This window comes from Macaca fascicularis, chromosome 19 (assembly GCF_037993035.2).
Source record: "Macaca fascicularis isolate 582-1 chromosome 19, T2T-MFA8v1.1".
NCBI classification, from domain to species: domain Eukaryota; kingdom Metazoa; phylum Chordata; class Mammalia; order Primates; family Cercopithecidae; genus Macaca; species Macaca fascicularis.
Window position 1 is genome coordinate 44,771,453 of NC_088393.1, and position 144,179 is coordinate 44,915,631.

The window sequence follows — 144,179 nt, forward strand, 5'->3', positions numbered from 1 at the left end:
GATTACAAGCATGAGCCGCTGCGCTGGGCCTTCATTGGCTATTTCATGCTGAGATATCCATTTCTTCTCCACATCAGAAGCCTCCTCGCTGAGGAGGGAACTTTATGACTAATGTTTCAAGGATGTGTTTACCAAATGAGATGACCACTTCCACGAGGGCTATTTACATACAAAAATGGCTGCCCCTGCCTGACTTGCTCTTACCTGTACATTCTCCTCTTGTTTCTTCCCCCACAATCATCCATGGCTCTTTTCCTTGCTCCAATAAGGTGATTAAATCTGGCTTAGATATGGAATGTCCTGCTTACAAAGAAAAGAAGTGCCACAAAATACAGAAATCAAATTTGAAGGTCAAATTTAAAATTACAATTGCAATAAATGAAAGGTCAAAGTGATACAGAATAAGATTTTAGAGAAGAGTGAGAGAAATAAGAAAAAGATCACCCAGGGAGAGTCAATCTTTTTGTTTGCTGGTTTTCAAAAAATCTCGCTCTGTCACCCAGGCTGGAGTGCAATGGTGCGATCTTGGCACACTGCAACCTCCGCCTCCCAGGTTAAAGTGATTCTCCTGCCTCAGTCTCCTGAGCAGCTGGGACTACAGGCATGCGCCACCACGCCTGGCTAATTTTTGTATTTTTAGTAGAAATGGGGTTTCACCATGTTGGCCAGGCTGGTCTCGAACTCCTGACCTCGTGATCTGCCCATCTCGGACTCCCAAAGCGCTGGGATTATAGACATGAGCCACCATGACTGGCCTCAAAAGAAATTTAAACTTATATGTCCTCTAACTGCAGTAAGCAAGCATAAAGTGGTTGAAAACACACACTCTAAAGCCTGGGATTGGCTGGGTGCGGTGGCTCACGCCTATAACTCCAGCACTCTGGAAGGCTGATGTGGATGGATCACGTGAGGTCAGGAGTTGGAGACCAGCCTGGCCAATATGGCAAAACCGTCTCTACTAAAAATACAAAAATTAGCTGTGGGTGTGGTGGTAGTGCCTGTAATCCCAGCTACTAGGGAGGGTGAGGCAGGAGAATCACTTTAACCCAGGAGGTGGAGGTTGCAGTGAGCTAAGATCGCCCCACTGCACTCCAGCCTGGGTGACAGAAGACTCCATCTCAAAAAAAGAAAAAAAAAGAAAGAAAGAAAAAAAAAAACAGCCTGGGATCAATTCCTGACTCTGTCACTTTCCAGCTGTGTGTGACCTTGGGCAAGTTACTTACACTGCTGTGCTCAGTATTCTCACTTATAAAATTGGGAAAATAGTAAGGCTGTTGGGAGTATTAAATTACTTGATATATGAGTAAAGTACTTAGAAAAATGTCTGTGTGGAAATCACAATGCTAGCTGTTCACATTATGCTACTGCAGTTATTTTACTAAGAGTATACAAGAAGAGATATCTATAGCATATTCATCCCATTTTACACGTAATTTTCATGGATTGTAAGTTTCAACTATAAATCAAATAAATTCTGTCTCAGGAAATGGACTGTTTTCTCCTCAGTCTTAAGTAAGTTTAATTTATCCAATCCACCACTCTATGACTATATGAACAGGCTATCTCTTTTGATAATAATAGCAATTCAGCACCTTCTGTCAAATTAATATCGCTGCAAATGGATCAGATAATAAAATGGAGCACTAAAGCAATTCTGTGCACAAAATAAATAAGAAACCTGAACGCCCTGACAATGGTTCTACAATGAACATCAGAAAATTCTAAGCTAAACCACTGGTTCAACCCACTTTCTGGGTTAAAGAGACAAATAAAAGAAGTATCAGAGGGAGGTGTGAATGTCACCGAAAGATAGAGAAGATGAAAGTGTTGAAAGGAGCTGCCATTGCTGACTCAAAGCTGAAACCACCTCAATAGAAACAGAGAAAACAAATTTAGTTTCTTAAAAGGCAGCCCTGAAAATCACAACAGAAAAAGAATATATTCTACAGAACAGATGATTCTAAATTATTCTAAATCATTCCAGGTTGATAAACATACCCAGTGAGACTAAGTTATCGTAATTCTCCATCATCACCTCCTGGTACAAGGTCTTCTGAACCAGGTTGAGATATTCCCACTCCTGATGAGAGAAGTCTATGGCCACATCCCCAAATGTTATCGATTCCTGAAACAGCAAATCGAAACAGCAAACCCACATATTACTGGGGAAATTAAAGAAAAGACTTAAAAAATGGAATAGAGGGGCCGGGCGCGGTGGTTCACGCCTGTAATCCCAGCACTCTGGGAGGCCGAGGCGGGCGGATCATGAGGTCAAGAGATTGAGACCATCATGGCCAACATGGTGAAACCCCGTCTCTACTAAAATACAAAAAATTAGCCAGGCATTGTGGTGCATGCCTGCAGTCCCAACTACTCGGGAGGCTGAGATAGGGGAATCACTTAAACCTGCGAGGTGGAGGTTGCAGTGAGCCGAGATCAGGCCACTGTACTCCAGCCTGGGCAACAGAGCGAGACTCCGTCTCAAAAAAATTAAAAGAAAATGGAGTGCATGGCCAGGCGTGGTGGCTCACGCCTGTAATTCCAGAATTTTGGGAGGCTGAGGTGGGTGGATCACCTGAGGTTGGGAGTTCAAGACCAGACTGACCAAGACGGAGAAATCCTGTCTCTACTAAAAAAAACACAAAATTAGCCAGCATGGTGGAACATGCCTGTAATCCCAGCTACTCAGGAGGCTGAGGCAGGAGAATCGCTTGAACCTGGGAGGCGGAGGTTGCGGTGAGCTGAGAATGTGCCATTGCACTCCAGCCTGGGCAACAAGAGTGAAACTCCGTCTCAAAAAAAAAAAAGAAAAGAAAAGAAAAACGAAAATGGAGTGGAGGAGATGAAGGACTGCATTGCAGCAGAAGAGCAAGATAACCAGCACACAGACCAGAAATATATGCTATCAGGGAAGGGAATGAAGTAGAATTTATGCATATTTTTGAAGAAGCTTGAAACACAGACAAAACTTTCTGCCTGTTCTGGGACACTTCTTAGGTATCTGACCCTTTTGAAAATGACAAAATAATAATGTTTTTCTATTAAACTAAATCATTATTATGCACATAACGCCCTGGTGGTATCTGCCTCATAAATTCTCAATCAGTGTATGTTAACTGAGGAATATTTTGACTTGGAAGAGAACTTAAATTTTTAATTAAGAGATGTTTTATGCAAAATATGGTACAGATTCTCAATTTTAGAAAACTAGGTTTCCTGTGACCTCGTGGTGCAACAGTAGTGCATCTGACTCGTGCGTCTGACTCCAGAAAACTAGGTTTCCTTAAAATTAATAATCTCTTCAAGCATCAAGTACTTCATTACGTCAAATCTTACCATGAGCATTTTTGTTTGTTTTGACAAAGGATTTTATCATGACATCATTATGTTATGGTATTTGTTTTTCAGGACTTTTTATCCAGATCCACAACTTCTGTGTTTACGAGTTCCAATCCAATAGACTAATTCACAAGAAGCATGATATTTTATCCTACCTGAAGATTTAGATCCTTCAGTGCCAATTTCCACCTTATCTAGCTGAAAAACTCAAATGTCTGGAAAATTTAAAAGATTTCCCATGGATGGTCAAATGGAACTGTTGTCTCAATCGCAACAAATGACAAAACCGACCTGAAATGCGTATATCTGTACTCAAAGAACTTGACTCCTTTCCTCTGTATCACTGCCCAAAATAGAAGAATGGGCACCTAGAGGACATTGAGTAATTTGGTCAATAACAACACGAACGCTAGTGAATTTGCAGTAGCCCACCTAGCAAGGATGCTGGGTGACGTGGTACATATTTTACAGGAAGAATGAGAACTGGGGATTAGGTTAACTGAGCACCCTCTCACGAAGGTAACTTCAGGAAACATGATGAAAAGACGTATATGACCTAAAAAATCACACACACATCAACATGGCGAGAAATATCAACTTACACAGGCCATGGTTTGAGACTGGCAAGAGTTGATCAGTCCTCAGGGTTTCTCTACCAGAAGAGCAAAGTCAAAAAACCAAGACCTGAAAGAAGAGAAGACCTTGAGACCAGTTGTGCTTCAGTGTTCCCCACAGGACTCAAGGTAATAGTGCTGTTTTCCTCTTCCATTCCAAGTTCCAAACTACCTCCTCTTACATACAATTTGGGAAGATTAAGATTCTGGATAAACCCATTTCCTCCCCGACTACCCAAGGGTCTCACCTACACAGAGTCATACATCAGAAACATACTGTCATGGAAACCAGACCCAGATAATTCAGTGGGAAATTTTCTGGCCAATGTATGATGTTGGTGAGGCAGATGTGGACCTCAGATTAGGCAGCTCTGTCCTGCTTTGAGCAGACCTACCTCTTTCCATTCCCTCCTTTAAGGGTAAAAACAGGGCACATCATCCATATCAGAACCTCTTTTTAGTCTTGAAATTGGGTGAAATTGGTCAAGATATTGGAGACAGATAGTGACTGTTCAGCATTCTGAGCCTAGCAAAGCTTCCTAGTTAAATATATAACAGACTATCACTGTCCTAGAATACAAAGTAGTCATTAAATGTGAAATTGAGAAAAATTCAAGGACATGAAAAATATCAGAAACAATGTCAACAGAAAGATCACACTGACCAATACATTTATTTTTGTAAAATATATAAATACATATCCATCAATACAGAGAGAAAGGCTGACAGACAGATAATCATAAAATAGGCAAAGTGGCATGCACCTGTAGTCCCAGCTACCCGGGAGGCTGAGGCGAGAGGATCACTTGAGCCCAGGAGTTCAAGGTTGCAGTGAACCATGATTGTGCTACTGAACTCCAGCCCGGGTGACAGAGCGAGACTCTGTCTCCAAGAAACAAAAAAGTGCTTATAGTTATAGTGCTTATATCTCACTTTGTATTCCATTTTGGCTCAATACATGAAACAACTAAATAAAGCTAAAGGAAAAGTAAATAAACCTTTGCTTAGCAACTTCCCAAAATCAGAGTTTGATAAACAGCATTCCTTATACTTTTGTGTGGCTCTTGATTTTTTCATTATTAATGTTTCCTTCGTAATTATTGTAAGCACGGACATATTAACTTGAAACGTGTATGTGTTTCCAATTTGTTAAGGTGGGAATTTCAACAAAATTATGTTTTCTCTAAATTTAAAATCATTTTACTGAATGGCTTATCTTCTGTGGGTTCTTTTGGGTCACCAAACCTAAACTCACTTCATCACTGGTTCTTAGATATGTTCGAATTGTGTCTCCAACAGCATGGGGAACTGTCCCTGAGTAATCTTCTCTGTGAATGGATGATGGCCTCAATATAGATTTACTTCAGGTCTTCTTAACAGAAGGGTTTATTTTTTTCCTAAATCTGGCAGGTAGGTCAGGATATCTTCCAGATAGCTGCTGAATTTCCTCATGCAATTAATTTTGCTTTCCATCTAATATCAATACAGTGAAAACTACAAGGTTTAAAAGATATAGCAGAAACCTGTTTATCACCATACACAGCCCATAGACTCAGTATAATTTGTTCATAGCCTGACTGTTGCTATAGTCAGACGGATGTCTCTGTTACGTGACATCACCACGTAGGTCACCTAAATCTCTCCAAATGGACTCTATCACATACTGCCTTAAACTTCCTCCTATTCAGATTTGATTTGCCTTCATAGATTATATTTCAAAGGAAGCAACTCTATCTTTTCAGTGATTGTCCCATTTCAAATACTACAATTTTCAAGTGTGGCACACTAGAAGCACTTAATAAAAGTCTGATTTTTTTTTTTTTGAGACAAAGTTTTGCTCTTTTGCCCAGGCTGGAGTGTAGTAGCGTGATCTCGACTCACTGCAACCTCTGCCTTCCAGTTTCAAGTGGTTCTCCTGCCTCAGCCTACAGAGTAGCTAGCTGGGATTACAGGCGCCCACCACCACGTCCAACTAATTTTTGTATTTTTAGTAGAAACGGGGTTATCACCATGTTGGCCAGGCTTGTCTTGAACTCCTGACCTCATAATCTGCCCGCCTCAGCCTCCCAAAGTGCTAGGATTACAGGCGTCAGCCACTGTGCCCGGCCCAAAAGTAAGATTTTTTTTTACCACAAAATTCATTCGTAGGAATTTCTAAAAGGAAATAACTATAGAAGTATATAACCAATATGTACAATACATTCATCAAAGATAATTTTTGACTATCGAAATTAAAAATACAAACATTAAAACACAGTAGGGAGTAGTTTAAACATATTATTCTCCCGACTATGGTAACAACCTATGCCATTATTAGTAAGATTGATTTTAAATCATATAATCAAAGGAAAATAGTACCAAGGATGAGTTACTAAATAAGACAGGTTTAAAAACGTATGCACCCTGTCTCTACTAAAAATTAAAAAAAAAAAAAAATAGCCCGGCATGGTGGCGGGCGCCTGTAATCCCAGCTACTTGGGAGGCTAAGGCATGACAATCACTTGAACCAGGAGACACAGGTTGCAGTGAGCCGAGATGATGCTACTGCACTCCAGCCTGGGTGACAGAGTGAGACCCTGTCTCAAAAACAAACAAACAAAAAGCAAACAACAACAAAAAGTATACACAAATTAGTTACCTGGTATCCTGGTAAAATTAGGAAGACAGGCTGTCTTCTCACTCTCAAAAGTGATACCGAGTTGTGCCCTATGAGAGATGCTAACATCTCAGTGCCTGTTTCCCCATCAGCAAATAAGGGATAGGGTGGCCGGGCGCGGTGGCTCACGCCTATAATCCCATCACTTTGGGAGGCCGAGGTGGGCAGATCACGAGGTCAGGAGACCGAGACCATCGTGGCTAACATGGTGAAACCCCATCTCTACTAAAAATACAAAAAAATAGGCGGGCGTGGTGGCGGGCACCTATAGTCCCAGCTACTTGGGAGGCTGAGGCAGGAGAATTGCGGAACCCGGGAGGCGGAGGTTGCTGTGAGCTGAGATCGTGCCATTGCACTCCAGCCTGGGCCACAGACTGAAACTCCAACTGAAAAAAATTTTTTTTAAAAAGATGATCAGGTAAGTAAGGAGAAAATGCCCCTTTCCTTACTCCACAGCAGGTACAGAAAACAAGATACCACTCAGCCTCACATAAATTCAAAGAACTGGATCTAATAAAGTACTAGGTCAAGAATATTAAGGAGAGTGAATCTTATTTTCCTGCCAAATACAAACATTTATGTAAGTATTTGTAAATATTACAATACCTATTTATTATTATTACTGAACTATCTTTGGAAATATTACCATACTTGCAAGACATCTGGAAATCATAGATTACCATGCTTTTTTCTGCAGTAACTTTGCATTTCTAAATTACTAATTCTGAGAGGATGTCTTACTTCATAATTTGTGCCCTGTTAAGTTTTAAATCGCATTTTTAATACCTAAAAGGTATAAAAACTTGGATTGTTTTTCATCTCTGAAGGAGGTCCCTAGTAGCTAGCTCTCCTCTTAATATGCAGGGATATATGAAATCCCATGTCAAAAGACTCAGTTACAACACACTGACTTACAGATCTAATGGGCTTTATTTGTGATTCATGAAAGGGGTAGCCTCCATTGTACAAAACAGCATAAGAGCTCCTACTGAGCAATGGAGAAACAGTGGATTTTGTAAGGTGGGAACAAATAAGAGAACTATAGAAAAAAAAATTGGTGACCATCAGGCTACTTCAGTTTACTTTTTTCTGCAAGGGTTAAAGCGGAGGTCATTTCCTTATTATGCTGACTCAGGTAGGCTGGAATCTCCTGTTTTCAGGAAAAACTGATCTGTTTGGCACTCTACCCACTCCCTTAAAGTTTCAGTTTTGTAATGTGGCTTTTAGTATGAGTAACTTCATTTTGGTTTAGTCTGGTCTGTTGGAGCCTAGTGCAGGAGCTCAGTCCAAAGTAATGGTGTCTCATCATACTGGTTTTATATCCACGGTTGGGTTAGATTCCTTTTTCTAACTAAAATTGGAGTCTTTGTCTATTTCATTAATTCTCTTCTGTAAAGACAAAACCACACACAAGTGCTCACGCATGAAAACTGAAAACATATACACCCACATTTTTAAAGTGATTATCTCTGGGCAGGGAGGTTTGGGTTATTCTAACTTTCTTCTTCGAAACTATCTTAGGGAATGAAATTTTTGTGATGAACCTGCCTTAATTCCATCATCATAAATATAACTTCAAGATATTTCAAAGTAGTAAACTATTCCTAGAAGTATCATTACGGGGAGAGGGTACATGTGTCATCAAAGAAATCTAAATATTAGGCCCAGAATGAAAAATCAGTGCGCCTAAAATATGTAACACTTTGTCTTCTTGAACAGCCTTTAGCTGTGTTTCTTCTACATAACTAGAAACAATTCACTATAAAGATTCTTTCCTAAATGGACAGGGAATGTCTTCTGAACATTTAATGGGAACAGGTACACAGAATAGGTCAAGTAATTTGGGGCACACATTATATGCTCAATAAATGTGGCCACAACCCTTCCATTCTTCTCTGAAAAACCAATTAAATAATCATTTTGGATACAATCCTTGCAAAAATTTTGCAAAATTCCATTTTTAAAAAATGAGCTGCATGTATAGTTTAACATTTTGAGAACTGTGATCCATCACTGTAAGTCTAAACAGTCTTAAACATTAGATCACAGCTATTTTTCCTGTGACAGATTCTTTACAAACATAAATCTTATTATCTGTATAATATCCAATCCCATGGATGTTGTATAATTTTCTTAACCATTCCTATAATCTTGATCAATAGTTTTCTGCAAAACCATTCAAAGGTATAAAACTCCTTGATTCCAGATCTAAAACTTAAGTCTAAATAATCTGGATTATGGACATCCTCGAAAAATGCATATTAACAAACATGTGCAGCAATTCTTTATAGAATTTCAGGGGGTTTGTGATGTCCCTTATGCCCACAAGGGCACTGGTCTACAGACAGTACACCAATAACTGAGAATTCCTGTTTTGGAAAACTTAAATTCTGGCTCACTTCCTTCACAACACGGTTAAGTTCATATTCTTGTTGCTTTTGATCTACAGAAATCCAAAATAGAATATCCAAAATTGCCTCATAATACTTAGCGCTTACGTTTCCCCCCTCCAAGACTACAGGCGCATAATTTCATACACATAACCAGAAGGAAGTATGTTGGATGGAATCTGCAATCATCCTTCACTGCAGGTTCTTAGGGTCAGAATTCAAGAAGGCGGTGTCTGTTAAACATGTAAATGAAACTCCAAGAACCGGGAGATGGGGGCGGAGTAACAACCCTTTTCAGGAGGGAATCCTACACTCGAAACTGACAAACTCTGCCAAACTTTAGTCAGGCTATTACATCTTCAGCTAGGTCCATCTGTACACTTCACTGTAAAATCTGGCTATAGCAAAGAACTATTCTAAGTCAGTTTAGCAAGACCCCTTCGCCTCTGTATCTTCATCCTCCACCGTCCCCCAGGTGATAAAGTCTTATCACCCAGGTCTCTCTCTCTCCAGAAATAATCCTTTTAGCTGCGTTTAGTCAGAATCTTCCTTAACCCAGACATTTCCTCTTAGTAATTTCTCATCCAGTGATCCCTAACCTTCTTGGCTATAAATTCCCACTTGTTCATGCTGAATTCGGAGTTGAGCCCAATGTTTCTTACCCACTGCAAAATCCCACAGCCGGGATCCCAATACCTACCACGATGGTCCTGAATAAAGGCTTCTTTGCATGCTTTAACGAGTGTCACCGAATAATTTTTTATTTAACAGAATCTATCATACCTGTCTTAAGGGCAATTACTCCTCTAAGCTTCCCATCCTATCTGCTTCTTCTCACTGGAAATCTTCATCTAAGACTCAGTATCTGATTTCCCACTGGGACCATTTCTCTGTTGTAGTCGTACTAGGCTGAGAAGAAGGCAGAGGAAGCAGGAGGGAACCTGGAGCCAAGAGTCAGTAGACCCCACAGAACCCTGCGAAGCACGCTTTGCAAAGGACACGCACGGCATGTCCAGGTAACACAAGGTCGACCACGCACCCCTCACAGTCCCACAACTGCACCCGCGTCACACAGGCACGCCGGTCCTGTCGCCGCTGCGCCGTCTCTCACGCTCCCCGCCTGTCTCCTAGAGACGGGCCCCTCCTCCGCATCTCCAGCACCCTAGGGCCTGAGGAGGCGGGAGACTCGCCCGGCCCGCGCCTGGGGCCTCCGTGCTCTGAGCGCCTCCTGCAGCCCTACTCTCACCGCCACGCAGGGTCCCACGCGGGCGGCGGGCTGGGGCTGCAGAGGCTCCCGCAGTGACCTGTGCCGCCTTCTTCAGGTGAAACAGAGTCTCGCGCAGCGCAGAGCCAGAGGTCCCGGAACCGGAGCCAAGGGTCGGAGTTTTCTCCGTTGCCTGTGGAATATGTAGTCCAGGCCAGAACTGTCAGGACTGCAGGCACGGGTGAGAAGTGGGGTCCAGAGTCCTAAAAACCTACGAGAAATACGGCGGTGACCACTGGGATGGCGCGCCCCTCCCAACACCCGAGCCCCGGAGACTTCTGGGAGTGGCCGCCTTGCCTAGGAGTGCGCATGCGCAGATCGGCCGCTACTGGGGCCCCTGACATGAGGCTTAGGGTGGAGTTAGTGCGTTCTCAGGGCCAGAAGGCGGCGAGTCTGAGTGGAAAGCGATCCAGGTAGCCTCGGAAGGGATCACCTGCTGGATGGGTGTGAGCTCCTCAGGGTGGGGCGCCGAAACCGTCATGGCCCCTGAGATGGCGCCGGCCTCCTTGGTAACACTTGGGACCGGGACTTTTAATACCACTCGACAGGCCCAGCTTGTCTCATCAAGTGCTAGGTAAATGGACTCACGTCCTATACGAAGGTTTGAAGTTCCATTACATTTTTCAATACATGACATTATTATGTTCTTCATCTTTGGACACGAATACATTTGACTAAAAACTTGACTAAAAAATCATCTGAAGAAATAACTGCTAAATAGTTTTATTATTTTTGTTCTGGGATAGGCTTCTTAAACGTAAAATAAGAAATTAAAAAAATTTTTTTGAATCTTCATGTAATACTTTGTAAATCTTGATAGTTACTTTTAAGCATCCAAAATTTCCAAATGGTAAAAAATGAATATAAGAAAAAATTTTAGGTAAGTAAATTTTGGGGAAATATTTATAACAGCTAAAACAGACAAATAGATAATAGTCCGGATTTCCTGTTTCTTTGGCTTAATAAAATATTGATGAATACAGGCCGGGCACGGTGGCTCACGCATTTAATCCCAGCATTTTCGGAGGCCAAGGCAGGAGGATCAGTTGAGGCCAGAAGTTCAAGACCAGCCTAAGAAACATAGTGAGACACCCCTCTTCTCCTCCCAAACTCTACCAAAAACAAACGTTAGCCTGGTGTGGTGGCATACGCCTGTGGTCCCAGCTACTCCAAAGGCAAAGGTAGGAGGATCAGTTGAGCCTGGGAGTTCAGGCTTCAGTGAGGTATGATAGTGCCGCCGCACTCTAGCCTGAGCAACAGAGCAAGACCTTGTCTCAAAAAAATGAATAAATAAAATTAATTTAAAAATAAAAAATATTCGTCTGTACTCTAAGAGGAAAAGGAACAAAAACTAAAAATTCACCATTCAAAAATACAAATAGTCAAGGAAAAAAAACTATTAAAGTTACAGTCTAAGAACTTATTGATCACTTATTTCTTCTCTTAATTAGTTCTTGGATTTGTTGCTCCTGAATCTCCTGAGTAATCCCTCAGAAATACCACACATAGATCAATGGATTAAATTGATTCCACATATTATTTTCTTTTTCTTTTTTTTTCTTTTTTTTTTTGAGATGGAGTTTTGCTCTGGCGCGATCTTGGCTCACCGCAACCTCCACCTCCCAGGTTCAAGTGATTCTTCTGCCTCAGCCTCCTGAGTAGCTGGAATTACAGGCATGTGCCATCACGCCCGGCTAATTTTGTATTTTTAGTAGAGATGGGGTTTTACCATGTTGGTCAGGCTGGTCTTGAACTCCCGACATCAGGTGATCCTCCCACCTCGGCCTCCCAAAGTGCTGGGATTGTAGGCGCGAGCCACCGTGTCCGGCTCCACATGTTATTTTTAACAAGGATACCAAGGCAATTTAAGGAAGGGAAGAGTAGTCTTTTCAACAAAGACTGGAACTAGAGATGCACACAGAAAATAATGAATTGAGTTCCCTGCCTCTCACCATATACAAAATCAACTCAAAATGGATCAAACACCTAAGTGTAAGCGTAAGACTTAAAACAGTAGAACGTTTAGAAGGAAATGTAGGCATAGATCTTCTGGACTCTATAGTCAGCAATTGTTTCTTAACTGTGACATCAGAATCACAAGCAACAACATCAAAAAAGGAAATTGAACATAAATTGTAAAACATTGTGCTTCAAAATCCACCAAGAATGTGAGAAGCTACCCAAAGAATGAGAAAAATTGTTTGTAAACTATGTATTCAATAAGGAATTTGTATCTAGAATATACAAAGAAGTCTTGCAACTCAATAATAAAAAGCCCAACAAAAATGGGCAAAGTAACTGAATAAGTATTTCTCAAAAAAAAAAAGTATACACACGGCTACTAAATACTTGAAAACATGTTCTATATTAATCATCAAGAATATGCAAATCAGTCAGGAGCAGTGGCTCATGCCTGTAATCTCAGCACTTTGGGAGGTCGAGGCAGGAGGATTGCTTGAGCCTAGGAGTTTGAAACCAGCCTGGGAAACAAAGAAAAAAGACTATGTAAATCAAAACCCCCAAAACACCAATGAAATATCAACTCATACTACTTAGGATGACTAAAATCAAATAAATACACAATAACAAATTTTGGATAGGATTTGGAGAAATAGAACCCTACATATATTGATGGTGGCACTGGAAAATGGTAGAGCTATTGTATAAACAGTCTGCCAGTTCCTCAGAAGAATACAGAGTTACCATACAACATAGCAGTTTTAGTCCTAGGTATATTCTCATGATAAATTAAAACCATATGTTCTCACAAAGCTAATATGCAAATATTTACAGCAGCATGATTCATGATAGCCAAAAACTGGAAAAGAAAAACCCCAATTGTTCTTCATTTCATAAGTAGATAAGTAAAATGTGGCATATCTACACAGTGGACTATTATAAGGAAATGAAGATCTGATACAAGCTACAACATAGATCAACCTTGAACACTATTCCAAGTGAATGAAGCTGGTACAAAAGACCACGTATTTATGATTCCTACTATGTGACATTTCTTCTCATATAAAATTTCCAATGTGGGCTAATTTATAGAGACTGAAAGTAAATTGTTTCCTAAATTGAAGGGTGGCAGGAGGTGGCCAAAGGCTGTAGGCTTTCATGCTGGCGTGATGAAAATGTTCTAAAATTGACTGTGCTGAAGGTTTCATAACATTGTGACTACATTAAAAACCACTGAATTTTACACTTTAAATGAGTGAATTGGACGGAATGTGAATTATATACAAAGTTGTTACCAAAAGAAATAAAAAAGAAATACAGACTTTTCAACAGGTAAAAACTGAGAGCATTTGTTGCTAGCAGATCTTCTTTATAAGAAATGTTAAAGAAAATTCTTGAGAGAGAAACAATAGGACAGAATCAGAAATTTGTATCTAAACAAGAAATGAAGAGTCAGAATTAAAGTTAATGGAAGCAAAACCATTTTTTTCTCATAGTTTTTCTGAAAGATAGTAATAATGTTATTATTTTTTTTTTTAATTTTTTGAGATAGAGTCTCGCTCTGTTGCCCAGGGTGGAGTGCAGTGGCATGATCTCAGTTCACTGCAACCTTTGCCTCCCGGATTCAAGCAATTCTCCTGCCTCAGTCTCCTAAGTAGCTGGGATTACAGGCACGCATCACCAGGCCCGGCGAATTTTGTATTTTTAGTAGAGACGGGGTTTTACCATGTTGATCAGGCTGGTCTTGAACTCCTGACTTCAAGTGATCCACCCACCTTGGCCTCCCAAAGTGTTGGGATTACAGGCATGAGCTACTGAGCCCAGGCTATCTTATTGTTTTTAAAAGACAGGGTCTTGCTCCGTTGCCCAGGCAGGAGTGCAGTGGTGCAATCACAGCTCACAGCAGCCTCGACCTCCCAGGCTCAAGAGATCCTCCTACCTCAGCCTCCTGAGTAGCTAGGATTATAGGTGTGCATCACTACATCTGGCTAATTTTTAAATTTTTTTTGCAGAGACAGGGCCTCACTGTATTGTCCAGGTTGATCTCAAACTCCGGGGCTCAAGCGATCCTCCCATCTCAGCCTCTCAAAGTGTTGAGATTACAGGTGTGAGCCACTACGCCCAGCTCAATCATGTTTTAAGCAATTTAAATAATAAGATATATTTACCCACATATTAGCCATGTCCTATGTAGGTCCAAATTTCCATCTGATATCACTTTCCATTTGTCTGAAGAACCTTAACATTTCTTAAAAGCATTATTCTCTCATCTTTTAGATGCCTAAAAAATCGGACATCCACAAATTTTCACCTTCGTACAAAAGTATTTTCACATTATACAGAATTCAAGGTAATATTTTTCATTTCTGCACTATATAAGAATTTTGAGGCCAGGCGCCATGGCTCACGCCTGTAATCCAAGCACTTTGGGAGGCTGAGGCAGGCGGACCATGAGGTCAGGAGATCAAGACCATCCTGGCTAACATGGTGAAACCCTGTCTCTACCAGAAACATAAAAAATCACCTGGGCGTGTTGGCAGGCGCCTGTAGTCCCAGCTACTCGGGAGGCTGAGGCAGGAGAATGGTGTGAACCCGGGAGGTGGAGCTTGCAGTGAGCCGAGATGGCGCTACTGCACACTCCAGCCTGGGGGACAGAGCGAGATTCCATCTCAAAAAAAAGAAAAAGAATTTTGCTTAACTGTCTTCTAGGTTATGTTGGTTTCAACATGAAATACTTTTATTCTTGCATTTGTTCCTCTCTATATAGTCTCCTTTCTCTGCTGACTTATTCTTTATCACTATTTTAAAGCAATTAGATTATGATCAGTCTTTGTTTAGATTTCTACATTTCTTGTGATTAGAATTCATTGAGTTGCTTCAATTTGTAAGTCTACAGTTTTCACCAACTGGGAAAATTTTTAAGCCTACTAATCCTTTTCCTGCAATGTCTAATCATTTCTCCAGAGTATTTTACATATCAGACATTGTAGTTTTCATTTGTAGATGTTTAATGTGGTTTAAAAAAAATCTCCCATGATTCTCCTAAAAGTGCTTATATTTTGGCCAGTGGCTTACACATATAATCCCAGCAGTGTGAGAGGCTAAGGCAAGACCCTGTCTCTACTAGAAAATACAAAAAATTAGCCGAGCATGGTGGTGCATGCCTGCAGTCCCAGCTACTAGGGAGGCTGAGGTGGGAAGATCAACTGAGCTCAAGAGGTCAAGGCTGCAGTGAGCCATGATTGGGCCACTGCACTCCAGTCTGGGCCAAAGAGTGATACTCTGTCTTAAAAAAAAAAAAAAGTGCTTACATTTTGGTCTACTTTTGTCAACATATGAAATATCATTATAACTGTTCTGATAACCTATCAATTCTAGTATGTGAGACAATTTTGATTAATCAATTTTGCTTCTCCTTCTCTATCATGTTTTCCTGGTCCTTTGCATGTCTTGTAACTTTTTTTTTTTTTTGAGATGGAGTCTCGATCTTGTTGCCCAGGCTGGATTGCAATAGTGTGATCTCTGGTCACTGCAACCTCCACCTCCCAGGTTTAAGCGATTCTCCTGCCTCAGCCTCCCGAGTAGCTGGGATTACAGGCATGCACCACCGCACCTGGCTAATTTTTTGTATTTTCAGTAGAAACGGGGTTTTTCCATGTTGGTCAGGCTGATCTGGAACTCCCGACCTCAGGTGATCCACCCACCTCGGCCTCCCAAAGTGTTGGGATTACAGGCATGAGCCACTGCACCCACCTGTCTTGTAACTTTTGATTGGATGCTAAACATTGAAATGTTACCTTGCCAGGTATTCTGGTATATTTTTAAAGTATTTTTGAGCTTTGTTTTGAAATATAGTTCACGTACTTGAAAACAGTTTGATCTTTTTCATCGGTTCTTTTTCAGCTTTGATAAGGCAGGACCAGAGCAAGACTAATTAGTCCAAAGCTAATTTTTCCTCTCTGTTAAGACAGTACCCGTCTGAGTACCCAAGGTCTTGTGAATTATGAGGGTTTTTCCACTTTGGTTATTGGTAACACCTGCTATTCCTGGACTTGTTTGAGCTATGAGGATTATTCCCTCTATTCATTTCAAGTGGGTTTTCCCACAGCTTCAGGTGTTTTCACATATGAGCTAACTGGTCAGTACTTTCAGCTGAAGATTCAAGGGAACTCCCTGGCAGCTCTCCAGAGATCTCTTCGTGGAGGTTGTTCCTGTCTAGTACTTTGTTCCACATATCCTGGCTTCCACAGACTCCCAAGTTTGTGTCTCAATTCAGGAAGAACAACGGGCTCTGCTTCTGGTAACTCTCCCTGAGCAATGGACTGAAAATACTCCAGATGTTAAGTTGGGAGAAATAATAGAGTTCACCTTGGTGGTTTCTGCAATTGGGGATCATGGTCTGCTTGTTGTTCAGTGTCTGAAAATTATCATTCTATATTATTTTTTAAAATTATTGAGATGGGAGGGTACATCCTACCCGTTATTATGTCTTAAAAGTAAACAAAACTTTAATTTTTTTTTTTTGAGATAGGGTCTTGCTTTGTAGTCCAGGCTAACATGCAGCAGTGCCCTCACTGCAGCCTCCAACTCCTGGCTCAAGCGATCCTCTTGCCTCAGCCTCCCGAGTAACTGGGACTACAGGTGCATGCCACCATACCTAGTGAATTTTTTTTTACTTTTTGTAGAGATGAGTCTTGCTTTGTTGCCCAGGCTGCTCTCAAACTCCTGGGCTCAAAGAATCCTCCCACCTTGGCTTCCCAAAATGTGGGGATTATAGGAGTGAGCCACTGTGTTCAGCCTAAAATTATATCTTGCTTTATCTCAATAATGCTTATTTAAGAAGAAAAAGCTAAAAGAAAAACACTTAATGACCTCTTCCATAAGCTCACCAAGACCAAGGCCCTGATCAAGAAATATGTGATTGATAATCCACATGGTAAAGCTTTCACTTTTTGTGATTATATCTTTACATGCATGTGTCTCATTGAAGACCATGGAAACTAGAGGAGTATCTAAAAATTGCTCAATTACAATTAACTGTAGAGAGAAAAATGGGAAGGACTAAGAACACAAGTGCAAAAAAATAGTAAGAACAGCCGGGCGCAGTGGCTCACGCCTGTAACCCCAACACTTTGGGAGGCTGAGGCAGGTGGATCACAAGGTCAGGAGTTCAAGACCAGCCTGGCCAAGATGGTGAAACCCTGTCTCTACTAAAAATACAAAAAATTAGCCAGGTGTGGTGGTGGGCACCTGTAATCCCAACTACTCGGGAGGCTGAGGCAGAGAAATGCTTGAACCCAGGAGGTAGAGGTTGCAGTGAGCCAAGATCGTGCCACTGCACTCCAGCCTGGGCGACAGAGTGAGACTCCATCTCAAAAAAAAAAAAAAAAAAATAGTAAGAATAAAATATAAATGAATATTACAACTTTTTTGCATATTGTTTCCACTTTAAAATATTCAAGATGCTTTCAAGTATCTGATAAAAATTAATGACTTTTCTTTTTTAGAGACAGGGCCTCACTGTATTGCCCAAGATGGAGCGCAGTGGTGCCATCATAGCTCACTGCAACCTCAAACTCCTAGGATCAAGCAATCCCCCTGCCTCGACCTCCAGAGTAGCTGGGACTACAGGCATGCACCAGCACGCCTGACTAATTAAAAAAAAATTTTTTTTTGTAGACACAGGGTCTCACTATGTTGCCAGGGCTGTTCTTGAACTCCTGACTCCCTCTTCAGCCTCCCAAAGTGCTGGAATTAAAGGCGTGAGCCACCACACCCAGCCTACATTTTTTAATATATACCTAAAATTGCTCAATTAATTTTGCAAATGATAATTAAGTGCTTGGCAACATTTAATTTGTTAAATCCATGATTATTTTGTATGTGAATAGAATGTAAGTATTCAGAATATTCCTATCCAACAGAAAGTTTTCCAATAATGAAAACATTGTATATAGTAGTCTCCCTCTTATTTGCAGGGGTTATGTTCCAAGACCCCCAGGGGAAGCCTGAAACCAAGGATGGCACCAAACCATCCTATTTTTTTACTATACATATGTACTTATGATAAAGTTTAATTTATAAATTAGGCACAGCAAGAGATTAACAATAAGGAAACATGAGATAAAGGGGGGACTACTGTATCTGTAAAGTCCAATACACAAGGCTATTGAACACTTAATTGTGACTAGTCCTACTGGTGTGAACTCAATTTTATGTCTTATTAAATTTAAATTAATTTAAAATGGCCACATGTAGCTGGTGGCTAGTGTATCTATCTGACAGTGCAGATCTAGAGGAATGTCAACTGCTTAATATTTAATGCAATCAATGCTAATTATGTGACAAATTATAACTTTAACATGAGGCAATAAAATAAAACTATTAATGGATATTTACTCACCTTGCATTACAACTTTTCACACATTAAAGAATCTATCATTCTCATGACGGCTGCTGGTAAGTATCCAAACATGTCTAAGCAGCAATGCATTTTATATTCTTTTTTTTTTTTGAGATGAAGTTTTGTTCTTGTTGCCCAGGCTGGAGTGCAATGGCCTGATCTTGGCTCACCACAACTGCAGCCTCAAGAGATTCTCCTGCCTCAGCCTCCCGAGTAGCTGGGATTACAGGCATGCACCACCACGCCCCACTAATTTTGTATTTTTTTTTATTAGTAGAGATGGGGTTTCTCCATGTTGGCCAGGCTGCTCTCAAACTCCTGACCTTAGGTGATCCGCCTGCCTTGGCCTCTCAAAGTGCTGGGATTACAGGCGTGAGCCACCGTGCCTGGTCCACATCTTACATTCTTGGTAAAGAGTTCTGGCCGGGCGCGGTGGCTCAAGCCTGTAATCCCAGCACTTTGGGAGGCCGAGACGGGCGGATCACGAGGTCAGGAGATCGAGACCATCCTGGCTAACACGGTGAAACCCCGTCTCTACTAAAAAATACAAAAAACTAGCCGGGCGAGGCGGCGGGCGCCTGTAGTCCCAGCTACTCGGGAGGCTGAGGCAGGAGAATGGCGTAAACCCGGGGGGCGGAGCTTGCAGTGAGCTGAGATCCGGCTACTGCACTCCAGCCCGGGCGACAGAGCCAGACTCCGTCTCAAAAAAAAAAAAAAAAAAAAAAAAAAAAAAAAGAGTTCTGAGCTCCCAGCATCGTATTGCCAAGAACACATAATGCTTGATTTTCATTGAGGGGTTCATGTGGGGATGCTTCTTTTATGTGGAACCCAGTGGTAATACCATGATGTGCAGTGCTCAGAGGCACTGTGGCTGGGGCAGGTACTCAGCTCGGTTAATCTGTAGCTTTCATATAAAGCAAAATTCAAATAGAGTATCAGGTGATTTTGGAAAAGTGTTTAACAATCCAATATTAAAACTGTAAGAAGGAAAACAAAATAAAGAAAAACAGGACCATATGGGGTTTAAAGCCAAATTTTATCTAACCTTTAATAAACAAATAATGGCAATAACAAAAGTTTAAAAATATTCTTAATTTTGAATATTAATATATGAATGCTAATAATACCAATTTTGAATATTTGTACAAAAATCCCGAACAAAATATTCATAAGATAAGCAGCTTATCAAAATAATAATATACCACAGCTAAGCATATTATATTTCAGAAATGGTTTAAAACAAGAAATCAGTATGAATTATAACATTAAAATAGCAGAGGAGAATGATATATGAACAAAGCAAAAGAAGTGATGGGATTTGAAAAAAAATAAGAAGTTAGCCCTAATTATAAAGCATACTTGCATACAACAAAGTAAATATTAGTTGAATGGTAAAACATTGTACTGATTTCCATTAAACTGGCTAAACAACTAAGACACTGGCTATTACCCCAATACTTGGCATAATCATATTTATTTTAATAAAAGTAAAGAAATAATAATGATTTTAAAAGAAAATTAATTTCCATTCATAGATAATCTGACTGAACACATAGAAATCTCACATACTATTAAAAATATAAATAGATTACCAGTTTATGGTTAGACTGATAATGGTAATGTCCAAATATAATATGATAGTATGCGGGAAAACTATCAGTATCAGAAAAATCATGAATGCATTTTAAAAAGTTACTGTCCAGGAAAAGGATATTATATATAAAGTAATGAAAGAATCAAGATCTAGAGTATGTGTGTGTATTCATAAATCAGCAGGTTGAGAAAATGAGCAAAAGAAACAAACAGGAAAGTCACAGTAAATAACATGATTGGCCAATAAATACATATAAAAAATACTTAATGGGTTAGTTAAAAAAATAAATATATTTTTAGGTGGACAAGTGGAGTTACTGGATACTTTTACTTCCAGCTGACCAGACTAGAAATTACAAGAGTAGAAGAGCATTTGGAAAAGATCCAAGAATATACATCAGCTATGACTGCAATTATAGAGTTTTGTTATTTACAGACTCCTCTGAAACAATATTCTAAGTAGAGTTTTAAAAACTTATCTATAACCTAAATACTGATCAGGATGAGAGTTTAAAAACACTTAGGCCAGGCATGGTGGCTCACACCTGTAATTCCAACACTTTGGGAGGCCGAGGCAGGCGGATCACCTGAGGTCGGGAGTTCGAGACCAGCCTGACCAACATGGAGAAACCCCGTCTCTACTAAAAATACAAAAAACAATTGGCCAGGCATGGTGATGCATGCCTGTAATCCCAGCTACTCAGGAGGCTGAGGCAGGAGAATTGCTTGAACCTGGGAGGCAGAGGTTGCGATGAGTCAAGATCGGACCATTGCACTCCAGCCTGGGCAACAAGAGCGAAACTCCGTCTCAAAAAAAAAAAAAAAAAAAAAAAAAAAAAAAAAAAAAAAAAAATCCAAAAAACAAAACAAAACAAAAACCACATTTAGGTTTTTCATTTTGTAGAAAAGTAACAGTAGTATGAGTACAGAAAAAGGTGGTTACTTGCCTATAATCATGTGAGCTGACTACATTCTCCCAGGATTAATCACCTGACAGAATGCTGAAATTCCAGTTTGAGGGTCATTCAGCTTTTGGTTGGCAGCATTTCAGCTTACGGTTTCATGTTCCAGTTTTTGTTTTGTTTTTTGTTTTTTTTGAAACAGTCTCACTCTGTCACCCAGGCTGGAATGCAGTGGCACAATCTTGGCTCACTGCAGCCTACACCTCCAGGTTCAAGTGATTCTCCTGCCTCGGGCTCCAGAGCAGCTGGGATTACAGGCATGCGCCACCACACCTGGCTAATTTTTGTATTTTTAGTAGAGATGGGGTTTCACCATGTTGGCCAGGCTGGTCTTGAACTCCTGACCTCAAGTGATCCAACCACCTCGGCCTCCTGAAGTGCTGGGATTACAGGCATGAGCCACCACACTCAGACTTAAGTGTTAGTAGGTAATATTAATAGAAATGGAAGTTCTGAGGTAATTCTTGGATACACTGGGTTATGGAAAGGCAAACAAACTTTCTACACCACAGCGCACGCCAGTCTTGTGAGAGGCTAATCATGTGGCTTTTGTTTGTTCCAGGAGCAGGAGAGTGCTTCACTGGCTTGTCTAAGAACACAAACCATTTTTCAATTATCAAGTACAGTGGTCATCTAACCTATAGCAAAATCATTCTGCATTGTGTTTTATTTCATTATCAAAACTTAAAATAGATTAGGGCAAATGATGTTAGTATTTAATAGTGAATTATTCCCTTTGTGGACAAAAGGGATATCAGTATGCAGATCACAGCGAATGATCATGCTGACGCGAATGATCATGCTGACACTACAGACACAACGCATGATCACGCTGACACTACAGACGCAACGCGTGATCACGCTGACACTACAGACGCAACGCGTGATCACGCTGACACTACAGATGCAACGCGTGATCACGCTGACACTACAGACGCAACGCGTGATCACGCTGACACTACAGACTGTTGGCTGACAATGCATAATGTGTGATGCTCCTTAGTTTGGAAAAGTAATTTTTATAGGGCTGGAAGTGAGTTTAGGTAGTTATCAACTGCAATCCTGATTTCCAAAAGGTTTTTAAAAAGGTAGTTTTTAGAATTGATGGTATCATGTGCACATAATTCATCCCATTTACAAAACTGTATATAAAGCTTAGAAAATTACAAGGATAAACATAGATCAACATTCCTTTTCTTTCATTTGTCTAGAATATATTGAACCAGAAGAATGAATTGACTCTGCCAGAAAAATGACTATTGCACAATTATTTTAAAAGAATGTTAGAGTTTGCTGATATCATACTCGGAAATTTACCCTAATGAGTGAAACTCATCTTGTTTTCAGTCATCTTTTAAAAATTCTGATTTCCTACAATATCTATGTCATGTTTGAAAAACTATATTCTTTTTTTTTAATGAAAAACTATAGTCTTTTACAAATATAATTCCTTCTCAAAATACATTAGAGATTGCTAAGTATTTTGGTATAAACACCAAAAATTAACTTTTTCTTTTGAGACTGGGTCTTGCTCTATTGCCCAGCCTAGAGTGCAGTGGCATGATCTCGGCTCACTGCAATCTCTGCCTCCCGGGTTCATGTGATTCTCCCATCTCAGCCTCCCAAGTAGCTAGGATTACAGGCGCATGCCGCCATGCCCAGCTAATTTTTGTATTTTTAGTAGAGATGAGGTTTCACCATGTTGGCCAGGCTGGTCTTGAACTCCTGACCTCAAATGATCCATCTCCCAAAGCGCTGGGAATATAGGCGTGAGCCACTGTGCCTGGCAAAAATTAACTTTTAATTTAAAACATTTTCTTTATATCTTTTAAAATTTTTCTTGATTATATCTAGAGATTTAGCTCATGTTCCACAAAATGGGATGGGGTAGGATTTGAATAAAAACTAGTTGTATTTCCTAATCATCAATCTCTTTATCTAGTTTTATTAATTTTTTCTTAATATTGGTATATTTGTTTTCCTTTCTTCTGGCCTCATATATTAACAGTTTTTATCCACAGATTTATAGTCTAGCCTTTAACAGGCAGTTCATATGTACTATACAGAGAGATGAATACAAAAACATCTTTTTGTTTCAATCTTTGTTTCCTGAATTAAAGGTATTATATTTTCAAATTAATGGATCAATGTAGCACCCATCAAATTACTAATGCAAAATGGAGTTTTTCAATGGAGAGCTGACAGGTGCCTCTTTAAGCAGCTTTACAATGTAGCATAAATAATCATGTAAAAAACTGATATGCTTTCACAAGTCTGCAGCATCATTCATGAGATGTTCTTGACAAAAATCTCAACCTAATCTCAACCTAATGAATTTTCTAGACATAACTTCCAATTTATAGGAAACACGAGGGACAGAGCAACAAGTTAAATCATACTGTGAAGCAAAAATCAAGAATGTGGGACATTCTCCGGGTACTTAAAAAAGAAAAATTCAGGCTGGGCGCAGTGGCTCACGCCTGTAATCCCAGCACTTTGGGAGGCCAAGGTGGGCGGATCACAAGGTCAAGAGATGGAGACCATCCCGGCCAACATGGTGAAACCCCGTCTCTGCTAAAAATACAAAAATTAACTGGGTGTGGTGGCACGCGCCTGTAGTCCCAGCTACTTGGGAGGCTGAGGCAGAATTGCTTGAACCTGGGAGGCAGAGGTTGTAGTAAGCCGAGATCGCACCGCTGCACTCCAGCCTAGTGACAGAGTGAAACTCTGTCTCAAAAAAAAAGAAAAAAAAATTCAAAAGCATGAAAAAGTGGAGATATTATCCTAGAGAAAAAGAATAAATTTTAAAAATCCCAAATGCAATGAATTAACCAAGAGTGGATACTGATCAGAAAATAAGTAGTTATAAAAAATCTTTGGGCACATATTTGAAGACACTATAGAAATTATTAAGTTTTTCCAGTATGATTATAGTATCACAGTTATCCAGGAAATTTGCAAATATTTAAAGGCAAAGTGCCATGATATCTACAACTTACTCTCAAATGATACAGAAATAACCCATACATAAGCAGATAAAAAGAGCTGAAATAAGATAAAGCAAGTAACATGAATGTAAACATATATGGTGGGTTACTAAACAATTATTTCAATTTTTCTGTATGTTAAATTAAAATGTACATTTCGAATTTAGGGAAAACCTCAAAGAGAACAATTTACTTCTTGATAGTCCATTATTAATTCCTACTTTATCTTAAATTGTGAACAGAGAATATGAATTGTTGGCTATTATCAAAATCTTGGCCAGGCACAGTGGCTCATGCCTATAATCTCAGTAATTTGGGAAGCCAAGGCAGGAGGACTGCTTGAGGCCAGAGGTTTGAGACCAGCCTAGGCAACATAGTTAGACCCCATTTCCACAAAAAATGAAAAAAGCAAAAGCAAAACAAAACAAGATATGCAAAGTCTCTCTTTTTTTTTTTGAGACGGAGTCTTGCTCTGTCACTGAAGCTGGAGTGTAGTGGTGTGATCTCGGCTCACTGCAACCTCCGCCTCCCGGGTTCAAGTGATTCTCGTGTCTCAGCCCTCCGAGTAGCTGGGATTACAGGTGTGTGCCATTACGCCCAGCTAATTTTTGTATTTTTAGGAGAGATGGGGTTTTGCCATGTTGCCCAGGTTGGTCTTGAACTCCTGACCTCAGGTGATCTGCCAGCTTTGGCCTCCTAAAGTGCTGGGATTAGAGGTGTGAGCCACTGCACCTGGCCAAAATCTTCAGACACACAAAAATCGTATTTTTAATTTCCAAAATTATATAAAATTTAATAGATGAGTGGCTTTAAGCTGTTCTAAATAAATTAATTATGCTATTAGAATCTTTCATAAAAATTAATTATCAGCAACACAAATAATGACGATATCCATAATAGCTCATATTTATTTATTTATTTATTTTGAGATGGAGTCTCGCTCTGTCTCCCAGGCTGGAGTGCAGTGGCACAATCTCGGCTCACTGCAACCTCCGCCTCCCAGGTTCAAGTGATTCTCCCGCCTCAGCCTTTCAGAGTAGCTGGGACTACAGGTGGTGTCACCACACCCAGCTAATTTTTTGTATTTTTTGTAGAGATGGGGTTTTACCATGTTAGCCAGGATGGTCTCAATCTCCTGACATGTGATCCACCCACCTCGGCCTCCCAAAGTGCTGAGATTACAGGCGTAAGCCACTGTACCCGGCCAATAGCTCATATTTATTGAGCATGAGGCTATATGCCAAACAGTCTTCCCAGATTTTGACAAGTATAATTTGGGCCACATCTGCATAATAGGACTCTTATGTACCTTTTTTCTTTTTAGACGGGGCCTAAAAAAGCCAGGCTGGTGTGCAGTGGCTATTCACAGGCACCATCATACAGCACTGTAGCCTCACACTCTTGCCTCAAGTGATCCTCCCGCCTCAGTCTCCCGAGTAGCTGAGAGTACATGTGTGCACCGCCATGCCTGGGTTTCATGTAGGCTCTTGATTATACTTTGCAAATAATTCCCATAGATGATAAATATCTTGGCTAATGACACACAGGGAGTTATGTGGCAGTGATGACAGGTAAGGCATGAGCTGTGGCTAAAAGCACTACTGCATACATGACATTAACAAGTTAGTTTATTAGTACTAATTTTCAAGACCTCAACAATGATTGAGTGGTGTCAGGTGTGGTGATTTTAAAATAAAAATATGTCTGCAAATGTTTTGACATTTCTCTCTTTAAAAGGTGAAAGTGGGCTAGGCATGGTGGTTCACGCCTATAATTTCAGCACTTTGGGAACACTGTGGGAGGACTGCTTGAGCCCAAGAGTTTGAGACGAGCCTGGGCAAGTTGGTGAGACCCCCATCTCTACAAAAAATTTAAAAATTAGCTGGGCATGGTGATGCATACCTGGCGCACACCTGGTGCACAGCTACTCGGAAAGCTGAAGCAGGAGGATCACTGAAGCCCAGGAGGTTGAGGCTGAAGTGAGCCATATGCACTCCACTGGGCGACAGTGAAAGATCCTGCCTCCAAGAAAAAAAAAAAAAAGGTGAAACTTAATTCCACTCTTATTGAATGTAGGCCAGACTTAATGACTTGTTGGTAACAAATAGAATGTGGTAGAACTAACTTCCAAAGGGAGATTATAAAAAGGATCACATCTGAGAAAAGCCAATTGTCACGTCACAAGCACACTCAAGCAGCTTATGGACAAGGCCCCATGGGAGAAGAAACCACTTTCCAGTATAAACTTAGCCACAGAACCAAGCCTTTGAAAGCATATCTTCTAGCTATAGTCAAGCCTTTAGATAAGCACAACCTCTTGAGACACTTGGAGTAAGAACTGCCCAGCTTAGTCGCTCCCAAATTTCTGAGTCACAAAAACTGTGAGAAAAATACATATTTATTGGCATTTTAAGCCAGTAATTCTTCGGGTTCTCTGAAATGTGGCATGAGATAACAGATTCTGGTACCTAGACAAGGGATGCTATTGAAACAAAAAGCTATAAATGTCAGAGGGGCATTGGGACCACAAACTGTGTGGAAATTGGAAGGGCCTAGAAAATATTATTAGCAGAAACCTGGATATTTTTGAAGAGGCTCCTAGTGAGGTTTTAAAGAAAACTGAAAAATGTTACTGGAGACTATGGGGAAGGGATTCTCGTTATGTAACAGCAGAAAGCAACATTGCTGCATGTGGTAACTGTGAAAAGTATAAAATAATACATACAGAACTGTGTAACTGGGCCAGGCTCGCGCTATAATCCCAGCACTTTGGGAGGTCAAGGTAGGAGGAGGGTCAAGAGTTTGAGACCAGCTCAGGCAACATAGAGAGACCTCATCTCTACCAAAAAAAAAAAAAAAAAAAAACCACAAAGAATTAACTAGGTGTAGTTGTGCATACACCTGTAGTCCTAGCTACTCATAAGGCTGAGACGGGCGGATCACTCGAGCCCAGGAGTTCAAGGTTGTAGTGAGCTATGATCATACCACTGCACTCCAACTTGGGTGACAAAGCAAGATTGTGTCTTTAAGAAACAAAAACAAACAAACAACAGCAACAAAAAAAAGTGGGTAATTTAGCTTAGGAGACTTCCAAGCAGAGTGTTGACGGTGTCTTCTGGCTCTTGTTGCTTAAGTGCTAGAAGTGAGATAAGCTAGAAAAAGATTGTTAAACAGAAGTGAACCAGGACTTGCTTTTGGAAACTCCCAACCTCTCCAGAAAGCAAATGATGCTAAACTTCAGAAATGGTCTCTGGACAAAGACAAAATCCAGAGCACTGTTAGGGAAACATAGTATATAGGTAACCTTAGGGTATGTGTTCATACTGATCCTCTGAAAAGCAAAAAACAAGGTCAGATCAGAAGGAAGGAAGGGGCTATGAATGAAAAAGAGGTCCAGGAAAGGCAGTGAAAGCCTTCAGGTCACGGTTCAAGACGGATGGCTCTGAAGGAGAGGAATGAAGCAAGATTGGTAGAAAAACTATGAAAACGCAGGGCTATGAAGACAGTTTAAGCCTGGCTGATGGGAAGCTGATTCACAGTTCCCCAGCTGAAGGGTCTGGGTTTCATAAGAATTGACTAGTATGAATACTTCTGTTACAGAAAAGGGGCTGGGGGCAGCCCATGGGAAGCATGGCCTCAACATTAACACAGTGATTATTTCAGAGAGGGAGCAGAAGGGGCACTTCACAGCAGGTTATCTGTTCTCCAAAGAATAGAGTATGACTATTAAAAACCCTTGGTTAAGACCCCAGAAATATCTAATGTGATAATTATGAGAATCATCACTCAATGAAATTTCTATAAAAGGTTCTGTCAGCAGCCTCTGCAGAAGCCCAACGTAGAGGAGGCCGGATCTGCATGAGAGTGAATGAACAAGTGAGCATGAGCACTAGGGAAAGGCGATCCTGAAGATTCTGTTCATTAGAAGCAAGTGACTAGGTTCACCTCACATGCAAAGGGAGGCAAACTGGACTTCTGTTTTTTTTGTTTTTTGTTTTTGTTTTTGAGATGGAGTCTCACTCTTTTGCCCAGGCTGGAGTGCAGTGGCACAATCTCAGCTCACCACTGCAGCCTCTGCCTCCCAAGTTCAAGCGATTCTCCTGCCTCAGTCTACCTAGTGGCTGGGACTACAGGCATGTACCATCACGCCTGGCTAGTTTTTTAGTTTTTTATTTTTAGTAGAGATGGGGTTTCACTATGTTAGCCAGGCTTGTCTCAAACTCCTGACCTCAAGTGATTCGCCTGCCTCGGTCTCCCAGAGTGCTGGAATTACAGGCATGAGTCACCATGGCCGGCCAGACTTCAAGTTTGAAGGGTAGAGTTTCAAATAATTTGAGGGCATATTTTTAAAACACCATGACTGGCACTCTGAATACAAATTGCTTATATTTCTACGTCATGCAAAATATCCTCAAGAAGCCACCCAAATTGCTTGAGCCCAGAAGTTGAAAGGTGCAGTGAGCTATGATCATGCCTCTGCACTCCAGCCTGGGTGACACGGCAAGACCCTGTTTCAAAAAAAAGAAAAAAACTCCAAAGTCTCATTCATTTGTAGTATCAACTACGCTCAGGCTGGGATTTCCTCTTGTAAATTGAACCCACCGTGGATGAGGACAGCTTTCTCCTGGCACTCTCACTCTCTAAGCCAGCCCACCAGTGCGAGCGAGTCACCTGGAAAACAGACCCTTCAGCCCCAACAAGTCCTCAGAAGACCACAAGCTCAAGGAAAAACCAATCCAAAAGCACTCAGTTAAGTCTCTTCCCGAATTTCTGACCCTCAGAACCTATGAGTGATGTTTACTGTTGTGGTAAGACATTAAGGCTTGGAGTAATTTGTAATACAGCCATTGAAATCTAGTATGAAAGGCTTTTGGTCATCCTTTTAATTAATAAGTTTATATAAAAAAATCCATGCCATGGATGTTGTAGGCATGAAGAAACTGGGATTCCTTTTTTGTTTTTGTTTTTGTTTTTGTTTTTTTCTTAATTTACCATTGAACAGTCAGATGTTCCATTAAAATATCAACATCGAATGCTTTCTAATGTGGCAAGAACTGCATTTTGAACTCTCTCAATTGCTAAAGCCATACCTGTAAGACTAACATTCCATCATTTCTCACCAGTGTGGACTGTCTGATGATGAATGGCGAGCTCGTACTCTTTATGGTCTTAGACTTTTGTGCTCCTATGAATTCCCTGATGGGCTTTAAGGGCTGAACCATATCTGAAGGTTTTCCCACACTGCTTACACACATAGGGTTTCTCACCAGTATGAATTCTCTCATGTTGAACAAGGTTTGAAGCACGACTGAAGGCCTTCCCACATTCTTTACATTCATAAGGTTTTCCACCAGTATGAATTTTCTGATGTTGTGTAAGGTAGCCATACATTTTAAAGGCCTTTCCACATTCTTTACATTCATAGGGTTTTTTATCAGCATGAATGCTCTGATGTGCAGTAAGGTGTGAAGTACGTCTAAAGGTCTTCCCACATTCCTTACATTCAAAAGGTTTCTCATCAGTATGAATACTTTGATGTAGAGTAAGATTTCTATAGAAAGTAAAGGTTTTTCTACATACCTTACATTCATAGGGTTTCACACCAGTATGAATTTTCTGATGTTGATTAAGATATCCATGCAAGCTAAAGGTCTTTCCACATTCCTTACATTCATAGGGTTTCTCACCAGTATGAATTTTCTGATGTTGAATAAGGTTTGAGCCAGTACTATAGGCCTTCCCACATTCCTGACATCCAAAAAGTTTCTTACCAGTGTGAATATTCTGATGTCGAGTCAGATTTCTATACAAAGTAAAGGTTTTCTTACACTCCTTACATTCAAAGTGTTTCATGCCAGTATGAATTTTCTGATGTTGTTTAAGGTAGCCATACAAGGTAAAGGCCTTTCCACATTCCTTGCATTCATAGGGTTTCTCGCCAGTATGAGTTTTCTGATGTTGAAAGAGTTTTGAACCAGTAGTATAGGTCTTCCCACATTGCTTGCATTCAAAAAGTTTCTCACCAGTATGAATATTCTGATGCCGAGTAAGATTTCTATACAAAGTAAAGGTTTTCTTACACTCCTTACATTCATAGGGTTTTCCACCTTTATGAATTCTCTGATGTAGAAGAAAGTATGAGGCAGTCGTATAGCCCTTCCCACATTCTTTACACTCATATGGCTTTTTACCAGTGTGAACACTCTGATGTACAGTAAGTTGGTGACATCTTCTAAAGGCTTTTCCACATTTCTCACATACGTATGGCTTCTCATCAGTATGAATCTGCCCATGTTCAACAAGATTTGAGCGCCTACTAAAAGTCTTCCCACATTCCTTACATTTATATGGTTTTTCGCCAGTATGAACTCTCTGATGAATTCTAAGGTGTCCACCTTGACTAAAGGCCTTCCCACACTCCTGACATTCATAAGGCTTCCCACCAGTGTGAATTCTCTCATGTTGAGCAATGTGTGAGGCATATATAAAGGCCTTCCCACATTGCCTACATTCATAGGTCTTCTCACCAGTATGAAATCTCTGATGCACAGTCAGCTGATAACCACTTTTAAAGTCCTTCCCACATTCTGTACATTCATAGGGTTTCTCACCAGTATGAAATCTTTGATGGAGAGTAAGTTGATAACCACTACGAAAGTTCTCCCCACACTCTTTGCATTCATAGGGTCTCTCAATAATATGAAACTTGTGATGTAGAATAAGTTGATAACCACTACTGAATTTCTTCTGACACTTCTTACATTCATAGAGTTTCTCTCTCTTATATATGCTCTGAAGTTGTACAGAGGATATACCTGTTTCATAAGTGGGTACTTCTATGTAGCTGATTATCTCACACTGTAAATCCAAATCTGAAACAAAAAAGGACAACAAAAAAAATTTGTTTCTATACCAGAGAACAAGAAACTTTATGAAACAAAGAAAAACCAACCCTCACAATAAGTGAATGGCATACAGAATTCAAAAATATGGTTATGAAATTTGAAAAAGGCCAAGAAGAGTTCAGAGATGTATACGAGTTTAAGTAAGATAGTGAAATTACTTATTGAGGACATATGTAACATTTAGGTGGGGCTAGAATTTTTGACAAGCTTGTTCCAAATCTGCCATCTTGGCACTGTCAAAGACCAAGTGAATTAAAACTGAGAGGAGAAAAACCTTGACATCTTTATTTTGAACCTATCACTGATTTAGATGCAGGTCAGTGTTTAAGAATACATCCTTTAAGTTCCTCAAGTGATTTTTCATTGTTCTTAGAATAAAATACAAATCCCTTTCCAAGGACTGCTGCTTACCTAGGAGGTCTCATGTCAAAACAACTAACTCTTTGCTTCCTATTCTCTATCATAGTTCCTCTTTGCAACACCAAGAATATAGTACAATTGCCCCTTCGTATCTGTGGAGGATCAGTTCCAGGACCTCCTGCAGATACCAAAACCCAATCCAGCTACAGATGCCCAAGTCCCTGATATAAAATGGCATAGTATTTGCACATAACCTATACGCATCTTCCTGTATACTTTCAATCATCTCTGGATTACTTACAATACCTAATACAATGTAAATGCTATGTGAATAGCTGTCCTACTGTATTACTGAGAAAATAATGACAAGAAAAAAGTCTGTATGTGGTCAGTACTCTCACAATTTAAAAATATATGTTTGATCTGAAGATGGTTGAATCCATGAGTGCAGAAGTCATGGATACAAAGGGCCAACTATACAACTTGCCACAACACTTAATGCTGTCCACAGACTGTTTAACTGCTCAAGAGTCCTTGGACTTAGACATTTCACAGGCTGAATCCTTCTCATCCTTTATGTTTCAGGGTAAATGTTCTTTCTTTAGAAAGGCAGTACCTGCTAACTCTGTCTGTCTCTCTATCTTTATCTATCTACCTATCTATCTATCTATCTATCTATCCATCCATCTAGCTATCAATCAATCAATCATCAAGACAGGGTCTTGCTCTGTCACTCAGGCAGAAGTACAGTAGCCCAATCATAATTCACTGCAGCCTTGTACTCTTCCAGCTCAAGCGATCTTCCCACCTCAGCCTCTCAAGTAATTAGGACTACAGATGCACAACACTACGCCTGGCTCATTTTAAAATTATGTGTAGAGACAGGGTCTCACTATATTGCTTATCCACCATGATCAAGTCAGCTTCATCCCTGGGATGCGAGGCTGGTTCAACATACACAAATCAATAAACGTAATCCATCACATAAACCGAACCAAAGACAAAAAAACCACATGATTATCTCAATAGATACAGAAAAGGCCTTTGATAAAATTTAACTTCCCTTCATGTTAAAACTTAAAACTGGCAATAAACTAGGTATTGATGGAACATATCTCTACAGAAAAGGCCTTTGATAAAATTCAACATCCCTTCATGTTAAAATTTAAAACTGGCAATAAACTAGGTATTGAAGGAACACATCTCAAAACAATAAGAGCTAATAAGAGCTATTTATGACAAACCCACAGCCGATATCATATTGAATGGGTGAAAGCTGGAAGCATTCCCTTTGAAAATCAGTACAAGACAAGGATGCCCTCTCTCACCACTCCTATTCAACATAGTACTGGAAGTTCTGGCCAGGGCAATCAGGCAAGAGAAATAAATAAAGGTATACAAATAGGAAGAGAGGAAGTCAAGTTGTCTCTGTTTGCAGATAACATGATTTTATATTTGGAAATCCCCATCATCTCAGGCCAAAAACTCCTTAAACTGATAAGCAACTTCAGCAAAGTCTCAGGGTACAAAATCAACGTGAAAAAATCACAAGCATTCCTTTACACCAACAATAGACAAGCAGAGAGCAAAATCATGAATGAACTCCCATTCACAATCGCTACGAAGAGAATAAAATACCTAGGAACACAATTAACAAGGAATGTGAAGGACTTCTTCAAGGAGAACTATAAACCACTGCTCAAGGAAATAAGAGAGGACACAAACAAATGGAAAAACATTCCATCCTCATAGATAGGAAGAATCAATATCGTGAAAATGGCCATACTACCCAAAGTAAATTATAGATTCAATGCTATTCCCATCAAATTACCATTAACATTCTGCACAGAATTAGAAAAAAACTATTTTAAATTTTATATGGAATCAAAGAAGACACCGTACAACCAAGACAATCCTAAGCAAAAAGAATAAAGCTGCAGACATCATGCTACCTGACTTCAAACTACACTACAAGGCTACAGTAACCAAAACAGCATGGTACTGGTACCAAAACAGACATATAGACCAATGGAGCAGAAAAGAGACCTTAGAAATAACACCATGCATCTACAACCATCTGATCTTCGACAAACCTGCCACAAACAAGCAATGGAGAAAGGATATCCTATTCAGTAAATGGTGCTGGGAAAACTGGGTAGCCGTATGCAGAAAACTAAAACTAGACCCCTTCCTTACACCTTATACAACAATCAACTCAAGATGGATTAAAGACTTAACTGTAAAACCCAAAACCATAAAAACCCTATAAGAAAACCTAGGCAATACCATTCAGTACATAGGCATGGGCAAAGACTTGATGACAAAAATGACAAAAGCCATTGCAACAAAAGCCAAAATTGACAAATGGGATCTAATTAAACTAAAGAGCTTCTGCACAGGAAAAGAAACTATCATCAGAGTGAACAGACAACCTACAGAATGGGAGAAACCTACTCATCTGACAAAGGTCTAATATCCATAAATTACATGGAACAAATTTACAAGAACCAAACAATACATCAAAAAGTGGGCAAGGGATATGAACAGACACTTCTCAAAAGAAGACATTTGGTTGGGTGTGGTGGCTCACGCCTGTAATCCCAGCACTTTGGGAGGCCAAGGCGAGTGGGTCACAAGGTCAGGAGTTCAAGACCAGCCTGGCCAACATGGTGAAACCCTGTCTCTACTAAAAATACAAAAAAAATTAGCCAGGCATGGTGGCAGGTGCCTGTAATCCCAGCTACTCGGGAGGCTGAGGCAGGAGAATCACTTGAACCCGGGAGGTGGAGGTTGCAGTGAGCCGAGATCAAGCCACTGCACTCCAGCCTGGGTGACAGAGTGAGAATCCATCTCAAAAAAAAAAAAAAAAAAAGAAGACATTTATAAGGCCAACAAACATATGAAGAAAAGCTCAACATCATTATCAGAGATCATCAGAGAAATGCAAATCAAAACCACAATGAGATACCATCTCACACCAGTTAGAATGGTGATTATTAAAAAGTCGGGAAAAACAATAGATGCTGGTGAGGCTGTGGAGAAATAGGAACACTTTTACACTGTTGGTGGGAATGTAAATTAGTTCAACCACTGTGGAAGGCAGTATGGCGATTCCTCAAGGATCTAGAACCAGAAATACATTTGACCCAGCAGTCCCATTACTGGGTATATACCCAAAGAAATATAAATTATTCTACTATAAAGACACATGTACATGTATGTTTCCTGCAGCAGGATTTACAATAGCAAAGACTTGGAGCCAACCCAAATGCCCATCCGTGATAAACTGGATAAAGAAAATGTGGTACATATGCACCATGGAATACTATGCAGCCATAAAAAGAAATGAGATCATGTCCTTTGCAGGGACATGCATGAAGCTGGAGGCCATCATTCTCAGCAAACTATCACAGGAACAGAAAACCAAATACCGCATGTTCTCACTCATAAGTGGGAGCTGAACAATGAGAACACACGGACACAGAGAGGGGAATAACATATACCAGGGCCTGTTGGGTGCTGGGAGGTGAGGGGAGGGAACTTAGAGGACAGGTCAAAAGGTGCAGCAAACCACCATGGCACATGTATACCTATATAATAAACGTGCATGTTCTGCACATGTATCCCGTTTTTTTGTTTTAGGAAAAAAAAAAAAAAAGACTAATGATGTCACACACATATACCAAGAAGGTAGGAAAACGTTTATAACTCTCATCATGAGGCTTTCTAGAGAGCAGAGCAGCTCCCAAACAGGTCATAAAACAACTTGAGAGATTAGGAAAAGGCTGGCTTGGAGTTTGCATGGTGGTTAGGGCGTGGTGCTGGGCTGAGTGTTCCTGCTCATGGGATGGGGTTCACATGGTTTGAATGTAAAGGAGGGAGCACCTAGGTTTTCTATCAGCTGGCCCAGAAGTAAACAGAAGGGGGAAAAAAAGAGGAGTCGTCAGCAGTTAAACATCAAAAACAGAGTCAGGGACTGGAGTGGCGGCTCACGCCTGTAATCCCAGCACTTTGGGAAGCCGAGGCAGGAGGATTGCTCAAGCCCAGGAGTTCAAGACCAGCCTGGGCAACACAATAAGACCTCTTCTTTACAAAAAAAAAAATTTAAAAACTTGGCTGGGCATGGTAGCATGCACCTGTGGTCCCAGATATTTGGGAGGGCAAGGTGGGAGAATTGCTAGAGCCCAGGCGGCCAAAGCTGCAGTGAGCTGTGTTCATGCCACTGCACTTCAGGCCGGGAAACAGAGCAAGACCCTGTCTCAAAAAAAAAAAAAAAAAAAAAGAAAACACTTTTTTTTTTTTTTTTTTTGAGACGGAGTCTCGCTCTGTCTCTCAGGCTGGAGTGCAGTGGTGCAATCTTGGCTCACTGCAAGCTCCGCCTCCTGGGTTCACACCATTCTCCTGCCTCAGTCTCCCGAGTGGCTGGGACAGCAGGCACCCACCACCACGCCCAGCTAATTTTTTGTATTTTTACTAGAGATGGGGTTTCACCCTGTTAGCCAGGATGGTCTTGATCTCCTGACCTCATGATCCGCTCGCCTCGGCCTCCCAAAGTGCTGGGATTACAGGCGTGAGCCACCGCGCCCGGCCAGGAAATCCTTAAGAAAAAAAAATACTCTGTCACTCAGGCTGGAGTGCAGTGGTGTGATCTTGGCTCACTGCAACCTTTGCCTCTCGGGTTCAAGCAATTCTTGTGTCTCAGCCTCCCAGGTAGCTGGGGCCACAGGTGACCACCACCATGCCTGCCTAATTTGTTTGTATTTTTAGTAGAGATAAGGTTTCTCCATGTTGGCCAGGCTGGTCTCGGAACTCGGAGCTAAGTGATTCGCCTCCGTCTGCCTCAGCTTCCCAAAGTGTTAGGATTACAGGCATGAGCCACTGCATCCAGCCAAGACTTTAATTTTTTTTGGGGGGGGGCGGGGGTGGTGGGATGGAATCTGGCTCTGTGGCCCAGGCTGGAGTGCAGTGGCGCAATCTCGGCTCTGCAACCTCCGCCTGCCAGGTTCAAGCAATTCTACTGCCTCAGCCTCTGGAGTAGCTGGGATTATAGGTACTTGCCACTATGCCTGGCTAATTTTTGTATTTTTAGTAGAGACAGGGTTTCACCATGTTGGACAGGCTTGTCTTGAACTCCTGACCTCAAACGATCTGCCCACCTCAGCCTCCCAAAGTGCTGGGATTACAGGCGTGAGCCACCACACTCGGCAAGATTTTAATGTTTCAAAAGCAGTTTTAACCATCTCTATTTTCTAACGAACTACAATATACATAGAGGATTTCTTAATAAGTGTTAAAATTATTTCTTTATAAGGGTTATAAATAATTCTGTATTTCTCTATTAACATGGTATGAAATAAGGAAAGCAAATTATCCAAAGTCTGATTAAGCAAAGACAATCCAAAGTCTGAGTGGAACATTTAATCAATAAAGATCCAGAACTTCATAGATACAATTCAAATACTGCAGAGCTCAGTTACTTTCCAGTCACACACAGATTGTTCCCAAAAACTGACCATATACTGGGCTATAAAGCAAGTTTCAACGTATTTCAAAGGATCAAGATCATATAGAGTATGTAGTCTGACCACAAAAAAATGTTATGCTAGAAATCAATACTGCAAAGGTAACTAGACAACATATATTTGGTAATTATATACTGCTTGTAGGTAATCAATATACTGAACAGTGCACTGTGATATGATAAAATAACAAACTTTGGAAAATGATGTGTTGACTGAAAATTATAAGGCCACACACTAAAGGAAGTATATACAAACACTACTCAAGTGAGTAAACTTGTTGCTTATGGAGGTACTGGTTAATTCAGAAATGTGTTACATGTACACTGGAGTTGAACAGGTACATAAATAAATGGTGGATGGGGAGAGCCAGTTTTCTTGCTATCAGGGTAAAAAAGTTACAGATAAACAAGGCAGGAAGACTAGAATGCATTTTGTGGTACTGGATGAGAGTCAGAGACATTAGTATGAACTCATGTTTAGCTTCAGATGCATACAAACAGATAGAGAGACAATTACTAATATATGTAAGCATACATGGGTGAATGTGCATATATATCCGTTACCCAGACCTTGTTTTTTGTTTGTTTGTTGGTTGGTTGGTTGGTTTTTTTTGGGAGGGTGGAGGATGGAGTCTTGCTCTGTCACCCAGGCTGGAGTGCAGTGGTGTGATCTCGGCTCATTGCAACCTCTGCCTCCGAGTTCAAGCAATTCTCCTGCCTCAGCCTCCTGAGTAGCTGGCATTACAGACGCGTGCCTCCATGCCCAGCTAATTTTTGTATTTTTAGTTGAGACGGGGTTTCACCATGTTGGCCAGGCTCGTCTTAAACTCCTGACCTCGTGATCTGCCCGCCTTGGCCTCCCAAAGTGCTGGGATTACAGGCGTGAGCCACCATGCCCAGCTGACCTCGGTTTTTAAATCCCATTCTCCACTAAAAGGAACCACACTCCCGGGAGAAACAGCTGATTCCAGGACCACAGGAGGGAGAAAACAAAATGAACTTGAAGGTAGTACCAGGAAAGAAGTCCTCAAAAAACAGAAGGATCAGGGTATTAAATGAACACAGGTACCAATCTAAAAGAGCTATCAATGTCTGAAGCTGAAACAGTATGGGTGGCAAAAGAAATAATGTAATATTTGATTATATCTTGAAGTATAAAACAAATATACATGAGTCTATAAATGAGAAGTATAAATGAGAAGAAACAAATATTTCTTATAGAAGAATTCTAGATATTAGAGATTAAACTCTATGGAATGTAAAGCTTAATTTCTACTCCTGTGTACCTGCTCCCAGGGTGGGCTAGACTTAACAAGTTGTTTCTAAAGAATAGAGAATGGAAAAGGAAAAAATAGTACATTTGGAGTGAAAAAAGCTGGCAGACACTACTTTAGCCAAATGATAAAGGTTAATATCACCAGTGATGTCATGTACCCCCATGTAATGTGATGAAAAGCATACTTCACCTCTGTTACAGTCTTTCTAAAAATTACTACTTCCAGCCTAATTACAAGAAAAATAAGACTTGGACTGGGAGATACACTACTGGCATGGTCTGTCAAGACAGTCAAATTACAAGAAAAATAAGACTTGGACTGGGAGATACACTACTGGCATGGTCTGTCAAGACAGTCAAAGTCATGAAAAGCAAAGCTGAAAAAACTGTCACAGAACAGAAGAGACTGGAAGATAAGACAAATATATACAATGTGGTGCCCCTGACTGGATGCATCTTGGAACAGAAATATGAGCTATATGGAAAAACTGAAGGAAATCCCAATAAAGAGTCTCATGTCAGTTTCCTAGTTTTGACAAATGTACTTCATGTAAGATGTTAACGGTGGTGGAAAGTAGGAGAGGTGTATACAGGAAATCTCTGTATTATCTTTGTAAATCTGTTAATTTTGTAAATCTAAAATTATTCTACAATTAAAAAGTTATTGTAAACAAAGATAATTACCAGTGGTCTTTGCTTGGTTGGTGGAGAAAAGAACAAACAAAAATGATCATTACACACTACTTCTTTAATATTCTTGGCAAAAAATGTTTAACCTTACTCTAGTCATGAGGGGAAACCATCAAACCTATAAACCTGACATTCCACAAGAAAACTGGAGTAGACACTTCAAAAAAACCAAACTCTAAGGGGTAAATGTAGTAGGGTAACACCAAGATAAAAAGCCTAAGATCTGGCTGGGCGTGGTGGCTCATGCCTTAATCCCAGCACTTTGGGAGGCCAAGGCGGGCGTATCACAAGGTCAGGAGTTCGAGAGCAGCCTGGCCAATATGGTGAAACCCCATCTGTACTAAAAATACAAAAATTAGCCAGGTGTGGTGGTGGGTGCCACCAGCTAACTCGGAGGCTGAGGCAGGAGAATCACTTGAACCCAGGAAGCAGAGGTTGCAGTGAGCTGAGATCACACCACTGCATTCCAGCCTGGGCAACAGAGCGAGACTCGGCCTCAAAAAAAAAAAAAAAAAGGCTAAGACCTAAATGCAATGTATGAATACACAATGGATTCTGGAAAGATTTTATAAATGACATTTTTAGAAACAGTATAACAAATGTAAGTATAGACTATAGTAGATAAGACTACATTACTATTATAATAATATTGTGACTTTGAAGGAGAATGTCTTTATTCTTAGAAGATGCACATAGTTAAGAGGTGAAATTTAATGATAACTGCTACTTACCATCAAGTGAGCCAAGAAGAAAGGTGCATATATACAGAGAAAAAGTAAGGCAAAATGTTAATAACCAAAGATGAATTTACGTGAAGGGTAATTAACTGTATATATATTATATATTATACACATACACATACAGACATACACAAATACATATTTTAAAAATATTCTCACTTGGCTTGATGATTTTCAAAATAAAAAGCTGGGGAAAGGAAGGAAAAAGCAACCCAGAATTTAAGGAGGTATTACCTAAATTCCCATATAAAATTATTTTGAACTAAATAATAGCATGTTTGTATCCATTTATATTTGATAGAGTGAAAGAAGTAGAAAAACAATTTATAAAGCAGATATAAATACATATGAGAAAAGAAGAAAACTTGAAAATTGATGACCTATATATTCATCACAAGAAGCTGGAAAAAGTGCAATAAAATAAACAAAAATAAGACAAAAGTCCAGTAATTAAAAAAAAAAAAAAAATAGAGTTCACAAATACCACAGAAGAGCCACAATGGCAAATATTTTATTTCAAACTAATGTTACTGATGCAATTCTTTCAACACTGATGAAGAAAAAAGTAAATGCTACAATATCCAACCTAGGAGTGCTATCAGGTACCTCAGCTATAGCTCTCCACACTGCACAAACACAATAACATGGCATTATGATAAAAACATGTTACTAACTTGCTTGAAATGCATAAAACTCTAAAAAGCAGCCACTGCAAAATCAACACACAGAACACTTGGACAATTCTATAAGCATTACGTAATTTGCATCAGTTTTTAAAAAGCACAATGGAAACTGAAGGTTCAGATGTTTTTTTCTGGAGTGTTTCTTCGGACTCTAAGAGGGGGTAAAAGGGTACATTCCCTCAACACAACACATGTATGAAGCTAATGAAACACTTACATCCAACATTATTTATTTTTTATTTTTTATTTTTTTGAGATAGAGTCTCCCTTTGTTGCCCAGGCTGGGGTGCAACGGTACGATCTCGGCTCACCGCAACCTCTGCCTCCTGGGTTCAAGCAGTTCTCCTGCCTCAACCTCCTGAGTAGCTGAGGTTGCAGGCGCACGCCACCATGCATCGCTAATTTTTGTACTTTTAGTAGAGACAGGGTTTCTCCACATTAGCCAGGCTGGTCATAAACTCTGACCACAAGTGATCCACCTGCCTCGGCCTCCCAAAGTGCTGGGATTACAGGCATGAGCCACTGGGCCCAGCATTCCAGCGTTAGGAAGGACAATGAAAAAAAAAACAAATTACAATCCAATCCCATTCATGAAACCTAAAGAAAACATTAAAAGTTCAGATATAATTGAAAAGAGATAAAATATCAACACATAATGACCAAATTGGATTACAGCATGCAAGGTTAGTCGAGTAATAGAATTCAACACAGTACAGAATAATGGAGGAAAAAAATCGTATGAATTATGTCAATAAATGCAGAAAGAATGATTCCTAAGAAGAGTTTTAGCAATTGTATAAAAAAGGAAACCACCTCCATATGAAAGAGTATTTATATATATATTTAAAAAACATACCTTAGCCAGGCGCGGTGGCTAATGCCTGTAATCCCAGCACTTTGGGACTCTGAGACAGGAGAATTACAGCAGTAAGCCAAGATCACACTACTGTACTCCAACCCCCGGTGACAGAGCAAGACTCAGTCTCCAAAAAAAAAAAAAGTCAACGGCCTTTTTCTTGTGGAAAATGACAAGCTGAATTCATATGCGAATACAGAAGACTCAGAATAGCCAAAACAATCTTGAAAGACAAGAATCAAGTATCAGTACTCATACTTTGTGACTTCAAAACTTTTTATAATGCTACAGTAAATCAAGTAGTATATAGTACTGACAGAAAGTGTGTGTATATACGCATATATATATATACACACACACAGGTACATATATCTCAAATTTATGATTAATTCATTATCAAAAAGGGTGCCAACAAAATTCAAAGGAGTCTCTTTAGCAATAGTGCTAGCACAACTGGATATTCCCATGCAAAAGAATGAAGCTGGGCATCTACCCTTTATATCACATATGAAAATTAACTCAATGTGGATCAAAGACTTAAAAGTAAGAGCTAAAACTACTAAAATAGAAGATAACATAGAAGTAAATCATCATAACCTTGGATTACAAAAGTTTCCTAGATAATAATATCAAAAGCACAGCAACAAAAGAAATAATAGAATGGAATAGAATATTATTCAGCCATAAAAAAAGAATGAGTATTGACACCTCCTATTATATTGATGAAACTCAAAAACATGCTAAGTGAAATAAAGTCATTCACAAAAGGCCACATGTTGCTTGATTCTTTTTTTATATGCAGAATAGGCAAATCTATAGATATCAGAGGAGATTAATGGTTGCCAGAGGCTGAGAGTGGGAGGACAGGGAATGACTGGCAAGGTGTATGAGGTTTCTTTTCTCTTTTTTTCTGAGATGGGGATTTTGCTCTGTTCCCTAGGTTGGAGTACAGTGGCATGATCATAGCTCACTGCAGCCTCAACCTTCAGGGCTCAAGTCATCCTCCCATCTCAGCCTCCTGAGTAGAAGGCAAAGGTTAAAAAAAGGTATCTTAATCTTGGTATCAAAAACTTTGGAATTAAGGGCACAAATTACAAAACAGACCAAATGGCATTCCATAACATTAAACAATGAAATAACAATGAATTTAAAAGTTAGGAACAGCCACACAACATAACACCTACTATCAAATCAATCTTGAAACAAGAACGAAAAGATTTCTAAAAATAAAAAGTAACTAATTAGAGGTAAAGAATGACAGTCTCGAATCAATGGAATAAATCTATTTTATTTATTTATTTATTTATTTATTTATTTTTGAGATGAAGTCTAGCTCTGTCGCCCAGGCTGGAATGCAGTGGCGCCATCTCGGCTCACTGCTAGCTCCACCTCCTGGGTTCACACCATTCTGCTGCCTCAGCCTCCTGAGTAGCTGGGACTACAGGTGCCGGCCACCATACCCGGCAAATTTTTTGTATTTTTAGTAGAGACGGGGTTTCACCGTGTTAGCTAGGGTGGTCTTGATCTCCTGACCTCATGAGCCGCCCGCTTCAGCCTCTCAAAGTGCTGGGATTACAGGTGTGAGCCACCGTGCCCGGCCTACACTAAAATTATGATGTCATAAACTCAGCCCCATCCCAACTAGTTCGCTCTGTTTTGCAAAACCTGCCTTAAAAATTACCCAGTTGCAGGCCGGGTAATATACATATATATATATATATATATATATATATAAAATATAATATACATTTTATATATATATAAAAAACCCAGTGGCTACTTTTCGGTGGAGCACGTTTTTAAAAAAAAAACAAAGAGGCTGGGCGTGGTGGCTCATGCCTATAATCCAAGCACTTTGGGAGACAGGGGCAGGGGCAGGTGGATCACCTGAGGTAAGGTGTTCCAGACCAGCCCGGCCAATGTGGTGAAACCGCGTCTCTACTAAAAATACAAAAATTAGCCAGGCGTGGTGGTGGGTGCCTGTAATCCCAGCTACTCGGGAGGCTGTGGCAGGAGAATTGCTTGAACCTGGGAGGCGGAGGTTGCAGTGAGCTGAGATCCGGCCACTGCACTCCAGCCTGTGCAACAGAGCAAGACTCCGTCTCAAAAAAAAAAAAAAAAAAAAAGGAAAAAAAGTTACCCAGTCTCGTTCTAAAACCTGATAAGTAACTTTCCTGGTTTCTTATTTTAAGATACTACTGCTACTCTTTCAAGAGGTTGTTCTCCCTTTTTTGCAATAAATCTAATAAGTTTAGCTTTGCTAGATGAACAGAAATGTCTGGTAATTCTTGGAAGTCAACAGTATATAGACACCCTAGGAAATAACTTATGAAAAATGTTGTTAAATGTAGAAAAATAAATATTTTGAAACAACATAAACATATAACAAGTAAGTCCAACTCAGAATAATACAAAGTACCAGAATAATGAAAGATATATCAGGAAGGCTGATATTTTCAGACAAAAATCAGTTGCTTTCTAATATATCAATAATAACTAATTACAAGCTGAGCAAGGTGGCTCACACCTATATTTTCAGTTCTTTGGGAAGCCAAGGCAGGAGGACTGCTTGAGCCCAGGAGTTAGAGACCAGCTGAGCAACCTAGTGAGACCCCCATTACTAATAAACAAACAAACAAAATAATGAATCACACAATATAGAAGTATACAATTACATATTATAGAATTATATGTTATACGAGTTCTTAATCTCTGACAAGAACATAGCACCATTAGAAATTTATAGCAACACCAGAGAACAATTTCTTTTACAACAAGTAAAAGAACTCTATTTTAATTGACCTGAAATTTAACTGTAACTGAAAAGTTTAGAAAAACTTAATAAACTATAATCATAGATTTAGTTTTAAGGGTTTTTAAAAACTATCATCTTTCAAATTTCTTTTAAAAAATTATAGTTTAAGTTAGAATATAAAACTTACATTGCTGGTTTCTTTATCCTAATTTAATAAGGCATATCAACCTTCACTGGTCTTTGTTCATTTTCACTACAACTGGATAAATGATTAGACATTACTGCCAGCGTGGCAATTCCTTTAGTATATGTAAAATTTGGACAGGATGAAATGGAGAAAATTATTTTTCTCAGCTTCATTGATAAAAAATGCAAACTATGAAGACTGACATTGTTCACACATGTGATTTGGAGTTTTCAAATTCGTATAAAGCTTGTTCTGGTGTTGCAGCTTTGAAAGAACAGGAAGATACTCCAGAGTGATTGGCCACATTGCTACACATACATACACAGCTACCAGTTTCTCTGAGTTAAGAGGGCCTAGCACTAAGAGGGTCCAGGGGCAATTAGCATACCTAAGCCTAGATCTGGATTTCTAAATGGCATTCCCAATAAAAGGAACTGGTGCTCCATACAGAAGTGGCTGATTCCAGGGCTATGGCAGATAAAACATAAGATAATCCTAGATTAACAGCTTGTAGTGCCAGAAAATAAGAAATCCTCACCAAAGGATGGGGGTAGGTTGAAAAGGCACAGGAGCCAACTTGAAAGAGCTCCAAGTGGCCAAAGCAGAAGAAAAATAACTAAGGATAGTACTGGATTATAACTCATGGAATAAATATCTATGAGTCCATATTGATATAAATAATTGAATAAATAGAGGAATAAGGGAGTATTCCTTCTTACAGAAGAATTCCAGCTAATGGGCCAGGCACGGTGGCTCACGCCTGTAATCCCAGCACTTTTGGAGGTTGAGGTGGGCAGATCACGAGGTCAGGAGTTTGAGATCAGCCTGACCAACATGGTGAAACCCCATCTCTACTAAAAATACAAAAATTAGCCAGGCGTGGTGGTGCATGCCTGCAATTCCAGCTACTCAGGAGGCTGAGGCAGGAGAATCACTTGAACCCAGGAGGCAGAGGTTGCAGTGAGCCGAGATCGTGCCACTGCATTCCAGCCTGGGCAACAGAGTGAGACTCAATCTCAAAAAAAAAAAAAAAAAAAAAAAAAAAAAAGGCCAGGCGCGGTGGCTCACGCCTGTAATCCCAGCACTTTGGGAGGCCGAGGCGGGCGGATCACGAGGTCAGGAGAAAAAACACAAAAAAATTAGCCGGGCGTGGTGGCGGGCGCCTGTAGTCCCAGCTGCTTGGGAGGCTGAGGCAGGAGAATGGCGTCAGCCTGGGAGGCGGAGGTTGCAGTGAGCCGAGATTGCACCACTGCACTCCAGCCTGGGCGACAGAGCGAGACTCTGTCTCAAAAAAAAAAAAAAAAAAAAAAGATTCCAGCTAATAAATGTAGGAGGTTAACACAAAATCATCAGTAGGCAAATGTTGCATTAAAGATGGGTGCAAGCAGGCCGGGTACAGTGGCTCACACCTGTAATCCCAGCACTTTTGGGAGGCTGAGGCGGGTGGATGACCTGAGGTCAGGGGCTCAAGACCAGCCTGGCCAACATGGTAAAAACCCATCTCTACTAAAAATACAAAAATTAGCTAGACGTGGTGGCATACGCCTGTAATCCTAGCTATAGCGCCTGTAATCCCAGACTGAGCCTGAGAGGCGGAGGTGGCAGTGAGCCAAGATAGCACCACTGCACCTGCACTCTAGCCTGGGTGACAAAGTGAGACTCTGTCTCGAAAAAAAAAAAAGAACTGGTATAAGCAAAATCTACTGTTGGAAGCTAAAATCTGGGGCAGGGATGGGAGACTGTAAAAGTTGGAGGAGAAATAGGATATCTATATTGTTTTCCTGGGACTCACAAAATAATACCACAAAATGAAGTCTGCAAAAGCATCCTCAGAAGCAAAAGTTTTTTCTCGGACCTTCTCTTGCCCTCCTGTCTCTCAGTCCCATTCTCTCCCGAGGCTAACCATAGCCTCTTCTCCAAGGCAAGTCATGGAAACCAGAACCCCTTGTCCCCAAAGCTATTCATAAAACCTAAAAATATTACTCTAACTTTCCCCCACCTTTTTGGGTAAAAACTGGCCATGAAAAATTACGTGGCTTACTTTGTTTGACTGTTGGTCACAAGACCCCCATTCCAGAGAGGGTCACCCGTTCTAGAAGGAAGGAATACGTGTTCTGAGAGGCCAAGAAGAATCTAGACAAACAGGCATTGCTGGGTTTCCCTACTCAGACTATTAGCATTAGATCACATCCTTTTTGTCCAATCCTGTTTCTACATAGCAGTCCATACTTCGTTAAATCTAAGCATAAAAATAGGTAATTTCCCCTGAATCTTTGGATCTTCTTTCTAAAGGCTCCTGTGTCATGAAAAAGTATGATTAGATCAATTTGTATGCCTTTTCTCCTCAATCTGCCTTTTGTCAGTGATTTTCAGTGAAACTTCAGAGGGTGAAAAAGAAGTTTTTCCTTGGCCCGGACAGATACAATTATGGAAAGCATCTCAAACAAGTTATATCATATTAGCATTGCCTAAGGCACAAATTCTTATTCCACCAAATTATCATATTAGCATTGCCAGTGGAACAAACTATCATAGTCTCCTCATGTGATACAATGGGAGGAATAGAACATCACCTGGGGGCAATTTTTCAAAATATGTTTGGCTTGAATTTAATCATAAGGAAGTGACAAAACATTGCAGATTGTAGGACATTCTAAAAAGAAATCAAGTGGACTGGACTTTGCAAAGATGTCAATTTCATGAAGGAAGATGCTCTGAATTAAAGGATAATAAATAGATTTGGTGAGTAAGTATGACAGATGTTCTTTGAGTTGATCCTAGATTTTAAAATTTATAAAAGGACATTATTGGGATAGTTGGGAGAAATTTGGATGTGGACTGTATATTTGATTATATTCTTAGAGTATTGTGAAATCACTAGGGTAATGTGGGCAAAGGGTTAACAAAACATTTTTTAATGTTCTGTTATTAAACATTAAACAAAATGGGAATCCCATTCTGCATGAGGATGTACTCTTAGGCTAACTCTCTAACTCTGCTTCCCTAAAAACGGAATGTGTTGACTATGTTAATTAAGTTTCATTATTTATGGTAACAATGACCCTGATAGGCAAGTTGCACCTGAGATTGTGGACTAGGGGCTAGATAAAGAGAACACCATATATGGGGTTTATTTGACTACAACATTTCTTTTTAAAAGGGATCATGTCCTTGAAAGACCCTGGAAGCTATGCCTAGAGAATCCTCACACCAGATATTGTACCAACCTATGGAGCCGAGTTTTTTTTGTTTTTTGAGACAGAATCTCGTTCTGTCACCCAGGCTGGAGTGCAGTGGTGCGATCTCAGCTCACTGCAACCTCTGACTCCCTAGTTCAAGAGATTCTCCTGCCTCAGCCTCTCGAGTAGCTGAGATTACAGGCCCAGCTAATTTTTTATATTTTTGGTAGAGATGGGGTTTCACCATGTTGGCCAGGCTGCTCTTGAACTCCTGACCTCAAGCAATCCACCCGCCTCAGCCTCCCAAAGTGCTGGGATTACAGGCGTGAGTCACCACGCCCGACCAAGCCAGTCTTCTTAAGTCAGGGGAGGCCCCACACTCGCCGTGTGGATCTTACCTCCTAGCACTTGAGCTCTAGCACCTGTGGAAAAGAGAGCTCCTGGAAGGCTGAGTCTCACGTGCATGAATCACTGCAGCCACACCACACGGTGCTGAGCACTAAATACAGCAACAACTACAAACTTAAAGATGTGTATTTAGGTTAAGAGTAAATATCAGGGCCAGGCACTGTGGCTCACAACTGTAATCCGAGGACTTTGGGAGGCTGTGGCAGGCAGATCACTTGAGGTCAGGAGTTCGAGACCAGCCTTTGTATTTTGTAAAATACAAAAATTAGCCAGGCATGGTGGCGCACACTTGTAATCCCAGCTATTTGGGAGGCTGAGGCAGGAAGATCACTTGAAACTAGAAGGCGGAGGTTGCAGTGAGCCAAGAGTGGGCCATGCACTCCAGCCTGGGCAATAGAGTGAGACTGTCTCAAAAAAAAGAGTAAATATCAGTCATAAGAGAGGAAGTATATGATGCAATGACTATATATTTAAAAATATGATTACAGTAAAACTAAAAATTGGGAGGAGACTGGACATACTAAAAAACATAACTGTTTTCAGTAATCATTTTGGTAGTAAAGCTGTTATTAATGTTCTGAGAATGTTTCACATGTCATAAAGAATAAAGGAAGTGGCTGGGCATGGTGGCTCATGCCTGTAATCCCAGAACTTTGGGAGGCCAAGGTGGGTGGATCACCTGAAGTCGGGAGTTCGAGACCAGCCTGACCAACATGGAGAAACCCTGTTTCTACTAAAAATACAAAATTAGCTGGGTGTGGCAGCGCATGCCTGTAATCCCGGCTATTTGGAGGCTGAGGCAGGAGAATCGCTTGAACCTGGGAGGTGGAGGTTGCAGTAAGCCGAGATTGCACCACTGCACTCCAGCCCAGGCAACCAGAGTGAAACTCTGTCTCACAAAAAAAAAAAAAAAAAAGAATAAAGGAAATGAATACTTGCATGGTATTTTAATTTTATCATCACTGGAGTATTGGAGAATTGGTACTGAGCAAAAGAGATACAGATCAAAGACAGAAAATTTCAATTAAACACCATTTAGTTCTAAGTTTGGCCAGGAAGTTGCCATATAAACTCATTAGGTAATTGGTAATTTATTTTTATGTAAATATGTAACACATACATGTATACTTACAGATTTTTTTTTTTTTTTTGAGACAGAGTTTCGCTCTTGTCGCCCAGGCTGGAGTGCAGTGGCATGATCTCTGCTCACTGCAACCTCTGCCTCCTAGATTCAAGTGATATTCCTGCCTCAGCCTCCCCAGTAGCTCGAATTACAGGCACCTGCCCCAATGCCTGGCTAATTTTTGTATTTTTAGTAGAGGTGGCTTTTCACCATGTTGGCCAGGCTGGTCTTGAACTCCTGACCTCCGGTGATCCATCCACCTAGGTCTCCCAAAGTGCTGGGATTACAGGCATGAGCCACCACGCCCGGTCACTTACGGACTTTTCTATCTTTAGCTAGTAAAAAGCCTATAACAATCTTCAACCCAGAAAAATGGGCACTTCTAGCGGCTAGACTGTGGCCTTGAAATACCATTTCCCACTAAAAGAACCCAACAGTTCACAAACTTATGGCTAAAAGCTTGGTACAGGAAATGTACAAGATAAGCCTGGAACACTTTGTCATATCAGACGGGAAAAAACTGGCAATAAAATAACTGTCTAAGGCTGGGTGCAGTGGTTCATGCCTGTAATCCCAGCACTTTGGGAGGCTGAGGTGGGCGGATCACCTGAGGTCGGGAGTTCAAGACCAGCCTGACCAACATGGTAAAACCCCGTCTCTACTAAAACAAAATTAGCCAGGCGTGGTGGCGCATGCCTGTAATCCCAGCTACTCAGGAGGCTGAGGCAGGAGAATCGCCTGAACCTGGGAGGCAGAGGTTGCGGTGGGCTGAGATCACGGTGAGCTGAGATTGCACCACTGCACTCCAGCCTGGGCAACAAGAGCAAAACTCCGTCTCAGGCCGGGCGCGGTGGCTCAAGCCTGTAATCCCAGCACTTTGGGAGGCCGAGACGGGCGGATCACGAGGTCAGGAGATCGAGACCATCCTGGCTAACATGGTGAAACCCCGTCTCTACTAAAAATACAAAAAACTAGCCGGGCGAGGTGGCGGGCGCCTGTAGTCCCAGCTACTCGGGAGGCTGAGGCAGGAGAATGGCGTAAACCTGGGAGGCGGAGCTTGCAGTGAGCTGAGATCCGGCCACTGCACTCCAGCCTGGGCGACAAAGCGAGACTCCGTCTCAAAAAAAAAAAAAAAAAACTCCGTCTCAAAAAAAAATAAAAACCTAAAACTAAAAGGAAAACTATCTAGTCACATAAGAAGGATCCTAGGGGCCAGGCATGGTGGCACATGCCTGTAATCCTAACACTTTGGGAAGCCGAGTCGGGTGGATCATCTGAGGTCAGGAGTTTGAGACTAGCCTGGACAACATGGTGAAACCCCGTCTCTACTAAAGATACAAAAATTAGCTGGGCATGGTGGCACGTGCCTGTGATCACAGCTACTTGGGAGCCTGAAGCAGGAGAATGGCTTGAACCCAGGAGATGCGGGTTGCAGTGAGCCAAGATCGTGCCATTGCACTTCAGCCTGGGCGACAAGAGCGAAACTCCATCTCAAAACAAAAAACAAAAGAAAAGAGAAAGAGAAAGACCAAACATTGATCTAGTCTTTATTTTACAAATGGTATCGGTAGTTACCAAATAGTAGGTGATGTAAGAAATTGTTTATATTTGTATATAATAAAAAATAAATGTTAGAATTAGAATATGGCTGTTTTAGAATGTCTGATGAATTAATACATCCAGGCACTGAGCATAAATGCTTGCTAAAAATCACAGAAAGAGAGACAACCAGAAAGTTTATGCTGAGAACCTAAACCATTCACTCCTACACTCAGCCTTAAAACACAGAAGTGGCCCTACCAATCCCCCCACAGGTAGCTTACTGTCTACATAAACATGATGTCACTATCCCACTGTTTTCCTCAGCACAATTATACTGTTCTGGAAGTTTCTTGCATAGGCAAATGGCTTCATTGTTCATTGTTCATTACTGGAAATTCCTGAAAGATCCACCAACTCTTTTTTTTTTTTTTTGAGACGGAGTCTCACTCTGTCGCCCAGGCTGGAGTGCAGTGGCGCGATCTCACCTCACTGCACGCTTCGCCTCCCGGGTTCACACCATTCTCCTGCCTCAGCTTTCCCAGTAGCTGGGACTACAGGCGCCCACCACCATGCCCGGCTAATTTTTTTGTGTTTTTAGTAGAGATGGGGTTTCATAGTGTTCGCCAGGATGGTCTCGATCTCCTGACCTCGTGATCCACCTGCCTTGGCCTCCTAAAGTGCTGGGATTACAGGCGCGAGCCACCGCGCCCAGCCCAGCGATCCATTAACTCCTAAATGGCAAACATCAACAGTTTGTACTCTAGAAAATTTTCAGTTCCTAACCTCAAAATTCTAACCTAGCTGTTTCCACTAATTCTCCACTGTGGTATTGTCGTCTTTACCTAATCCTAATCAAGTCCCCGCATGAAGATCAGCCTTAAACCACACTTTTAATTCTCAGTAAAAGCCATCCTTGCCCTCCCGCCCCTGAGACACTAAATAAAGCTCTTTAGAGGTGGTGTTTTCCTTTAACACAGTAAACCGTAAGCCCAGTTCTCTCTGGTGTGAGGGGAGCAGGAAAAGTGCCAACATATGATGCATACAATACTGCCCAGGAAGTTGTCTTGCAAAAAAATAAATAAAATAAATTGAATCAAAATCGACTAAGTGTAACAGTGAGATAAATCTGGCATAGCTGACTCCACCTTACTTCTAACCTCACAAGCTAATAGCGTTTGCTCATTCCTGCACGCTGGCCAAGTTAACAATGGGAGGATTTAGTTTATAGTATAACTTTAAAGCAAGGATAATAATCCCTTTCCAAAACTATTAATAATTCCCAAGGAGACAGGGAGGGTGTACATACAAGTAACAACGTTATGTTAAAGATTTACAGGAGCATTGTGACCTGACCGAGGACAACGTTGTGCAGCCTTCTCGGACCCCTGCTGACGCCCAGATATCTGTAGTCGCCAGTCACCTCCTGACCTCAACCTCCTCCTTGTTCCCCTTTGCCCAACATAAAAAACGGCATGAGATTCATGCCTTTTAAGATGGTTCTTTAGGACATTAGTCTGCCATCTTCTCCGTTTGCTGGCTCTCTGAAGCATAAAGTTCCTCGCCCCAACACCTTGTCTCTTGACTTACTGGTTGTTGTGCAGTGAGCAGTGTGAGCTCTGGACTCAGACACATAAGCCTCTTGATCCCTCTACTTAATTAGAGGATATAGAGGGGTCAGAGAACATATTTAAGCAAATCTCAGGGATGGCATCAGCAAAATCTAGAATGGAAGATGTTTTCTTCAGCAAATAAGGGGTTAGGAACACAAAGAAAGATGAAGACAAAACTTAGAGACTTGTGAAAACTTAAAAAGACTTGAAATTGGAGAAAGAATAAAAGGAAGGAACTTATTACCATTAAAATCAGAACAGTGGTTACACTTAGCAGGAGGAAGAAGATTGTGACTGGTTGGAGACATGTGGAGGACTTCAGAATTAACTAGAAACTATCTCCTTGTTTAGAAATACTGCTTGGAGTGTATAAAAGAATCTTGTATGCCATTATTATAACCTTTCTGTAACTCTAAAATTATATTAAAATAAAAAAATGTTTTAAAGTTTTAACTCCTGACCCAGCTGTGGTGACATAATTGTTTAACTTATAAGACTCAGTAAGCTACGCATTTGTTATATGTTGTTCTCTGAATCTGTCTGATGTTTTCAAAAATGCCTTGAAAACAATTACATCGTTTCTAATCCTTCGTATTCCCAACAATTCAAATTCAACAATACCTCATATGATCTGACTCCTCCTAACAGTGTGACCTCATTTCTTGTCACTCTCCTCTTAGGATCTCTATTCTGGTCTACTTTGGTGCTCCTCAAACTCACATAGCTCTCTCCATTCTCCTCCCTTGACTCTCCACATTCCTTCCCTTCACTGCCCCAGTCATCTCCTTAGCCTTCCAAGCTCATTATTCAGCTTGGAATATTCTTCCCCAGATAAACACATGGCCCGTGACCTTATACCATGTCTCTTTCCAAATACTACTGCCCCAAAGAAGCTGTCCCAGGCAATCTCATCCAAAACGGCCTAATCTCTGCTTACTTTCTACCATTGCTTATTCCACTGTCTAATTGTATTTGTTTGCCTGTTTATTTTATTTTATTTTTGAGACAGAGTCTCACTCTGTTACCCAGGCTGCAGTGCAAAGGTGTGATCTCGGCTCACTGCAACCTCTGCCGCCTGGGTTCAAGCAATTCTCCTGCCTCAGCCTCCCGAGTAGCTGGGATTACAGGCACCTGCCACCATGCCCAGCTAATTTTTGTATTTTTGGTAGAGACGGGGTTTCACCATTCAAGATCGGTCAGGCTGGTCTTGAACTCCTGACATCATGATCCACCTGCCTCAGCCTCCCAAAGTGTTGGGATTACAGGTATGAGCCACTGCGCCCGGCCTACCTGTTTATTTTTATGTGTTCTTTAGTACAATGTAAACTTCCATGAGGATAAGGACCTTACATGTCTTGCTCATGATCACTACATTGATATGTGTGTTGTGTGTGTGCGTGTGTGCAAAAGGGGAGCCGGAAAAACAGCTGAGTCCAAAACACAGGTAAAATACTGCACTCAAGAAAAGAGGCTGGGTGTAGTGGCTCACACCTGTAATCCCAGCACTTTGGGAGGCTGAGGCGTGCGGATCACGAGGTCAGGAGTTCGAGACCAGCCTGGCCAACATGGTGAAACCCTGTCTCTACTAAAAATACAAAAATTAGCCGGGGGTGGTGGCACACGTCTGTAATCCCAGCTACTCGGGAGGCTGAGGTGGGAGAATTGCTTGAACCCAGGAGGCGGAGGTTGCAGTGAGTGGAGATCAAGCCACTGTACTCCGGCCTCGGTGACAGAGCAAGACTCTGTCTTGGAAAAAAAGAAAAGAAAAGAAAAAAGAAAGCACCCATCACTGAAAACGGGTTTGAAATAGAAAAGAAATAAGGTGGTTGGTAAATGGGGTAAAGTTGAAGCTTCTTCTATAGCTTATGCTGCGATCTTTATTCCCCACCAGGTTGTAGGCCTTTGCTCCACAAGTCTGGGTGCCTAGGAGGGCTTCACAAACAAAGTGACACAAAAGTGTCTCCTTTCTCTTACCACATGGGCTGTGGCTGGCCCTGATGGTGTCCCCTGCCTTCCTTACCTGTGAACTGTGTTTCTTCCCTCAAAATCATCCAGGGCTCTTTTCCTTGCTCCAGTAAGTCCACCACAACTGGTTTAGAAATGGAATGTCCTCCTTATAAGAAAAGAAATGCCACATGTTATAAAAATAAAAACAAAAGTAACAGAAACCTTTGAGCTTTGGTTAAATTTACAATGAACTAAGGACTTCAAATAAAAGAGGGGAGAGATGATTAAAGAAATGAAGCAGGTACAGTAAAACCTTATTTTAATGTAAACTCATACACGCTTGGTCTCTTAGGAGAAAGTTTTACCTGTGACCTTATAAATTGTCTATTTCCAAATATTACTACCCCAAAATAGCTGTGAAGTTCTCTAGAGCCAGAAGGCTGGGGCACAAATTATTCCTCTTAAATCTACCAACCTTGTGACTTTGGCCATGTGACTTCAACTCATTATTCCAATTTGGCAAATAAACTGGGCATAATACTACTACTATTGGCTAGGCGCAGCGGTTCACGCCTGTAATCCCAGCATTTTGGAAGGTTGAGGTGGGAGGATCACTGAGACGAGGAGTTTGAGACCAACCTGGGCAACACAGCGAGACCTCATCTCTACAAAAAATTAGTCAGGCAGGGTGGTGCATCTATAGTCCCAGCTACTCAGGAGGCTGAGGCAGGAGGATCACTTGAGCCCAGGAGGTCAAGGGTACAGTGAGCTATGATTGCACCACTGCACTCCAGCCTGGGCGACAGAGCAAGACCCAGTCTCAAAATAAATAAGTAAATAAATAAATAAATAAGATAATAACAATAATACTAACACACAGTTATATGAGGATTAAGTTATTTTATATATATATATATATTCCCCTCCCTTCTGAAGAGTGGCTGGGGACATAATGACCACAGTTGTACCAATTATGATTATCTTATTATTTCTGTATGAGATTTAAAAAAAGCATCCCGACTGATATATAAAATCTTCATTCAAACTCAATGCAAAGTTCATGAATTATAACTTTCAACAATAAATCATACAAATTGGCTACAGGAAATGAAATGTGGACTCTTCAGTTTTCAACAAATATTGTTCATCTAATCCAGCACTATGTAAGTCACAGGGGTTCTTCTTATACTCAGAGTAAATCATGAATCTGCATCTGTTGTCTCTGCAGGTGGATCAGATGATGACACAGCATATCTATAGGAATTCTGGAAATACACACAATGGGAAACCAGGATTCCTGGACAATGGTTATTCATGGACTAATAATATATAATTTTATAATAATAATATACAATTTTAACACAGCCCCTTGGATATTAAGGAAAGGAGGCAATCATAAGGGGCAGGAGAATATGTGACTATCTCTAAAGGATGAAGAAAATGATGGTGTTTGGTGGCACAGCCATTGTCAAACAGGCGGAGCTGAAATCTTCCTCTAAGAACAGGAAGAACTTCAACTATATAAAATACAGCCTTGAAATTCACTGCATTGAAAGGTAACATATCACAGATCACATTTTAAATTACTTGAGGCAAATAAACTTACCCAGTGAGACCAGGTTTCTGTAGTTCTCCAACATCACATCCCTGTATAAGTCCCTCTGATTAGGGTCCAGGTATTCCCACTCCTGCTGAGAGAAGTCTATGGCCACATCCCTGAATGTCACTAATTCCTGAAACTGCAAACCCATTCATTACATAATTTTAAAAACATTTTAAAGATGGAAAGACAGGATATTAACAGCACACTGGAGAAAAGGAGTGATATAGCATATGTGGCTAATGACTGGTAGCAGACTAAAGCAATGTGTCTACATATTCCTAAAGGATCCTATTGCCACAGACAAACTTTTCTGCATGTGGAAGGCTCCCACAATAATTCAGACCTGCTGAGGAATGGATAAAATAAAATTCAATAAAGTATTAAAGACACAACTACATAGTCTGCTAGTTGTGTGACGCATAAATTCCCAATAAACATGAGTTTCTAAACTATTTTTCCTTTAAGTTAGAAAAATGAGATGTCCTTGTCAAATTTAATAATCTCCATATTTTATTGTTTTGTTCTATTTATTTATTTTTTTTGAGACGGGGTCTTAATCTTGCTTAGGCTGGAGTGCAGTGACTCAAACAAGGCTCATTGCATCCTTGACCTCCCAGGCCCAGGTGATTCTCCCATCTCAGCCTTTCTAGTAGCTGGGACTACAGGTGGGCAAGACCCGCCCAGTTAATTTTTGTATTTTTTGTAGAGACTGGTTTTACCATGTTGCCCAGGCTGGTCTCAAACTCCTGGGCTCAAGCAATCTGCCTGCCTCAGCCTCCCAAAGTGCTGGGATTACAGGTATGAGCCACTGCACCTGGCCAATTTCCTTTTTTTAAAAAAAAAAAAAAAAAAAAAAGCTTTTGCAGAACATTTAGACATTTCCACAAGCCTCAAGTTACATCATTATGTCAGAACACATAATAAGCATTTTTCTTTATTTTGACAAATACATTTATTGACTGTGCAACAATCAATTTTATTATGAATATTTCAGACTTACTCCATTGTTAATCCATCTTTTACCTTCATGTCCATTTAAAAAAAATTTTTTTTTTTTTTTTTGAGACAGACGCACTCTGTTGCCCAGGCTGGAGTGCAGTGACACAATCCCAGCTCACTGCAGCCTTGACCTCCCAAGCTCAAGCAATCCTCCTACCATAGCCTCCCAAGTAACTGGGACTACAGGGCCAGCTGATTTTGTACTTTTTTGTAGAGATGGGGGTCTCACTTTTTTTGCAAGGGGTCTCAAACTCCTGGCCTCAAGCGAGCCTCCCGCCTTGGCCTCCCAAAGTGCTGGCATTACAGGTATGAACCACCGTGGCTAGCCTACCTTCATATACTTTGTTGGACAAAACTTCAAAGATCTTCCCCAGTTCTGGAAATCAGCATATTTACTCCTTAGGATAATATTCTCATTCATCACCATTTTCCATCATTTAATACTTTTCTTATTCCAAAATGGATACTGATATAGGATGACTCATAATCAAAAAGATGTCACCCAAGTTCAGCAGCACACGTTCAACCACAAAATAAAAACTTGTCTCTCAGTAATTCCTTGGCAAGATCCATGGTATATCTCCAACAATTCTAAAATTCTTAAAGAATATGAGATCTCATGGCATACTAAGACAGACCAATTAATAACCAAATCCCATCTTATCTGCCTAGAAAACTCAGGTCTGTGGAGAATGTCAAAACCTACCTATGGTACCCAAATAGGACCAACATCTCTAATTCACCAAACCAAGGACCTATAAAGGAAGCTCAAATAGTTCCCCGTTGAGACTTCACTCCTTTACTGCTCTATCATAGACTTTGGTTGAAGAATAAGCACATGAGTATTAAATACATTTGACAATAAATAGAAAAGTGGACAGAAAACACTTGTAGGGAGAAAACTGAGTTATTTGCTATCACTATTCACTGTATTAGAAGAAAGTGGGGACAGATAACTGAAGGGGGCCTTCTTAAATAGGAAGCCTTAGGTTAATGAAAAAATCCACATAACCTATGATCATGATATTGCAAGGAAACAGAATTAATCAACTTACACAGGTCATGGTTTTAGAACTGTAAGACCTGATCAGTCCTACTCGGTGAGGTTCCAATACCAGAAACATTCAAACTCCAGAGAATCCAGAGCTGAGAGAAGAAAAGAGATGTTAGTGTTCCCAATATGACTTAATTTAATAAAATCTTTCACCTCCTCTATTTCTCCTTCCAAATTAATCCCTCATAACTGAACACATAACTTAAGGAAAAACAGACAATGAATCTAAGCACTCCTTCACACCCCAGGAAACCTAGCTACACAAAGGTAGTTTTAGAGTAAGTCACTGGCTCATTAAAGCCAGAACCAGACAAGATAACAAGATGTTTTCTGGACAAGCCTCCAATTTGGGAAGGCTGATCTAGACTTGAGATTTGGCTGCTCAGTTTCTCCATGAGAAGATTCACTTGCCTTCATTCCCACCTTCCAAGGCTGAGAGAGGGCTCACCGTTCAAACTAGAAGTTTTTTTTTTTTTTCTGAGATGGAGGCTCGCTCTGTTGCCCAGGCTGGAGTGCAGTGGTGAGATCTCAGCTCACTGCAAGCTCTGCCTCCCAGGTTCAAGCGATTCTCCTGCCTCAGCCACCCAAGTAGCTGGGACTACAGGTGCGCACCACCACACCTAGCTAATTTTTTTTGTATTTTTAGTAGAGACAGGGTTTTACTATGTTGGTGGGGCTGGTCTTGGTGATTCACCCGCCTTGGCCTCCCAAAGTATTCAGATTACAGGCATGTGCCATCGTGCCTGGCCTCAAACTAGAACCTCCTCTAGGGCATCAGAATCAGTTGAAATTGGTCAAAATATGAGAGAGAACACAGCACAGAAGGAAATGCTTAGGCCTGGTTCTGTGTTGAGTACAAACTGCCTTGCTAAATACAAAATATACACATAATAGAATACCAAGAAGCTATCAGATGTTAAGTAGAGAAATGTATTTAATAAAATAAAAAAATTTCAGATATACTGTCAAAAGAAAATTAAGATGAAAAAACAGAATGTGCAATATCACTGAATCATTAAAAAGACAGACAAGCATTGAGACACAGGCTATAGGACATCAATACATTGAGAAATCTGGTAATTTATTTATTCTGTTACACTACAACATGATCGTATGTTACCATTACTTTTCTTTTAGTTGCTATCTTGATTTTCTTTTTTGAATATATTTCATAATCATTTTAACATTGTTCATGCATTAACTTAAAAAATACATGTGTACACACACACACACAAATGTGTGTGATAAAAGTTGGGTTTGTTTTGTTACTTAGCCACAATGTCATCCAGACTAATGTTAAACTCTCTCTCTCTTTTTTTTTTTTTTTAAAGGGGCAAGGCGTCTTGCTCTGTCATCCAGGCTAGAGTACAGTGGTGTGATCATAGCTCACTGCAAACTCAAGCTTCTGGGTTCAAGTAATCCTATTGCCTCAGTCTCTTGACTGGTTGGGACTAAAGGTGTGTACCACCGTGCCTAGTTAATTAAAAACATTTTTTTTAGAGACAGGGTCTTACTATGTTACCTAGGCTGGTCTCAAACTCCTGGGCTCAAGAGATCCTCACTCCTAGGCCTCCCAAACTGTTGGGATTACAGGCATGAGCTACCACGCCTGGCCTACTTTCACTTTTTATCTAACATTACTTGAAGAAAAAATTAGACAGTAGGCCGGGCGCGGTGGCTCAAGCCTGTAATCCCAGCACTTTGGGAGGCCGAGACGGGCGGATCACAAGGTCAGGAGATCGAGACCATCCTGGCTAACATGGTGAAACCCCGTCTCTACTAAAAATACAAAAAAAAAAACTAGCCGGGCGAGGTGGCGGGCGCCTGTAGTCCCAGCTACCCGGGAGGCTGAGGCAGGAGAATGGCGTAAACCCGGGAGGCGGAGCTTGCAGTGAGCTGAGATCCGGCCACTGCACTCCAGCCTGGGCGACAGAGCGAGACTCCGTCTCAAAAAAAAAAAAAAAAAAAAAAAAATTAGACAGTAAAAGCTTACAGAATACATTCACTAACTTCCATATATATTCCATGGACTTAGTTACAATGATGACCAGGATCTAATCAATGCCACCTCCACATGAATTCCCAAGGCACATCACCTGAATCTCTCTAGTGGTCTTCACTATACACTGATTTACCCGTTCCTATTTACAACTTATAGTCCTTGCTGAATTATTGGCATTTTAAAGTAGTGACTAGTCCTAGCCACAGCAATCAGACAAGAGAAAGAAATAAAGGGCATCCAAATTGGTAAACAGGAAGTCAAACCTGCTGTTTGCTGATGATATAATCATATACCTAGAAAACCCTAAAGACTCATCCAAAAAGCCCCTAGATGTGATAAATAAATTCCATAAAGTTTCAAGATACAAAATTAATGTACACAAATCAGTAGCATTGCTATATACCAACATCGACTAAGCTGAGAATCAAATCAAGAACCCAACCTCTTTTACAACAGCTGCAAAAACAAAACAAAAGCAAAAACAAAAATCCAGAAACAAAAAACTTAGGAATATACCTAATCAAGGAGGTGAAAGATCTCTACAAGGAACACTACAAAACACTGCTAAAAGAAATCATAGATGACACAAACAGATGGAAGCACATCCCACACTCATGGATGGGTAGAATCAGTATTGTGAAAATGACCATACTGTCAAAAGCAATCCATAAATTCAATGCAATTCTCATCAAAATACCATCATCATTCTTCACAGAACTAGAAAAAACAATCCTAAAATGCATATGGAACAAAAAAAAGAGCCTGCATAGTCAAAGCAAGACTAAGCAAAAAGAACAAATCTGGAGACTTAACAGTCCCTGACTTCAAACTATACTACAAGGCAATCATTACCAAAACAGCATGGCAGCAGTATAAAAACAGGCATGTAGACCAATGGAACAGAATAGAGAACCCAGAAAGAAAGCCAAATACTTACAGCCAACTGATCTTCGACAAAGTAAACAAAAACATAAAGTGGGGAAAGGACACACTATTCAACAAATGGTGCTGCGATAATTGGCAAGCCACGTATAGAAGAATGAAACTGGAGCTTCATCTCTCACCTTAGACAAAAATCAACTCAAGATGGATCAAAGACTTAAATCTAAGACCTGAAACCATAAAAATTCTAGAAGATAACATTGGAAAAACTCTTCTAGACATTGGCTTAGGCAAAGAGTTCATGACCAAGAACCCAAAACCAAATGCAACACAAGCAAAGATAAATAGATGGGACTTAATTAAACTAAAAAGCTTCTGCGCAGCAAAAGAAATAATCAGCAGAGTAAACAGACAACTCACAGAGTAGGAAAAAGTATTCACAAACTATACATCTGACAGAGGACTAACATCCAGAATCTACAAGGAACTCAAACAAATCAGCAAGAAAAAAACAAATAATCCCATCAAAAAGTAGGCTAAGGACATGAATAGGCAATTCTCAAAAGAAGATATACAAATGGCCAACAAACATATGAAAAAACGCTCAACATTATCAGTTATCAGGAAAATGACAATAAAAATCACAATGTGATACCACCTTACTCCTCTAAGAATGACCATAATTTTAAAAAATCAAAAGATAATGGACATTGCCATGTTTGTGGTGAAGAGAGAACACTTCTACACCACTGGTGGGAACAAAAACTAGTACAACCACTATGAAAAACAGTATGAAGATTCCTTAAAGAACTAAAAGTAGAACTACCATTTGATCCAGCAATTCCACTAACGGGTATCTATCCAGAGGAAAAGAACACATTACATAAAATTCTTTTATTATTATTTTTTGAATGATAGAGATAGGGGTCTCACCATGTTGGCCAGGCTGGTCTCAAACTCCTGGCCTTAAGTGATCTGCTGGCCTCAGCCTCCCAAAATGCTGGGATTACAGGTGTGAGCCACTGTACCCAGCCAGAAGTAATTATATGAAAAAGACATTTGCACACATGTTTACAGCAGCACAATTCACAATTGCAAAAATATGGAACCAGCCTAAATGTCTATCAACAAGTGGATAAAGAAAATGTGGTGTGTGTACACATATATATACACTATGGAATACTACTTGGCCATAAAAAGGAATGAAATAATGGCATTGGATATAATCTGAATGGAGTTGAGACCATTATTCTAAGTGAAGTAACTCAGGATTGGAAAACCAAACATTACATGTTCTCATTTATGAGTGGGAGCTAAGCTATGAGGATGCAAAGACATAAGAATGATATAATGGACCTCAGGAGGCTGAGGGAGGAGAATCGCTTGAACTCAGGAGGCAGAGGTTGCAGTGAGCCAGACTGTGCCACTGCACTCCAGTCTGGCGATAGAGCAAGCTTCTGTCTCAAAAAATAAATAAATAAATAAATAATATTTAAGAGATGGTCTCTTAAAGTAACTAATACAAACTTCAAGTCTTTTTGTTAGTCTTTTGGGATATGATTTTCAGATTTAAGCTCTGATACTTAATAAAATGTTTCTTAAAGTCTCATTGGTTAATTGGGAGAGAATGTCATTTAGCATATAAAATAGTCTGAAGATGAAGTAGAATAATCCACATAAAATATTTAATAAAACAATTGCTTAATGTAAGTTGGCTTTTATTATCAGAGATGAAGAACTTTACAAATTTCCTAAATGTACTGCTTTCAAAGAAACATAATTCTACTAATTCCATTTTTTTTTTTTTTTTTTTTTGAGACGGAGTTTTGCCTTGTTGCCCTGGCTGGAGTGCAATGGAGTCCTCTGTTGGATGTATAGCTCTCAGCTCACTGCAATCTCTGCCTCCGGGTTCAAGCAATTCTCCTGTCTCAACCCCCCAAAGAGTTGGGATTACAGGCGCATGCCACCACACCCAGCTAATTTTTATATTTTTAGTAGAGATGGGGTTTCATCATATTGGTTAGGCTAGACTTGAACTCCTAACCTCAGATGATCCGCCCACCTTGACCTCCCAAATTGTTGGGATTACAAGGCGTGAGCCACCGTGCCCGGCCTACTAATTCCATTTTCTCATGTGAAAAAAATTAATGTTTCTCTGGCCTGAATTCTTATGTGGCTAACTAAAAAATGTTGAAGGCTGGCTTTAAGCATACAATTCTCCTCAATAAACAATATTAGCAAAAATGATTCTCAAATACCTAAGGAGAAAATGTGCCCTTCCTTTGCCCCCAGCAGCTAGAGAAAAAACATTTCAGTAACCTAAAGCTGCTCAGAGAATGTGATCTGATAAACTGCCAAATTAAGAATTTAACAGCAGCCTAAATTCTGTTCTTCAGTACAACATGGTGATTTCTGTGACTCTTCCTAACTTTTACTATCTATCTCATGTTTCAGCTAGTATCTATTCCGAGTATCTATTGTGTAGACAATGTTTCCAATACACTAGGTACAATAGATCTAAATTTCATACAATAGGTACTTGGAGGCACTTGGACATCAGAGATTATTTTTTGTTCTGTGAAATGAAACTGAATCTAACTTTTATTTTATTTTATTTTATTTTATTTTATTTTTGAGACTGAGTCTCACTCTGTCGCCCAGGCTGGAGTGCAGAGATGTGGTCTCAGCTCACTACAACCTCTGCCTTCCTGGTTCAAGTGATTCTCCTGCCTCAGCCTCCTGAGTAGCTGGGATTACGGGCACCTGCCACCACACCTGGTTAATTTTTTTTTTTTTTTTTTTTTTTTGTATTTTTAGCAGAGACAGGGTTTCACCATGTTGGCCAGGTTGGTCTCAAACTCCTGACCTTGTGATCTGCCCGCCTCAGCCTCCCAAAGTGCTGAGATGAGAGGCGTAAGCCCAGCTGAACTCTTTTTTTTTTTTTTTTTAATTATTATTATACTTTAAGTTCTAGGGTACATGTGTATAACATGCAGGTTTGTTACATATGTATACTTGTGCCATGTTGGTGTGCTGCACCCATCAACTCGTCAGCACCCATCAACTCGTCATTTACATCAGGTATAACTCCCAGTGCAATCCCTCCCCCCTCCCCCCTCCCCCCTCCCCATGATAGGCCCTGGTGTGTGATGTTCCCCTTCCCGAGTCCAAGTGATCTCATTGTTCAGTTCCCACCTATAAGTGAGAACATGTGGTGTTTGGTTTTCTGTTCTTGCGATAGTTTGCTGAGAATGACGGTTTCCAGCTGCATCCATGTCCCTACAAAGGACACAAAATCATCCTTTTTTATGGCTGCATAGTATTCCATGGTGTATATGTGCCACATTTTCTTAATCCAGTCTGTCACTGATGGACATTTGGGTTGATTCCAAGTCTTTGCTATTGTGAACAGTGCTGCAATAAACATACATGTGCATGTGTCTTTATAGCAGCATGATTTATAATCCTTTGGGTATATACCCAGTAATGGGATGGCTGGGTCATATGGTACATCTAGTTCTAGATCCTTGAGGAATCGCCATACTGTTTTCCATAATGGTTGAACTAGTTTACAATCCCACCAACAGTGTAAAAGTGTTCCTATTTCTCCACATCCTCTCCAGCACCTGTTGTTTCCTGACTTTTTAATGATCGCCATTCTAACTGGTGTGAGATGGTATCTCATTGTGGTTTTGATTTGCATTTCTCTGATGGCCAGTGATGATGAGCATTTTTTCTTGTGTCTGTTGGCTGTATGAATGTCTTCTTTTGAGAAATGTCTGTTCATATCCTTTGCCCACTTTTTGATGGAGTTGTTTTTTTCTTGTAAATTTGTTTGAGTTATTTGTAGGTTCTGGATATTAGCCCTTTGTCAGATGAGTAGATTGCAAAAATTTTCTCCCATTCTGTAGGTTGCCTGTTCACTCTGATGGTAGTTTCTTTTGCTGTGCAGAAGCTCTTTAGTTTAATTAGATCCCATTTGTCAATTTTGGCTTTTGCTGCTGTTGCTTTTGGTGTTTTAGACATGAAGTCTTTGCCCATGCCTATGTCCTGAATGGTACTACCTAGGTTTTCCTCTAGGGTTTTTATGGTATTAGGTCTAACATTTAAGTCTCTAATCCATCTTGAATTAATTTTCGTATAAGGAGTAAGGAAAGGATCCAGTTTCAGCTTTCTACTTATGGCTAGCCAATTTTCCCAGCACCATTTATTAAATAGGGAATCCTTTCCCCATTTCTTGTTTCTCTCAGGTTTGTCAAAGATCAGATGGCTGTAGATGTGTGGTATTATTTCTGAGGACTCTGTTCTGTTCCATTGGTCTATATCTCTGTTTTGGTACCAGTACTATGCTGTTTTGGTTACTGTAGCCTTGTAGTATAGTTTGAAGTCAGGTAGCGTGATGCCTCCAGCTTTGTTCTTTTGACTTAGGATTGTCTTGGAGATGCAGGCTCTTTTTTGGTTCCATATGAACTTTAAAGCAGTTTTGTCCAATTCTGTGAAGAAACTCATTGGTAGCTTGATGGGGATGGCATTGAATCTATAAATAACCTTGGGCAGTATGGCCATTTTCACGATATTGATTCTTCCTATCCATGAGCATGGTATGTTCTTCCATTTGTTTGTGTCCTCTTTTATTTCACTGAGCAGTGGTTTGTAGTTCTCCTTGAAGAGGTCCTTTACATCCCTTGTAAGTTGGATTCCTAGGTATTTTATTCTCTTTGAAGCAATTGTGAATGGAAGTTCATTCATGATTTGGCTCTCTGTTTGTCTGTTACTGGTGTATAAGAATGCTTGTGATTTTTGCACATCAATTTTGTATCCTGAGACTTTGCTGAAGTTGCTTATCAGCTTAAGGAGATTTTGGGCTGAGACAATGGGGTTTTCTAAATATACAATCATGTCATCTGCAAAGAGGGACAATTTGACTTCTTCTTTTCCTAACTGAATACCCTTGATTTCTTTCTCTTGCCTGATTGCCCTAGCCAGAACTTCCAACACTATGTTGAATAGGAGTGGTGAGAGAGGGCATCCCTGTCTTGTGCCAGTTTTCAAAGGGAATTTTTCCAGTTTTTGCCCATTCAGTATGATATTGGCTGTGGGTTTGTCATAAATAGCTCTTATTATTTTGAGGTACATTCCATCAACACCGAATGTATTGAGCGTTTTTAGCATGAAGGGCTGTTGAATTTGGTCAAAAGCCTTTTCTGCATCTATTGAGATAATCATGTGGTTCTTGTCTTTGGTTCTGTTTATATGCTGGATTATGTTTATTGATTTGCGAATGTTGAACCAGCCTTGCATCCCAGGGATGAAGCCCACTTGATCATGGTGGATAAGCTTTTTGATGTGCTGCTGAATCCGGTTTGCCAGTATTTTATTGAGGATTTTTGCATCGATGTTCATCAGGGATATTCAGCTGAACTCTTTTTAAACATTGAATCCCAAAATGCTATTTTAGTTGATCATTTCTTTTCCTGGTAATTAATTTTAACTGATAAATCTATGATTCTAAAAGGTAAAAATATTTAGGTTTTTCAAGTGAGACGATTATGGGCCCTTTTCAACAAACTACATATAGAAAGAACATACCTCAACACATGTATATGACAAAAATCCATATATGACAAACTCACAGCTAACATCATACTGAATGGGAAAAAGCTGAAGGCTTTTCTCTAAGATCTGGAACAAGACAAGGATGCCCATTTTCACCACTTTTATTCAGCATAGTACTGGAAGTCCCAGGCAGAGCAATTAGGCAAGAGAAAGAAATAAAAGACGGCTGGGCGTGGTGGCTCGGGTCTGCAGTCCCAGCACTTTGGGAGGCCGAGGTGGGCAGATCACGAGGTCAGGAGATGGAGACCATCCTGGCTAACACAGTGAAACCCCATCTCTACTAAAAAACTACAAAAAATTAGCCGGGCATGGTGGCAGACGCCTGTAGTCCCAGCTACTCAGGAGGCTGAGGGAGGAGAATGGTATGAACCCGGGAGGCAGAGCTTGCAGTGAGCCGAGATCGCGCCACTGCACTCCAGCCTGGGCGACAGAGCGAGACTCCATCTCAAAAAAAAAAAGAAAGAAAGAAAATCCAAATTGCAATGGAGGAAGTCAAACTGTCCCTGTCCCTGTCTGCAGACAACATGAACTTACATATAGAAAGTCATAAAGACTCCACCAAAAACTGTTACAGCTAACAAACACACTAAAGCTGCAGGATACAAAATCAACATATAAAAATCAGTAGCATGGCCAGGCGTGGTGGCTCATGCCTGTAATCCCAACACTTTGGGAGGCCGAGGCGGGTGGATCACCTGAGGTCAGGAGTTTGAGACCAGCCTGGTCAACATTGTGAAACCCCATCTCTACTAAAAATACAAAATTAGCCGGGCATGGTGGTGTGTGCCTGTCGTCCCAGTTACTCAGGAGGCTGAGAACCCAGGAGGTGGAGGTTGCAGTGAGCTGAGATTGTGCCATCGCACTCTTGCCTGGGCAACAAAAGCAAAACTCCGTCTAAAAATCTCACCAAAAAAAAAATAAATAAATAAATAATCAGTATCATTTCTATATGCCATTAATAAACTACCTGAAAAAGAAATCAGAAAAGCAATCCCATTCACAATTGTTACACAAGTTTTTGTTTTTGTTTTTTTTTAAGATGCCCTGGAATAACAAAGGAGGTGAAAGATCGGTACAATAAAATCTATAAAGCTTTGATGAAAGAAATTGAAGAGGCCACAAAAAAATGGAAAGAGATCACATTTTCAGGAATTGGAGTAATTAACATTGTTAAAATGTCCATGATACCCAAAGTGATCTACAGATTGAATGCAATCCCTATCAAATTACCAATGACATTCTTCACAGAAATAGAAAAAACAATTCTAAAATTCATACGAGACCACAAAAGACCCTGAATAGCCAAAGACATTTTGAACAAAAAGAACAAAGGTAGTGACATCATATTATCTGACTTCAAAATACACTGCAAAGCTATAATAACCAAAACAGCATGTTACTAGAACAAAAACAGACACATAGACAAGGCAGAATAAAGAACACAGAAATAAATGCATACACTTATATCCACCTGATTTTCAACAAAGGTGCCAAAATAAGTTACCACGGGCCCTCCTTCTCCTTCTTACATGCATACAGGGATAATGAAACCCATGGATTCCTTTTCAAACTAAGGTTGGAAATCATATGATCAAGTAAGGTGATTTTATTTTGCAAAAACAAAACCAAAAACATATGCTTACAGATAAAAATTGGAAAAACCTACCCCAAAATATAATTAGTAATTCACCCTGGTAGAAGTGGAGGAGGAGAAAGGGCATGGGTAATTTTAACTTTCTCATTACTTCATTCTTTAGGTTACTGGATTCTTCTGCCACAAAGCTGATATACTTCTTATCTAGAAACATAGCACCAATAATACCTAAGATATTTATTAAAATGAAATTATAAAGGAGAATCTTTCTACTCATTGAGGAAACTGTGAACTTTAGTCCTGAAATAGAAAAACAATATGATTGAAATAAGTAACACCTACCATTTCTTGGATAGCCTTTAGTTGTATCATCAGTGTAATTCAAATTTTTTTCTGTGAATGAACATAATTCAGATAAATGAAATTAGCATTATTTTATTATATTTTATTATAAAAAACAGAAAAGAGTTTTGCACATAGTAGATTCTCAAATGTGAATGTAGACATCTCCTTCACAAAACATACAATCCAAATATCATTTTGGATACAATCCTTGCCAAATGTCTGATTGAACCTAATAAAATTGTTTTTTTGAGTCGGGGTCTCACTTCCATCATCCAGGCTGCAGTGCAGTGGGGTGCTCACATCTCACTGCAGCCTTGACCTTGCGAACTCAAGTGATCCTCCTATCTCAGCTTCCCAAGTAACTGGGACTACAGGCACACACCACCATGCCTGGCTACTTTTTTGTATTTTTAGTAGAGACAGGGTTTCACCATGTTGGTCAAGCTGATCTCAAACTCCTGAGTTCAGGCAATCTGTTGGCCTGACTTAATATTTGTTTAGCTTATGTTCCAGGGTCTGTTGTCATGGGATTTACATTTTTATTCTCATTACACTCCTATGAAGTAGGTACTATTATAATATGTGTCTGAGAGCTGTAGAACTCGGAGCCTGAGTGAACACACTGCCTATGCTCATACAGATAGGAAGTGGCAGAGCTGAGATTCAAACTAAATCTGGGATACCCAGAGCCCATTCTCTTCAATATCATACCACACTGTCTCTCAAAATCCACACAACAACGTGTCTGAAAAACTCAGGCTGCCAGCCCACAAATATCCCTGACCAGTACTAACAATTATTTCTTAGAGATCATCTGAACATATTCTCCACTTGTAGACACAGACCTGTATCCTCAAATACCAAATTATAGTTCTGCTTCCAAAAATACCACCAAGCAGATGACTCTGCAATTGTTGACTCTTAGTCCTCTGGAGAAAGAATAGCTAAGATCTCTGGTGTATGATTCCCTATAAACCCACTAACCTCCTTCTGAAATACAGCCCAACGTCATGGTTTGAATGATCTGCCAATTGAATAAGTGAATATTACTTAGAGAAGAGACAGAACCTAAGAACCATTGTGTAGTTGTCTCAGTGAACTCTGTCATCACCTGGGGAAGGAAGGCCTAAGATACTCTCTACCTAGTTCACTTCAGGCAAAGAAAATCCAATGTTCTTACATCAAAATAAAAATTTTTGTGAACCAAAAGGAAAGAAACCAACATGAATATTGCTTTTTAGCCATCAACAATATTTCTTAACCTTCATTATTTTTGTAGTGCAACAGTTCTTTCCTCCTTCTTGGGTTTCTTTTGGAGAATGGCAGGAGCAGAGGAAAACTGGATCACAACCAAACGTTGGTCACATACAAAACCAAGATATAGGCCAGGTGTGGTGACTCATGCTTGTAATCCCAGCACTTCAGGAGGTCAAGGCAGGAGGATCACTTGAGCCCAGGAGTTCAAGACCAGCCTAGGCAATATAACAAGACCCGTTCTCTACAAAAAACACAAAAATTAGCTGGATGTGGTGGCACACCTATAGTCCCAGCTACTTGGGAGGCTGAGATAGGAGGAACACCTGAGTTCATGAAGTTGATGAAGTTGAGGCTGCAGTGGGCCATGACTGCACTACTGTACTACACCCTGGGTGACAGAGTGAGATTTTATCTCAAAAACAAACAAACACATAAAAAAACAGGATATAGGAGGAGGGCTGAAATCTGTAACAGAGTTCACAGTTCCTGGGGTCAAAGCTGTAGGAATGGTGTGGTTCTGAGACTTATACTGCCCCTGCACAGCCCCAAGGGAGGAGCTTCCACCAGGGTGTGTAACTCCAGGAGCCTTCCCATGATGTCTTCCCAGGAACTTGGCTTAAGAGGTACCTGCAGCTCTAAAAATTTCCGTCCCAAGCTCATATGAGTACTTTATTTCTGGGAACCTTCATGCTAGAGCTCAAAATGTGACTTCTCTCTTGGGGCTGTGAGAATTGATGATATGAACTGGATTGTCATACCCAATTTAATCACAGTCATTTAATTGTCATACCCAATTAAATCACAGTTCAGAGTCTAGGGAGATGAAAAGCACAGCATTCATAGTGCAAGCACCTGCCCAGGGATTATCGTGCAAATCAGCTATTAAAATGACTGCTAGAACCTTAAGACCAGTTTTACCTAGTAGTTGCTCAAATAATTGCCCTAATGCTAAGACTAGTTTTACCTACCGCCCTCACTCACCAGAAATTGCCAGCTCCCCGAAACTTCACTAGTGCCAATGAGTTTTGTGTCAAAACAATAGGTAACATTTCTCTTTCTAATAAAGCCCTCTGAGTGGGAAAAAAAACACAAATGATTTTTCCTCTGCAATTACACAACACTCAACACAGAAGACTTCCGTAAGCAAACGTGGAGGTTTTTCCACACACACCAAGTTAGCAATCAATTCTGTAATGGACAACCAGCTGGGTGTCCTCCAATACAATTCAGACACTATCTACCTGGAGATAGGATCAGATCCCTCAGGTTGAGGGCTTAGTCCCACAAGACTGGCTCACCCTTCAGACACTGGTTCCAAGTCTGGGCCTCCAGAATGTCATGCATGTTATTAACATGCACGTTAATAAATTTGTCTTTCTTTTCTCCTATTAATCTGCCTTTTGTCAGCTGACTTGCAGCAAACCTTCAGAGGTTTACACCCAAATTGCAATCCTGTTTTTCCCAAATAAAATGTTTTATTTTAGAGATTTCTCTTAATATTTTATCTGACTTTGATAGGGCCATTTCTTTTTTTTTTTTTTTTTTTTGAGACGGAGTCTGGCTCTGTCGCCCAGGCTGGAGTGCAGTGGCCGGATCTCAGCTCACTGCAAGCTCCGCCCCCCGGGTTTACGCCATTCTCCTGCCTCAGCCTCCCGAGTAGCTGGGACTACAGGCGCCCGCCGCCTCGCCCGGCTAGTTTTTTGTATTTTTTAGTAGAGACGGGGTTTCACCGTGTTCGCCAGGATGGTCTCGATCTCCTGACCTAGTGATCCGCCCGTCTCGGCCTCCCAAAGTGCTGGGATTACAGGCTTGAGCCACCGCGCCCGGCCGGGCCATTTCTTTAAGCTACAAATGGCTGTAAGTTAAGAGGGTAGAGGAACCAGCAGGTAACCAACTCAGTGACACACACAGAGCCCAACAACCCACACTCACATAAAAGCCAGGCTTTCTAGTCACAGGAGCACATTCACACACCACTCACAGTGTCACAACCGCATAGGTTGTTGTGGACACCTACCCTACCCTGTTACACGCGCTCACTGACATGCATACTGCACACTCACTTCCACCCTCGGTCACCCTCAGTCACACAATCCCTCTCCTCTCAGGCTCGCACAGATGAGAGGCCAAGACCAACACCCTGTCTATGCCCTGGGCCTTCTCTAGTGCAGCTCTGAAATCCCAACCTCTGCTCTCCCTGCAGGTTCATGTCTGGCATCGATCTAGGTCCAAAATTACCTTGTGTTGGTTTCTCCCTTTGACATGACTATCTTACTATGTGGCCCCCAATAACCATGCGGACATAGGAAAACCCGAGACATCAAGATTATTTTAGCTCCAGTAGCCTCTGAAAAATGTGGTCTTCAAGAGAAAACTTTGTGACAGTGGAAGCCCCACATTCAAACTGCTCCCATTGCATTTTCAATCCACTCTCCAATGACTGGCTTTTGGAAGACTTCAGAGATTTCCTGCTGGCAATGTACTGTGCAGGCCCACAGTCAGCTAAGGACTGGTGTTTCTGGCCTGTGTGTAGGGAGAGGTAGGGTAGGTGCACTGGCCCTCGGGGAAGGCTGATGATGGAAATTGCTGATTAAATGATTGGATTTTTAAAAAAATTAAATCAGTCCTCTGTCCAAAGCCAACACAGGCCAAAAGCTAGGCCTCTAGAATTAAACAGGTAGCCAAGTTGTGAATGCAAAGGAAAAGTTCTTAAAGCAAATTAAAAGTGCTACTCCACTGAATACATGAATAAGAAAATAAAGTAGCCTTATTGCTGATATGAAAAACATGTTATGGTCTGGATAGAATATCAAACCAGCCACATCATTCCCTTAAGCCAAAGCCAAATCCAGAGAAAGGCCCTAAGCTCTCTTCAATTCTGTGAAGTCTGAGAGAGGTGAGGACACTGTGGAAGAGAAGTTTGAGACTAGTGGAGGATGGTTCATGAGGTTTAAGGAAAGACGGCATCTCCATAACATAAAAGTCCAAGGTCCAGTCTGGCCAACATGGTGAAACCCCATCTCTACTAAAAATACAAAAATTAGTCTGGTGTGGTGGCAGGTACATGCAATCCCAACTACTCGGGAGGCTGAAGCAGGAGAATTGCTTAAACCCAGGAGGCGAAGGTTGCAGTGAGCCCAGATCGCGTCATTGTACTCCAGCAGCCTGGGCAACAGAGCGAGACTCTGTCTCAAAAAAAAAAAGTGCAAGGTGAAGCAACAAGAGCTGATGTAGCAGCTGTTCTAAGTCATCCAGAAGATCTAGCTAACATAACTGACAAAGGTAGCTACACTAAACAGATTTTTCAATGTAGATAAAACAGCCTTCTTTAATGGCCATGACTTCTCCTCTCTAGCTATGAAAAGTCCCAGATGGCATCTTCTTCCATGTCACTACTACTACTCAGAAAAAAAGATACCTTTTTTAATATTATTGGTCATTGACAATGCACAAGTCATCCAAGAGCTGTGATGGAGATATACAAGGACACTGATGTTCTTTTCATGCCTATTAATACAACCACCATTCTGCAGCCCATGGATCAAGCAGTAAGTTTGATTTTCAGTCTATTATTTAAGAAATCCACTTCATAAGGCTATAGCTGCCATACATCATGATTCCTCTGATGGATGTAGGCAAAGTACATAGAAAACCTTGTGGAAAGAACTCACCACTCTACATGCCATTAAGACTATTTGCGATTCATGGGAGGAGGTCAAAATGTCAACATTAACAGGAGTTTAGAAGAAGTTGATTCCAACCCTCACTTTTTTTTTTGAAGACTTTGAGGGCTTCAAAACTTCAACAGAGGAAGGAACTCCAGATGGGGTGGAAATAGCAAGAGAATTAGAAGTGGAGCCTGAGGGTGAGCATATGTGAACTGATGAGGAGTTGCTTCTTATAGTTGAGCAAAAAAAAGTGATTTCTGGAGATGGTAATCTACTCACGGTGGAGATTCTTTGAACATTGTTGAAATGACAACAAAAGATTTTGGATATTACATTAACTTAGTTGATAAAGCAGCGACAGGGTTTGAGAAGATTGCCTCCAACTTTGAAAGATGTTCTACTGTGGGTAAAATGCTACCAAACAACATTGCATGCTACAGAAAAATATTTTGTGAAAGGAAGAGTCAATCCATGCAGGAAACTTCATTGTTGCACTTTTTTTTTTTTTTTTTTTTTGAGACAAGCTCTCACTCTGTTGCCCAGGCTGGAGTACAGTGGTGCGATCTCAGCTCACCGGAGCCTCCACCTCCCAGGTTCAAGCAATTTTCATGGCTCAGTCTCAGCCTCCCGAGTAGTTGGGATTATAGGCATGTACCACCATGCCTGGGTAATTTTTGTATTTTTAGTAGAGACGGGGTTTCACCATGTTAGCCAGGATGGTCTTGAACTCCTAGCCTCAGGTGATCTGTCTGTCTCTGCCTCCCAACGTAGGTATGTAGATTTTTTAGATATAATGTCGTTGCCCACTTAATTGACTACTTTAAACATAACTTTTATATGCACTGCAAGACCAAACAGGCTCATCTTATTTTTTTTATTTTTTATGTTTTTTTTTGAGACGAGTCTCGCTTTGTCACCAGGCTGGAGTGCAGTGGCACGATCTCAGCTCACTGCAACCTCCACCACCCAGGTTCAAGCTATTCTCCTGCCTCAGCCTCCCAAGTAGCTGGGACTACAGGCGCCCGCCACCATGTCCAGCTAATTTTTGTATTTTTAGTAGACACGGGGTTTCACCATGTTGGCCAGGATGGTATCGATCTCTTGACCTCGTGATCCGCCCGCTTCAGGCTCCCAAAGTTTTATTTTGATACTTGCCTTTACCTCTGTGGTCTGGAACCAAACCCACAATATCACCAACATACGCCTATACAGCATAATCCCACATTATAACCACTCTTTTGCTTACATCCTCACCTCCATGAACTTCTCTGCTTCATTTTTGCTGAAATACAGTTGTCTCTCAGTATCTGAGGGGGACTGGTTCCAGGACTCCCATGGATACCAAAAATCCATGGATACAAAAGTCCCTTATATAAAATGGTATAGTATTCACCGGGTGTGGTGGCTCATGACTGTAATCCCAGCACTTTGGGAGGCCGAGGCAGGCTGATCACTTGAGGTCAGGAGTTTGAGACCAGCCTGACCAACATGGTGAAACCCTGTCTCTACTGAAAACACAAAAATTAGCTGGGTGTGGTGGCGCGCATCTGTAATCCCAGCTACTCAGGAGGCTGAGGCAGGAGAATTGCTTGAACCTGGGAGGCAGAGGTTGCAGTGAGCCAAGACTGCGCCACTGCACTCCAGCCTGAGTGACACAGCGAGAGCGAGACTCCGTTTCAAAAAAAAAAAGTATAGTATTTGCATATAACCTACATGCATCTTCCTGTATACAGATGGTCCCAGACTTACAATGGTTTAACTTACAATTTTTAGACTTTAGGACGGTGTTAAAGTTATACTCATGCAGTATGTTCCTGGATTTCCAATGGAGTTAGGAGTTTATCTAGATGCAACCCCAGCAGAAGTTGAGGAGTGTCTGTACTTTAAATAATCTCTAGACTACCTATAATACCTTAAAAAATATAAATGGTATATAAGTAGTTGTTATCCTGTGTTGTTTAGGGAATAATGACAAGGAAAAAAGTCTGTACATGTTCAGAACAGACACAACCATCATAGGTAAGCCTAATTACACTTTCAGTCTGTGGTTGGTTGAATCCATAGATGTGGAACCCACAGAAACAAAGGGCTCATTGTATCACAACCTTAGGTAAATCTAACTCTTTTTTACTCTATGCTTGATCTTATGCAACTGGTATAGTCAAAGAAAAATGTGTGAGCCATGATGTGCCACCTCACTCCAGCCTGTGCAACAGAGAACCTGTTGCTATAAAAAACAAAGAGATATATATGCAGATTAGACTCATATTAAAATAGTCACAAACCAGAAGCAGGACATTAACACTGCCCAGCATTCCTATTCGATTTATTTTCTTCCTTCCTTCCTTCCTTTTCTTTCTTTCTTCCTCTTTCTTCCCCTTTCTTTCTCTCCCTTCCTTTCTTCTTGTTTCTCCTTTCTTTCTCTTTCTTTTTTCTTTCTCTCTCTCCTTCTCTCCCTTTCTCTTTTCTTTTTCTTTTCTTTCTTTCTTTCCCCTCTCTTTCTCTTTTTCTTTCTTTCTTTCCTTTCTTTCTTTCCTTCTTTCTTTCTCTCTCTCTCTCTCTCTCTCTTTCTCTCTTTCTTTCTTTCTTGGTTGAGACAGAGTCTTGCTCTGTCACCCAGGCTACAGTGCAGTGGTACAATCACAGCTCACTACAGTCTCAATCTCCTGGGCGTGATCACCGGATCCTCTTGCCTCAGCCTGCCACGTGGTTGGGACTACAGGTGTGCACCATCACTCCCAGCTAATTTTTTGATGTTTTTGTAGAGACAGGGTTTTACTTAGTTGCCTAGGCTGGTCTCAAATTCCTGAATCAAGTGATACTCCTACCGTAGCCTCCCAAAATGCTGGGATTCCAGGTATGAGCCATGGCACCCAGCTCCCATTCTATTTCGTTTCTTTTCTTTTTTTTTTTCTTTTCAATTGAGATGGAGTCTCACTCTGTCACCAGAACGAGGAGTGCAGTGGTTCAGTGTCGGCTCACTGCAACCTCCACCTCCCAGGTTCAAATGATTCTCCTGCCTCAGCCTGCTGAGTAGCTGGGATTACAGGCATGCACCTCCACCATGCCTGGCTAATTTTTGTATTTTTAGTAGAGACGGGGTTTACCATGTTGGTCAGGCTGGTTTCCAACTCTTGACCTCAAGTGATCTGCCCTCCTCTGCCTCCCAAAGTGCTGGGATTACAGGAGTGGCCACCACACCCAGCTCCATTCTATTTTCTTAATCATTTCCTTTTCTTACTCAGACTATCAATGAGAAAATCTTGGCTGACAGTGAAACCGCATGTTAGAAAGTTAGGCCTCAACAATATAAATATGCTAAATGAAAAGCATTATACTCTTACAACCTTAAAAGAATAAGTCACCCCTTTGTCTCAAACTACATCAGTAACAGCAACAATAATCGTAAAGAGAGGAAGATTGCTGTCCTTGATGCTAAACTGAATTTTTAGGTTCTCTTTACCATATGAGAATACATGGAAGAATCTGAATGATATGCTAAATGAATATGAGATTTTTTTTTTTTTTTTTTTGAGAGTCTTGCTCTGTAGCCCAGGCTGGAGTGCAGTGGCAAGATGTCGGCTCACTGCAACCTCCGCCTCCTGGGCTCTCCTTCCTCAGCCTCCCGAGTAGCTGGGATTACAACCGTGCACCATCATGCCAGACTAATTTTTGTATTTTTAGTAGTGATGGGGTTTCGTCATGTTGGCCAGCCTGGTCTCGAATTCCTGACCTCAAGTGATCCGCCCGCCTTGGCCTCCCAAAATGCTGCGATTACAGGCATGAGCCACCACACTCGGCAGAATATAAGAACGTTAATGAGATTCAGCTCAATGGCTCCCAAAATCTACTGGGAAAAAAGCAGATTGGTATTAGGACATTCAGACACATTTCAGACAAAGGGAAGCATGCCCTAAAACCAGTAATCTTAGGAAAGAAAAAAGCTAACTAGCCTAAACATTGATTTTTAGACGTGAAAGAATTTTTTTCCTCCTCATCAGAGTCCTTTTGAGTAATAGCAGGACCAAGGAGGGGGAAAAGAATCATGAGTTACCAGGTCCTTCCTTGAAGCACGGAATGCCTCGTAACACAATACCCTCCACACCTTCCCTGTTCACACACTTTAACACATGGAGGTAGGAGGGAGGCTGGAATCTGGGTATGAGTTCACAGCAGGTTCCTGGGGTCAGAGCTCTGGGAAAGACGAGGTTCTGAGACAAGTAGCTCGCTCTCAGAGTTCACAAAGAAATAACCTCCCAGGCGTTTCCAATCTCACAGCAAGTCAATGCCTTCTTGCTGGAAAACTTCATTTAGAGTTCAGTATCCAATTTCCCTCTTGCAGACATTTTTTGTGTGTGTGTCAGCCGCAAGCAGCTGTGAGGAGAGAGGGGAGAAGACGCATCCAGGAACCTACAGCCACGACTCAAAGTGACACCGCAGTGCCACCGCAATCAACGTACATGAAAAGGACAAGCACCTCACATCCCCGTCACGCAAGCACAGCCACTCACTCACCTGTCACAGCCTCACAACCGCACCCACCGTCAAGGAGGCACATCACAGCCTCTCACACGCACAGTTTCTCTCTCACACACTCTCAAACATTCTCCATCTGACATATACAACATTCTCTCACGTGCGCACTCAAATACCCTCCTCCGCTGTTCATGCACCCACGGGCCTGAGATTCCGATAACAACTGGTCATCCAACTACAGGCTTCCACGGTTTAAGCGCTTCCTCCACCACCCCGGCCGGTTTAGGTTGGGCTCCAGTGTAACTTGATTGCCCAGAGCTCTGCCTGCGAGTACCCTGTGCCCATCCTGAAATGAGTTCAACTCACCTTGCAAAAGAACCACGCGAAAACGGAAAGGAAGCCATAGATTGGGTGTTCCCGTTGCCCTCTGGGAAATGTAGTTTAAGCCTAAAGATCCATGACGGCGGTGGCTTGTGGGAAAAGTGTCTCGGAACCCCAAATCCCGGTTAGATTGCAGGCACCGTCGGACGCTGGCTCCCGGAGGGTTTAATCTTCCCTCTACCCGGAGTGCGCAGACACAGAGACTTACTGCGCTGGCGAAGATAGCTGAGGCGAAGCCATGTTCGACTTGTCCTCGGAGTCCTGAGGGTTTCAGTGACCACAGAAGGCTGAGAAGGGGAATCCGAACTCGGAGCTGCCGGAAGCCTCGGGCTGGTTGAGTGTAGAGCCGGTCGGGGAGGGGGTTCAAGGTGTGGCCGCGAGGGCGAGCGTGGGGGATCGGGTATGAGCTCCCGAGGGCGGGGACTCTGCTCTGTGTCCCCTGAGGAGGTCCAGCCTTGTTATAAGGTATGAGAAAAGTAACTTTTAAAGAATGGACAAATATTAATTTTATGTTTTATATACTGATAGAGTACAATATGCTGTTTTGATCTATGTTTACAATGTGAAATGATTAAGTCAAGCTAATTAAATCTGTCACCTCACTTTTTTGTGGTGAAAACATTTAAAATCTACTCTTTGAGCAATTTTGAAACATACAACACATTATTTATGTAGTTGCTATTCTGTGCAATAGATTACTAAAGTTTGTTCCTGCTAACTAACTGAAATTTTGTACTCCTTTAATTAATATCTCCCTTTCCCCCATTTTTCAGTCTCTGGTAAACACTATTCTCTGCCTCTTAAGAGTTAGACTTTTTTAGATTCCACAAATACCACTTATGTGATATTTGTATTTGTCTTTCTGTTCCTGGCTTCTCTCACTTAGCATAATGTCCTCTTGGTTTATCCATGTTGTCACAGATGACAGAATTTTCCTCGTTTTATTTTTATTTTTTATTTATTTTCTAAAAATCTATCTTTTATTTGTTTTTTAAAAACTCCATCTTGAGACGGAGTTTCACTCTTGTCGCCCGGGCTGGAATGCAGTGGCACAGTCTCAGCTCACTGCAACCTCTGCCTGCCCAGTCCAAGCAATTCTTGTGTCTCAGCCTCCCAAGTATCTGGGATTATAGGCATGCGCCCCTACATCGGCTAATTTTTGTATTTTCAGTAGAGACAGGGTTTCACCATGTTGATCTGGCTGGTCTCGAACTCCTGACCTCAGGTGATCCACTCACCTTGGCCTCTCAAAGTGCTGTGTTTACAGGTGTGAGCCACTGTGCCCGGCCAATTTTCCTCTTTTTAAAAAGTGAATAGTATTCCTTTATATATACATATATATGTATATGACATTATATATATAATATGTAACATTCTCTTCATCCATTTATAACATGCTGGACACCTAGGTTGCTTCCATATCCAATGCAGAATAATGCTGCAGTGAATATGGTAGTGCAGTTCTCTCTTCAGCATGCTGATTTCAATTCCTTTAGCTATACACCCACAGGTGGGATTGCTGGAACATAGAGTAATTCTATTTTTAGTTTCTGATGAATCGCCATATTATTTTCCATAATGGCTGTATTAATATACATTGGGAAATGTACTTACTTTTGATGCTGTTGGGAATGGACTGGTTTATTCAATAAATTGTGTTAGGTACATTGACTAATTAGTGGGTAGAAGTGAAGTTATATTTACTTAATTCTTTAAGGCATAGTCAAAACAGACTGAATAATTAAATGTAAAAATGATCTGGAGAAAATGTTTTTGGCTTTTTTTTGAGATGGAGTCTCGCTCTGTTGACCAGGCTGGAGTGCAGTCGTGCGATCTCGGCTCACTGCAACCTCTGTCTCCCGGGTTTGAGTGCTTCTCCTGCCTCAGCCTCCCAAGTAGCTGGGATTACAGGCCTGTGCCACCGCACCTGGCTAATTGTATATGTTTTAAAATATCGAGTTAGGAATAGATTTTCTAAGCTAAATTGACGTGAAATGCTAAGGAAATAGTGAGATTTAACTTGATAATTATGTGTCTGAATGAATCAGCCAATTAATAAAATTAAAACAGGCCAGGGGCTGTGTTGCATGCCTGTCATCCCAGTACTTTGGGAGGCCAAGACAGGCAGATCGCTTGAGTCCAGGAGTTTGAGACCAGCCTGAGCAACACATCAAAACACTGTCTCTACAAAATACAAAAATTAGCCAGGCGGGGTAGCATATGCCTGTAGTCCCCACTACTTGGGAGGCTGAGGCAGGAGGATCACCTGAGCCCAGGGAAGTGGAGGCTGCAGTGAGCTGTGATCCTGCCACTGCACTTCCAGCCTGGGCGACAGAGTGAGACCCTGTCCCAAAGAAACTAAAATAAAATGAAATGAAAACAAATACAAGACAAAAATGGATCGACTTAACACACAGTATGATGAACAGACATAGATAACAATACTGATCCAGTGTGTTTCTGTTATCAAACTCTTGGTCACTAGTCTAAAGGAAATGGGAATGGTGACTATAAATTCACAACCATTTACAACATTAGAAATACAAATTATCATCAGATATATCAGACTCGCAATTACTTGCCCTTTTAAAAATTCATCCTGCTCTCCATAATTAAGAAAATATTCATAACTCTTTTTTGCCCTTAACTTAGCCCTTTGTGGCTCCTGAATCTCTGAATTTGTGTTCACATCTTAAGACTCTTTTTGTAATTATTTACTGTAGCTTTTTGTCTTCAGTTGAGACATCACCTATATTCTCTTTACACTTTTCCACAAATGACTCCATTTTTTCATAAGCATCATTGATGAGTTCCATGTATGTGATGATAGTGTAATGATAAATTACCAATGTGGTTTCCCTCCAGTCTTGTTCATTATTCAAGTGACTCTCCTTGGTTTAGCAACAGGTCAGGAGGTATCTATGACATTTTGTTCAGGTTAAGCAGTAAGAAGAAAACAAAATCTACATTATCTTTTTCATATTTTAAACACAAGCCAACAAATAATTTGGAAGGACCCGTGATTAGACAGTGAGGATTTTATGCTCCCTCAAGAGTAATTGAGATTGTTTAATTGTATGGAGGAATGAACACATCTCAAAGGGAAGCAAGAAGATACAATATTTAGATCACAGAATCATTAGGAAGTGGCTTTGCACCGTGGCTACACCACTGTACACAGGAAATATCGGCACCGTGGCACACACCTGTAATCCCAGCACTTTGGGAGGCTGGGGCAGGTGGATGACCTGAGGTCAGGAGTTTAAGACCAGCCTGACGAACATGGTGAAACCCCATCTCTACTAAATACAAAAAATTAGCTGGGTGTGGTGGCACACACCTGTAATCCCAGCTACTTCGGAGGCTGAGGCAGGAGAATCGCTTGAACCTGGGAGGCGGAGGTTGCAGTGAGCTGAGATGGTGCCATTGCACTCCAGCCCGGGCAACAAGAGTGAAACTCTGTCTCAAAAAAAAAAAATCACTGCCACAAACTTTTTCACATAGGATGATGAAGGATTCCAGAGCCCCTGCTACCTCTAGGGGCTCCTCCCCCTGCCATACCACACATATATCTTGACAGGGCCTGTTACAGAGAAGAAAAGGCCCAGTAAATTAATATCACAATCATTGACACATACCCACCAGAAAACTCAAAGTAAAATTTTGACAAAATTAAGTGTCAGCAAGAATGCAAAGATTTGGGAATTATGAGACATTGTAAGACTGTCAGTTGGTGTGTTAACTTTGGGATGAAACCAATAATACCTAGTAAAGCTGAAGATACGTTTACCCTGTAACCTATGGTTTTACCTCTTGCTTTATACCATACATAAATACACACTAATGGTAACCAAATAGAAATACAAAAATACAACAGCATCATTTATAACTTACAAAAATGAACACAACCCACATGTCCACCAACCATGAAGGGATACAAACTGGTGTACTCTTTGTTTGTTTGTTTGTTTGTTTGTTTTTTGAGACTGAGTCTCACTCTGTTGCCCAGGCTGGAGTGCAGTGGCGCGATCTCAGCTCACTGCAACCTCCACCTCCCAGGTTCAAGTGATTCTCCTGCCTCAGCCTCCCGAGTAGCTGGGATTAAAGGTGTGCACCATCACTCCTGACTAATTTTTGGTTTTTTGTTTCTTTGTTTGCTTTGAGACGGAGTCTCACTCTGTTGCCCAGGCTGGAGTGCAGTGGTGCAATCTTGGCTTGCTGCAGCCTCCGCCTCCTGGGTTCAAGCGATTCTCCTGCCTCAGCCTCCCAAGTAGCTGGGACTACAGGTCCAGCTAATTTTTTGTATTTTTAGTAGAGATGGTGTTTCACCACTTTAGCCAGGATGGTCTCGATCTCCTGACCTCATGATCCGCCCGCCTCAGCCTCCCAAAGTGCTGGGATTACAGGCATGAGCCACCACACCTAGCTGGTGTACTGTTTTAATAGAATGCAGAACCGATGCTAGATGTGAATATTAAATACTTAATATTGAATAATAGAAGCCAGATACAGCAGGATACAGACTATTACTCCAATTATGTAAGAGGAAAACCAGGCAAAATCAGACTATACTTTAGGCATATAAAAATACATAATAAGGCCATGATTCATGCTAAATGAGTAGATTTTAGCTTCCCTTGCCACACGCAAAAAATGTGGGTATCTGTGAGATGATAGAGATGTTAATTAGTTTCACTTTATACTATGTATATGTATCCTATAACATAATGTTGTGTATCTTAAATATACACAATAAAATACTTAAAAAAAGAAAAAATTTTGACCAGATGTGGTGGCTCATGCCTGTAATCCCAGCACTTTGGGAGGCTGAGGGATGAGGATTGCTTGAGCCCAGGAGTTCAAGAACAGCCTGGGCAACATAGTGAGACCTTATCAAAAAAGAAAAGGAGGCCAGGTGTGGTGACTCATGCCTATAATCTCAGCACTTTGAGAGGCCGAGGCGGGCAGATCACAAGGTCAGGTGTTTGAGACCAGCCTGGCCAACATGGTGAAACCTCATCTTTACTAAAGATACAAAACATCTTTACAAAAAGATACAAAACATTAGCCAGGCATGGTGGCTCACACCTGTAACCCCAGCTATTCAGAAGACTGAGGCAGGAGAATTGCTTGAACCCAGGAGGCGGTGGTCGTGCCTCGTGAGCCGAGATCGTGCCATTGCACCCCAGCCTGGGCAATAGGGCAAGACTCTGTCTCAAAAAAAAAAAAAAAAAAAGAAAACAAAATTATGAAAGGATGCCCAACAGAATTAAAATGTTGACTCTAAAGTGAGCTACTGAATGACGGGGATGCATGAGAGAAAATGTTACTTAACATTTTTATACCTATTGAATTGAATCGTATGTATGCATTATAAATTTAAATGTGCAATAATGCAGATAACTCAAATGTGGGTATGCTTTGATTAGGACTTTGCATTTCCCATTTGCTCAACTTCCTTATGATTGTAGATGCATATGAATAGAAATACAAAATTTAAGGAGACACAGGACTTCTGATAGCCCTTTTTTCTTTCCACATTTTGTGTCTCTGGCTGTAGTTTGCTATATGTGCCCCTATGGCTAATGAGCAAAATGTTTTTCAGATGGATACCTGTGACCAAGCATTGCAAGTTAAAGATATTTCTGAATCTTGGACCTCTTAGTTCCTGTGAAGCCTGCCAATGCATAATAAAGCAGAGAGGAATGTAAAAGGTTGCTGCATCGATAATCAATTTCTGGTGAGCAGTAATTACAGGTAATGTAAAATGAGACAATTATTGCTTTTCATCATATCTTAAAAGAACTCCTACAGTCGATGATTTTGAACAAAACACCTAAGTTCACTCTCCTCTTTTCTATAATGAAAAGACATTATCCAGTAGAAGTTCAAGAGTAAAATCTGAAGGCAGCTTATCTGACCTGGCCACATGGCCTTGCCACTTATTCAACATAACTTTCTACACACTAACCTCTCCAGACCTCAGATCTTCAACTCTCTAAAATGGAAACATAGTGGTATTTACCTCTAGAACTGCAGCTGAACTGAGCATTTTAGGGAAGGAACAAACACACACATGATAGATATAGTCAGATTATGAACCTAGTGTAGCCCAGAATACAGAAATTTCTCAGTAATAGAGATCCTCAAGAGAAAAATCACATGTAGCCTATCTCAGTGGCCTTTCATGTGGCAAATGAAAAGTGAAAGTCCATAATGAGAAAGACATGGGCAGCCAGTGACACCATCCATTCAATGTAGACTCTCAACATACTTGACAGTCGTTACCTGTTATACCCCAACCCAAACCATACATAAACCTCAAGCCTCAGTCAGAAATATTTATGGACAACCAGGTATATTATTCTGTGTTTCCAGTCAAAACTCAGGTAGACCACATTTTATGTGACAGGAGAAGGCACAGTTGATGCCCAGTTAACCCTGAGATCATCTCTGCCTGCAGCTTCCTATCATCATAGCAAGCTCTTTCCCTGCAGTGCATTGTCTGTATCTGCCCTTTGCTATATAGGTAGCAAAAATAAGCATCTGAAAAGATGCTTAACTAGGGAATTCACTGTGTCACTAGGGAATTCAAAATTCAAAAATTCACATTCAGTATGTCACTAGGGAATTCAAATTAAAACAACGATGAGACACCACTACACATCTATTAGACTAGCTCAAATCCAAACACTGACACCACCAAATGCTGGTGAGGATATGGAGCAACAGGAACTCTCATTGATTGCCGCTGGGAATGCAAAATGGTACAGCCACTGTGGAAGGCAGTTTTGCAAATTCCTGCAAAACTAAACATATGCTTACCATATGATCTGACGATTGCATTCTTTGGTATATACCCAAATGAGTTGAAAACTTATATCCACTCAAATCCTCCACACGAATGTTTATAGCAGCTTATACATAACCAACAAAGATTGGAAGTAACCAAGATATCCTACAATAGGGAAATGGATAAACTCTGAAATATTCATACAATGGAATATTTTTCAGGAATAAAAAGAAATGAACTACCAAGGCATGAAAAGACATGGAGGAATCTTAAACATGTATTTCTAAATGAAAGAAGCTAATGCAAAAAGGCCACATAGTGTATAGTTCCAATTATATGCAATACTAGAAAAGGCAAAACTAGGCAGATGGTATTATAAAAGTTCAGAGGTTGTCAGAGGCTTGAGCAGAGGGAAGGATGAATAGGTGGAACACAGAGGATTTTTAGGGCAATGAAACTTCTCTGTGACCCTCTAATGGTGGATATATGTTCTTATGCATTTGTCAAAGCCCATAAATGGTACAACACAAGGAGTGAAGCTTAATATAAGCCATGAACTTAATAATATCCATATTGACTCATCAAGCATAACAAATGTACCACACTAACAAGATGATAATAGAGGAAGTGTGTGTACTGTGGTGTGAGAGGGGATAGTAGAGCTCAATATGCCCTCTGCTCTGTTTTTCTGTACACCTACAACTGTTCTAAAAATTAACTCAATTATTTATTTATCTTTTGGAGACAGGGTCTCGTGCTGTCACTCAGGCTGGAGTGCAGTGGTGCAATCACAGCTCACTGCAGCCCCAACCTCCAGGGCTCAATCAATCCTCCCACCTCAGCCTCCTGAGTAGCTGGGACCACAGGTATGTGCCACCATGCCCGGCACATTTCGTAGGCATCTGAAAAGATGTTCAACACCATATGTCACTAGGGAATTCAGATTAAATCAACGATGAGATACCATTACACATCTATTAGACTGGCTTGAATCCAAATGCCAACAACACCAAATGCTGGTGAAGATATGGAGAGACAGGAACTCTGATCTATTGCTGCTGGGAATGCAAAATGGTACAGCCACTGTGGAAGGCAGTTTTGCAAGTTCCTGCCAGGCTAAACATATGCTTACCATACTATCCAGCAAAAAAAAAAAATAAGAATTTAGAATATATTTTATATACTTAAAAATACATATTTAAAGAAATATATATTTTCTATATATTTTTAAAATAATGTTTTAAATTTTTTTGTAGAGACAGGGTCTCCCTATGTTGCCCAGCGTGCAGAATCTATTAATTTTAAAAATGTTTTAAACTCTTGAGCAAGGAATTATTTGAAGAGTGAAAAATCAAATGATAGAATATTGATTGGTAAATTGCAAATGTTGAATATTAAATAATTTGGATTAATTTTAAATTCCAAAAAGCGAAACTTTAAAAAATATTTTTAAAATTTCCTAATCCCATGTCAATGCATGTTCAACATATTCAGAAGCCGATTTCAGAGAAGAAATAAGCGGTTGACAAGTTCTTAGGTTTTGACTTCGTTTGTTGACTATTTGTATTTGTGAATGGAGAAGTTTAGATTTTGTTCCTTTCTTCTTAGGGTATTGACTAATAATTTTATTAAGCCAGAGAGACAGTAAATTATAATTATTACCTGCTTGTCCATTTTATCTGTTATAAATCTCTCCTCCAAATTCACTTATCTAAAGTTTTTGGTTCTTTTAGCTGCGTGCAGTGTCTCATGCCTGTAATCCCAGCACTTTGGGAGGCTGAAGCAGGAGGATCACTTGAGGTCAGGAGTTCGAGACCAACCTGGGCAACATGGAAAAACCCTGTGCCTACTAAACATACAAAAATTAGGCTGCCAGGCATGGTGGCTCACGCCTGTAATCCCAGCACTTTGGGAGGCCGAGGCAGGCAGATCGCCTGAGGTTGCGAGTTTGAGACCAGCCTGACCAACATGGAGCAACCCCATCTCTACTAAAAATACAAAATTATACAGGCGTGGTGGCACATGCCTGTAATCCTAGCTAGTTGGGGGGCAGAGGCAGGAGAATAGCTTGAACCCAGGAGGCAGAGGTTGCGATGAGCTGAGATCGTGCCATTGCTCTCCAGCCTGGGCAACAGGAGCAAAACTCTGTCTCAAAAAAAAAAAAAAAATAGCTGGGCATGGTGGCGCATGCCTGTAGTCCCAGCTACTCGGGAGGCTGAGGCAGGAGAATCCCTTGAGCCTAGGAGGCGGAGGTTACAGTGAGCTGAGATTGCACCATTGTACTTCAGCCTGGGAAGAAAAAAGTTTTTTTTTAAACTCATTTTTTTTTTTTAAACCATTCAGATATATGGGATGTTTATAGATAACTACCAAGATAAATAATTACCATATCAAGATTCTAAATTTTAAAAACTATTTTTTCCCTTTGTTACGTTTAAGAAGCCTGTTCCAGGCCGGGGTGGTGGCTCATGCCTACAATCCCAGCACTTTGGGAAGCTGAGGCCAGGGGATGATGAGGTCAAGAGATCAAGACCATCCTGGTCAACATGGTGAAACCTTGTCTCTACTAAAAATATAAAAATTACCTGGGCGTGGTGGTGGGTGCCTGTAGTCCCAGCTACTAGGGAGGCTGAGGCAGGAGAATGGCTTGAACCAGGGAGTCGCAGGTGGCAGTGAGCCGAGATCACGCCACTGCACTCCAGCCTGGGACAGAGCGAGACTCGGTGTCAAAAAAAAGAAAAAAAGCCGGGCGTGGTGGCTCACGCCTGTAATCCCAGCATTTTGGGAGGCCAAGGCGGGCAGATCACTTGAGATCAGAAGTTCAAGACCAGCCTGGCAACATGGTGAAACTCTGTCTCTACTGAAAATACAAAAATTAGCTGGGTGTGATGGTATGCACCTGTAATCCCAGCCACTCACAAGGCTGAGGCAGGAGAACCGCTTGAACCCGGGAGGCAAAGGTTTCAGTGAGCCAAGATCATGCCACTGCACTCCAGCCTGGGTGACACAGTGACACTCCGTCTCGAAATAAATAAATAAGGGGGAAAAAAACAAATGTAAAAAACAAGTGAGTCTAAAAGTAGCAATGAATCATAATGCCTAAATTTGTGGGATTGGTGGGACGTGGTGGCTCCTGCCTGTCATCCCTGCACTTTGAGAGACCAAGGTGGGTGGATCACCTGAGGTCAGGAGTTCAAGACCAGCCTCACCAACATGGTGAAACCACGTCTCTACTGAAAATACAAAAATTAGCCGGGCGTGGTGGCAGACGCCTGTAGTCCCAGCTACTAGGGAGGCTGAGGCGGGAGAATGGCTTGAACATGGGAGGCGGAGGTTGCAGTGAGCCGAGATCACACCACCGCACCCCAGCCTGGGTGACAGAGTGAGACTCCCTCAAAAAAAAAAGTTTGTGGGACCAATTACAGTCCAGTCCAGGGGAGCACACACTGGCGACCAACATCTCCCCCTCAGGCACCTTCAGGGTCAAAAGAGTGCGCCTGGAACAGACTGGGAAACTCCAGCAGGCAAAGTAAGGTGCCAGGAATAAAGATACCGCCTGACACATTCTCCACTCTCCCCCCACCCACCCCTCTCCCCACCACGCTTCCATCTGGCTCCAACCCTGCCCTCTCCCCAGCAGCCTCAGATTGAAATCTTGCAAGGAAGACACCGATTCTCAAAGTCACAGGCTTAGGAATCTGAGCTACAAACAAAAATGAGGCCCTGCTTCCGCAACTCCCCTCTACTCCCCTCGGCACTGCTGCCCTGCACCTGCCCCTTCCTCCATAATTTGAACTGTCCTCCCAGAAGCTGGAGGGACGGCCGGCCTGTCAGGAACAGAGGACCAGCATGCGGCAAATGCCTGGGGTAGGTAGGAGCGACAGCGAGATTAGCGCAGGGATGTAAGAAACAAGTGGCTCTCGGACCAGAGAAGACTCTGCGGCAGACGGCACAGTAGACCTTCACAGATGCGTGCGCTGGACAGGAGCTCCCGTTACCGAAAGAATTGTCTGAGAAAGGCTCTGATCTGACCCGAAAGGCCCTTGGTTCCCACGGCAACGCCCTAGGGTCTGGCAGTAACAGGCTCTGTGCCGGGAATCTCTGGGTCTGGGGGGTCCCGCCTCCGCCAGCCTCTCACAGCCGAGGCACCTCCCATTGGCGCCTGATGGGTTAGGGAGGCTTTTCTTCCAGCTGTGACAGATCCAGCCTGAGGAGCGCTCCTGGGTCTGTCTTAGTTGTTTCTTCCCGCCCACCTGCCACTCAAAGCCACAACCCACTTGCACGCCACCGTGTGGACACCTTAAAGCGACCGTCTAGGTCTGAAACGCGCTGAGGGAATGGTCAGCTTCGCTCCCATTAGATGGCTTGGCCCAAAGGACCTAGCGACTGCCCGGACAAAAATTTCTTCCTACAAGCTGCATGTGTCTGTGGGCTCTAAGAGTCAAAACCAAACCCAAAAGAAAAAGCCAACCCACCCCCACTGCAAAACCAAAAACCACCACCAACCCACCTTTCACGTGAGGAGTCCTTGAGAAGGGCTTCTTCAGCCAGGACCAGGAAAGGGAATCTGTACACTTGGCGGGACCCAGAACACCCAGTGGCAGGGACCTGACCCACCACTGACACACAGATCAGGATGCCTCACCCTGAGAGATGACCCCACAAATCTGGCTCTCACAGATTGATTCCACACCCTCTCATCGATCCCACACACATCCCATCACTCACACCAGATTCCCTCATCACTGACCCTACATACGCACAATTGTTGATTCCATGGACCTCATCACTATCCCAAAGACCACCCATCACTAATCTACAGACCCTCCTCTGTCACCCCAGGGACCTCACAGATTCCCCATCCCTGATTCCAGGATCTATAGAACCTCATCTCTTATCCCACATACCTATTAGTAAGAGGATACATTCATGGAAGACTGTGTTGACCATTTTACACATCCATTGCATGTGTGTATGTGTGTGTGTGCTGATTAATGGCTTAGGTAAACTTTACCATTTTGATAGCCAACGCAGTTTTTCTTTTCTTTTTTCTTTTCTTTTTTTTTTTTTGAGATGGAATCTTGCTCTGTTGCCCAGGCTGGAGTGCAGTGGCGCAATCTTGGCTCACTGCAAGCTCTGCCTCTGAGGTTCACACCATTCTCCTGCCTAAGCCGCACGAGTAGTTGGGACTTCAGGCCGCCCGCCAGCATGCCTGGCTAATTTTTGCATTTTTAGTAGAGACGAGGTTTCACCTTGTTAACCAGGATGGTCTCGATCTCCTGACCTCATGATCTGCCCACCTCAGCCTCCCAAAGTGCTGGGATTACAGGCGTGAGCCACCGTGCCCGGCGGCCAACACAGTTTTTCAATGGCTTTTCTTTTTCCTTCTTTTTCTTGTACATCTTTAAAGACCTTACTCCAGTAAGTGTGGATTGCAAATTATTAATGCCTATGCCTTATTGAGTCCTTGTCATGCATATTTGTTATTAATCATAATTCACAATTCTTACAACTCAGAGACACCAAAGACTCACATAAGAAGAATGGCTGTGGGTTTTTGTTATTACTATTTTTTGGTTTCTGTAGATTATAAAAGTCATTCATTTGTATCAAGTCACTAAGTGTATATTTTGTTTTCTAAAAAAAATTGTAATTAAAAATATTTCTTAGAGAGGGTCTTGCTCTGTCACCCAGGCTGGAGTGCAGTGGTATAATCATGGCCACTGCAGCCTCAAGCTCCTGGACTCAAGCGATCCTCCCACCTCAGCCTCCCTACTGGCTGAGACCACAGGCATGCACCAATATGCCCACCTAATGAAAAAAAAATTTTTGTACAGATGGGGTTCTCACTATATTACAGAGACTGGTCTTGAACTCCTGGGCTCAACTGATCCTCCCACCTTGGCCTCCCAAAGTGTTGAGATTACAGGTGTGAGCCACTGCACCCAGGTGATAAAATCTTTAAAAGAGTAAAATACTTTGGGAATGAATGTAAACTAAATCTTGGGCCTGGCATGGTGGCCTATGCCTGTAATCCCAGCACTTTGGGAGGCCAAGGTGAGGGACTCACTTGAGGTCAGAAGTTCGAGACTAGCCTAGTCAATACGGTGAAATGCCGTCTTTACTAAAAATACAAAAATTAGCTGGGTGTGGTGGCGGGCGCCTGTAATCCCAGCCACTCAGGTTGCTGAGGCACAAGAATTGCTTCAGCACCCTAGGCAGAGGTTTCAGTGAGCTGAGATCCTGCCACTGCACTGTAGCCTGGGTGACAGAGGGAGACTGTCTCAAAAAAAGAAAAGAAGAAAAGAAGAAGAAGAAGGAGGAGGAGGAGGAAGAAGAAGAAGAAAAAGAAGAAGGAGGAGGAGGAGGAGGAGGAAGGAAGAAAAAAATAAGAAGGATTACACTATAGCATCATTAATAAGAAAGGGGACATATCTATAAATATGGAGAAAAATTTTAATTATAAAATAATACTTGTTTGTTCCTCTATATTTAGAAATCTAGAGAGACTATTTTCCTAGAAAAATGTAATTTATCAAAATTGACTTAAGATGATATTGGAGATTTTTTAAACTAAAATATATATATTTTTGTAATCAAAGGAAAGGAACCTCTTCATTTTAAAAGCAGCACTTGGCCGGGCATGGTGGTTCACACCTGTAATCTCAGCACTTTGGGAGCCTGAGACAGTTGGATCACTTGAGGCCAAGAGTTCGAGACCACGCTGGCCAATATGGTGAAACCCCATCCCTACTAAAAATACAAAAAAAAAAAAAAATTAGCCAGGTGTGGTGGCTACTGGGGAAGCTGAGGTGGGAGGATCACTTGAATCTGGGAGAGGGGAGGCAGATCGCCCCACTGCACTCTCACCTGGGTGACATAGCAAGACTCAAAAAAAATAAAAAGCAACACTTATACTATGGTACATCCTCAGGTAAGACGTAAAGAAGGAAATTATTTCTAATGAAAATTTCCAGCTCATTGAAGCATGGATTAGATGAGTATAACAAATCTCTGTAAGAATACCTCCTAAAAATCAAAAGCAAAATTAGTTTCCCTTGAGAAACTAATTATAGAAAATATATATACATTACCAAGTGAACTAAGGATCTACCCAAAGAACTATGAAATTAAAAATAATTAATCTAGAACAGCGATCCCCAACCGTTTTGGCACCAGGGACCAGCTTCGTGGCAGACAGTTTTTCCACGGGCTGGGGGAGGGGGTGAGATGATTCAAGCGCGTTACGTTTATCATTAGATTCTCAAAGAGTGAGCAGCCGAGAACCCCTGCATGCTCAGTTCACAGTAGGGCTCACGCTCCTATAAGAATCTAATGCTACTACTGATCTGACAGGGAGGCAGAGCTCAGCTTCCTTCACTGGCTCCTGCTCAGTGCAGCTGGGTTCCTAACTGGGTTCCAATATCAGTCAGTGGCGTGGGGGTTGGGGACCCCTGACATAGAATATCCAGGACTTAACTATTCTGATTTAATTATAAATCTTGATGAATAACAAAATTATTGATCTAACTCTGGTGCTTTCAAGATTAGAAGTCAGCAATCAATTGCTTATGGACCAACCACTGGTTTTGTAAATGAAATTTTATTGGGACACAGCAATACTCATTTGTTTACTCATTTCTTTCCCACTTCAGTAGCACGTATGAGTAGTTGTAAAATATGACCCAAAGCCTAAATTAGTTACTGTTTAGCCCTTTACTGTTGGCCCTTTAAGAAAGAGAGTGCCAACTTGTGGTCTAGAGTTATTACTTCTTCTAATATTTATTTGATTTTATGAAGGGTTGTTTCACACATAATTGATTTTTTCAATACTGAAAAACACCTTTTTCCCCACATTTTACCATTTTCTAAATCAGGATGCTACTTACAGTTGATAACTACTTTCAAGCACTTCCAGCTAGATGACCACTCTAAAATAATCATTAGATATACCTTCCACTGTATTTTCTGGCAATCTCAAGGAAGTGCCAGCGTCGAAGAATATTAGTTTTAATGAAATTTGTGCATTTTTGCACAATTAGAATTCAACCCAATGAAAGAATCAAGAATCAATACCTTTTAAATAAGAATGATTAAAGAAAATCACAAGTTACACATTGTCAAATCACCATCCATTATGTCAGTGTGATTATCCATTATAATTTACATTTCTATGTCCATTTTTTTTTTTAACTTTTAAGCTCAGGGGTACATGTGCAGGTTACACAGGTGAACTTGTGTCATGGGGGTTGTACAGATTATTTCATCACCCAGGTATTAAACCTAGTACCCATTAGTTATTTTGCCTGATCCTCTCCCTCCTCCCACCCTCCAACTTCCAATGGGCTGCAGTGTCCGTTGTTCCCCTCTATCCATCCATGTGTTCTCATCAATTAGGCCCCACTTATAAGTGAGAACATGTGGTATTTGGTTTTCTGTTCCTGCATTAGTTTGCTAAAGATAATGACCTCCAGCTCCAGCCATGCCCCTGCAAAGGACATGAGCTTGTTCTTTTTTATGACTGCAACTATGTCCATTTCTTGCATATAGGGAATCCAATATCCTATTCATTTATTCTCAGTTTTATAGTTAACACTTTTTTTCCCATACAAAGTTAAGTTTTACAATAAAATCTAACACAAGACAGAATAATGAGTTCTGTAATAAAATAAGCCATTGCAATAGGTTGCTATTCCTCCAGCTAACTATATATGCATGTTAAATGTAAGGATATACCTTTACCCAACATTTTTGAAATTATGCTACCAGGAACACCATTAGTACTTGATGGTACTTTTATTAAGGCTTCTTTGCTTAAACAAGTTTATGAAGTACTGAATATTAAATCTCTGTCTTGGAACAATGAAAAGCTCATTATCAATCATACAAAGGAATAATGAGCCGTGGCATAAAGAACATTTTAAAATGTTACCATGGAACCCGCATTCCTAATACCTGTAAACATCTTTGGGAAAAGTTGCCAGATCCAAAGCGAGTGACTCTAGGGTTGGAATTTTCAGACATTTCCTGTGATTAGCCATGAGTCCATGACAGCGCACATCATGACCTGTAATTAGCTTCTTTTATCTGAACGTAGAGCTGCTATTTTTCTACAAAATGAAAACTCTTTCAGCCTAATCTTTCTATAAATATACTTCAGTGTATTTAAATCTTTTTTGCTTTTGCAGTTGACAATTATGCAGTTGCTTACAATTTTCACTATTATATAAAGAGTAATGAGCTTTGCTTCTGTTTTCTAGTGTACATGTGAACAGTAGTCTCTAATTGCTGAGGCATAGGCTGTAAACATTTTCAGCATTGGTGCATATAGCCAACTTCTTCAGTTTTGAAATATCTGACAGCTCAGTCAAAACTGAAGTGGGTGCTATACTTCTCCCGGTATATGTTTTAGTTTTTATTTTTCTAATCGCTAGTGAATTGAGTGTTTTCCACAGATTTTTACTTGACAATTATTAATTATGATTTTTCCTAGTTGTGCTTTTTGCCTGCTTATTCATTTGTTTTCCTACTGATAAATAAGTGTTTTAAAAAATCATATTCTGGCCGGGCGCAGTGGCTCAAGCCTGTAATCCCAGCACTTTGGGAGGCCGAGACGGGCGGATCACGAGGTCAGGAGATCGAGACCATCCTGGCTGACACGGTGAAACCCCGTCTCTACTAAAAAATACAAAAAAACTAGCCGGGCGAGGTGGCGGGCGCCTGTAGTCCCAGCTACTCGGGAGGCTGAGGCAGGAGAATGGCGTGAACTCGGGAGGCGGAGCTTGCAGTGAGCCAAGATCACGCCACTGCACTCCAGCCTGGGCGGCAGAGCGAGACTCTGTCTCAAAAAAAAAAAAAAAAAAAAAATCATATTCAGGATCCAAATTATTTGTTTGTTTTATAGGATGTCTTCATTTTTTCCAAACTGATGATTTATGCTGTTTTTTGTGTTCAGTATCCCCAATGCCAACAATTTAAATGTCAATTTAGTCAGTTTTCACTCTTATCAAATATTCTTATTATTTTTATTCATAATTTTATTGTACTCTGGTTTTCTAAATATCAGTCAAATTATCTGCAAGTTAAAATGAAAATGCCTTTTCTAATATTTATATAGATTTCTTTAATTGAAATAGCTTTAGTTATCTCATATATTGGGAGTGATACCAGGCTTTGAGTCTTTTCCTTCAATTTAATGGAAATTACATCAGCAGTTCACATTAATCTAATGTTTCTTTTTGGTTGTGGGTGAATCATCTGTGTTGTATGTAAGTAGCTTCCTATGTTAGAAATGCCTCATTTTTTCTTTTCTTTTTTTTTCTACTACCCACTCATCTGTTACTCTTTTTTTAAATGCCATTTTATTATCTGTTGCTATAGTCATATACTATTCCTCTTTAATTTATTGATATATTAATTGATATATTTCTTGATTTTTAAACATCCCTGGAATAAACCCTGGTTGGCCAAGGTATATTATTATTTTGATACCTACTCAGTTTCATTAGTTAATATTTACTTAGAATGTTTACATCTACAGCCAGGTGCGGTGGCTCACGCCTGTAATCCCAGGCGTGGGAGGATTAATTCCAATTCTTCGAATCACTCATTCCTAAGGTTCATAATCCAACTGTTTAAATGTAAACTGTCTTGTTTTGTTATTAGGTAGTGCTGCATAACAAATTACCATAAATGGAGGAGGTTAAAAAACATACATTAATGGATTGGATTAATTGGATTAATTAATTCCTCCACCTTTGGGAGGCTGAGGTGGGTGGACCACGAGGTCAGGAGTTCAAGACTAGCCCAGTCAACATGGTGAAACCCTACCTCTACTAAAAATACAAAAATTAGCTGGGCATGGTGGCGGGCACCTGTAATCCCAGCTACTCAGGAGGCTGAGGCAGGAGAATCACTGGAACCTGGGAGGCGAAGGTTGCAGTAAGCTGAGATCACATCACTGTCATATCACTGCACTCCAGGCTGGGCGACAAAGTGAGATTCCATCTCAAAACAAACAAAAAAGAAGAAGAAGAAAGACTGTGGGATGGCAAGGAATGTAGTGCCGCATAACTCATTCAATGGGGCCATCAATCCCGTAAGTGTGAGGAACTGAATTACGCCAACAAGTACAAGAGCTTGGAAGAAAACCCTAAACTCCATAAAGGAACACAGCCTGGCTGATATCCTGATTGCAGCCTTGTGAGATCCTGAGCAGAGAACTCTTCCTCAGCCAAGTACAGACTCTAACCCATGAGAACTATGACATCATTAATGTATGTTTTTTAACCTCCTCCATTTGTGGTAATTTGTTATGCAGCAATACCTAATACCAAAACAAGAGAGTTTACATTTAAACAGATGGGTTATGAACCTTAGGAATGAGTGATTTGAAGAATTGGAATTAAGACTCCTGCATAACACTAGGTACTAAAATGGAAATAACTTCTTCCCTCCGTATTTACAAATTATGAGCCTTACTTGGGTTTGAGGTATGAACTTATTTGAGCTGCAAGGTACAGAAATATCAAACCAGGAATAAACAGAACTTCCCAACGACTGAAAATCATGGGGTACAAAGTGGGGAGGGGAATGGAAGGGAGAGGCATCACTTCAATTCCACTGAAATTTTCCACACAGGAAACTTCAGTTATCATGAGCTCACAGTCCAAAGTTAGGAAACAGTCCAGAAAACAATCCACTATGAGTAGACAACAATGGACAGAGCCAAATTTACACTTCTTCCTCTATCAGAAAATATTAATACTGCTTGGGGGTTATATTATAGCCCTTGTTAAAATATTAACGGACAACAGATATAACAAATATGAAGAAAGGGCCGGGCGCGGTGGCTCAAGCCTGTAATCCCAGCACTTTGGGAGGCCGAGACGGGCGGATCACGAGTTCAGGAAATCGAGGCCATCCTGGCTAACCCAGTGAAACCCCGTCTCTACTAAAAAAATACAAAAAACTAGCCAGGCGAGGTGGCGGCGCCTGTAGTCCCAGTTACTCGGGAGGCTGAGGCAGGAGAATGGCGTAAACCCGGGAGGCGGAGCTTGCAGTGAGCTGAGATCCGGCCACTGCACTCCAGCCTGGGCGACAGAGCGAGACGCCGTCTCAAAAAAAAAAAAAAAAATGAGGAAAGAAAATACTGTTGAAAGCACCAGAGAGGTTTGAAAAAGACGGGTTAGACCTTAAAGCACTTACCGGGTTTGGCACAGCGAAAGAAAATGAGTAATCTGACAACTAGGTCAGAGGAAATTAAAAGAGAAGTCAGATGGATAGGAAAACATGAGAGGCCAAGAAGCAACGTTGTTGAATGAGCAGTGGAAACCGAGATGTATTGTAATTGGATGCTAGAAGGAAATTATAGATGGAATGATGGAGAAGAAGTAAGCAAAACGTTAGCATTTGAGAATTTTCTTCTTTTTTTTTTTTTAAGAGACGGAGTCTGGCTCTGTTGCCCAGGCTGGAGTGCAGTAGCGCGATCTTGGCTCACTGCAACCTCCACCTTCCGGGTTCAAGCAAATCTACTGCCTCAGCCTCCCGAGTAGCTGGGACTACAGGCGCGAGTCGCCAGGCCTGGCTAATTTTTTTTGGTATTATAGTAGAGACAGGGTTTTACCATGTTTTCCAGGCTGGTTTCTAACTCCTGGGCTCAGGCAATCCACCTGCTTTGGCCTCCAAAGTGCTAGGATTACAGGCATGAGCCACCGCGCCCGTTCGAGAATTTTCTAGTATTGAAGAAAGGCATGATTCCCCAGGTGGCACAATAAAAACCAATTATATTCTGGACTGACTTCCGGAATGGTTAAGTGAGGAGTTTATGAAATCCTCTCCTCCTAAAAGCAATGATAAAAGTGTACAAAGTTGTCAAAAACCACTATTCAAAAACGCTGGAAGCTGATCAAGAGCATGGACACAATTAAGAAGCATTTGTTGCAAGCAAGTTTACTGACTCTTGGAAAGAACAGTGGGATCTGTGGTATTTTAGCCAGGTGCTGCTCCCATCCTGCCCGCCCCTCCCCTCAAGTCTACCTTCAGGCCTGGCAGTTCGACCGTACTACCAGAGGGGGCAGAATGGAGTTAGTAGCAGACATGAAAAAAATCCATGCCCTGAGTACTGCTGAAAACAATGGAGAACTCAGTGACAAACAATCAGAGAATTCTAATAATAGCCTGAGCTCCATACCGGTTAGCGTAATTAACAAAATGGCAGGCCAGACAGTTACAGGAAGAACCATGGAATGAGACAGCAAAAGAGGGCCTTGCTAAGATCCCACAGGTTCCTAGAGGTCTGGAAGGCTGTGCACATGCACACAGCTGTGGCTGCTCAGGAGAAAACCAAAAGGGGCCTGGCGTGGTGGTTCACACCTGTAATTCTAGCACTTTGGGAGGCTGAGGCAGGCGGATTGTTTGAGCCCAGGAGTTCGAGATCAACCTGCACAATGTGGTGAAACCCTACCTCCACAAAAAATTAGCCAGGTATGGTGGTGTCTGCTTGTAGTTCCAGCTACTCGGGAGGCTGAGGTGGGAGGATCACTTGAGCCTGGGAGGTCGAGGCTGCAGTGAGCTGTGATTGCAACAATGCACTCCAACCTGGATGACAGAGAGTGAGACCCTGTCTCAAAAAAGTCCCCAAAATAAAAACAAACAAAAAACACGGGATACTTAACTTTTATTTAGGGGCTCATATAAAAAGACTTATAATCATATACGTATACATATAATCACCTTTAAGGTGATTAAAAATCTAACATTATGAACAAAACAAATCAACAGATATAAAAAGCTCCATACATTTTCAAAGACCAGTTCTATTTCTTTTTTTAAGGAACTGATATGACGTATCAAATATGTAAAATATAATACAGAAGGAAATTAGAATATAATCTCATATATAAATATAGATGCAAACTTTTTTTTTTTTTTTTTTTTTTTGAGAAGGAGTCTTGCTCTGTTGCCCAGACTGGAGTGCAATAACGCGATCTTGGCTCACTGTTACCTCCACCTCCCGGGTTCAAACAATTCTCTTGCCCCCCAAATAGCTGGGACTACTGGCGCCTGCCACCACGCCCAGCTAATTTTTGTATTTTTAGTAGAGACAGGGTTTCACTATGTTGGCCAGGCTGGTCTTAAACTCCTGACCTCAGGTAATCTGCCTGCCTTGGCCTCCCAAAGTTCTGGGATTACATAGGCGTGAGCCACCATGCCCGGCCAGATGCCTCCAAGACCTTCTAAGGAAAGGAATAGTAGCCAAAGAGAAAGAGTACCAGGGCAGACTTTTCTACAAAAAAGTGATCAGATACTGGCCCTTGCCCTCTAAAGGTTATACTGCACTGACTGAAAAATTGTCCCCTTTAGGACAAAGGGCATCGGTTTTCTCTGGCCACTTTCCAAGGGATTCTAGGCTTGAGGAGGAAGAGAAGCTAGAATATTTGTTACAGCTGAGAAATGTCACTTTATTCAGTATACAGTAGCAGGTTTCTGGAGCTGAATGAAGATGAGTCTTCATCTAGCTCCACCTCAAAGCAGGGAACAAGTAAGGAGGCTTAAAATCTGTGGCCCAGGCTCATTTTCCCATAGAATCCCAAAGTCCTAATATTAAGCCCAATCATAGTAGGAGTAGGCATACTGGGCAGCCTCTCAATACAGTGAGGACTGACTTGCGGTAGGCTTTTCCAGGCAAGTTGTAGGAAGCCATACTGGGCAATGCCCTCAGGTTGGATAGTATGGACATTGTTCTGCCCAGGGAGGGGTACCACATCCTGGAACTTGAGGGGACCTGCAGGGTCATGGGAATGACCACAAAAGAGGTGGTAGAACAAACGCTCACCATATGCCAGCTCCTTGGTCTTCAGGGCATTTTTGTAGATGGTCTCTTGGGGTTGAAGTTCCTCTCTCTGCAGTAACTCTAGTAGAAGCCTCTGGATTCTAGGGGACTTAAGTTGGTACAGGTCCATGAGCTGGTAGAACTGTTCCATCCAAGCAGCACTGTCTTTTGCATATCGCTGCTGCAGCATCCGCAAAACATGGTACAGTGCCACAAACGTCTCCCACAAAGGCATCTCTTCCTTCTTTTTAGAGATGGATTGTGCCTTCTTCTCCAACTTGGGCAATTTAGGGGCCCTGCCCTTACCCTTAAAAGCCCCGAGATCCTTCTGAAACATTAGTGCTGGAGTTTGTTTGTCCACAGAGGCATGGGCACCTGTGAACATGTCTCTTGTGGCAGGATAAAAATGTTGCATCTCCATCTCTTTGAGGGCATCAGATAACCGTTGTACCTGCGCACTCCTGTAAGGCTCTTCCAAAAGATGCCGGTTCATAGCCTTTGGGACTTGAATCCTCTTGGTAATTGGTGGTATCACTGGAGCAGGGATGGGCAGTGCTTCCTCCTTTGCCGAAGGGTGAGATTTGGAGATCTCACCCTTCCTCCTCAAGGCTGGGAAGTCCTTCTCAAATACCAAGGCTAGAAATTTCTTATCCACAGAGGGACAAACAGCTGTAGGAACATCCCTTGTGACTGGATAAAGGTGCTTTATCTCCTTGAGAGCAGTGGATAACTGTTGTGCCTGCTTCTTCCTATGGGACTCAGCTAAGAGATGCCAGCTGACAGCCTGTGGGGTCTGAGTCCTCTTGATGGCTGATGGTAATACTGGTTTGGGCACAGAGGACAGCCCCAACCATTTCTGTGTTTCTTTTTTTCTAATTGGAGGGATCTCTTTTAAGTGCACCGGACTCAAAACTTCCTTACAGAGTTGTAATGTATCAGTGGGACTTAACTCTAGGTTCTGCCTGAGATGTTTAGCAATGACCTTAAGATTGGACATACGCATCCATTTCAAGTGTCTCTTTGAAGTAAAGTCTCTGAGGATCTGACTCAGTCGATGAAAACTGTCCCTGGAAAGTTGCTTTCCTGCTTCCAACCTTTGTAAGGCATTGTTAATCCAATCCTCATCTGAGAAGCTTGCTTCTGAGAAGGCCAGCCTTCGATATCTCCTATCTGGCATTTCAGGTGAAAAGGCTGGGACTGGAGCTGGAGCCTGACCCTTAGTTTCCCCCATCAAAGAATCCTGATACCCCAAGAACCACTTCCATCTTTCACCTTTGTGTCTGTGTTTAGGTTTGTGTGGTTCCATGGAAGTATCAGATAATTGAAACTCTGGCCTGTGGAGACCTTCTGGGACCTGGGTCTCTAAGCCTGTTTCCATGGCTTGTAAAAACATACCCCTGGCTTTCTCCAAGAGTTCATTCTCTTCTCTTCCCAGTGAACTTGTCATGGGGTGTACTCCAAGAAGTTGACGGCCCTGTCTGTTTTCAGAATCCAAGTGATCCTCTAACACTTTCAGGGGTGTTCCCTCTTTTTCCTCCAGGGTTACCTGGAATAGTATTTTGGAGGGGCTCTTCAGAACTGTTGGCCACATAGCCTTGTCCATAAGTCTGGAGTCTCTCCTTACATCAAGCAAGCCCTCTTTCTTAAAATGCATTTCTCCTTTAGCTGTACCCTCGCTTTCCTCAGCAAGATCCTCACCTTCTATCACCAGCTTGGATAATCTCACCTCTTCCTTTGGGAACTTTGTTTTCAATACTCTCTCCTCTTCTGAGAACATTGCCTCCATAAGTCTGCTCTCCTTTTCCTTCTCTTCACTCAGGCTTTCCACATCCTTCTGCCTTTCCTCCTCCTCCTTCTCTTTTTCCTCCATTTCCTCTTCCTCTTCCTCTTCACTCAAGCTCTCCTCCTCCTCACTCAAGCTCTCCTCCTCCTCACTCAGGCTTTCCTCCTCCTCCTCACTCAAGCTCTCCTCCTCCTCCTCACTCAAGCTCTCCTCCTCCTCCTCACTCAGGCTCTCCTCCTCCTCTTCACTCAAGCTCTCCTCCTCACTCAAGCTCTCCTCTCCCTCCTCACTCAGGCTCTCCTCTTCCTCCTCCTCACTCCAGCGCCCCCACTCCTCTTCGCTAAGGCTCTTCTTTTCTTCCTGTGGGCCCTCTTTTTTCTTAATCAGCCTCTCTTTCTCTTTAGTCAACCTCTTTTCCATTTTCCTTTTTTGAGTCAAACCCTCTTCCTTTAGCTTCTTAGTCAAGTTATCCTCCAATTCCTCTTCACTCATACTTGCTTTCTTCTTCTTAATCAGATGTTTCCTTTTCTCTTTCTTGGGCAGAATCTCCTCCTGTTTCCCTTTCTTAATTAGACCTTCCTCTGTTTCCTTCTCAGTCAAGCCCTTATATAAGTCCTTTAATAGTATAATTCTGAGATTATCTAATAACCACTTCATCTGAGTCTTCTTTAGTTCACGCTCCTCAACTTTCTTCAGAAGCTCCTCTACCTGCCTTTTTTCTAACAAATTTGTCTTCTGAAACTCCTTTAACATAGTCTGTACCTGGATTTTATTGAATAGTATATTTTCCTGGACCTCCTCTAATAACTTTTGGTCCTCCTCCAAGCTCTCTTTATCAGTTAGCATTCTCTCTTTGGTGACCAGTCTGTCTACTAGTTTCCTATCTTTCTGAGCCTGTTCCTTCTCTTCTTTAATTAATTCCCTCTGTTCCTTAAAAAATTCCCACCTGTCGCCATCAATTTCACTCTTTTCTATAATGGATGATGTCTCTCCCTCAGTTATTTCTCTTTCTTCTGAAGGAACTGTAACCAATTCTCTAACTATTTGTGCCAGGATCCCAAACAGTTGATTCTCTTTCATTCTTATATTTTCTTCCGTGAAGTGAGTCTCTTTCTCTTCAGAACCAATCCCTTCTTCCATATCCAGTTTTCTCATTGCCTGTTTTCTTTCCTCTTTGGTTTTCTTTTTCTTCTTGGCAACATCTCTCTCCTTGGTCATAATGTCATAGGCCAGTTTCCTGTCTTCCTGGGACAATTTGCCCTCTTCTTTCATAATTTCTTTCTCTTCCTGGGTTATTTTTTTCTTTTTTTCAGTTATGCCAATTCCTTCCCTGGCCATTGCCTTTTCTTTGTCAGCAATATCACTCTCTTTCTTGGCCAGTTTACTGTCTTTTGGGGCTTGTCTCTTTGCCAATGCCCTTTTCTCTATTTCCTTGGCCTCTTTCTCTTTTTCCTGGAACTGTTCCTCCATTTCACCAGCCTGTTCCTCCTCTTCTAAGGACAATTTCTCTTTTTTCCAGACTCTTTTTTTTGGCTCTACCTCTTTCTTCTTTTTCCAGGCCCGTTTCTTGTCTTTCTGACTCCATACTCTCTCTTCGTGGGCCAGTTTCTCCTTTTGTAAGGCTAGTTTTTCCTGAATCCATTGTTCTTCTTCCTCAATTGCTTTCTCATCTTTCTCAGTCTGTTTCTTCTTTTTCTTAGCTTTTTTCTCTTTTCCTATGGCCTGTTTCTCTCCTTTTGGGGACCCTTTCTTGATTTCCTCTGTGATTTTTTCCTCTTCTGAGACCCGTTTTATTTTTTCTCTGGCCCATTGTTTTCTTTTCTCAGCTTCTTGCTCCATTTTTTGAACTAATTTCTCTTCTTCTTGTGACAATTTCTCCAGTTCTCCAAACTTTTCATTGTCTTCTAGGTACAGTTTCTTTCTTTCCCAGGCTAACTGTTTGCTCTCCTCTTTTTGAGCCTGCCTCTCTGTCTGGTCTTGTTCCTCCTGCTCCCCATAAAGGGCCTCTTTGCCAAACCATTTCTCTTTTTGGATTAATTTACTCTCTTGCTCTGCCAACCTCTCCCTTTCTAATGTCTGTTCTCTCTCTTTCCCAGACAGTCCTTCCTCTTCTCTAGACCAATGATCCTGAACCAGTTTCCCCAGTTCCCAGGCCTCTTGCTCCTCTTCCTCAACATGTTTCTCCTTTTCCCAGATGTGTTTCTTCCTTTCTCCAACTTGTTTCTCTATGTCTAGGATTAGTGCGTCCTTTTCCTCAGCCACTTCCTCCTCTTCTTCAGCCACCTCCTCCTCTTCCCCAGCCACCTCCTCCTCTTCCCCAGCCAGCTCCTCCTCTTCCCCAGCCAGCTCCTCCTCTTCCCCAGCCAGCTCCTCCTCTTCCCCAGCCAGCTCCTCCTCTTCCCCAGCCAGCTCCTCCTCTTCCTCAGCCAGCTCCTCCTCTTCCCCAGCCAGCTCCTCCTCTTCCTCAGCCAGCTCCTCCTCTTCCCCTGCCACCTCCTCTTCCTCAGCCAGCTCTTTATCTTCCTCAGCCAGCTCCTCCTCTTCCCCTGCCAGCTCCTCCTCTTCCCCAGCCAGCTCCTCCTCTTCCCCAGCCAGCTCCTCCTCTTCCCCTGCCAGCTCCTCCTCTTCCTCAGCCAGCTCTTTCTCTTCCCTAGCCAGCTCCTTCTCTTCCCCAGCCAGCTCCTCCTCTTCCCCTGCCAGCTCCTCCTCTTCCCCAGCCAGCTCTTTCTCTTCCTGGGCCCTCATGCTTTCCTCCTGGGCCTGCATCTTTTCCCATTCCAACCTTTCCCTTTTCAGGATTGGCTGCTTTTTCCTGATCACTTTCTTTCCTTTCCCTAGTAGTTGTCCCCTTTTTCCAGTTAGTCTTTTTTCTTCTAGGACTAACTTCTGATCTTCCATAATTAATTCCTTTTGTGGGGAAGCAAGTATTTCTTCTTCCTGGGCCATTTTTTCTTCTGGATGGGTCAGTTTCTTTTTATCTTTGGTTGGTTTCTTCTTTCTCTGCATTTTTTCCTCTGGTTTTGTCAGTTTCCTTTCTTCCTTAGCTATTTTCCTTTCTTGCTTGGCCAGTTTCCCCATTTTTCTTTTAAATTTCCTTTTCTCCAAGACTAAGCGATCTGCTGGGAAAACAGCTTTCTTTTTCTTTTCTTCTTGAGAAAATTTCTCATCTTCCTTTAATGCTTTTTTATCCTCTTGTTCTGTCAATACTCCTGTCCTTTTGTCCTTGACACCCCCTCTAATGACTTGTTTTGTTATGGTGGGTGTTTCTTCCAATACTCTGTCATCTAATTCTAATGAGACTGAGCTTGAATCCTTTAAAAGGGGGCATATCTCTTGGAAGAGATTCCAGCTGGGCTGTCGGTCAGCAAGCATCACCCCAGCCAGGCCTACCAATTCTTTGCCCAGATCCCTTAACATTCCTGGATGGGAACTTGCTATCCTTGAAGTGACAAGAGAGCAAATGTCATCCCTCCAAGATCTGGTGTCTGGTCTACTTGCGTGTCCAGGGGTCCCAGCCAAACCCCGGGTCTTCTTCTTTTCACTTTTCTTCCATTTACCTTCTTCTTGCTCATCAATTTTTATGACATCTTCCTTAGGTTCTTCTGTAGTCACCTCTGAAACATCCTTCAAATCTTGTTTCTCTTTCCACTGCACATCTGCTATTCTGTGGCTTTTTCTCATTGCCTTTTTCCAAAGCCTTTTAATGTGTTCTTTTCTTTCCATCTTAGAGATCACGTCTCCATAATCTTTCATGCTACCTTGATCTATGGCTTCCATGGTGTCTGTGGCCTCTAGGGCTTCTGTGGCCTCCATGGCCTCCATAACTTGTAAAATGACCTCCTTCTCTGTTTCAGCATAATCCTGGGATTTGACTGTGCTTAAAGAACTCAGTGGTAGCTCTGGCTCTAAGGTAACATGTTGGGTTTCAACTTGCTCTGATTTCCTGGCCTCTCTTTGTTCACCTGCATCTTCTGAAGGCATCAACATGGAAATAGACTTTCCCAACTTTGTCTTTCTGTGCTTCCTGGCAACTCTCAGGTCCTTTTTAACTGCAGAGATATTGGGAGAAAAACAGTTAACAGAAACACAGAGGTATTGAGTAAGATCCTTTGTAAAATCTAATTCAGTGAGCTACCATAAGAGATACAAAGCAGGGGGACTGAGGCTTTATGATATGGAAATGCATGGTTTCATCCCGCCATCCATATTCTAATGAAATAAGAGCTTGGTATTTGCTGTGGGATAGATCTTTCTCAGGAAGGTCATTTTCTGTGAATAAGATTCTCCCACTGAACTCCATTCTCACTAGTATCCTTTCATATACCTTGGCCTCATTCACCCTGCATTTTGGGGCCCTGAGGTTGGCCCCAAACATGTTCCATACATCACCCCATACATACTAAGCTTTCTGCTCCTTTCTTGAAAATGTCTCTTTCTTTTCTTTGGTTTGGTGAGCTTTACAGTTTCTAACAAAGGTACGAGCATGTCTTTAGAAAAGACCTTAAGTTCTTCAGACCATGGTATATCCAAAGAAAAAGTAAGTGACTTTTCTCTTTGTAACAAGGTCAAGTTTTCACTTAGCTGCTGCTCCACATGAATAAGCAGGGACTGTATATCTTCAGCTTGAATATTCAGCAGTTGTCCCAGAGTGATTTCCCCGATAATTTCTTGCCTATATAAGTCAAGGGAAAAGGAGGACAGTACTAAGCTAGTGATAGAACAAAATTCAAAAAAAACAAGAAGTTACAATGGAAGAGAGGGATAAAGTAGTAATTTAGAACAGGCTGAAGTAAAGTCTGGTTAAAGAAGAAAGAATGTGGCTGGACACAGTAGCTCACGCCTGTAATCCCAGTGCTTTGGGAGGCCGAGGTGGGTGGACGACTTGAGGTCAAGAGTTCAAGACCAGCCTGGCTAATATGGCAAAACCTCATCTCTACTAAAAATATAAAAATTAGCTGGGCATGGTGGTGGGCGCCTGTAATCCCAGCTACTCAGGAGGCTGAGGCAGGAGAATTCCTGGAACCCAGAAGGCGAAGGCTGCAGTGAGCCAAGATAACATCACTGCACTCCAGCCTGGGTGACAGAGTGAGATTCCATCTCAAAAAAAAAAAAAGGCTGAAGGATGGCAAGGAATGTAGTGCCACATAACTCGTTCTCTTGTGCTTTGCTTTATTGTGCTTCACAGACACTGTGTTTTTTACAAATGGAAGGTCTGTGGCAACCCTGCCTAGAGCAAGCCTGTCAGCATCATTTTTCCAACAGCGTGTGCTTGCCTCTTGTCTCTGTCACAGTTTGCTAATTTTGACAGTATTTCAAACTTTTTCATCATTATTATTGTATCCATTTTGGTGATATGTTATCAGCGATCTTTGAAGTGACTATTTTACTTGTTTCACGGCACCATGAGCCGCACCCATGTAAGACGCTGAACTTAATCAATAAATGTTGTGTGTATTCTGACTGCTCTATTAACCAGCCATTCCCCCACCTCTTCTCCTCAGACCTCGCTATTCCCTGGGACACAACAATATTGAACTTAGGCCAGCTAATAGCTCTACAATGTCCTCTAAGTGTTCGAGTGAAAGGAAGAGTCACATGTGTGTCACTTTAAATCAAAAGCTAGAAATGATTAAACTTAGTGAGGAAAGCATGTTGAAAGTCAAGATAGGCAGGAAGCAAGGCCTCCTGTGCCAAACAGTAGGCCAAGTTGCAAATGCAAAGGAAATGTTCTCGAAGCAAATTAAAAGTACTACTCCAGTGAACACACAATGATAAGAAAGCAAAACAGTTTTATTGCTGATGTGGAGAATGTTTTAGTGGTCTGGATAGATCAAACCAGCTACAACGTTCTGTTAAGCCTAAACCTAATCCAGAGCAAGGCCCTAACACTGTTCAATTCTACGGAGGCTGAGAGCTGAGGAAGCTGTGGAAGAAAAGTTTGAAGCTAGCAGAGAATAATTCATGAGGTTGAAGGAAAGAAGCTGTCTCCAGAACATAAAAGTGCAAGGTGAAGCAGCAAGTGCTGATGGAGAACCTCCAGCATGTGATCCAGAAGACCTAACTAAAATAACTGATGAGGGCGACTGCATTAAATAACAGATTTTCATTGTAGGCAAAACAGCCTTCTATTCAAAGAAGATGCCTTCTAGGACTTTCATGGCTAGAGAAGAGTCAGTGGCCGGCTTCAAAGCTTCAAAGGACATGCCATGTCCTGTTAGGGGCTAATGCAGCTGGTAACTTTAAGTCAAAGCCCGTGTGTATTTGCCATTCTGAGAGTCCTAGGATCCGAAAGAATGGTGCTAAATCTACTCTGCTCATGCTGTATAAATAGAACAACAAAGCCTAGATGACAGCACATCCCTTTATAGCATAGTTTACTGAAGATTTTGAGACCCACTGCTGAGAAAGATAGATCATTTTCAAAATATTACTGCTCACTGACAATGTGCCTCATCACCCAAGAGGTGTGATGGAGATGTATAAGGAGATTAACGTGGTTTTTCATGCCTATTAACACAACATCCATTCTGCAGCCAATAAATCAAGGATTAATTTTGACTTTCAAGTCTTATTTAAGAAACACATTTTGTATGGCAATAGCCACCATAGGTAGCAGTTCTTCTCATGGATCTAGGGAAAGTAAACTGAAAACCTTGTGGAAAAGATTCAACGTTCTAGATGCAATTAAGAATAGCTGTGATTCATGGAAAGAAGTCAGGTATCAACATGAACAGAAGTTTGGAAGAAGTTAATTCCAACCCTCATGGATGACTTTCAGAGGTTCAGGACTTCGGTGGAGGAAGTAACTGCTGCAGTTACTTGTAGTGGAAATAGCAAGAGAAATAGAATTAGAAGTGGAGCCTCATCATGTGACTGAATTGCTGCAACCTTGTGATCAAACTGGAATGGATGAAGAATCTACTCCTGGTGAAGATGCTTTGAACATTGCTGAAAAGACAAGGACATTAAAATATTACATTAATTTAGTTGATACAGCAGTGGCAGGGTTTGAGAAGACTGACTGTAGTTTTGACAGAAGTTCTATTTGAGTAAAATGCTATCCAACAGCACCACATGCTGCAGAGACATCTTTCATGACAGGGAGAGTCAACTGATGCAGCAAACTTCTTTGTCTTATTTTAATAAAATGTCATACCCGCCTCAACCTTTAGCACCCACCAGTCAGCAGCCATCAATATCAAGTCAAGACCATTCACCAACAAAAAACATGACAACTCGCTGAAGGCTCAGATGATCATTAGCAATTTTTAGCAATAAAGTATTTTTAATTAAAGTATGTGCATTGGTTTTTTTTGAAGATGAAACTTCGCTCTTGTTGCCCAGGCTGGTGTGCAGTGCTGCGATCTCGGCTCACTGCAGCCTCCGCCTCCCGGGTTCAAGTGATTCGCCTGCCTCAGCCTCCTGAGTGGCTGGGATTATAGGCGCCCAGCACCACGCCCAGCTAATTTTTGTATTTTTGGTAGAGACAGGGTTTCACCATGTTGGCCAGGCTGGTCTGGAACTCCTGACCTCAGGTGATATGCCCGCCTTGGCCTCCCAAAGTGCTGGGATTACAAGTGTGAGCCACCGCGCCTGGCCTGCGCATTGATTTTTTAAGATATAATGCTACTGCACACCTAATAGACTACAGTCTAGGGTAAATATAACTTATACGCACTGGGAAACCAAAAAATCCATGTAACTTGCTTTACTGCAGTATTCACTTTATTGCAGTGGTCTGGAACGAAACCCACAATATCTCTAAGGTATGCCTGTAGTCAGTGGGACACATGATGCTTCTTTGGTTGGGAGATTTGTGGTCATGAGTCTTGAGGAATCTTGAGAAATTGAAGAAATGATGGAAAGACAGGCTAGTCAGCGGTCAGAAGGAAAGGGGTAGGTGCTGAGTAAAAGAGCAAATTGAAACAAAGAACAAAGTGGGAATTTATTTATTTATTTATTTATTTATTTATTTATTTTTTGAGACTGAGTCTCACTCTGTTGCCCAGATTAGAGTGCAGTGGCACCATCTCAGCTCACCACAACATCTGCCTCCCAGGTTCAAGCGATTCTTGTGCCTCAGCCTCCTAAGTAGCTGGGACTACAGGCATGCACCACCACACCCGACTAATATTTGTATTTTTAATAAAGACAGGGTTTCACTATGCTGGCCAGGCTGGTCTTGAACTCCTGACCTTGGGTGATCTGCCCGCCTTGGACTCCCAAAGTGCTGGGATTACAGGCATGAGCCACCATGCCTGGCAAGAATAGAATTTAAAAAGGATTTTAGAAATGGGAAGACACAGTCAGATATTGGAGGATAGGAGACGGAAGGAACCAGAAGAAGAGAAGGTCACCATCCAACTTACTGCATTTTCCGGAGAGTTTCTTGTTTCTTCAGCAGTTGTACCAGCCTGGTCTTGGTTTGGATGCCTGTGACTCTTACCATAAGGTATAAGGCCTTAGCCCGCACATTCTCATCACTGTCCATCAATCCCATAGTCAGTGGAATAGCAAAATGATGGTTCATGAGGCCTAGCCTATCCAGTACCTCCCAGGCTAGCTCACGGATATGTGGATTGGAATGGGTTGTATCTTGCAGGAGGCGATGGGCAGTCTTAGAAACCAACTCTGAAGATATCTGGCAAGTGGCAAAAATACGTTTAAGTACCCTAAAATATCTCTTGTATTCCTCTACAGAGCAGTAAATTGTGAGGTTGAGGATGGCCTCTATTAAATCATCCATAAGCCTTCCACTATAGTTTCTTCTCATCCAATTTTGGTTTGCCATGCTTTCAAGAATATCAAGGGAAGTTCCTTTTCGCTTCTTGGATTTATCCTTCTGTTGACTCCTTGACATTTTCTCTTCTACTAGAGTCATAGATGACAAGTCCCAGTCCTTAACTTGGTAGGATGAATACAGATCACAGCATAGGAAGACTGGGGTACCCTCAGGCCAAAGGCGGGCACGGATCACTGAGTTAGGGATGTAGCCATCGGGAGCAAAGGGCCATTGCCGCCCTTGACCAAAGAAGCACCGTAGCATTTGGTAGGCATTGAATCCATCCCAGCCAGCCAGCTGCAACTGAGCAGGAACCTCATGTCGGGGACGATTATGCTTGGAATCAAGAGTAGAGAAATCAATATCCTTAGCCTCAAACAAAGGAAATTTGGTCTTTTGAATCACAAGGGACATGCTTCTCTCTTCTTCTACAACATGAGGCACAGTATTGTCGAAGGCAATGAACCGTTTGTTGACAAGGGTCTCTAGCCCCTGTAATTCCTGCCGCCCTCTTCCAAGGTAGACAAATCTGGGTACAAATACTGTTTCAAACATAAAGAAGAAGCTAGGAAGGAAGGGTTTAGGGACTTCTTGTATTTCATCTGCATTTTTTAGGATACGCAGGTGAACCAGCTGAGCTGGAGGGAGAAGCTTTAAGCAAGATACTATGTAGATACTCTGGTTGAAAGTCAACAACAGGTCACCTCGATTATTGGCAAAGCAGAGTGGGCCAAAATGCAGGGCTGAGTCGATCTCGGTTACAAGTCTACCGTGGAAGTCCCAGATCCGGACTGAGCCATCAATGCCACCTGTGACAAAAAGTTTCAGGGGAAGGCAGACATCAAATGAAGTGATGTCACACTCATGCAGGCATTTTGTCTCTCTCCACACAAAGCTCTGTTTTGATTCTGAAGATGTCAGAGAGCCTTCATAGTGCCAGAGACGCCAGCAGTAGCTTTCAGTGATGGCACCCACAGAACCTGGCAAGAGTATCACATGTTTTAGGGGGCAGCCACAGAGGATTTTGCTGACAGGCTGAAGGACTACCTTGTTCACCTGAAGCACGGCCTCTGTCAAGTGTATGATGTTATCCATGCCATAGGAACAGAGCAAGGCATTTTCCTGAAGGCCTTCCAGGGTAGACAATGCCAATACTGCCCCAGAGTGAACAGTCTTCTCTATTCGGGCACGACTGTAGTGGGAAAGGATTCTCACAATGCCACTCTCATGCCCACAGAACATCAATCCTCCTAGGCCTTTTTGCAGATGGGACCTCCCATAAGCCAAGCATCTTACTCTATCCTTACCGTCTGCTGAAGTGCACACAAGATACTTGACTGTACAAGGAGAGCGTGTTGCATCAAACACCAGCACCTCTGAACTGCCTAATGCCACAAAGAGCTCCTCTCTCTCTGAGTCATAGGCCCAAGCCAAAGCCTTATCCATAACAAGTAGAGGCCAGGTGATAACCAGGAGATCCCCTGTTACTGGAGATAAGAAGCGCAATAAACCATCCTCAGTGGCACATAGAATCCGAGTCCAGTTATGGCCGCAGCAGACCCGCTGCACCTGCTGGGGAGCAGAACCACAGACATTGAAGAGGCTATAAAAGTAGGGCAGGTGATGCAATGAAAAACTGTAGGTGGTCTGGCAGAAAAAAGTGGTATTATCAATAAACTGCAGTCTCTGAAGATCCTCGTCAACATTCAGCTGCCGCAGCAAGTTCCCATAAGTGAGATTCCATTCCCTCACTGTGCCTTCACTGCCTGCTGTTAGTAAGGTGTGGATCTCTGGCCGGCTATGGATACATATCACTGATGAGGAATGGGCTTGAAAGCTGTGGAGGAAGTTACCCTGGTCTAAACCCCAAGCGTGGATCTCTCCAGCCGTGTTTCCAGCGTAGAAATTGCCCTGAGAGACACAAGTAAAGGAGCAAGTGATGGAAGAGCCACTGGCGACAGGCGTGAACTTCTTCACTTCTTCCAGCTGGCCCTGACCCCGGTGAATGAAGACCCTCACTGTATCCTCACACAGAGCCAACAGGGATCCCTGGGGGCCATTCAGGGAAAATCCCTGTACAAGCTCATGATTAGCCATAGGGACTATTTGAGCCATCTCGATGCTCCTGCCATTTGGTAAGATAAACCAGGTAACCACAGCCCCCAGGGTACCACATAGCAGCAACTCAGTTGCTGGATCATAGAAGAGGCAGCTGGTGGAGAAATGACAGGGCACTGTACCCAGACATCTGAACCCTTGATGGTGATCTCCAAAAAGCCTTAGGCGCATGTCACCACAGTAAGCAATTAACATGTGGTAGGAACCTGTGTGGACCATTGCTTGGATGGGCGGCAGCTGATCCATCATGCGAAGCCTCATCTTCTCTACCATTCCTTTCATTTCTGTACCCTTTTTCTGTATCCAAAGTACTGCCTAGAAGAGGATGAGAGATGAAAGCCTGACTGTGGAGGCAGATCATTTCCCAAAGTGTGGGGTAGGGAAGGCTGAATATTCAGGTCCCTGTTCCCTCTGGTGTGACTAAGGAAAGACTAGAGAGCTTGACTTTAGGAGTCTCCTAGTACAGCAGCCCCCACTTACCCATGGTTTCCCTTTCTGTGGTTTCAATTACCTGTGTGGTCAACTGCAGTCCAAAAATATTAAATGAAAAATTCCAGAAATAAACAATTCATAAGTTTTAAATTGCATGCTGTTCTGAGTAGCAGGATGAAATCTCAGGCAGTCCCATTCCATCCTGCCTGGGATTTGAATTATCCCTTTGTCCAGTCTATCTACACTATATACCCTATCTGCCTGTTAAGTCACTTAGTAGCCATCGCAGTTATCAAATTAACTGTCATAGTATTGCTGTGCCTGTGTTCAAGTAACCCTTATTTTATTTAATAATGGTCCCAAAGCACAAGAATAGTGATACTGGCAATTCAGATATGCCACAGAGAAGCCACAAAATGCTTCCTTTAAGTGAAAAGGTGAAGGTTCTTGACTTAATAAGGAAAGCAATTGTATGCTGAGGTTGCTACAATCTATAGAAAGAATTAATCTTTTCGGACCGGGCGCAGTGGCTCATGCCTGTAATCCCAGCACTTTGGGAGGCCAAGGTGGGCGTATCACGAGGTCAGGAGTTCGAGACCAGCCTGAACAACATGGTGAAACCCCGTCTCTACTAAAAATACAAAAATTAGCCAGACATGGTGGTACGCGCCTGTAATCCCAGCTACTCAGGAGGCTGAGACAGGAGAATCACTGGAACCTGGGAGGCAGAGGTTGCCGTAAGCCGAGATCTTGCCACTGCGCTCCAGCCTGGGCAACAGAGTGAGACTCTGTCTCAAAAAAAAAAAAAAAAAAAAAAAAAAAAAAAAAAATGAATCGTCTGTGAAATTGTGAAGGAGGAAAGAGAAATTCATGCTAGTTTTGCTGTTGCACCTCAACGGCATGCATTATGGCCACAGTGCATGAACAGGCTTAGTTATGATGGAAAAAGCATTAAATCTGTAGGTCAGCCACATGAACAGAAACATGTTCCAATTCATGGCAGTCAGGTTTGGTACTATCTGCAATTTCAGATGTCCACTGGGAGCTTGGAATGTATGCCCCATGAATACGCGGGGACTACTATACTAGGAATTGGGTATATGATAGAAGCACCATGTTCAAGGCCCTTTTCTTGGCCTTCAGTGTACTTTATGGGGAATATGAATTCTGTGGGCCTAATAACATGAGGTGAAGAAGGATCACTGCATCCCGTCAAACTGGGATATGGAGATGAGTACTAAAATGAGCTAATTCACAGTCACTACCATCATTCTAAAATGAGGGCAGTTCAGGTGTGATTCATGTAAATTGGATTAAGAAGGAGAGGGGGGAAATGAGGTGGCTTCACCTGCATTTTTCCACCAGGTTCCATCCAGTTTAAGGAGATAAAACAGTTGACCTTGATGGAGTAGTAGAAGCAGACAAAAGGCTTGTTCTGACGATGGTGAGACTCCCGGTATAGAGTCTCAGGCCAGTCACTCAGTAGAACCACATCATTCTTTGGTTCTTCATCAATCTGAGAGAGAAGAATGACCTGAGTTAAGAGTTCTGAGTCCTCACTCATTCATTCATTTAAGAAATATTTACTGGCCAGGTGTGGTGGTTTGCACCTGTAATCTCAACACTTTCGGAGGCCAAGGCAAGCAGATAGCTTGAGCCCAGGAGTTCAAGACCAACCTGGGCAACACAGCAAAGCCCCATCTCTACAGAAAATACAGAAATTAGCTGGGCATGGTGGTGCATGACTATAGTCGCAGCTACTCAGAAGGCTAAGACAGGAGGATCGCTTGAGCCCAAGAGGTCAGGCCACAGTGAGCCATGATTGTACCACTGCACTCCAGTGTGGGTGACAGAGCGAGACCCTGTCTCAATAAGTTAAATAAATAAATAAATATTTACCAAGAGATGAGTGGTCATTTGTTGTTTTTGAGCTAACCAACATTTACCCTACTACTGGAAAGCAGCATTTGAGGAGTCATCCCTCCCTCGCCCTCAGTTTGCAACAGAATACATCTGTATCGATCGGTCTCTTCTATGCTTTCTCAACCAAGTTTCCATTTAAAAAAGTAAGCCCTTATGTCCTAAAGTATCCAATCTACATAATGAATTAATTTCTCTCCTAGTCATCTAGAATGCTACCAGTTATAAGGCATTGAGAGAAAAAAAAGTAGCCCCTCAAATCATGTTCTGTGTTCCATGGTTCAGATGAAGAGCCACAGTTGAGAAAGGCTGACAGGTTCTATGAAAGACCCTGAGGGTACAGTGCTGAGCAAAACAGACATGGCTCTGACTCTTAAGAAGATGAGTCCAGGGGGGAAACAGATATTAAACAAATAACTAACAACTGAGTATACAAAACAAGTAAGTGCTTACAAAGAAAGGAATACAATTCTGTATGAGTATGACAGAGGAACCCAACCACGGCAAATATGTATACATGTCACAGTTGGAATCACTTTTTTTTTTTTTTTTTTTTGAGAGGGAGTCTTGCTCTGATGCCAAGGCTGGAGTGCAGTGGCACGATCTCGGCTCACTGCAAGCTCTGCCTCCCGGGTTCACGCCATTCTCCCGCTTCAGCCTCCCAAGTAGCTGGGACTACAGGCTCCTGCCACCACGCCCGGCTAATTTTTTGTATTTTTAGTAGAGACGGGGTTTCACCGTGTTAGCCAGGATGGTCTCGATCTCCTTACCTCGTGATCCGCCTGTCTCGGCCCTCCGAAGTGGTGGGATTACAGGCGTGAGCCACCGCGCCCAGCCGGAACTACTTTTTTAAGTTCCAACCTACATCAAAAGGACCACTCTTGTTAGAATCACACCCACATAATACACCACCTTTGGGAAACTCATACTTCACAGTATGTAATAGAAGACCGCCATGTGTGGCAGACCTTGTGGCATGCACTTCTGTCTCTTCTCTTCTCTTCTCTTCTCTTCTCTTTTCTTTCTTTCGATGGAGTCACGCTGTGTCGCCCAGGTTGGACTGCAGTGGCGCAATCTTGGCTCACTACAACTTCCGCCTCCTGGGTTCAGGTGATTCTCCTTCCTCAGCCTCCCGAGGAGTTGGGATTACAGGCACCTGCCACCATGCCCAGCTAATTTTTGTATTTTTAGTAGAGACAGGGTTTTGCCATGTTTGTCAGGCTGGTCTCGAACTCCTGACTTCAAGTGATCTGCCCACCTCAGCCTCCCAGAGTGCTGGATTTACAGGTGTGAGCCACCGTGCTCGGCATTCTGTCACTATTCTTATGTGTACCCAAGGGGAATGTGTGCTATTTATGGAGTTAGCTGTGTGTCAGCTCTTCTGGCCATGTGGGATGTGTGTATATGTATGTACCTATCAAGGGAGTTACATCCCTTTTAATAGGTTACACAGTAGAACATATACAATACATACTACCTTCCAGTGATGTAGCAGATGTCTGTAATACACGTACATGAACTCCTCATGCTGATCAGCCAAAACTTGAGTTCATGAAGTTTACTTTTGGGGTCACCCTTCTCAGTAGCTGCTTGAACTATACCTGCCTCCTGAACAATGCTCTGTGGATCTAACTCTCCAAGCTCTCTGCATCAGAATTTGTGCTCTGACCACCTAAGGTGGAAGGTATAATACTAAATCAACTGAAGTATTAAAACAACTTTACTTATAATGTCCATCATACCTGCTTCCTGCATCCACAAAGGATTTGAGACTATACTGAGGCCAACATGTATCTACAACTCAGAATCTCTCTTCTTTCTGTATTCTTTTTTTTTTTCCTTTCTCTCTTGCTCGCTCTTTTTTTTTTTTTTAAAGAGACAGTCTTGCTCTGTTGCTGTTGACCTGACTAGAGTGCCATGGTGTGATCATAGCTCACTGTAACTTCAAAATGCTGGGCTCAAGCAATCTTTCCACCTTAGCCTCTTGAGTAGCTGGGACTATAGTCACACACCACCACACTTGGATAATTTTATTTTTGTAGAGATGGGGTCTCGCTATGCTGCCCAGGCTACTCTTGAACTCCTGGGCTCAAGTGATCCTCTTGCCTTGGCCTCCCAAAGTCCTGGGATTACAGGCGCGAGCCACCATGCCCAGCCCTACCTGTATTTCTTATTTTCAGATCTTAAGAGCTTACAGCACCACTGTCATTGCTGATTCAGTAGCAGTAGCAGAGTTGAGTGTAAGGACCCTGGTGTCTGAACTCCCAACGCCTCATCTCTCTTAATCAGAAAGCTCATTTACATACCTCGTATTCTATTAGTTAATCATCATTCCTTTTCTCCTTTCCAGCCTTTATATATAAACAATTCATTCACTCATTAAACAATATCAATGCTTTGCTATGGAAAAAAGATTATCGTAAACAAATGCAATGTGTCTGCCTGATATTACTGCTACCTACTCTACATCAAACCCTTCTCCTTCCTGTTCCCCCTCCTTCCATTCCAATAAAATTCTGCTTTGGTTTAGGGTGATCATGGACCCAGAAACCCTGGCAACATAGAGTACTATTATGGTACTCCAAGGCTGGCACGGCCCTGTGGCTCTCTGACCTTCCCTCTTCCATCTTCTATCTACTTGCAATTTGAGGCTGATACCTGGAAGTGTAACAACTATCTTGTAACCCTAGGGTCATAAGCTAACATAATAGAACGGTGGAAAAGAAAGAAAAAGAATGTGGTCCTTGACAACATGTAAGACAAAGATGCCTCCTACTTATTTAATCCATATAAATCCATTTTCTGTTATTGCAGCAGAAAGTGTTCTAACTTACCTAATGCGATCATCTTAATTTAGCAGGGGAAGTTATTGGGGGATGTGGGAGGGCCTTTCCAAAGTTGCCTATGTCTTGCCCATGCCCCAGCCTGCCTTGGCAGGGATAATTAGTACAGGTCCACCATGTGCACAGCTCTCATACACATCACCTTTATGTCCTTCAGGATCTTATTTATGAGGAACTTCAAGTTCTTCCACTCAGGAATAAGTCTGGATGAAGATGATTTCCTATTGATATCCCAGTTCTTTATAGACATCTTGGATTACAGAACCTGTGGAAGGTAAAGGTCTCTTAATCAACAACATCTGATGTTAGACCAGAAATTAAGGGAAGTGGGAAACAGGGAAGGGCAGCAAGATAAATTGGAGAAGTACTCCTTTAGAGGCCAGGCGTGGTGGCCCACGCCTGTAATCCCAGCACTTTGGGAGGCCAAGGCAGGTGGATCGCTTGAGCCCAGGAATTTGAGACCAGCCTGGCCAACATGGTGAAACTCCGTATCTACTAAAAACACAAAAATTAGCTGGGCATGGTGGCACGTGCCTGTAAACCCAGGTACTCGGAAGGCTGAGGCAGAAGAATCGCTTGAACCCAGGAGGAGGAGGTTGCAGTGGGCCGAGATTGCACCACTGCACTCCAGCCTTGGCGACAGAGCGAGACTCCATCTCAAAAAAAAAAAAAAAAAAAAAAAGAAGTGCTCCTTTAGAAACAGGAGAAACTTCTTTGTTTTAAAAAAGGCATGAGAATGAACTACTGGTACTTGCAAAAACATAGATGAAACTCAAAAACTTAATACTGAATACAAGAAGGCAGACACAAAAGAGAACATATTGTATGATTCCATCTATATGAAATTCTAGAAAAGAGTCATCTAGGCTGGGCGCAGTGGCTCATGCCTGTAATCCCAGCACTTTCAGGGGCCGAGGTGGGTGGATCACAATGTCAGGAGTTCGAGACCATCCTAGCCAACATGGTGAAACCCCATCTCTACTAAAAATACAAAAATTAGCCAGGCATGATGGGATGTGCCTGTGGTCCCAGCTACTCATGAGGCAGGAGAATCGCTTGAACCCAGGAGGAAGAGGTTGCAGTGAGCCAAAATTGTGCCACTGCACTCCAGCCTGGGTGACAGAGTAAGACTCCATCTCAAAAAAAAAAAAAAAGAATAATCTAACCAACAGGGGCAGAAAGTAGATCAGTGGTTATGTGGGGCCAAGATTTATGGGGACCGAGTGGGAAGGGGTGAAAGGGAAATTTTTGTAGTCTTGTAATGGTCTATATCTTGACTGTGGTAGTGGTTACATGGGTATAGAAATTGGTCAAAACTCATAAAAAAATTATGGTATACTTTATTACATGAAAATTATACTTAAATAAATTTGGTTTTGTTTGCTTAGAAAGTCTTGCTGTGACACTCAGGCTGGAATGCACGGGAGTAATCAAAGCTCACTGTAACCTGCAGCTCCTGGGTTCAAGGGATCCTTCTGCCTTAGCCACCCAAGTAGCTTGGACTACAGGCACAGGCCATCATGCTCAGCTAATGTTTTATTTTTTTTTATCTTTTATTCTCCAAAAGATGTAGAGATGGGGTCTTGCTATGTTGCCCAGGCTGGTCTCAAACTCCTGCCCTCAAGCAGTTCTCCTGCCTCAGCCTCCCAAAGTGCTGGGGTTACAGGTGTGAGCCACCACGCTCGGCCTTAATTTCATTTTTAAAAGGGAATAGAGTGGCCTGGCACAATGACTCATGCTTGTAATCCTAACATTTTGGGAGGCTGAAGTGGAAGGATCACTTCAGCTCAGGAGTTTGAGACCAGCCTGGGCAACACAATGAGACCTTGTCTCTAAAAAAATTTTCAAAAATCAGCCGGGTGTGGTGGCAAGTACCTGTAGCCCCAGCTACTCAAGTAGCCGAGGCAGGAGGATTGCTTGAGCCTGGGAGGTCAAGGCTGCACTGAGTTGTGGTCATGGCACTGCACTCCAGCCTGGATGATAAAGTGAGACCCTGTCCTAAGAAAAAAATAGCCAGCGTGGTGGCTCATGTCTGTAATCCCAGCACTTTGGGAGGCCGAGGCGGGTGGATCACAAGGTCAGGAGTTCAAGACCAGCCTGGCCAAGATGGTGAAACCCCATCTCTACTAAAAATACAAAAATTAGCCAGGTGTGGTGGTGCATGCCTGTAATCCCAGCTACTAGGGAGGCTGAGGCAGGAGAATCGCTTGAACCCCAGAGGTGGAGTCAGTGAGCCAAGATCGTGCCACTGCACTCCAACCTGGGCGACAGAGCGAGACTCCATCAGAAAGAAAGAAAGAAATTGAGAGAGAGAGAGAAAGAAAAGAAAGAGAAAGAAAGAAAGAAAGAGGGCGGGTGCGGTGGCTCATGCCTGTAATCCCAGCACTTTGGGAGACCGAGGCGGGCAAATCACGAGGTTAAGGTCAAGAGATCGAGACCATCCTGGCCAACATGGTGAAACCCTGTTTCTACTAAAAATACAAAAAATTAGCTGGTCGTGGTGGTGCACGCCTGTAGTCCCAGCTACTCGGGAGGCTGAGGCAGAAGGATTGCTTGAACCTGGGAGGCAGAGGTTGCAGTGAGCCAAGGTTGCGCCACTGTACTCCCGCCTGGTGACAGAGCGAGACTCCATCTCAAAAAACAAACAAAACAAACAAAAGAAAGAAAGAAAGAAAGAAAAATAATAGAGTGAAGTGGGTGCTTTATATAGTCTAGAAACAGAACAAAAAATACATCAAGTAAAGTTTTTAGGTGAGTTTAGGCGAGCCAGCTATAGCTTAGCTGAAATAATGCAGGGGCCTAGCCCTCCCTTAGCTCTCTTTATTAGGAATCTCATATTTGTGGACATAATTATATTTATTAACCATCATCCTTCTTTCCTACTGAAGTCCTCATATATGTAAAAGTCACCCACTTTCCACAAATATTTCCTCCCTGCTCATTATATGCCAGACTGCGCTGAGAGCTGGAGATGAAGCAGGGAGGAAGAATGAGTATCTGTCTGGATGGGGTTTACTGTCTAGCATAGAAGGCAGACACTGAACAAGTTCATATGGATATCCAATTATGACAAGATGTCGGGCTAAAATAACCTGAAAGCCTCACACTACAAAATCCAAGAAATTCTGGATAAAATAACAAGTACCTAAGCTTCAGGAGCCAGAAATTAGGGAAGTAGAGGGTAACCCACAGCAACAGGTGCTGACTGCTGTTGTTCCAGTCCTGAGAAAGTGTAGTTATCAGAGCCCATAAAGACCATAAATATCAATGACCACAATGGCTAGTGGCTTGAATAGTATTGCCCTGGTAAAGAGAAGACCCAGGCCTCAGGCCAATGATAGGGAGTTGTAGTTAAAACCCTTCCACAAAGCAGTGGAACACTTGACAAAAACAAACCTTGGAGAGAAAGACTTCTACAGACAGAGCTGACTCATGACCAGCTTCCTGAAAGCTTACACATCTTTAAACTTTTATCCAGGCATTCCCCAAATTCACAGGGATACCTATCGCGTTCTCCAAAAGATTCTCTGACATGTCCCTCACTTGGACTGACAAGGGAGAAAAGCAAGAGGGAAGGAGAAACACCACAGAGCACATCAACAATTCTCCCCTGCGAAATCATCATTTTAATTATGTACCCAACAGGAAAATAATTTAAGAGTCACACACACACAAAAAAAATCCTTCACAATCTTTTAGCATGCTCTTCATATGTTATCAAACACCTACTGATCTCAAATAAAACTCCCAGAACACAGAAAGTCACATTTAACATTCTGTTACATGTGTATATTAAAAATGTTAAGGAAACCACCATAAATAAAAATAAAAATAAAAATAAAAATAGGTGGCTCATGCCTGTAATCCCAGCACTTTGGGAGGCCGAGTTAGGCAGATCACCTGAGGTCAGGAGTTCAACACCAGCCTGGCCAACAGAGCGAAACCCCATCTCTACTAAAAATACAAAACTTAGCCAGGAGTGGTAGCACGCACCTGTAGTCCCAGCTACTCGGGAGGTTGAGTCAGGAGAATCGTGTTGAACCCAGGAGGTGGAGGTTGCAGTGAGCCGAGATCGCTCCAATGCACTCCAGCCTGGGTGACACAGCGAGACTCCATCTCAAAAGAAGAAGAGAGAGAGAGAGAGAGAGAGAGAAAAAGAGAGAGAGAGAGAGAGAGAGAGACAGAAAGAAAGAAAGAAAGAAAAAGAAAGAAAGAAAGAAAGAAAGAAAGAAAGAAAGAAAGAAAGAAAGAAAGAAAGAAAGAACGATTTTACCAGTTGAGGGAAAGGGACACGAAATAAAGAAAACATTAGAAAACATTAACCAATTCAATATTAGAAATAAGAAGGAAAAATGAGGTATGATATATAGAAATGAGGGGATAGAAACAAATCTTTCATTATCATAATAAATATAGATTAAACTCATCAGATAAAAGAGAGACCAAATTGAATATTTAAATGAATTAAGTGTGTGCTGTTTATAAGAGAAAAATCTAAAATATAAGACATAGAAACTTTATAGCATCATGGGCTTCTGTTCCTTAAAATGATCTGAAAGCAATAAGGAGAATGAAAAACATCTTCACAAGCTCAACATTCAGCAAAACCTGGATAAGTGTAATCTGTAGACAACAAATTACATGTAAGAGTTGGGAAAAACAGTTCAAATGAGGAACAACTATAGGGAGGAAGTGGAGACAAGAAACTATGGAAAGAAATTTGAGCAGAAAGAAAGATAAACAGGAGCAGATATAAGAAAACACCTGTGGTGGCTCACGCCTGTAATCCCAGCACTTTGGGAGGCTGAGGGATGACGGGGTCAGGAGATCAAGACCATCCTGGCCAACATGGTGAAACTTCATCTCTACTAAAAATACAAAAATTAGCTAGGTGTGGCAGTATGTGCCTGTAGTCCCAGCTATTTGAGAGACTGAGGCAGGAAAACTGCTTGAACCCCATAGGTGGAGGTTGCAGTGAGCCGAGATGGTGCCACTGCACTCCAGCCTGGGCGACAGAGCAAGACTTCATCTCAAAAAAAAAAAAAAAAAAAAGAAAGAAAGAAAGAAAGAAAGAAAGAAAAGAAAAGAAAAAGAAAACACCTGGAAAATTAAATTTCCTAAAGGTGAGGAGTCCACCATCAGGTAAGGATCTATACCTCTTCTTTGCAACTACACTGTAAGAAACTGGAAAGCAAAAACAGAGGAGACAGAGTTGATCAGTCTCCTACAGAAGACATATATGAGGCAGAAAGAACCTCTTAAACAAGAAAAACTCATGCTGGAAAACCTAACTTACGCAATATTCTGCAAAAAAAAGGGACTAGCCACATTAACCCAAAACTACAAAACGAACTATGAAGGAAAGCATAACAAAATAAACTAACATATGAAGAGCTTTCACTGGAAAACTGCCTCAACAGATCAGATAAAAATTATAAGCAGGCCAGGTGTGGTGGCTCTTGCTTGTAATCTCAGCACTTCAGGAGGCTGAGGTGAGAAGATTGCTTGAGCCCAGGAGTTCAAGACCAGCCTGGGCAACATAGCGAGACCCGGTCTCTACAAAAAATAAAAAATTCACCAGGAGTGGTGGCACACTACTGTAGCCTCAGCTACTCAGGAGGTTGAGGTGGGAAGATTGCTTGAGCCTTGGAGGTTGAGGCTGTAGTGAGCTATGATCTCACCACCGTACTCCAGCCTGGACAACAGAGTGAGACACTGTCTCAAAAACAAAAAAATTATAACCAAATATTTTGCCATGAATAAAAAAAAAATGATGCAATTGCCTCTATGATGGAAGACCACAAAGCAAAAATACAAAAATCCAGGGAAGAGATGCTGAAAGAACAGGGTAAGAACAAATGGAGAGCAGGCAGAAATCGAAGAAAAATCAAGTATCACAAGCATAAGGACAAAAGTTGAAAGAACACAAGGGAGAAAAACCCAGTGAAGAACCTAGAGGATAAAAATGGGAGAAGCAGGCCAGGCATGGTGGCTGATACCTGTAATCCTAGCACTTTGGGAGGCCGAAGCAAGAGGATCACTTGAGGTCAGGAGTTCAAGACGAGCCTGGCCAGCATGGAGAAACCCTGTCTCTACTAAGAAATACAAAAATTAGCTGGGCGTGTTGGTGCACGCCTGTAGTCTCAGCTACTTGGGAGGCTAAGGCAGGAGAATTGCTTGAACCCGGGAAACAGAGGTTGCAGTGAGCCGGGATCAGACAGAACAAAACTCCATCTCTAAATCAATAAATAAATAAGCCTGTGAACTTAAAGTGATCCACACCCTGTCCCCTTATATATACTGTCAGTTTCTTCTCTCTTTCTCTCTGGCCACCTGACTCTTCATTCCTGCCTTGCATGTTTCGTGACAGAGGACTGCCCTCCAGACTCATTGTACGTTCCCTGCCCAGGATCTGTAAGTAAAAAAATCTTTGAACCTATTTTCTGTTGTGGTAGTGTGTTGGATTTGCACCTTCCATCTAAAACACTAGGGGCTGCCTCAGGCTGGATTTCCCCAAGGATGCGAGAGGGAACATAACGCTGGGTTCCTGGTGCCAGAGCTGGGGCATGGGTCAGACAAGAGCCACAAGGACATCTGCCAGTATAAACAAGTTTCCAGCACAAAGTTTCCCCTGGTCGTGCGTGGGACAACTGAGAGTCAGAATGTCTGCTAAGTAAAAGAAGTATTCTAGGCCAGGTGTGGTGGCTCACATCTGTAATCCCAGCACTTTGGGAGACCGAGGCGGGAGGATCTCATGAGTCTGGGAGTTTGAGACCAGCCTAGGCAACATAGTGAGACATCATCTCAAAAAAAAAAAAAAAAGTATTCTGTGAAAGGCACACTGTAAATACCTATATCCAGCTCCCCTTCATTTCCCATTAGGTTTAGGATTGCTAGTTGCTCTGGTGCTGGAACCCCATTTTTTTTTTTTTTTTTTTTTTGAGATAGAGTCTTGCTCCATTGCCCAGGCTGGAGTGCGGTGGCACTATCTCGACTCACTGCAACCCCTGCCTCCCAGGTTCAAGTGATTCTCCTGGCTCAGCCTCCAGAGTAGCTGGGACTATAGGGGTGTGCCATCACGTCCGGCTAATTTTTGAATTTTTAGTAGAGATGGGGTTTCACCATGTTGGCCAGGCTGGTCTCAAACTCTTGACCTCAAGTGATCTGACCACCTCAGCCTCCCAAAATGCTGGGATTATAGGTGTGAGCCACCTTGATTTTTTATCATTAAGTTCAACAGATATTAGATCACTCTGTAAAACTGCTATAAAAGTTCCTAAATGCTTACTCTGAATTTCCGTACTTGTCTTGTGGGGGACAAGGACAAACAGCTCCCGGCTGACACCAGTGTGCTAATGGAGGACCTTCTTTGAGATTCTTATCCCTAGCTGAACAATTCCAACCCTTTCTTTTCCACATAGCCAGAGTCACTACCTCTTTTTCTTCCTTTATCTCACTAAATTTCTACCATAAGTAAAGCTTATTTATTTTATTATTTTTTTACGTGGATTCTCACTCTGTCACCCAGGCTGGAGTGCAATGGCACAGTCTTGGCTCACTGCAACCTCTGCCTCCTGGGTTCAAGCAATTCTGCCTCTGCTTCCTGAGTAGCTGGGATTACAGGTGTGCACCACCATGGCTGGCTAATTTTTGTATTTTTAGTAGAGACAGGGTTTCCCCATGTTGGCCAGGCTGGTCTGGAACTCCCGACCTCAGGTGATCTGCCTGCCTCGGCCTCCCAAAGTGCTGGGATTACAGCCATGAGCCACCACACCCAGCCTACCATAAGTAAAGTTTAAACTTTCCAAAATCCTGCATACAACTCTCAAGTACATGCAAGGGAAGACCAAGTGGCCACTGCAAAGAAGGATTTTTTTTAAATGAGAAAATTAAATGTGTTTAAAAGTCAAGGGGAAGAAGCCACTAAGAAGGGAGAGTGAAAGTACAGGAAAGAGAGAGTGGGCTGCTACAGCAAGCTGATGTGTGAAGAGAAATAAGAGTTAGATCCCACAATCTCAGAGCCTTCTCAAAGTTTCCTCTGGTAATTTACGACTAGGAGCTCTAACTGGGAAAATGGGGGTTTCCTGACACTTCTAAATCTTAGACTAAGGCTTCATTCCATTAAGTTTTTGGTGAGAGTCAGATATTTCACTCAACCCTTCTTGACCTCAGAGAGAAATTCCCTTTTCTTTTTCCCTACTAAAGTGTTTAGAAAAAGAAAGTGAGGCTGGGTGCGGTGGCTCATGCCTATAATCCCAGCACTTTTGGAGGCCAAGGTGGATGAATCACCTGAGGTCAGGAGTTCATGACCAGCCTGGCCAACATGGCGAAACCCCATCTCTTCTATAAGTACAAAAATTAGCACACACCTGTAATCCCAGCTATTTGAGAGCCTGAGGCAGGAGAATCGCTTGAACCTTGCTGTGAGCCGAGATCGCGCCACTGCACTCCAGCCTGGGCAACAGTGAGACTTTGTCTGGAAAAAAAAAAAAAAAAAGAAAGTGAGATAATGAAACTAAAAATGCGTTATAATTTTAAAATGCAGTATTAATGCAGGGTGCCATTACATATGAGAGAAGTGAGGGGCGTGCTAAAATCAGGGGAGAATAAGAGAGATGGAACAGAAACTTTAGAGCAAATAGACTTACGTTTAAAAAGCTAGGTTCTCCCCTTCAACTTTTTTTTCTCTGGACTTCTCAGATTGAACAAAGTTTTATCTCCTCTATGGCAGACGTCTTAATGAGCTCAGTGGGACCAATGGCACTCAATATACATTCGCCCCATGGGGAAAACCTGTTACTAACATCATACAAACATCATAGGCTTCCCCACTGAATCTTCCATTGCCTCCTGGCTCACACACAGAGGATTACATGCCCCTAGTTCTACAAGAGACAGACTCCAGCTACAATTTCCCCTAGAAAGAGTGTCACTGGCTCCAACATCATAATGCCTCGGACTCCCCCAGCCCCTCCCCCATATGTCCAGTGAAAGCAGCAACATGAACAGCATGAAAATCCCCACATGAATGTGCTAAGAGCTGGGAGGTAGGAGAAATCTGGTCGTTTGTGATAGTGGAAAGGGGTCACTACATTGCGGTGGGATGGTGAGATTTAAACTGTCCTTTTATGACAGAGTGATTTTCTGAGGGCTGGTCATTTGAGATCCCATAGCCGGATGAGTAGAGACACTAATATATTGTGAGGGAGGGCAGGGAGTGTGACCTTTTTATCTAAATAAACTTTATTGTGTGCTTACATGTACCAGACACTGCTCTAGAAATGTTCATGTATTGTCTCCAAACAATGCCTTAAAGCAGGGCTGCCAGATAAAATAGTTAAATTTGAACTTGATGCCCGGTTACATTTGAATTTCAGTTGAACAATATTTGGGAGATACATGCTTTAAAAAAATCTGTTTTCTTTTCTTTTCTTTTTTTTTTTTTGGAGATGGAGTTTCACTTTTGTTGCCCAGGCTGGAGTGCAATGGTGCAATCTCAGCTCACTGCAACCTCTGCCTCCCTGGTTCAAGCAATTCTCCTGCCTCAGCCTCCCAAGTAGCTGGGATTACAGGCGCCGGCCACCACGCCCAGCTAATTTTTGTATTTTTAGTAAAGACGAGGTTTCTCCATGTTGGTCGGGCTGGTCTCGAACTTCCGACCTCAGGTGATCCACCCGCCTTGGCCTCCCAAAGTGCTGGGATCACAGGCGGGAGCCACAGCGCCCGGCCCTTGTTTTCTTTTTTAACTGACATCCAAACTTAATTGGGTGTCCTCCATTTTTATTTGCTAAATAAAATGTGGCAACACTACTTAAAGCTACTATCATCCCCGCTTCCTCCAGGTGAGGAAATGCCCCACCACACAGCCAGAATGTGGCAGGACCAAGAGTCAGACTCCAGACATGTTCTGAGCCATTATGCCATTGTCCTGCCTGGCCGTGCTGGGATGTGCGTGGGACGCTCTGGCCTTTGTGACAGAGGCCCTGCATCAGCGGTTTACACGCACGGCCGGCTCTTTACGGTTCTACGGGGTCCCCATGCAGCCCTTCATAAAGGCAAAGCTTGAGGTCCACCAGGCCGGAAGAAGCCATGAAACAAAAGCTATGAGAAGGACGGGCGCGGTGGCTCACGCCTGTAATCCCAGCACTTTGGGAGGCCGAGGCGGGCGGATCACCTGAGGTCAGGAGTTCAAGACCAGTCTGGCCAAAATGGCGAAACCCTGGAGTTCAAGACCAGTCTGGCCAAAATGGCGAAACCCTGTCACTACTACAAAAATTAGCCAGGCATGGTGGTGCGTGCCTGCAGGAGAATCGCTTGAACTCGGGAGGCGGAGGCTGCAGTGAGCCAAGATCGCGCCACTACACTCCAGCCTGGGCAATAGAGGCGACTCTGTCTCAAAAATAAAACACACACACACACACACACACACGGGCGACTCTGTCTCAAAAATAAAACACACACACACAGACACACACACGGGCGACTGTCTCAAAAATAAAACACACACGCACACGCACACGCACACACACACACACACACACACACGGAAAAAACGGCCCTGGACTCCGTGTATAGAACCTGGTGTCTTAGGGCGTTGGGCGGGAGCAGGGGCAGGTGTCTAAGCCGGACCATTGGCTCCCTTCCGCACCAGCCCCGTGCGCTACGAGAACCTCGTTACCGCCTCGCTGAAGCTGGGAAAAGCAGCCACCGCATTTTGGCGAGAAAGCACGCGGGACCCACCGACTGCGCGTGCGTGCAAGCCAGGGCAGGCGCGCGCGCAGAGGAGGGGCTCTATCCCGGAGCCACGGCCCCCGCCACATCCCACCTCCCCGCCCAGGAGCTTCCGCGAGGCTCGCCCAGCAGCTCCTGCTCCACAGCAGCATGCCTACCTTGACGTCTCACGCGCTCTTCAGCCCTCTTTTTCTCTGGGTCTCGCGGCTCTCCCCCTCTCCGATTCCGAGTAGTGCCTTGCGCCGGGCGTTCGGAGACCGACACAGAAGGAACAGGAGGGGAACAGCGGCATTAAAGAGTGGTGACTCAGGAGTTCAAGACCAGCCTGGCCAACATGAAGAAACCCCATCTCTACCAAAAGTACAAAAATTCGCCAGGCATGACGGCGGACGCCTGTAATCCCACCTACTTGGGAGGCTGAGGCAGAAGAATCACTTGAACCTGGGAGGTGGAGGTTGCAGTGAGCCGAGAAGATAGCGCCACTGCACTCCAGCCTGGGCGACTGAGCAGGAAGAGCGGGACTCCGTCTCAAAAAAAAAAAAAAAAAAAAAAAAAAAGGTGGGGTGGTGACAAGCCCCTATTACGGCCTTAGTGCGGGATTCCCCTTGGGGCGGGAGACGTTGTCCTTTCGGGTGGGGGCGCGGACTGCAAGTCCTATCAGGGAGCGACACCGGACTGCATCCGCCAGTATCCAGGGCGTAGCGCCCCCTAGGCGCTGCCTTCCTCCGTCTCTAGGGGGAGTTGCGGCCGGAGGACTGGGTTTTCCCTGTGCAGCTGTGCCCCGCATTGGGGAAAGTGACTTTTCAGGTAAGATCCCATCCAAGTTCCGTGGGTTTCGCCTTTCCCTTTAACCTGTTCCCCAGCGTCCCCTGGTAATAGCAGATGAGGGTGATGACGGGAGGACTAAAGTTCCCCATCTGCCTCGTGTTGGAAGCCTCCATGGTCTTCACCTCCCCAATGTTGCCTGCAAGTAGATAGGAGCAGAGATGGTATTTGGGGAGGTGACCGAACTACGGCTCCTAACATACAACTCTCAGTGTGTCGCGTCTGTAGCTCCCTGTATTTCGTCTCTCCCTCCCCCTCAAATTTCCCAAAGAGAAAAGGTGGAGGCGACAGGTGGATTGTAGCTCTCAGGAGGTCCTGTGGGGAGAGGGAGCCTTCCCAGCAGGCGCCAGGCGGTGGCTTCCGCTCCCTAAGTAGCCAAGCTGTACCCTGGCCCGCAGGTGGCTGGAGAAAAGTGCACTGCCACCCTGCTCCCGCTTTCAAGTTATAACCATGAACCTCAAGTAGTTCTTAGTGCTCCCCCGCAGACACGCTGTTTAGGGTTTTGTTGTGTTTTTAGTCCATTCACTGCCGAACACAACTTTTCAAACCGACCGCACACTCCCGTTGCCTCCCTCTAGGCTAATAAGTGCTTCTTACTTCACTGAGAAAATCAAAGCTATCAGATGAGATTCTGTACAGACTCCCAGCACCATGCCTACCTATCTGTATCTCTGCTCATATACACTGCCTCTCCTCTCTTGCTGCAAATGAACTAACAGTGTTCTTACCTAAAGTCCATTCAGCAGTTAGGCACTAGGTTCCACCCCCTTTTATCTCTCCAGTTTTTGTTTGTTTGTTTGTTTAGATGGAGTCTTGCTCTGTCGCCCAGGCTGGAGTGCAGTGGTGCTATCTCGGCTCACTGCAACCTCCGCTTCTCGGGTTCAAGTGATCCTCCCACCTCAGCCTCCCGAATAGATGGGACTACAGGCATCTGCCACCACACCCAGCTAACTTTTGTATTTTTAGTAGAAACGTGGTTTCACCATATTGGCCAGGCTGGTCTCAAACTCCTGACCTCAAGTGATCCACATGCCTCGGCCTACCAAAGTGCTGGGATTACAGGTGTGAGCCACCGTGCCCGGCCAAAAGCCGGAGCTCTGTCCAGAAAACAAACAACACACATAGACACACATACACACTTTAAAAAATCCCCCTACTCCTATTAACCACTGCTGCATTCCAGGCAGAACTCATAGAAAGTACTGTCTATATTTCCTGCCTCTAATGTCTCTTTTCTTGTCCTGTATTGAACCCATTCCAGTTATACTTCAGCATCTATCACTACCGGAACCGTCCTTGTCAAGGTTACCAACAATCATCTTGCTAAATTTAATGGTTGACTTTCGATTGTTATTCTACCTGACCTGTTGGCAGCACTTAACACAAATAATCACCCCCTCCTCCTTAATACACTTTCTTCACTTAGTTTTGCTGACATCACGCATTCTTCGTTTTCTTTCTACCTCAGCCTCTCCTTCTCCATCTCCTGTGCTAGTTCTTCCACTGTTCTTTAACTTCTTAATATTAATGCTCCTCCAAACTCAATCTTTGTTCCTCTTCCTTATCCGCACTCCCTTGGTCATCTCATCCAGTCTCATGGCTTTAGGTATCTTCTCATCCGGGGTTCGTAATATGGCCTCTTGTTCCTTTTTTTTTTTTTTTTTTTTTTGAGACGGAGTTCTGTCACCCAGGGTGGAGTGCAGTGGTGCGATCTCAGCTCAATGCAACCTCCTCCCCCCAGGTTCAAGCAGTTCTCCTGCCTCAGCCTCCCAAGTAGCTGAGATTACAGGCGCCTGCCACCACACCTGGCTAATTTTTGTATTTTCAGTAGAAACAGGGTTTCACCATGTTGGCCACACTGGTCTCGAACTCCTGAGCTTCAGTGATCCGCCCGCCTCGGCCTCCCAAAGTGCTGGGATTACACGTGTGAGCCACCGCGCCCGGCCTACTTTCTGACCTCATTTTCTGTTACTCTCCCGTTCACTCAATTTGCTCCAGGTATGCTGGTGTTTTTGCTGCCAGGCACCTCATTGGTATCAATGTTTGCCACATTTATAATTCTAGCTCATACCTTTTCCCTCAACTCCATAGTCATATATCCAACTGCCCATTAGACACGTTCACTTAAACGTCTAATAGGCATCTTAATCTCAATTTGTACAAAACTATGAGTTCCTAATCTTCCTTCTAGTATTCACTTCCTTGTTAATCTTCCCCAACTCAATTGTACCTCCAACCTTCCAACTGTTCAAGCCAAAAAACCCTGAAGTCATCATTAACTCTTCCTTTTTGCTCATACCCACACCCAGTCTTATCAGTAAATGCTTGTGGCTCATCCTCCAAATAGATCCAGATCTGCCCAATATTCCTCTTTCCCCTATATTACTGTAGCAGACTCTTCATTCATTCCCCTGCTTCTACTCCCCTTCCCTGCACTTCTGACTACCTCACTGCAATCTATTCTCTACATAGCAATCAAGGTGCTTCTTAAAAATATAAGACTGTGACACTCCTTGGCTCAGACTCTCCCATGGTTTCCATCTCATGCAAAGTAAAAGCCAAGACCTTAAAATGGTCCCAAAGTCCCGACATAATCCGGCCCGCTGTTACTCCAGGAACACTGGCCTTTTTGCTGTTTTCCAAACCTGCCAGGTACCTCATTGCCATTGTTTTGCCATTGTAGATAAGCGTATTTATTTATTTATTGTATATATATATTTTTTGAGACGGAGTTTCGTTCTTGTTGCCCAGGCTGGAGTGCAATGGCTCGATCTCAGCTCACTGTAACCTCAGCCTCTGGGGTTCAAGCGATTCTTCTGCCTCAGCCTCCCAAGTAGCTGGGATTCCAGGCATGCGCCACCATGCCCGGCTAATCTTGTATTTTTAGTAGAGACGGGGTTTCTCCATGTTGGTCAAATTGGTCTTGAACTCTCAACCTCATGTGATCTGCCTGCTTCGGTTTCCCAAAGTGCTGGGATTACAGGCATGAGCCACTGCGCCCAGCCATAGATAAGCTTTTGATTTGCTTGTAACCAATAAAAAATATTTTTTAAAAAATCCGCCAGGCACAATGGCGTACACCTGTAATCCCAGCACTGAACCCAGGAGGTTGAGGTGGCAGTGAGCATGATTGACTGTGCCACTGCACTCCAGCACAGATGACAGAGCAAGACCCTGTCTCAAAAAAAAAAAAAAAAAAAAAAAAAGTCTAACCTGTAAGGAGCAGGAGAAATAGAATTTTTTAAATGTATGTGGTATATATTTATCGGTATTAAAGTTTTATAATTAGCTAAAGGTTGAAGTAATTGATATGAAAGGTTCAACGGCTTTATATGCTATTATATATGCCATTTATTGGAATTAAGTTTCTATAATTAGCTAAAGGTTGATAGTATTGTTTAGATCCTTGGGATCTTTTCTTTCTCTGATTAAATCTCTCAACCATTTATTTCTCTCCACCTTTCTGTTAAAATATCCAAAAGCAGGCCGGGTGTGGTGGCTCACGTCTGTAATCCCAGCACTTTGAGAGGCCGAGGCAAGTTCACTTGAGGTCAGGAGTTTGAGACCAGCCTGGCCAACATGGTGAAACTCCATCTCTACTGAAGATACAAAACTTAGATGGGTGTGGCTGGGCACGGTGGCTCACGCCTGTAATCCCAGCACTTTGGGAGGCCAAGGTGGGTGGATCACGAGGTTAGGAGTTCGAGACCAGCCTGGCCAACATAGTGAAACCCCATCTCTACTAAAAATACAAAAATTAGCCAGGCAGGATGGCAGGTGCCTGTAATCCCAGCTCCTTGGGAGGCTGAGGCAGGAGAATCACTTGAACCCGCGAGGCAGAGATTGCAGTGAGCTAAGATCACGCCGCTGCACCTCTCCAGCCTGGATGACACAGAGAGACTCCATCTTAGGGGAAAAAAAAAAAAGCATATTACAATTTCTTATTGAGTATTCAAATTTCCAACAATCTGTTTCTCCTTATGGTTTTGTCACTTTGCTATATTTTTGGCAGGATTGTTAGCTGCCTGTTTAAGATTAACATATTTCCTTCTGTTGTACTTTTTATTAGTATATTTTTCTTTGTCCTTTATTATTTTTTATGTTTTTACACATATATCATAGTTGTACATATTTGGGGGGTACGTGTGCTATTTTGATACCTGTAAATAATATGTTACTATCAAGTCAGGGTAATTGGGATACCCATCACCTCAAACATCTGTCTTTTCTCTTTCTTTCTTTCTTTCTTTCTTTCTTTTCTTTCTTTTCCTTCCTTCCTCCCTCCCTCCCTCCTTTCTCTCTCTCTCTCTTTCTCTCTCTCTCTCTCTTTCTTTTCTTTCTTTTCTTTCTTTGACGGAGTCTCACTCTGTTGCCCAAGGTGGATTGCAGTGGTGCAGTCTTGGCTCACTGCAACCTCTGCCTCCAGGGTTCAAACAATTCTGCATCAGTCCCCACCTAGTACCTGGGATTACAGGTGCATGCGCCACCATAACCGGCTTATTTTTGTATTTTTAGTAGAGATGTGGTTTCACCATGTTGGCCAGGCTGGTCTTGAACTCCTGACCTCAGGTGATCCACCCACCTCAGCCTCCCAGAGTGCTGAGATTACAGGTGTGAGCCACCTTGCCAGGCCGATTTGTCTTTTCTTTGTGTTGAAAACATTACAGTTCTTCTCTTATAGCTATTTTGAAATATATAATCATTGTTCACTATAATTACCCTACTGTACTATCAAATATTAGGATTTATTCAAATATTAGGATTTATTCCTTCTATATAACTGTAGTTTTGTACACATTAACCAACCAACTTCTCTTTATGTACCCTCCGCTTACCTTCCCAGTCTCTGGTAACCACCATTTTACTGTTTTATCTCAACTTTAAATTTTATTTTGTGAGCTAGTAAGACTGCTACTTTAGGTGTCTTTTAATTCATATTTGTTTAGCATATAATTTTACTTCCTCTTATTTTCTTTTTTTTTTTTTTTGAGACGGAGTCTCGCTCTGTCGCAGGCTGGAGTGCAGTGGCTGGATCTCAGCTCACTGCAATCTCCGCCTCCCGGGTTCACGCCATTCTCCTGCCTCAGCCTCTGGAGTAGCTGGGACTACAGGCACCCGCCACTTCGCCCGGCTAGTTTTTTGTATTCTTTTTAGTAGAGACGGGGTTTCACCGTGTTAGCCAGGCTGGTCTCGATCTCCTTACCTCGTGATCTTCCTGTCTCAGCCCCCCAAACTTCCTCTTATTTTCAAGATTTCTTTTTATTTTAAATGTATTCCTCCTTGACAACATATTATTGGACCTGATTTTTTAAATATAATCTGAAAGTCTCTGCATTTTAAAGGGTGAATTTGGCTGGACGTATTGGCTCATGGTGGATAGCCAACATGGTGAAACCCTGTCACTACCAAAAATATACAAAAATTAGCTGGGTGTGGTGGTGCACGCCTGCAGTCCCAGCTACTAAGGAGACTGAGGTGGGAGAATCGCTTGAACCTCGAAGGCGGAAGTTGCAGTGAGCTGAGATCATGCCATTGCACTCCAGGCTGGGTGATGCCTGGCCGCCTGTTTATTTCTTAAATTTATCACTATTTATACCTTCTGTGTCAGTCTCGATTCACTTAAGAAATATAAAACACACAGTGGGCTAAACAAAAGAAGTTTAATATAAAGAGTTATTAAATTCTGATCGAATAATGATTACAGGCTGGGCACAGTGGCTCATGGCTGTAATCCCAGCACTTTGGGAAGCCGAGGCGGGCAGATCACCTGAGGTCAGGAGTTTGAGACCAGCCTGGCCAACATGATGAAACCCTGTCTCTACTAAAAATACAAAAATTAGTCAGGTGTGGTGGCAGACACCTGTAATCCCAGTTTCTCGGGAGGCTGAGGCAGCAGAATCACTTGAACCTGGGAGGCGGAGATTGCAGTGAGCCCTGATGGCGCCAGTGCACTCCAGCCCGGGTGACAGGGTGATACTCTGTCTCAAAAAAAAAAAAAAAAAAAAAAAAAAAAAAAAAAATTACAAGCTATAAGGAAACTCTGTATGGCAACCTAGAACTAAGGGAGAATACTCAAAGAAGGACAAACTTGGGAAAGGGCTCCCTCCCCAAAGCTGGAGTTCAGACGGAACTGGAGAAGATAAAGCCCATTAGCCAAGCACGGTGGCTCACACCTGTAGTTCCAGATACTCAGGAGGCTGAGGCTGCAGTGAGCCATGATCATGCCACTGCACTCCAGTCTGGACAACAGCGCAAGACCATGTCTCCCAAAAAGAAATAGTAATAAGGAAGAAGAAGAAGAGGAAGAAGAAGAGGAGGAAGAAGAAGAAGAAGACGATGAAGAAGAAGAAGAGGAAGAAGAAGAAGAAGAAGAGAAAAAGAAGGAGAGAAAAAGAAGAAGGAGGAGAAGGAGGATGAAAGAAGAAGAAGGAAAGAAGAAGGAGGAGGAGGAGGAGAAGGGGGGTGGGGTGAGGAGGAGGAGAGAGGAAGGAGGCAGGAAAACCTTGCCAGTTTTCCCAGGCTGGAGCTGGTCTGCAGTTTCTGAGCAAACAGAAAGCAACCATCCAGCGTGCAGGCAAAGCACAGACAATCAGCAACCTGTGGCATGGGTGTGCGGAAGAAGCAGAGACCTCTGGGGCACTGGTTTTCCATATTAATGCAGGAAGGTAATTGTAAGGCCAGAACAAAGCTGCAAGGTCACCAAGAGACCACGTATTCTGGGAACATGGCTGTGGCAGAGCTCTATTGGATGTTCTCTCCCCAACACCCACCATGCAGGAGCCAGGAACAGCAGGAGAGCCCATTCCTCCGCAGCATCCTTCCAGAGCTCCCAGTGACTCTCACAAGGATCTCACCGTTTGCTCACAGTAAAGGAGAGTTGCTTAAAGGAATTCTGTCCATTGTGACAGAGCATATGTTAATGGGTGAATTGGAGCTGACAGACAATACATTTTTTAATCTTACGTATTTCTTCATTTTTATTTTTTGGAGACAAGTGTTTTACATTGTCACCCAGGCTGGAGTGCAGTGGCGTGACCTCAGCTCACTGCAACCTCTGCTTCCCAGGTCCAAGTGATTATCATGCCTCAGTCTCCTGAGTAGCTGGGATTACAGGTGCCCACCACCCGCCTAGCTAACTTTGGTATTTTTAGTAAAGATGGGTTTTACCGTGTTGGCCAGGCTGGTCTCAAACTCCTGACCTCAAGTGATCCACCTACCTCGACCTTCCAAAGTGCTGGGATTACAGGTGTGAGCCACCGCGCCCGTCCTGAGAGGCAGTAAATTGACAACATCATCTCTAACAGGACAAGTACTTTACCATGATCCTCATATCCTTCTGATCTCCCATCCTTGTCCCCTCCATTCATATTGATATTGTCCAGAATTTTATTTTAGAGTTATGAATGTTCTCTGTATTTCATTAGATCCTAGCCTTATTAGTATAGCAATAACAAGGAACAGTTATCAAAATAATTACCAAAACAAATCACCTTTTCTTTCCATTTTTCATTTTTTGTTGTTGTAGTTGACACGGAGTCTCACTCTGTCACCCAGGCTGGAGTGCAGTGGTGAGATCTAGGCTTACTGCAACCTCGGCCTCCCAGGTTCAAGCGATTCTCATGCCTCAGCCTCCCGAGTAGCTGGGATTACATGCTTGCATCACCACGCCCATCTAATTTTTGTCTTTTTAGTAGAGACAGGGTTTCACCATGTTGGCAAAGCTGGTCTCGAACTCCTGACCTCAAGTGATCAGCCTGCCTTGGCCTCCCAAAGTGCTGGGATTACAGGCGTGAGTTACGGCGTCCGGCCTCTTTCCATTTTTCTTGCAGCATCTGTAGAATTTCTCTTTCTCTCTGTCTCTTTCTTTTTTTTTTTTCTTTTTTTTTTTTTTTTTTTTTGGCCCTTCTTCCAAAACTTTTTCAAAATGGGCCTCTATGTGTCAATCTTTGTGAGGCCTTGTGAGCTTGAAGTTATTTTTTTTTTCAGGTTTTAAAAATAACTTTTATTGGTCGGGCGAGGTGGCTCACGCCTGTAATCCCAGCACTTTGGGAGGCCGAGGCAGGTGGATCACGAGGTCAGGAGTTCGAGACCAGCCTGGCCAACATGGTGAAACTCTGTCTCTACTAAAAATACAAAAAATTAGCTGGGCGTGGTGGCGGGTGCCTGTAGTCCCAGCTACTCGGGAGGCTGAGGCAGGAGAATGGCGTGAACCCAGGAGGCAGAGCTTGCAGTGAGCCAAGATTACACCACTGTACTCCAGCCTGGGTGACAGATCTAGACTTCATCTCAAAATAAATAAATAAATAAATAAATAAATAAATAAATAAATAAATAAAACTTTTAGTTTCTAAAAGCTGAGGTGTGCATTATAGGAAACTGAAAAACACAAGAAGCAAAGAACAAAGTCATCCACAATTGCAAGTACTTTACAGTTTGACGTGTCCTTCTACGCCCTATGTGTGTATAGAAACATTTAATTTTATGGGATTGAGATCATTCAGTGGGTATCATGCTTTTTCACACATCATGAATATTTATCAATTCAAAATCCCCAAGCTATGTCAGTATTTTGATAACCAAGAATACACTTCACCAGCTCAATCTGTTAGAAAAAAATGTAATCCTGCCTTCCTTAGGACAAAAATTTCATAGAAGACAAAAATGGCAACAAGCCTCTAGATGAAAGCATTGGCAGAGTTCGATTAAAATACTGCATTCCCTTAACACTCAATTTAAATGAAGTTATTTTTTGTAAAGTCTTCATTGATTGACAATTCAGTTGTAAATTTCTTGGTTCACAATTCTTCCCCTTCAATATTTTACTCCCTGGTCTACTTGCATCCAGGGTTGCTACAGAGAAATTTGATGTCAGTTTGAACCTTGTTCCTTTGTAGATAATCTGATCTTTCTCTCTAGAAGCCTCTCTCTTTCACTCCCTCTCCTTCCCTTTCTATGTATCTATATATTATATATCCATGTATCGCTTTCTCAGCCTATTTGCATGCACATAGCCAAATGTGGCTATTCCAGCCCAATATTACAGTTCCTCAGTTCAAGCAGCCAGCAGAGTTTGACCAGATGCTCTCAGTTTTAATTCCAAATTCCTTGAAAGGAAAAGCTGATTGGCTTAGCTTGGATCTGGTATCCACTCTGGGTCTAATTAACCATGACAAAAAGGAGGGTCATGGCTACTAGGCTTATTCCTCTAGGGGAAGGGACAAATCTTATAGAAAGGAGAATGGTGTGGTATTGATTCTCTCCCTTGTTCAGAGGCCAGATTTATACCTGGCTCCTGTGCTTCCTCTCCAGCTACTGGTATGCAGTTGTCCTGAGTGATAGCCCCTCTGAACATGGGTTTCTGTTCCCTGGACTCTCACAATTTTCACTTTTACTCCACATCAGCGACCCACACCCTGGAATGTATTACTCAGAATGATTTCCCTCTGGAAATTTATGTATGTATGTATGTATGTATGTATGTATTTATTAAGGCAAAGTCTCACTGTGTCACGCAGGCTGGAGTGCAGTGGCACCATCACAGTTCATTGCAGCCTCCAACTCCTGGGCTCAGGTGATCCTCCCACCCTAGCCTCCTGAGTAGCTGGGACCACAGACATGCACCACCATGCCCAACTAGTTGTTGTATTTTTTTTTTTTATAGAGATGGGTTTTGCCATGTTGCCCAGGCTAGTCTTGAACTCTTGGACTCAAGCAATCCACCTCTCTCGGCCTCCCAAAGTGCTGGGATTAGAGGTGTGAACCACTGGACTCAGGCCCCTCTGAAATTTTAAATTCAAGCTTCCCACTTAAAAAAAATTTTTTTGAAACACTTTGTTTCCCAGTCTGGAGTACAGTGGCACAATCACTGCTCACTGCAGCCTGGACCTCCAGGCTTAGGCAGTATTGCCTCAGCTTCCCAAATAGCTGGGACTACAGGCACGTGCCACCACGCCCCGCTAATGTTTGTATTTGTGGTAGAGATGGAGCTTTGCCGTTGCCCAGGCTGATACTGAATGCCTGGGTTCAAGGGATCTGCCTGCCTCAGCCTCCCAAAGTGCTGAAAGCTTCCGACTTTTTGACCATAACCACAAGCGACCCTTCTGTCACAGCTTCCCAAGTAGATGAGACTATGGGCACATGCCACCACACCTTTTTAACTAAGGTCTCTCCTTATCCAAGTCTAAACTCGTTTTGAATGGACAACATTCACTGCTCTTGCACTTTGCAGGCTTCCCACAATCTTGGAGAATATTGTAGTCCTTGGAGATCATTGCCCTATAAAATCAAGTTTCTTCTTATTCCCTGCACACTCCCAGATAATAACTTTTTACTTCACTCTAAAAATAGAATGTGGGTCAGATCCAGTGGCTCACACCTGTAATCACCAGCACTTTGGGTGGCTGAGGCAGGAGAACTGCTTGAGACCAGGGGTTTGAGACCAGCTTGGGAAACATGGTGAGACCCTGTCTCTATAAAAATAGAAAAACATAGTTGAGCATGGTGGTGCACGCTTGTAGTCCCAGCTACTCAGGAGGCTGATGTGGAAGGATCACAGCAGTTCAAGGCTGCAGTGAGCTATGATCACGGCACTGCACTCCAGCCTGGGTGATAGAGCAAGACCCTGACTCTTTTTTTTTTTTTTTTTTTTTTTGAGACGGAGTCTCGGCTCTGTCGCCCAGGCTGGAGTGCGGTGGCGCGATCTCGGCTCAGTGCAAGCTCCGCCTCCCGGGTTCACGCCATTCTCCTGCCTCAGCCTCCGGAGTAGCTGGGACTACAGGCGCCCGCCACCTCGCCCGGCTAGTTTTTTTTTTTTTTTTGTACTTTTTAGTAGAGACGGGGTTTCACCGTGTTCGCCAGGATGGTCTCGATCTCCTGACCTCGTGATCCGCCCGTCTCGGCCTCCCAAAGTGCTGGGATTACAGGCTTGAGCCACCGCGCCCGGCCAAGACCCTGACTCTTAAAGAAAGAAAGAATATAGGGCGTGGCTTGGGAAAAAATAGAATGTATTAGTTGGGAACTTGCTTAACTTGTGACAACTAAAATGAGTGATTGAGGCATAAGTCTCAAATCATGGAGGTTTATTGAGCCATCTTGAGGCTCAATAAACATGAGTCACAGAAACATCTATGGCTGTTTGGAGAATCTCCAAAGAGCCTCCAAAGAGGTTCTCAGGAGGTGTAGTGTTTATACGTTTTCCTTAAAGGGGAAGGTAGGGGGAGGCCCGCAGTGAGATAAATGATTACATACAATTACTTACAATTGTGAGACTTTAGGTAGTGCCCAGTAAATCTACATTTTACCTAAGACAAGGTGTACATTTGAAGAAAAAGGGAATAGGAAGCATGTCTCAGGAAGGGGTGAAGGAATCAAAAAGGATTAATCTTGTCTTTGTTCTGTACCAGGTAAGGTAAGCCAGTAGTCTTTTGAAAGGGCTGGTTTAGAGCCAGGTGCAGTGGCTCATGCCTGTAATCCCAAAAATTCGGGAGGCTGATGCGGGCAGATCACCTGAGCCCAAGAGTTCAAGACCAGCCTGGGCAACATGGCGAAACCCTGTCTCCACTAAAGATACAAAGAAACTAGCCAGGAGGCTGAGGTGGGAGGATCACCTGAGCCAGGGAGGTCAAGGCCGCAGTGATCCGTGATTGTGCCACTGCTCTTCAGCCTGAGCAACAGAGGGAAACCCTGTCTCAAAACATGGGGGGAAGTAGGGAGTTCTGTTTAGCCTGTAGGGAAGAAAGTCTAATGACTGGTAGCGAAGGAGGGGGTATAACGAAGCCTCTCTGATCTCCTGTTGCCAAGGTTGAGGACACGCACCCGTGACACAGCTTCAGGAAGTCCTGACGACACGTGCCCAAAGTGTCAAGGCACAGCTTGGTTTTATACATTTTAGGGAGATGAAACATCAATCAATATATATAAGAAGTACATTGGTTCTGGCTGGGCGCGGTGGCTAATGCCTGTAATCCCAGCATTTTGGGAGGCTGAGGCGGGTGGATCACCTGAGGTCAGGAGTTCAAGACCAGCCTGGCCAAGATGATGAAACCCCGCCTCTACTAAAAATACAGAAATTAGCCGGGCGTGGTGGCAGGCACCTGTAATCTACTTTGAGGCTAAGGCAGGAGAATCGCTTGAACCTGGGAGGTGGAGGTTGCAGTGAGCCGAGATGGTGCCACTGCACTCCAGCCTGGGTGACAGAGTGAGACCCTGTCTCAAAAAAAAAAAAAAAAATACATTGGTTCCCTCCAGAAAGGCAGGGACAACTCAAGCAGGGAGGGGGCTTCCAGGTCACAGGTAGGGGAGAAACAAATGGTGGCATTCTTTTGAGTTTCTGAGAAGCCTTTTTAAAGGAGGCAATCTGAATATGCATCTATCTCAGTGAGCAGAGGGATGACTTTGAATAGAATGGGAGGCAGGTTTGCCCTGAGTGATTCCCAGCTTGAATTTTCCCTTTAGCTTAGTGACTTTCGGGGCCCAAGATTTTTTCCTTTCACAACCCTCACTATGCTGGAAAGGTACATCCCTGTCCCCTTGTCCAAGGCTAATTCTTCCAGCTGGACTCTGGACCCTTTTCTCTCGCTTTATCAGGGACCTGGCTTATCGCAGTATTCCCCTGTTCATCCTACACCTTCAAGCTTACCATCTCCGTGATTTGGCCACATCAGCATGACAAACATGACAGAGCAGGAGTATTGCCACCTTGGATAAGCACTGTTGTTTTCAGTTCACCTTGATCAAAAACTGCCTAAATCCAAAGGGCATCAGCCTAATGGCTAAGGTCAGCATGACCATAAACCACAAATAACATCTCTGACCAGAAACATTCCAGACTCCTCCCCAACCAGAGACATGGCAGCCTCAAGATAACCTCCCTGCCGGCTGGAGAGATGTCAGCCCCAAGATAACCTCCCCTCCAACTAGAGACATTCCAACCCCACCTTAAACTTCTCCCCCACACATAAACATTCCAAGCTCTCTCACCAATAAATACTTAAGTCTATAATAGAGAGCGCTCCTGACCGAAATCAGCCAGAAGCCCCTCTCAGGTTTATTGCTCCTGTCTTGACTGTTAAGCACTTTTCATGTTTCTTAACTTTCTTTGCTTAAGTGCTTAAGTGTCTCCTGTTGACAAAAAGAGTCAAACTCTGTAAAATATTTGCAGAGGTTTATTCTGAGCCAGATATGGTGACCATCGCCAGTGTTACAGCCTCAGGAGGTCCTGACAACATGCACCCAAGGTGCCCAGGCTGCACTTGATTTTATACATTTTAGGGAGACATAAGGCATCAATCAGTACATACAAGATGTAGATTTGTTTGATCTGGGAAGATTGGACAACTGGAAGTGGGGTGTGTCCAGGTCATAGGTGGATTCAAAATTTCCTAAATGGCAGTTGGTTGAGTTTATCTAGGCCGGGCATGATGGTTCATGCTTGTAATCCCAGCACTTTGGAAGGCCGAGGCAGGTGGATCACCTGAGGTCAGGAGTTCAAGACCAGCCTGACCAGTATGGTGAAACCCCATCTCTACTAAAAATACAAAAATTAGCTGGGTGTGGTGGCAAGCACCTATAACCACAGTTACTTGGGAGGCTGAGGCTGGAGAATTGCTTGAACCCAGGAGGTGGAGGTTGCAGTTAGCTGAGATCATGCCACTGCACTTCAGCCTGGGTGATAGAGGGAGACTCCATCTCAAAAACAAACAAACAAACAAAAGACCATGGAATCAATAGAAGGAGTGTCTGGGTTAAGCTAAGGGGTTGTGGAGACCAAGGTTCTTACTATGCAGATGAAGTGTCCAGGTAGCAGGTTTCAGAGATAATAGATTGCACATGTTTCTTATGAGACTTGGAAAGGTGCCAGACTCTTAGTTAATTCTCTCCTGGATCAGGAAAAAGACCTGGAAAGGGAAGGCGATTCTCTACAAAATGTTGATTTTCCCCACAAGAGTCAGCTTTGCAGGTCCATTTCAAAATATGTCAAAGAAATATATTTTGGAACAAAATACTTCCATTTCTTTCAGGGCCTGCTATGTATCATGTTGGTATCTTGTTGCTACAAAGAGTATGTTTTGTCAGTCTTAAGTCTCTGTTTCACTGTTAATGCTGGTCAGCTGTGCCTGAATTCCAAAGGGAGGAAGTTACAATGAGACATGTCCGACCACCCATTCCCATCATTGCCAGAACTAGTGTTTCAGGTTTACCTTAGAATGCCCTTGGCCAAGAGGAGGGGTCCGTTCAGTTGTCTGGGGGGCCTAAAGAGTTTTATTTTTGGTTTCCACTCCCATATTAAAATCTTCTCACCTGGCCAGGCATGGTGGCTCACACCTATAATCCCAGCACTTTGGGAGGCTGAGGTGGGCGGATCACCTGAGGTCACGAGTTTGAGACCAATCTGAACAACATGGTAAAACCTCATCTACTAAAAATACAAAAATTAGCCCAGCATGGTGGTGCACACCTGTAATCCCAGTTACTCGGGAGGCTGAGGCAGGAGAATTGCTTGAACCTGGGAGGTGGAGGTTGCAGTGAGCCAAGATCACACCACTGGACTCCAGCCTGGGTGACAGAGCAAGAGTCCATCTCAAAAAAAAAAAAAGTCTCCCCACCTGACCTTATAGGCTGCTGCTTTCTCTCCTCCCTCCACTTCCTGGTCAATTCTATTGCATTTACAGTGTCTTGTCTTCTTACCGTCCATGGTGAGAAGGTGTGTTAGTGAAGCAGCCTTGTAGTCTGGAGTAACACCCAAGGTTCGTTGTCTCACAGCCACAGAGAACAAGGACGCAGACACAAAGAGTGAGGTTGAGAGTGGAAGTTTACTAAGTGAAGGAAAGAGAATAGCTCTCTGCTGCAGAGAGGGGTCCTGGAAAAATGGGTTGCCAGATCCACAGTGGGTTTTATAGATGATCTGGTGAGGAGACAGTGTCTGATTTACATAGGGCATGAAAAACTGGTTGGATCAGGTGTGCCATTGGCATAGGCGTGAATCTCAGGTAACTCCAGCCTGATCTTTTATTATGCAGGTGGGTTCTCTGCCTGGTCTGCAGTATGTTGCCCGTTTCTTTATTGCTGTACAGGTGGTAACAAAAAAAGGGAAGATGGAGCCTCCATGTTGGACATGCCCGGCCCCAGATAGCCCTTTTCTGTTGGCACCGCTGCTGGCATTCCCCCATGCAAGCTTCTAGCTTCCTTATTTATGTTTGCAGCTCGATTTTTCACACCGCTGTTTGTTTAGAAAAGAAATGATTTGGGGGCTGCTTTTTGTTAGAAAAGAAATTCTGCCGAGGACTTTTTGTCCT

General features: G+C 42.4%; 2 protein-coding genes and 1 long non-coding RNA gene across 24 annotated transcripts in view; 1 reads left to right on the plus strand and 2 right to left on the minus strand.

The window, feature by feature from the left end:
- Positions 1 to 10,522, minus strand: part of ZNF607 (zinc finger protein 607) — a 23,014-nt gene extending 12,492 nt beyond the window's left edge. Inside the window, exons 1-4 of one of the 13 annotated variants that reach the window (XM_074023386.1) lie at positions 10,304 to 10,522; positions 3,942 to 4,023; positions 1,999 to 2,125; positions 205 to 300 (exon numbers count right to left, since the gene is read on the minus strand). In XM_074023386.1, coding sequence (XP_073879487.1) covers positions 205 to 300; positions 1,999 to 2,125; positions 3,942 to 3,950 — 232 coding nt within the window. In that variant the 5' untranslated portion in view covers positions 3,951 to 4,023; positions 10,304 to 10,522. Of the gene's footprint in view, positions 1 to 204; positions 304 to 1,998; positions 2,126 to 3,941; positions 4,024 to 9,782 lie in introns of all 13 variants that reach the window. The other 12 variants (XM_045381345.3, XM_074023387.1, XM_005589051.5 and 9 more) reach the window with 12 other exon arrangements.
- A 9,120-nt stretch (positions 10,523 to 19,642) lies between these two features.
- Positions 19,643 to 77,874, minus strand: ZNF573 (zinc finger protein 573). Of its 5 annotated transcripts, XM_005589048.4 has the most exons (6): positions 77,812 to 77,874; positions 68,042 to 68,092; positions 57,607 to 57,697; positions 55,556 to 55,688; positions 54,023 to 54,115; positions 19,643 to 31,039 (listed from the first exon to the last, which is right to left on the minus strand). In XM_005589048.4, the coding sequence occupies exons 3-6, from the start codon at positions 57,673 to 57,675 to the stop codon at positions 29,337 to 29,339; spliced, it is 1,998 nt and encodes a 665-aa protein (XP_005589105.3). In that variant the 5' UTR covers positions 57,676 to 57,697; positions 68,042 to 68,092; positions 77,812 to 77,874; the 3' UTR covers positions 19,643 to 29,336. The 5 variants fall into 5 exon arrangements, with proteins under 5 accessions (XP_005589105.3, XP_015297216.3, XP_073879492.1 ...); XM_015441730.3 differs by lacking the exon at positions 57,607 to 57,697; XM_074023391.1 differs by lacking the exon at positions 55,556 to 55,688.
- Positions 77,875 to 77,929: 55 nt separating this feature from the next.
- On the plus strand, positions 77,930 to 108,530 carry LOC102134030 (uncharacterized). 6 transcript variants are annotated; one of them, XR_012427546.1, is made up of 3 exons: positions 77,930 to 78,291; positions 83,432 to 83,583; positions 106,737 to 108,530. It is a non-coding gene; the product is annotated as an uncharacterized lncRNA (long non-coding RNA). The 6 variants fall into 6 exon arrangements; XR_010583341.1 differs by lacking the exon at positions 106,737 to 108,530 and adding an exon at positions 86,353 to 89,084 and having other exon boundaries at positions 83,432 to 85,485; XR_010583340.1 differs by lacking the exon at positions 106,737 to 108,530 and adding an exon at positions 85,368 to 89,084.
- Positions 108,531 to 144,179: the final 35,649 nt, after the last annotated feature.

Bases quoted from the DNA above. Each gene is read 5' to 3' on its own strand.
- ZNF573 (XM_045381347.2), bottom strand. From the start codon at position 56,978: ATGGTGATGAATGAGAATATTATCCTAAGGAGTAAATATGCTGATTTC. The intron at 55,689-56,882 runs GTAGGCTAGCCA...ATGGGTTTGCAG, and splicing joins GTCCAACAAAGTATATGAAG to TTTCAGGAATTAGTGACATT. The intron at 31,040-54,022 runs GTAAGGAAGGCA...TTTTTGTTTCAG, and splicing joins GGAAGAAACACAGTTCACAG to ATTTGGATTTACAGTGTGAG.